Genomic DNA, 134,914 nt, shown 5'->3' on the forward strand with positions numbered 1-134,914 from the left:
GCTTGTAATCCCAACACTTTGGGCGGCTGAGGCGGGTGAATCACCTGAGGTCAGGAGTTCAAGACCAGTCTGACCAACATGGTGAAACCCAGTCTCTACTAAAAATACAAAATTAGCTGGGCATGGTGGTGCATGCCTATAATCCTAGCTACTTGGGAGGCTGAGGCAGGAGAATCGCTTGAACCCAGGAGGTGGAGGTTGCAGTGTGCTGAGATCGTGCCATTGCACTCCAGCCTGGGCGACAAGAGCAAAACTCCGTCTCAAAAAAGAAAAGAAAAGAAAAGAAATATCTTGGCTTCTCCCACCTTCGTCTCGGACAATCTGCCCCCAGTGCCTCCCATTGGCTAAATGTGGCCAGAAGCCAGTGGGCAGGGGAGATGTCCTGTGCAGAGGTCAGCCCCAAGCCATGCAGGGAGAACAGCACAGGGACCAGATGATGCCAGGGCACGCAGGCTTAAGCCCTGCATGAACCATGTGGGTAGGGGCGACTATACCCCCATTTTACAGAGGAGGAAACTGAGGCCTGGAGAGCCAATGTGACGTGCCCAGGGTCTCAGGCCCTCAAGGAGGTTGGACTCTCTGGTTCTTGCCAACACCTGCCTGGAGGGCTAGTTCTGTGGCTTTTTTTCTACCCTTCACGCCTGTCCTGGTTGCTCAGGGAACTGAAGGGAATGAAAATATCCATGCAAATCAGCCCCACTGTGGGGAGGCCCTCCGTGGGAGGCTTTGCCCCCTCACAGAGCTTGGCAGTTACACACAAGCTGAGCTGAAAACAAACAAACAGCAGATGTTTGGACATTTGATGGGGGAGGGGCGCTTTAGGCAGCTCTCCCCAGTATACGAGACCACCCCTCACCCCCCACCAACAGATCTGTATCATCCATCCATGCCCTGTACTTTTTTTTTTTTTTTTTTTTGAGATGGAGTCTTGCTCTCTCACCCAGGCTGAAGTGCGGTGGCGCAATCTTGGCTCACTGCAACCTCTGCCTCCCGGGCTCAAGTGATTCTCGTGCCTCAGCCTCCTGAGTAGCTGGAATTACAGGCGCCCGCCACCATGCCGGCCTAATTTTTGTATTTTTAGTAGAGACGGGGTTTCATCATGTTGGTCAGGTTGGTCTCGAACTCCTGACCTTAAATGATCCACCCTCCTCGGCTTCCCAAAGTGCTGATTACAGGCGTGAGCCATTATACCCAGCCAATCCCATTTTAAAGATGAAGAAAATTGACTGGGTGAGGTGGCTCAAGCCTGTAATCCCTACACTTTGGGAGGGTGAGTTGGGCGGATCACTTGAGCCACCAACCTCATGCTCTGTACCTTCTTTTTGGGGGGCTGCCCCCCAGTATTGCAGCCCTGACCCCTGGCCTTTGTGAGAACCCTTGTTCAGTAATGGAGGAAAAGCTGAGGCCAGATGTTGAGGGGCCCTCCGGCATCTGATGTGTGCCCCCTAAATTGCTGTGATACCCACGGCCAGCAAAGACCCTCTCTGGATTGCAGAGTTGATGCTGGTCCCACACTAGCAAGGACAGAGGTCACCTGCAATTGAGCCTTTGATCCGCAGGAGAGGGCTGGTTGCATCGACCTTTGACCTCTCCCCAGGCTTGGCTCAAAATGGTCAACCTTTGAGCCTTCTGGTGTGCAGGTCTCCTGGTCGTTACTGCCCTTTTATTAAGACTCATAACTGGGGGCCAGATGCGGTGGCTCACGCTTGTAATCCCAGCACTTTGGGAGGCCAAGGTGGGCAGATGACTTGAGGCCAGGTGTTCGAGACCAGCCTGGACAATATAGTGAAACCCTGTCTCTACTAAAAATACAAAAAGGCAGGGTGCAGTGGCTCACGCCTGTAATCCCAGCACTTTGGGAGGCTGAGGCAGGCGAATCACGAGGTCAAGAGATCGATACCATCCTGGCCAACATGGTGAAACCCCGTCTCTACTAAAAATACAAAAATTAGCTGGGCATGGTGGCGTGTGTCTGTAGTCCCAGCTACTCAGGAGACTGAGATAAGAGAATCACTTGAACCCAGGAGGCAGAGGTTGCAGTGAGCAGAGATCATGCCATTGCACTCCAGCCTGGACAACAAGAGTGAAACTCCATCTCAAAAAAAAAAGACTCATAATCAATATGCCAGTTGGGGAATGCTGTGTAAACTGGGGTAGGGACCAGGTGCAGTCTCTCATGCCTGTAATTCCAGCACTTTGGGAAGCCGAGGCTGGAGGACAGCTTGAGGCCAGGAATTTGAGACCAGCCTGGCCAGCATAGTGGGTCTCTGTCTCTACCAAAAATAAAAAAAGTTAGCCCAGTGTGGTGGCATGTGCCTGTAGTCCCAGCTACTCAGGAGGCTGAGTGTGAGGATGGCTTGAGCCCAGGAGGTAAAGGTTGCAATGACCTATGATCCTGCCACTGCACTCCAGCCTGGGCGACAGACAGAGACTCTGCCTCTAAAAGATAAAAAATAAAAGCTGGAGTAGGAAGGGAAGGATAAGTTTAGATGCACTGTCACCTGAGAAGGTGGCATTTCAGTAAAGAGCCAAAGGAGATGAAAGAGTGAGACATACAGATATTCAGGGGAGGCTGGGCATGGTGGCTCAAGCTTGTAATCCCAGAACTTTGAGAGGCTAAAGTGATGAATCACTAGAGGCCAGGAGTTGGAGACCAGCCTGGGCAGCATAGAGAGACTCCATCATGTTTTGTTTTGTTTTGTTTTGAGACAGGGTCTCCCTGTCACCCAGGCTGGAATGCAGTGGCGTAATCACAGCTCACTACAACCACCGCCTCCCAGGTTCAAACAATTCTGCCTCAGCCTCCCAAGTAGCTGGGATTACAGGCGCCTGCCACCACACCTGGCTAATTTTTGTATTTTTAGAGAGACGAGGTTTCACCACGTTGGCCAGGCTGGTCTCGAACTCCTGACCTCAAGTCATCTGCCCACCTTGGCCTCTCTAAGTGCTGGGATTACAGGTGTGAGCCACTACGCCTGGCCCTCCCCATGTTTTTTAAAAGAATAAAATAATAAAAGAAACAAAAATAGATATTAAGGGGGAAATTGAATGTGATTGGTGGGTTCTGGGTTCTGGTGAGGAGGCCGGGGCGGTCAAAGCATGGAGGAAGGGGAACAGGAGAATGGAAGGTGAGGGCAGGTCCTGCGGGGACTTGAGGGTTGCATGAGGACTTTGGTTTTAGTGCTAAGTGAAATGAAGGCACTGAGGGTTCTGAGCAGAAGAGGGAAGTGACCTGACTCAGATGTTTACAGCCTACCTCTAGGGGATGGGTAACAGACGATGAGGAGGGTGGAAGGAAGAATTCATTCTCAACACAGCCCCGTAGGGGAGGGTTTGTGTGTATTTCACTTACAGATTAGGAGGCCACAGCTCCCACTTGCCCAAGGCCATCCAGCCAATTAGTGGCAGCGCCTGGATTCAAACCAGTGTTACTGAATGAATAATCATGTATGGGCACCTTATGTGCCCAGTGACCTCAGGTGGACAGAGATTTGAGACCCAGGGACATAGGGAGAAAGTCCTCTGTTGTTAGCAATACCCCTGCAACAAGATGAACAAAGGAATTCACTCAGGAAACATTTATTAGCTGGGTGTGGTGGTGCATGCCTGTGGTCCCAGCTGCTCAGGAGGCTGAGGCAGGAGGATTACTTGAGCCCGGGAGTTGCAGGCTGCAGTGAACTATGATCATGCCACTGCACTCCAGCCTAAGTGACAGAGTGAGACTCTGTCTCTAAAAAGAAAAACAAAAGAACTAAAGAAACATTTATTGAGCATGTACTGTGGTCTAGACACTATGCTGAGTGCTGAAGCTACAGCAGGTAATAGAATAGAGGAAAATTCCAGCCTTGGGGGAGTTTACACTCTAATGGGAGAGGCAGCCAAAACGCATTTTTAGCCAGGTGCGGTGGCTCATGCCTGTAATCCCAGCACTCTGGGAGGCCGAGGTGGGCAGATCACAAGGTCAGGAGTTTGAGACCAGCCTGGCCAACATGGTGAAACCCCATCTCTATTCAAAATACAAAAAAATTAGCCGAGTGTGGTGGCAGGCGCCTGTAATCCCAGCTACTTGGGAGGCTAAGGCAGGAGAATGGCTTGAACCTGGGAGATGGAGGTTGCAGTAAGCCGAGACTGCGCCATTGCACTCTAGCCTGGGCAACAAGAGCAAAACTCTGTCTCAAAAAAAAAAAAAAAGAAGAAGAAGATAACCATTAGGCCAGATGTGGTGGCTCACATCTGTAATCCCAGCACTTTGGGAGACTAAGGCAGGAGGACTGCTGGAGCCGAGGAGTCTAAGACTAGCCTGGGCAATGTGGTGAGACCTTGTGTCTACAAATATATATATATTTTTAAATAGCCAGGTGTGGTAGCACACACGTGTAGTCCCAGCTACTCAAAAGGCCAAGGTGGGAGAATCACTTGAGCCCCGGAGGCAGAGGTTGCAGTTAACCAAGATCTCGACATTGCACTCCAGCCTAGGTGGCAGAGTGGAACACTGTCTCAAAAAAAAGAAGATAAATATTAATATAGGGCAAGAGAAGAGGGTCAGAAGGGTCAGAAGGGTCAGGGGTGAAGATTTGCTTTTTTATTTTTTTGAGACAAAGTCTTGATCTGTCACCTGGGCTGGAGCGCAGTGGCGCAATCTCAGCTCACTGCAACCTCCGCCTCCCGGGTTCAAGCGATCCTCCCATCTTAGCCTCCTGAGAAGCTGGGACTACAGTCGCACACCAGCACAGAGGTTTCAGTGAGCTGAAATCACACCACTGCACTCCAGCCTGGGTGACAGAGTGAGACCCTGTCTCAAAAAACAACAACAACAAAAACAAAGGAAGCATGCAGTGGATAGTCGGAAAGGTTCAGCCACCTCTGCCCCCTGTCAGTCTTTCCTCACTCCTGGCCTCTGTGACTGCTGTTCTCTCAACCTGAAACACACTTTCTCCTCTGGACAAAGTCCTCAAGCCTTAGCTCTCAGGCTACAGCTTCATAAGACCACCCCAAGACCCCGCCCCCGTGGTTGGGAATTCCTCCTGTGGACGCCCACAGACTCTGTAGACTCCCCTCCTGAACTCTCATCCTTCAGGCCTCTGCATTGGACTGTGAATATTTCAAAAGTGTTTGCTGGATTTACTGGTGTACCAGTGGTGCACAGTAGGTGCCTAATAAATCACTAAGAAACTAAGCCAGGCGGCCTAGTGTGGTGGCTCATGCCTATAATCCCAGCACTTTGGGAGGCTGAGGCAGGTGGATCACTTGAGGTCAGGAGTTCGAGACCAGCCTGGCCAACATGGCAAAACCCCCTCTCTACTAAAAATACAAAAATTAGCTGGGTGTGGTGGCGTCTGCCTGTAATCCCAGCTACTCAGGAGGTTGAGGCAGGAGAATCGCTTGAACCCGGGAGGTGGAGGAGGTTACAGTGAGCTGGGATCACACCACTACATTCTAGCCTGGGTGACAGAATGAGACTGTGTCTCAAAAAAAAAAAAAAAAAAGGTACAGGGCATGGATGAATGATACAGGTCTGTTGTGGGGGATGAGGGGTGGAATCACAAGGTCAGGAGTTCGAGACCATCCTGGCTAACACGGTGAAGCCCTGTCTCTGCTAAAAATACAAAAATTAGCCAGGCGTGGTGGCGGGCACCTGTAGTCCCAGCTACTAGGGAGGCTGAGGCGGGAGAATGGCTTGAACCTGGGAGGCGGAGCTTGCAGTGAGCCGAGATCACGCCACTGCACTCCAGCCTGGGCGACAGAGTGAGACTCTGTCGCAAAAAAAAAAAAAAAAAAAAAAAAAAGCCAGGGGAGGTGACTCACACCCATAATCGCAGCACTTTGGGAGGCCAAGGCGGGCAGATCACTTGAGCCCAGAAGTTTGAGATCTGCCTGGGCAACATGGCGAGACCCTATCTCTATGAAACAAGAAAAAAGAAAGAAACGAAACACTGTTCCATCATTTGCCACATAAAATCTAAACTCTCTGGTGCGGAACAGACTTGCAGATCTGCCTGTAAAATCATACACCGGATTTTGGAGTAGACACAAAGGAGGTTGATTGTAGTGGTGGCTTCTGGGAAAAGAACTGGGGGTAGGGAGCACAGATAAGAGTAGACAGAATTTTCACTCTAGTAAAATCTTTGTAGTTTTTGAAATTTTCTCTACCAGGTGTATGAATGACCAATGAAAATATACAATAGGCCAGGCGCGGTGGCTCACGCCTGTAATCCCAGCACTTTGGGAGGCTGAGGCGGGTGGATCACATGAGGTCAGGAGTCCGAGGCCAGCCTGACCAACATGGTGAAACCTTGTCTCTACTAAAAATACAAACATTAGCCAGGTAGGGAGCATCACTTGAGAACAGGAGTTCAAGACCAGCCTGGACAACAAAGCAATACCTCCGTCTCTACAAAAAAAAAAAAAAAAAAAAAAAAAATTGCTGGGCATGGTGGCACATGCCTGTAGCCTCAGCTACTTAGGTGACTGCAGCAGAGGATCATCTGAGGCCAGGAATTCAAGACTACAGTGAACTATAATCGTTACACTGCACTACAGACTGGTAACAGGGTGAGATCCTGTCTCAAAAACAACAGCAACAAAATAAAGGATTAAAAGGCCTTTTAAAGTTGCAAAATACATAGTCTTAAACATGCATCCACAGTTATTTATTTATTTATTTATTTATTTATTTATTTATTTATTTGGAGACGGAGTTTCACTCTTGTTGCCCAGGCTGGAGTGCAATGGTGTGGTATCGGCTCACTGCAACCTCCGCCTCACAAGTTAAAGCAATTCTCCTGCCTCAGCCTTCCAAGTAGCTGGGATTACAGGCATGCGCCACCATGCTCGGCTAATTTTGTATTTTTAGTAAAGATGGGGTTTTGGCATATTGGCCAGGATGGTTTCGAACCCCTGACCTCAGGTGATCCACCCGCCTCGGACTCCCAAAGTGCTGGGATTATAGGCATGAGCCACCATGCCCAGCCGCATTCAGTTATTCTTGCAGGGATAAAATACACAGTGAAATACACTATACTTTTTTTTTTCTTTTTTTTTTTTTTGAGACAGAGTCTCACTCGTCGCATGGGCTGGAGTGCGGTGCGGGATCTCGGCTCACTGCAACCTCTGCCTCCCGGGTTGAAGTGATTCTCCTGCGTCAGCCTCCCAAGTAGCTGGGATTACAGGCGCCCGCCACTACACCCAGCTAATTTTTTTGTATTTTTAGTAGAGATAAGGTTTCACCATGTTGGCCAGGCTGGTCTCGAACTCCTGACTTGTGATTCGCCCTCCTTGGCCTCCCAAAGTGCTGGGATTACAGGCATGAGCCACCGCACCTAGCCACATTTTTTTTTTTTTTTTTTTTTTTTTTTTGAGACAGGATCTTAGTCTGTCACCCAGGCTGGAGTACAGTGGCATGAACATGGCTCACTGCAGCCTCAATCTCTTGCATTCAGGTGATCCTTCTGCCTTAGCCTCCCCATTAGCTGGGACCACAGGCGTATACCATCACACCTAGCTAATTTTTAAATTTGTAGTAGAGGCCAGGCACGGTGGCTCATGCCTGTAATCCCAGCACTTTGGGAGGCCGAGGCAGGTGGATCACCTGAGGTCGGGAGTTCGAGACCAGCCTGGCCAACATGGTGAAACCCTGTCTCTACTAAAAATACAAAAAAAAAAAAAAAAAAAAAAATTAGCTGGGCGTAGTGGCGGGTGCCTGTAATCCCAGCTACTCGGGAGGCTGAGGCAGGAGAATCGCTTGAACCCGGGAGGCGGAGGTTGCAGTGAGCCAAGATTGCGCTACTGCAGTCCAGCCTGGGCAACAGAGTGAGATTCTGTCTCAAAAAAATAATAATAATGCTATTTATTGAGTTTTCACCTTGTACCAGGCATGGGAAGCTTTGCCTCCATTACGTCACTGAAATCTCATAACCTCCTTTTCCAGCAGAGGAAAATGAGGTTGGTTCACAGACCACGTTGTCAGCTGTGCTCTGTCCAGAACGCACTGGCCTCCAAGCAGACAGCCCTGGACTGGTAGGGAAGCCGGCTATGATCCGGTGGCGCCCCCTGGAGTTCTATCGGGAACATGGTAAAGAACCTAAAAATGGGTGGGCCACAGTAGCTCCTGCCTGTAATCCCAGCACTTTGGGGGACCAATGCGGGAGAATTGCTTGAGCCCAGGAGTTCAAGACCAGCCTGGGCAACATTGGGAGACCCACCCCCCCACCATCTCTACATAAAAAAAAAAAAAAAGTTAGGCCGGGCGCGGTGGCTCAGGCCTGTAATCCCAGCACTTTTGGAGGCCGAGGCGGGTGGATCACCTGACGTCAGGAGTTCAAGACCAGCCGGGCCAACGTGGTGCAACCCTGTCTCTAATAAAAACACGAAAATTAGGGCCGGGCTTGGTGGCTCACGCCTGTAATCCCAGCACTTTGGGAAGCCGAGGCGGGCGGATCACGAGGTCAGGAGATTGAGACCATCCTGGCTAACACGGTGAAACCCCCTCTCTACTGAAAATACAAAAAGTTAGCCGGGTGTGGTGGCAGGCGCCTGTAGTCCCAGCTACTCGGTAAGCTGAGGCAGGGAATCGCTTGAACCCGGGAGGCCGAGATGTGCGATCTCGCACCACTGCACTCCGGCCTGGGCGACACAACGATACTCCATCTCAAAATACAAATACAAAATAAAATAATACAATACAAAAATGAGCCGGGCGTGCGCACCTGTAGACCAGCTACTCAGGAGACTGAGGCAGGAGGATCCCTTGAGCTCTGGAGGTCGAGGCTGCAGTAAGCCATGATCTTGCCCATTGCACTGCAGCCTGGGCGACAGAGGAAGACCTCGTCTCTAAAAACCAAAACAAAGAAACTAAAAATAAGCTTTCGGATTTGTTAGCGGGCGACAAGGGAGGCAGTCCAGGATCTGTGGACTCCCCACTTTGTTCTGTCCTTGGAGAGCCCTGGAAGGTCTGAGAGGGGATAGGACCCTGGACTAGGGGGTAGGGGACAGGACCCTGGTCTAGGGGGTAGGGGACACAAATACCTAATCTGAGGGGTTTCGGGGGGACATGGCCCTGCCCTGGGGAATCTAAACTGGGAGGCATGGTCTGGCAGGCCCAATCCTGAAGGCTTTCTGTGGGCAATAAATCCCCGCCTTTAAACAAATGAAAAAACGCCAGGCGCGGTGGCTCACGCCTGTAATCCCAGCACTTTGGGAGGCTGAGGCGGGCGGATTACGAGGTCAGGAAATCGAGAACATCCTGGCTAACGCAGTAGATACCCGTCTCTACTAAAAATACAAAAAATTAGCAAGGTGTGGTGGCAGGCGCCTGTAGTCCCAGCTACTCGGGGGGCTGAGGCAAAAGAATGGCGTGAACCCAGGAGGCGGAGCTTGCAGTGAGCCGAGATCGCGCCACTGCACTCCAGCCTGGGCGACACAGCAAGACTCCGTCTCAGAAAATACAAAAACAAAAGCAATAACAAAAAAAATAAGTTTAAAAAAAAACACATAACTGGATAAAGAAAAAACCGTCTCCGACAGCCTTGGAGGCGGGATGAAGGCGTGGCCCGGTGGGCGTGACCAACAACAAAAGCTTAAGCGTTATTGGCTGTATTCTTTAGTTGCTCGCTCCAGAACTGCCCACTTGTGGGGGGGGGGGGGGGGGCGGCCAACTCCTTCAGGCTTAACAGTCATTGGCTGAACTGGGCCAGAGAGGTCTCATTGGCTAAATTCCTGCACCGGCTCGTCGGAGGCGGGACCCAAAGTAGGCTAGGCCTACGGAAGTTGGGGCTTCTTGCTGTGAGGTCGCGTTCCCCAGTGTTGCGGAGGGTCCTTGAGGCAGGAGTGAAAATTGGGTCTGGGGATTAGTCCTGGGGTGGAGGTCTGGGCACGCCGGGTCGGACCCCCTCCATCTTCGGTTTTGCACACCCCACTTTCCAGCGCGGAGTCGCGGCGGGTCGGGCGGCGTCGCGTGCGTAACGTCATCCATCGGCGCCTCGCGAGGCTCCAGTGGCCTTGACCTCCCGCGGCGTGGGAGGCTGCGCGGCGATGCTGCAGTTGGTCCGGGCCGGGGCGCGGGCCTGGCTTCGGCCTACGGGCTGCCAGGTGAGGCCCAGGGGCTGTAGGCGTGGTCAAAGGATGAAATTTGGGGGTGTCCCGGGGTCGTCTCTCACTTTCGCCCACCCCTTGCAGGGCCTGAGTTCGCTGGCGGAAGAGGCAGCGCGTCCGACCGAGAACCCGGAGCAGGTGGCGAACGAGGGTAAGGCAATCGGGGTGGCTCCAGGAAGGGCGGCGACAGAGAGGTCTGACCCTTGACCCTAACCCCTGACCCCCGCAATCGCTCCAGGTCTCCCGGAGCCCGTGCTGCGCAAAGTCGAGCTCCCGGTACCCGCTCATCGACGCCCAGTGCAGGCCTGGGTCGAGTCCCTGCGGGGCTTCGAGCAGGAGCGCGTGGGCCTGGCCGACCTGCACCCCGATGTTTTCGCCATCGCGCCCAGGTGAGCGAGGGCTGTAATGGTAAACTGAGTGGCAGAGGGATGAAGAGCGGGATTTCAGGAGTCAGGATGACTTTGGGCTTGTACTCTTGGGAAAGTGCTGAATTTCTACAGCCTCTGTTTCTCCACCTGTCAAAGGGGAACGATGACAGTTTCCCCTGCTGTAGCGCTGTGTGAGATTGAAGCCTGAGAGGTGACATCATCTAAGGGTTAGGGAGACAGAATTCTGGAGCCCGACTGATTAGGTTCAAATCCTGCCTTTCCCTCTTGTCCCTCATTGTCCCTATTTTGTCAGCGGTCGGGAGGTTGCTGTGATGAGTAAATGACTTAATTCTGGCACATAATAAGTTCTGTAGAAATGTTGATAACCTTTGTTAACTGGTTTTTGCAAATAAGAGCACTAAAGAGACTAAACCATTCCTAGGTGCCTGGAAGAGGCTGTTTGCATTTTAGTTACCCTGCTGTTCATAACATCTCTAAGAAAATGTAGGGGCCACTCTGGGCGCGGTGGCTCACGCCTGTAATCCCAGCACTTTGGGAAGCCAAGGCGGGCGGATCACGAGGTCAGGAGATCGAGCCCATCCTGGCTAATATGGTGAAACCCCGTCTCTACTAAAAATACAAAAAAAATTAGCTGGGCGTGGTGGCGGGCACCTGTAGTCCCAGCTACTCGGGAGGCTGAGGCAGGAGAATGGTGTGAACCCGGGAGGCGGAGCTTGCAGTGAGCCGAGATCGTGCCACTGCACTGCATCCTGGGCAACACTCCGTCTCAAAAAAAAAAAAAAAGAAAGAAAAGAAAATGTAGGGGCCACGTACTGTGGCTTACATCTGTAATCCCAGCACATTGGGAGGCCGAGGCGGGTGGATCACTTGAAGCCAGGAGTTGGAGATCAGCCTGGCCAACATAGTGAAACCCCCATCTCTACTAAAAATACAAAAATTAGCTGGACGTCGTAGTGCAAGCCTGTAGTCCCAGCTACTCAGGAGGCTGAGGCATGAGACTCGCTTGCACCCGGGGTGGAGGTTGCAGTGAGCCGTGATTATACCACTGCACTACAGCCTGGGTGACAGAGACAGACTCCATCTCAAAAAAAAAAAAAAAAAAAAAAAAAACAGGTGAAACTGATTTCAATAGTGTATTTAACCTGTATTTAAAACTATGTCGAAATCCCACTGTAGCATGGGGCACTGGCCATGTTTCAGATGTTGAGTATGTGACTGTGTGGAATGGTATAGAACTAGAGAGGCAAACCAGTCCCTGAAGAAGGTGGCAATAAGTGAAGTGTAATAGCAGGAAAAAAGTAATGGTAGGAAAAACAAGGAAGAAGGGGTGGCTTTTTTTTTTTTTTTTTGAGACGAAGTTTCGCTCTTGTCGCCCAGGCTGGAGTGCAATGGCACGCTCTCAGCTCACTTCAACCTCCGCCTCCTGGGTTCTAGTAATTCTCATGCCTCAGCCTCCCGAGTAGCCGGAATGACAGACATGTACCACCATGCCCAGCTAATCTTTGTATATTTTGGAGAGACATCGCTTTGCCATGTTGCCCAGGCTGGTCTTACTCCTGGCCTCAAGTGATCCACCTGCCTTGGCCTCCCAAAGTGCCAGAATTCCAGGCATGAGCCACTGCATCTGGTCAGGGTGGTTCTTTCTTTAGGAGGTACCTCAGCAGTTATTGGAGCTGACACCTGTAGGCTGAGAAGGAACCATCCAGGAGAAGAGTGTTTCAGGCAGAGGGAACAGCAAGTGCCAAGGCCCTGAGGCAGGATTTCAAGATGGGGTCAGTGAGGGGCAGAGGCAAATCGAACAGGGCCCTGGAGGCAGAAGGGAGAATCCTGGGTTTTCCTATAGTGGGGTGGGAGCATTTGAAGCAGAGTTGGGCTTCTCATGTATCCTTCCTCCCCGCAGGCTGGACATCCTGCACCAGGTTGCCATGTGGCAGAAGAACTTCAAGAGAATTGTGAGTGCCTAAATGGAGCAAGGTGGCAGGAAAGAGCTTCCTGGGGAGGTTGGGGATAGGACCCAGAGGAAGCCCATTGCTGGGTTTTCTCTGGACTGCTTGGCTGGGGCCTCATCTGTCTCCTGAACCATTCACCGATGGGTCCATTTTTAGTTCTCTTTTTTTGTTGTTTTTGAGATGGAGATGGAGTCTCACTCTGTCACCCAGGCTGGAGTGCAGTGGCGTGATCTTGGTTCACTGCAACCTCCGCTTCCTGGGTTCAAGCGATTCTCCTGCCTCTGCTTCCTGAGTAGCTGGGATTACAGGTGTGCACCACCATGCAGGCTAATTTTTGTATTTTTAGTAGAGACGGAGTTTCACCATGTTGGCCAGGCTGGTCTCAAACTCCTGACCTCAAGGAACCTACCTGCCTTGGCCTCCCAAAGTGCTGGGATTACAGGCGTGAGCCACCGTGCCCAGCTCATTTTTAGTTGTTTTCTGATCACTCACTGATGTGGTCATTGTGGTGGGTGAGAGGATATAGCAGGGACCACAAGGACAAAACAGGCAAGGTCGGGCTGGGTGCAAGTGGCTCAGGCCTGTAATCCCAGCACTGGAGGCTGAGGTGGGTGGGTTGCTTGGGGCCAGGAAAGACCAGCCTGGGAAACAGCAAGACCCAGTCTCTACCCCTTCCCCCACAACTCCCAAAAAAAGATAGGCAAAGTCCCTATTCTAATGAAGGTCAGTGTCGTGGGAGAAGTGAAGGTGAGTCAGATGGTCATACGTAATGTGTAATTATGAGCATGTCCCAGAAAATGGGACTTTCAACCTTGGGTCTACTGTAGAAGCTAACCAGATCAAGGAGGCAGTGGGGCTAGGGTGGAGATAACAGGAATGGTGTGTGCAAAGGCCCCGGGGCAGGGACCACAAGGAACCGAGTGTTGCCATAGAGGCCAGTGGGAGCAGTGGGGAGGAGTCTGGGTTTTATGCCAAGAACGTTGAAGAATCCATTACCAGTTGGGGTCTTATCCATCCACCCCAGAGGTCCGGCCATTCCTCTCCCTGCTCACACCTTCCCTGGCTCCACATCACCCTAGGAATAAAGTCATCAGTCTGCTATTCCGAGTTCTTCCTGATTTCCTTGCCCTGCTCCTCTTTCCTGATTCTCCCTGTCTGCGTCATTTCCCATGGCCCGCCCTCCTTGCAGCTACAACCACATTAAAATTGTTCAAAAAATAGGCCGGCACAGTGGCTCACACCTGTAATCTCAGCACTTTGGGAGGCCAAGGCAGGTGGATCACCTGAGGCCAGGAGTTCCAGACCAGCCTAGTCAACGTGGCAAAACCCCATCTCTACTGAAAATACAAAAAATTAGCTGGGCCCAGGTGCGGTGGCTCACGCCTGTAATCCCAGTACTTTGGGAGGCCGAGGCGGGCGGATCACGAGGTCAGGAGGTCGAGACCAGCCTGACCAATATGGTGAAACCCCATCTCTACTAAAAATGCAAATATTAGTTGGGCGTGGTAGCGGGCGCCTATAGTCCCAGCTACTCTGGAGGCTGAGACGGGAGAATTGCTTGAACCCGGGAGGCGGAGTTTGCAGTGAGCTGAGATCGTGCCACTCCAACGTGGGCAACAGAGCGAGACTCCATCTCAAAAAAAAAATTAGCCGGGCATGGTGACGGGCACCCGTAATCTCAGCTACTAGGGAGGCTGAGGCAGGAGAATCACTTGAATCTAGGAATCAGAGGTTGCAGTGAGCCAAGGTCACACCACTTGCACTCCACAGCCTGGGTGATAGAGTGAGACTGTCTCAAAAAAAAAATCAATAGTTCAGAAAATACCCAGCACCCCCTGCGTGCCCGGCAGCAGGGCCCCTGCCTTTGTGAGGCTGGCATGGGGCAGGAGCTCTGACTTCTTTACCCTCCCCCTCGCTCCCCAAGTGCTCTGTGCTTGGCCAGAGAGAGCCCCTCATTATGGTGCCTCCTGCCTGACTTCCCCATGGCAGGACTGATCTGCCCGGCTCCCTGACATCTGCCTCGTGGACCTGACCTCCTCCTCACTTTGTGCCTCCAGAGCTATGCCAAGACCAAGACGAGGGCCGAGGTGCGGGGCGGTGGCCGGAAGCCTTGGCCACAGAAGGGCACGGGGCGGGCCCGGCATGGCAGCATCCGCTCTCCACTCTGGCGAGGAGGTAACGGGACAGGGTGGAAGGGGCGGGGAGGGGTGGGAGGGCCAGAGAAGGGCCTGGGTGTTTACTCACACACAGCTGCGCACATCTGGCGTGGTATTGTGTCAGCCCTGTTCCCTCCACCTCATGGGACCACCTGGGCTGGTGACATCGGAACTGAGGCCCTTGGACCTCACTACCCATATAAGGGGACAGAGATCTGGGAGCCATCCACTCTCTCTCACATGCCCTGTCCCTTCAACCTGTGGCCACAGCCCCTCTTGACCCCCACCTCCTGTCACCCTCTCCTGACGCACACTTCCCACAGCACCCAGAGAGCTCTTCTAAATCGTGGAACCTGAACTCCTGACCTCGGCCTTTGCGTGGAACCTGAACTCCTGATCTTGTCATTGTGGACTCTGGTGGCTGCACACCTTTCCCCCTCATCCCCTCCTTTCCCTCTCTGACCAGGCAGAGATGACTCTTTTTTTTTTTTTGGTTGTAGTTGTTGGTTTGTTTTTAACTTTTTATTTTCTTGAATGTTAACAAGATGACTCAGGGTGGTGCCAGCCACCCCGTCACCTGTTTACCTGGCCAGCTCTCCTCACCTTTCAGGGTTCTGGGCCACACCTCCTCCAGGAAGCCCCCCTTGATCTCCTTTCCTTCCACATCCCCCGGGGCTACCCTGATTTCTTCTACAGCTGAGCCTCTTTTCTGCCCTGCCGGAATGTGAATGGCATGAGGGCAGGGACCATGTCTGTTGTCTTCTCTGCTGCATTTCCAAGGCCCAGGCGAGGGCGGACATCAACACGTGGTGCTTGCAGGGGTCTCCCCGATTGTTGTTGCTCCCAGATCATACTGCTTGCTCCACCGGAGCGTGTGCCTGATGCCTTCCTCTTCCGCTCGACCTGAAAGTTCGAACCTCCTGATAATTTCAGTATTAACAGCTGTGCTTGAGTTAAGTTCACACTCTAGCCACTCTACGGAATCCACACCATAACTCATGGTGTCCTATGAGGCGGGAACTGTCCGATCTCAAAGTGGTTTGGTTTTTTTATTGTTTGCTTTTGAGACAAGATATCGCTCTGTTGCCCAGGCTGTAGTGCAGTGGCGCAATCATAGCTCACTGCAGCCTTGAGCTCCTGGGCTCAAGTAATCCTCCGTCCTCAGCCTCCCAAAGTGCTGGTGTGAGCCACCTTCGCCAGCCCTGTCTCAGAGTGTGACAGCTGGGAAAACTGAAGCCCAGTGAAGCAAAGTCACTGGTCCCATGTCGTCCCTGATCCAGCCTCTCCTGAGGCCCCACCCTCTCTGCCTTGTTCCTGGCAGCGCCCCCTCTCTCATCACTCCATGCCAGCCACTGCAGCAGATTGCTGACCTCCAGGCTCTGCAGTGGCCCCTACCTGCTCACACGCTTCTGTCCCTGCAGGAGGTGTTGCCCATGGCCCCCGGGGCCCCACAAGTTACTACTACATGCTGCCCATGAAGGTGCGGGCCCTGGGCCTCAAAATGGCACTGACCGTCAAGCTGGCCCAGGTACAGCCATGGGGGGACCCAGACAGCTGCTAGAGGTGGGGCTGCTCTGGACCCAGGGTTCAAACCATCCTTTCCTTCCACCAGGACGACCTGCACATCATGGACTCCCTAGAGCTGCCCACTGGAGACCCACAGTACCTGACAGAGCTGGCGCACTACCGCCGCTGGGGGGACTCCGTGCTCCTCGTGGACTTGTGAGGGCACAGGGCAGAGCAGGGGCAGGGGGCCCTGAGCTCCGTACTCTGAGGGTTCAACCCCCGCTCCCTGGCCTCTCTTACAGAACACACGAGGAGATGCCACAGAGCATCGTGGAGGCCACCTCTAGGCTCAAGACCTTCAACTTGATCCCGGCTGTTGGTGAGCAAAGGGCCCAGGCCCCTAGAGTGTGCACGTGCAGGCTCCGCTGTTAGAATCACAGCGGTTCAAATCCAGCATCTGGTCGCTGAGTGGCCTTAGGCAGTGACCATGCTTCTGGACCCAACCCTCAGCTTGCCCAAAGCAATAATCTTTCCTAAAGAAGTGCTTGGCCGGGGATGGTGGCTCACGCTTGTGATCCCAGTACTTTGGGAGGCCAAGGCAGTCTGGGCAATATAGTGAGGCTCCCATCTGTACTAAAAATAAAAAAGTCAGGCGTGGCGATGTGCACCTGTAGTCCCAGCTACTCAGGGGGCTGAGCCAGGCGGATAGCTTGAGCTCAGGGGGCCGAGACTGCAGTGAGTCATGATCGCACCACTGCACCCATACCTGGGGAGAGAGCGAGACTCTTGTCTCAAAAAAAAAAAAAAAAAAAAAAAGCTCCAAGGTCACCTCTGTCACAGCCACAGTCTGTTCCTTCCACAGCCACAAGATGGCGACATGAGCCTAAGTCAAGTCCTGTCCCTCAACCCACGCCCCTCACTGGCTTCCCCACCTCTCTCAGGATGAAAGCCCAAGTCCTCAGGGTGGCACGTCAGGCCCTGCACGACCTGCCCCATCACCTCCCTGCCCTCCCATCATTTGCCCTGGGTCTCCCCCACCGGAATGGGAGCCAGGAGTCCCAGCCAGGCACAGGACTGAGCCTGGCTCGGTCAGCAGGTGATGAGCTAGGAGCAGCTCCTTGGCCAGAGGCTTACAGGCAACAAGCGGCCAGGCAGGGTCTGGCCCCGGGCTGCTGGGCTCGCAAAGTCACACTAGACCACAGTGAGGGTCTCTGTAAGCACAAAGGGACTCCAGTGTGGGTGGGGTGAGGAGAGAGGCCGCCCCGGCCTGACCGTCCCCCACCCCGTCCCCAGGTCTAAATGTGCACAGCATGCTCAAGCACCAGACGCTGGTCCTGACGCTGCCCACCGTCGCCTTCCTGGAGGACAAGCTGCTCTGGCAGGACTCGCGTTACAGACCCCTCTACCCCTTCAGCCTGCCCTACAGCGACTTCCCCCGACCCCCACCCCATGCTACCCAGGGCCCGGCGGCCACCCCGTACCACTCTTGATGTGAAGCACCTCTTCTGAGCCAGGCCGAGCCCCTGGCCGACTTGGGAGCCTCAGGCCCACGCCCACCCTTCGAGGAAGGTGTCACCTGGACCCCTTCATTCGAGGGAGGAAGCTGAGGCCACAGGGAGTGGCCATTGCCATTGGGAAGGGGCGACTCCACGGAGAACCCAGACGGGCTTCTGCATCCATTCTCTCTTTTTGTTTTTAAAATAAATTGTATTTTTGAATCAAGGAGGAGAAAGATAACTTCTCAGTGTCATTTTTAATAATTACATTGGGCACGTTGGGCTCCTTCCCAGGTTCTGGGCACTGCTGGGGATCCGCCGTCTCAAGAGGCTCACAGTCTGGTTTAGGGGAACCCCAGGGCTGTTTGTGGAAATTACAAGAATTCACTTACCTGGTGAGTCAGACTCCAGGAGCTCACAGGTGCGTGGGCGCCAGCACTTCCTAGGAGCTGACTCCTGTCACATCCCTCTCCTGAGCACTGCTGCCAGCCATTCTCACCCCTGAGAGGGTTTGCAGTCCTGTCTGCGACAGTACTTCATGCAGCCTGAGAGTGTGTGCTTTATTGTATAAGTAGGTGTCATGTGTACACCTGAGTTTTCAGAGTGACTTCCTGTAAGCACAGTCAGAAAAGTAAATGTCTCTCTGTAAGTGAGCAGATAAGCACATGTTTAAAAACACCAGCTGGGCGTGGTGACTCGCACCTGTAACCCTAGCACTTTGGGAGGTCAAGATGGGAGGATCGCTTGAGCCCAGAGCTTCCAGACCAGCCTGGGCAACATGGTGAAACCCCATCTCTGCAAAAAAAAAATAAAAATTAAGTGGGCGTGGTGGCGTCCACCTGTGGTCCCAGCTACTTGGGAGGCTGGGGTGGGAGGATCACCTGAGCTCAGGAAGCAGAGGTTGCAGTGAGCTGATATTGAGCCACCACACTCCAGCCTGGGTGACAGAGCAAGACACTGTCTTAAAAAAAACCCCAGTATCCCAATTGTTGAGTTTGCTGAGGTTGTTTGCCAGCCAAGTTAATTTTTCTTAACAGCCATAACAGACTATAATATAGACAATATGATCGATTTATTTAAAGTCAGCCAGCTGGGTGCGGTGGCCCACGCCTATAATCCCAGAACTTTGGGAGGCTGAGTTAGGTGGGTCACCGGAAGTCAGGAGTTCGAGACTAGCCTGGCCAAGCCAGGAGTGGTGGCGGGCACCTGTAATCCCAGCTACTTGGGAAGCTGAGGTGGGAGAATCGCTTGAACCCAGGAGGCAGAGGTTGCAGTGAGCCAAGATAGCGCCACTGCGCTCCAGCCTGGGCGACAGAGCAAGACTCCATCTTAAATAAATAAATAAATAAATAAATAAATAAAGTCAATCAGGACTGCCTTCTGCCTGTGTGGGCCTGGCCAGGCTAAGCAGCCACACAACCCTCCCTACCTGCTGGGCCACCCCTGGCTGAAAACCTCTCTGGAATGCCTCTCTTGAGATTGCCTTCAGAGATGGCAACACGTTCTCCAAACACCCTCAGTGGACATAGACTTTGATCCTTGAAGCAGCAGATTTGACTAAGTAAAAAAGAAAAAGCTATTAAAACCAGTTGGCTGGACGCGGTGGCTCAGGCCTGTAATCCCAGCACTTTGGGAGGCCGAGGCGGGCGGATCACGAGGTCAGGAGATCAAGACCACCCTGGCTAACACGGTGAAACCCCATCTCCACTAAAAATATAAAAAATTAGCCGGGCATGGTGGTGGGGGCCTGTAGTCCCAGCTACTCAGGAGACTGAGGCAGGAGAATGGCGTGAACTCGGGAGATGGAACTTGCAGTGAGCCGAGATCATGCCACTGCACTCCAGCCTGGCGACAGAGCTAGACTGTCTCAAAAAAAAAAAAAAAAAAAAAAACAGAGGCATGCCAAAGCTCAGCAGAAAATGCCGCCTCACCACTGTTCCTCTTGCCAGTCTTGTGGGGGCACCAAGGCCTAGAGTAACACCCAGCTGTTGGCCTGACAGTGCCTGGCCCAGCCTGGAAAGTTGCAGCCAGGAGTATAAATGTGGTTCAGTCTGCATCATACCTGTCGGGAAACATGGTGAGACCAACTGCTGCCCAGACAGATTTTCAAAAGAAATGGGTCAGAACGTATTCCCCCACACCGGAATCCCTCAGCCAGATTGAGGATAAAAACAGGCATCAGAAAAAAATGATACAGACGGGCCTGGTGGCTCATGCCTGTAATCCCAGCACTTTGGGAGGCTGAGGCGGGAAGATCGCTTGAGCACAGGAGTTTGAGACCAGCCTGGGCAACATAGTGAGACCCTATCTCTACTAAAAATAGAATTAGCCAGGCATGGTGGTGTGCCTGTGGTCCCAGCTACTCTGGAGGCTGAGGTTGGAGGATCACTTGAGCCCTGTGGGTGGAGGCTGCAGTAAGCTGAGATCACCCCACTGCAGTCCAGCCTGGGCAACAGATCAAGACCCTGTCTCAAAAAAAAAAAAAGAAAAGAAAAGAAGAAAAATATGATACACTGACTAGAATATGCTTTAAAATAATTGGCATAGCTGGGCATGGTGGCATGTACCTGCAGTCTCACCTACTTGGAAGGCTGTGGCCAGGAGTTTGAGACCAGCCTGGGCAACCACAGCAAGACCTCATCTCTATAAAAAATACGCCGGGAGCAGTGGCTCACGCCTGTAATCCCAGCACTTTGGGAGGCCAAGGCAGGCGGATCACTAGAGGACAGGAGTTCAAGACCAGCCTGGCCAACATGGTGAAACCCCGTCTCCACTAAAAATACAAACATTGGCGGGATGTGGTGGGGGGATGCCTATAATCCCAGCTACTTGGGAGGCTGAGGCAGGAGAATCGCTCGAACCTGGGAGGCAGAGGTTGCAGTGAGCTGAGGTCACGCCACTGCCCTCAAACCTGGGTGACAGAGCAAGACTGGGTCTTGAAAAAAGAAATAATGAATGAATGAATGAATAAATTCATTAATTAAATAGGTGGGGTATATGAGTTTGTTAGGGCTGCCGTAGGAGTGCCACAAACTGCAGGGGTTGGGGGGGTTAGTCAACAGAAATTTATTCTGTCCTGTTTCTGGAGGCTGGAAGTCCAAGATGAAGAACAGGGTTAGCTCCTTCTAAGGGAAAGTCTTTTCCAGATCCCTCTCCTAGTGTCTGGCGGTTTGCTTTGCTGACAATCTTTGACATTCCTTGGCTTGTAGCCACACTGCTTCAGTCTCCACCTTCATCTTTACATGATGTTGTTCCTGTGGGTATGTGCCTGTTTCTGTGTCTAACTTTCTCCTTTTTATTTTTTTCTTTTTTCTTTGTCTTTTTTTTTAGACGGAGTCGCGCTCTGTTGCCCAGGCTGGAGTGTAGTGGCTTGATCTCTGCTCACTGCAACTTCTGCCTCCTGGGTTCAAGCGACTCTCCCGCCTCAGCCTCCCGAGTAGCTGGGATTACAGGCGCCCACCACCATGCCTGGCTAATTTTTGTGTTTTTAGTAGAGACGGGGTTTCGCCATATTGGCCAGGCTGGTGACCTCAGGTGATCCACCCGCTTTGGCCTCCCAAAGTACTGGGATTACAAGCGTGAGCCACCGAACCTGGCCTATTTTTTCATTTATTTTCAGACGGAGTTCTGCTCTTCTTGCCCAGACTAGAGTGCAATGGCGCAATCTCAGCTAATCTCAACCTCCGCCTCCCGGGTTCAGGTGATTCTCCTGCCTCAGCCTCCCAAGTAGCTGGGATTACAAGCATGCGCCACAATACCTGGCTAATTTTGTATTGTTAGCAGAGACGGGGTTTCACCATGTTGGTCAGGCTGGTCTCAAACTCCCAACCTCAGGTGATCCACCCACCTCAGCCTCCCAAGGTGCTGAGATAACAGACACGAACCACCAAGCCTGGCCCTCTCCTTCTTATTTTTAAAATCTTTTTTGTGGACGGGAGCAGTGGCTCACGCCTGTAATCCCAGCACTTTGGGAGGCCGAGGCAGGTAGATCACAAGGGCAGGAGTTCAAGACCAGCCTGGCCAATATGGTGAAGCCCCATCTCTACTAAAAATATAAAAATTAGCCAGGCATGGCTGGGCACGGTGGCTCACGCCTATAATCTCAGCACTTTGGGAGGCTGAGGCGGGCAGATCACGAGGTCAGGAGATCGAAACCCTCCTGGCTAATACGGTGAAACCCCGTCTCTACTAAAAATACAAAAAAAAAATTAACCAGGCGTGGTGGCGGGAGCCTGTAGTCCCAGCTACTTGGGAGGCTGAGGCAGGAGAATGGCATGAACCCGGGAGGCAGAGCTTGCAGTGAGCTGAGATCATGCCACTGCACTCCAGCCTGGGTGACAGAGTGAGACTCCGTCTCAAAAAAAAAAAAAAAAAAAAAAAACATTAGCCAGGTGTGGTGTCAGAAGCCTGTAGTCGCAACTACTTGGGAGGCTGAGGCAGGAGAATCACTTGAACCCAGGAGGCGGTGGTTGTAGTGAGCCAAGATGGCGCCACGGCACATCTAAAAAAAAAAGCTTTTTGTTTTTGTTTTTTGCAAAACTACTGAAATAAATACAATGAGATATTTATTTACAAATGAGAACGAATTAATAATGAGCCATAGGCTGGGTGCGGTGGCTCATGCCTGTAATCCCAGCATTCTGGGGGGCCAAGGCAGGTGGAACACTTGAGGTCAAGAGTTCAAGACCAGCCTGACCAACATAGTGAAACCCCCATCTCTACTAAAAATACAAAAGAATTAGCCGGGTGTGGTGCTGCATTCCTGTAATCTCAGCTGTGGGAGGCTGAGGCAGGAGAATCGCTTAAACCCTGGAGGTGGAGGTTGCAGTGAGGCGATATCATACCACTTGCACTCCAGCCTGGGGGACAGAGCAAGACTCCATCTCTAAATAAATAAATAAGGAGCTGTATTTCAAAATTTGGAAAAGGTGACACTGAGAGTACTGAATACACAGCTTTTTTTGTTTTGTTTTGTTTTTGTTTTTTGAGACAGAGTCTCGCCCTGTCGCCCAGGCTGGAGTGCAGTGGTGCAATCTCGGCTCACTGCAATCTCTGCCTCCCGGTTCAAGCAAATCTCCTGCCTCAGCCTCCCGAGTAGCTGGGATTACAGGCGCGCGTCCCCATGTCCAGCTAATTTTTGTATTTTTAGTAGAGATGGGGTTTCACCATGTTGGTCAGGCTGATCTCAAACTCCTGACCTCACGATCTGCCTGCCTCCACCTCCCAAAGTGCTGGGATTACAGGCGTGAGCCACCGAGCCCGGCCCCAAAAAATATTTATTAAAACTATGTTAATGCTGGCCAGGCACGGTGGCCCACACCTGTAATCCCAGCACTTTGGGAGGCCGAGGTGGGTGGATCACGCGGTCAGGAGATTAAGACCATCCTGGCTAACACGTGAAACCCTGTCTCTGGCCGGGCGCGGTAGCTCACGCCTGTAATCCCAGCACTTTGGGAGGCCGAGGCGGGTGGCGGGTGGATCACAAGGTCAGGAAATCGAGACCATCCTGGCTAACACGGTGAAACTTCGTCTCTACTAAAAATACACAAAAATTAGCCGGGTGTGGTGGTGGGCACCTGTAGTCCCAGCTACTCAGGAGGCTGAGACAGGAGAATGGCGTGAACCCGGGAGGCAGAGCTTGCAGTGAGCGGAGATCGCACCACTGCACTCCAGCCTGGGCGACAGAGACTCCGTCTCAAAAAAAAAAAAAAAAAAAAAAAAGAAATCCCGTCTCTGCTAAAAAATACAAAAAATTAGCTGGGCGTGGTGGTGGGTGCCTGTAGTCCCAGCTACTCAGGAGGCTGAGGCAGGAGAATGGCAAGAACCGGGGAGGCAGAGGTTGTAGTGAGCTGAGATCGGGCCATTGCACTCCGGCCTGGGCGACAGAGCGAGACTCCGTCTCGCAAAAACAAAAAAAAAAACAAAAAAAAAACAAACTGTGTTAATGCTTAACTACACAAAAATGATTATGAGATAAATATGCATTTATTTACAGAACTGCATGTTGGTCAGTCCAATCCCTGCAGAGGGAATTCCCAGCATGACCTCATTCATTTGTGAAGACAGAGCAGTCCTTGTGTTTTACTTTTTTAAGACGGATCTCGCTCTGTTGCCCAGACTGGAGTGCAGTGGCATGATCTCAGCCCTCTGCCACCTCCACCTTCCGGGTTCAAGAGATTCTCATGCCTCAGCCTCCTGAGTAGCTGAGATTACAGGCTTGTGCCTCCATGCCCAGCTAATTTTTGTATTTTTACTAAAGATGAGGTTTCACCAGTTTGGGCAGGCCAGTCTCAAACTCCTGACCTCAAGTGATCCACCCACCTCGGCCTCCCGAAGTGCTGGGATGACAGGTGCCTGGTCAGCAACTGTTGTTTAGACATACACATTTTATCTGCTTGTCCAGCATGGTCAGCCCTCCACTTTTTAAATTTTATTTATATTTTTGAGACAGAGTCTCACTCTGTTGCCCAGGTTGGAGTCCAGTGGCGTGATTTTGGCTCACTGCAACCTCTACTTCCCAGGTTCGAGCAATTCTCCTGCCTCAGCTTCCCAAGTAGCTGGGATTACAGGCGGGCGTCCCCACACCTGGCTAATTTTTGTATTTTTACTAGAGACAGGGTTTCACCATGTTGGCCAGGCTGGTCTCGAACTCCTGACCTCAGGTGATTCTCCTGCCTTGGCTTCCCAAAGTGCTGGGATTACAGGTGTGAGCCACTGCACACGGCCTTAAATTTATTTATTTATTTATTTATTTATTTATTTATTTATTTATTTATCTATTTTGAGATGGAGTCTCGCTCTGTCACCCAGGCTGGAGTGCAGTGGCATGGTCTCAGCTCACTGCACTCCGCCTCCTGGGTCCACGCCATTCTCCTGCCTCAGCCTCCCGAGTAGCTGGGACTACAGGCGCCTGCCACCACGCCCGGCTAATTTTTGTATTTTTAGTAGAGACGGGGTTTCACTTTGTTAGCCAGGATGGTCTCGATCTCCTGACCTTGTGATCCGCCTGCCTCGGCCTCCCAAAGTGCTGGGATTACTTATTTTGTTTTTTGTAGAAACAGGCTCTCACTGTGTTGCCCAGGCTGGTCTTGAACTCCTGACCTCAAGTGATCTTCCCACCTCGGTCTCTCAAAGGGCTGGGATTACAGGGGTGAGCCACTGCACCCCACCTTCCCTCTACTTTTTGATGGTTTCCTTCTGCTATGAATGTGTGTGTGCAGTTGTCTGCTTCTTAGAAGAGATATTTACCTTCCTCATCCATCAGCCATTGGAGGAGGACTGGGACCACTCAGATTATCAATCTGACCCATTCTTCCGGCAGGGTTTCCCGGTGGCTCTTCCATCACCATAACTGGAATCAGAAGAGTTTCCGTAGCCCTTTTTTTCTTTCCCCACATCTTTGCTGAAGCAGAGTTTTGAAAAACAAAACCACAAACTAAGCTATTCCCCAGAAGAAATCCGTAATCAAAGATAAGCTCTGCCGGGCACAGTGGCTCACGCTTTTTGGAGGCCAAGGCGGGCGGATCACCTGAGGTCAGGAGTTCTAGACCTGCCAGGGCAACATGGTAAAACCTCATCTCTACTAAAAATACAAAAATTATCTAGATGTGGTGGTGGGTACCTGTAATCTCAGCTACCTGGGAGGCTGAGGCAAGAGAATTGCTTGAATCTGGGAAATGGAGGTTGCAGTGAGCCGAGATTGCACCACTGCACTCCAGCCTGGGCGACAGAGTGAGACTACATCACAAAAATTTACACAAATAAAATAAAAAGTAAAATAAAAATACAAAAGTTGGCCGGGTGCGTTTGGTCACGCCTGTAATCCCAGCACTTTGGGAGGCTGAGGAAGGCAGAAAATGAGGTCAAAAGATGGAGACCATCCTGGCTAACACGGTGAAACCCTGTCTCTACTAAAAACAAAAAAAATTAGCTGTGTGTGGTGACACGCACCTGTAGTCCCAGCTACTTGGGAGGCTGAGGCAGGAGAATCACTTGAACCTGGGAGGTGGAGGTTGCAGTGAGACAAGATTGCACCACTGCACTCCAGCCTGGGCCACAGAGACTCCGTCTTGAAAAGAAAAAGAAAAATACAAAAGTTAGCCAGGCGTGTTGGTGGGCACCTGTAATCCCAGCTACTCGGGAGGCTGAAGCAAAAGAATTTGTTGAACCTAGGAAATGGAGGTTGCAGTGAGCCGAGATCACACCTCTGTACTCCAGCCTGGGCAACAGAGCGAGACTTTGTCTCAAAAAAAAAAAAAAAAAAAAAACTAAATAGGCCAGGAGCAGTGGCTCATGCCTGTAATCCCAGCCCTTTGGGAGACGAAGGCAGGTGGATCACTTGAGGTCAGGAGTTTGAGACCAGGCTGGCCAACATGGTGTAACCCCGTCTCTACTAAAAACACAAAAATTAGCTGGGTCTGGTGGCAGCATATGTCTGTAATCCCAGCTACTTGGGAGGCTGAGGCAGGAGAATCACTTAAACCTGGGAGGCAGCGGTTGCAGTGAGCCGAGATCATGCCACTGCACTCTAGCCAGGGTGACAGAGCAAGACTCCGTCTCAAAAAAATAAAAAAGAAATTCAGCAAGTGATGAGTTATGGAATTCGAATATTAAGGCGAGTGACAAGGAACGCCCAGGATGTGGCCCAGGATGGAGTAGGGGGGACACTCATTTAGGAGAAAGCTCAGGCCACAAGACAGGAGGAGCCAGCCTTGTTGTGAATGAAGGGAAGAGCATTCCAGGCTGAGGGAACTGCAAGGCGGTTGCATGGGACACTATGGGATGGCTTCTGCCCTTGGTGGGAAGCCTCTGGTCTGAGGCCATTCTTTGGCCTGCCTGACTGCCTGGCACCTCAGAGGAAGCCCTGCCCTTCCTGGAGACAGAAGCAAAGGTCTGGGAAATATCTGCTTCCCTTTTCCTTGAGAAAACACTTAAGGGAGCGGAGGACTGGGAGGTGCCGTCTCCCTCTGCCAGCCTGCCCCCTAGCATGGCCATCCCACTCCCATCTCAGAACGTGGCCCTCCATCCTCCAAAAGGCTCGGACGCTGATCAAGGAGTCATCCCCCTTGTCCCAGCACCTCCAGTTGGCCCAGCCTCCAAAACGGATGTCAAATTCAGCCCTTTCTCCAAGGACACTGCCCAGTCCAGGCCCCATTATCATTCATCTGGACTAGAACAGTTACCTCCTCTCCCACCTCCTGGCTGCAGCTCTTGAAGCCTCAATTGGGCCCCTGTGAACTCTTGAGTCAGGGCAAGGTCCTTCCTCTGCTCAGAACCCTCCATAGCTCCCACCTCGCTGGGCATAAAAACCAAAGTCCTGGCCAGGCACGGTGGCTCACATCTGTTATCCCAGCACTTTGGGAGGCCAAGGTGGGCGGATCACCAGAGGTCAGGAGTTAGAGACCAACATGGTGAAACCCCGTCTCTACTAAAAATATAAAAATTAGCTAGGCGTGGTGACGCACCCCTGTAGTACCAGCTACTCGGTAGGCTGAGGTGGGAGAATCGCTTGAATCTGGGAGGCAGAGGTCGCAGTGAGCTGAGATCACACCACTGCGCTCCAGCCTGGGTGACAGAACGAGACTCGGGTTCAGAAACAAAGTCCTCCCCAGGTGACAGGCACTTGCACCTATCTGCCCTGTCATCTCCCTGCCCGCTCCTTTCCTCCAATCTCTCCTTTGCTAAGCCTGCTCCAGCCACTGGTCTCCTGGCTCTTCCTTTTTCTTTTTCTTTCTTTTTTTTTTTTTTTTTTTTTTTTTTGAGTCTCACTCTCACCCAGGCTGGAGTGCAGTGCCTCGATCTTGGCTCACTGCAACCTCCACCTGCCGGGTTCAAGAGATTCTCCTGCATCAGCCTCCCAAGTAGGTGGAATTACAGGTGTGCACCACCACACCCGACTAATTTTTGTATTTTATATAGAGATGGGGGTCTCCCTATGTTGCCCAGGCTGGTCTTGAACTCCTGGGCTCAAGTGATCCTCCCATCTCGGCCTCCCAAAATGCTGGGATTACAGGTGGGAGCCACCGCTCCCAGCTGGATTTTTGTCTGACTCTGTTCATTCCTGTGTCCCCAGTACCTGGAAGGATGCCAAGCACACAGTAGGCGCTTAATAAACATTGAGCCACATGTTGAGAAAAGAACGGCGCCATTGTGGCTGCAAGTGGGACCTGGGCCGCGCGGGGGAGCTCGCGCACCTCGGGCCGGGGCAAGAGCTCCGTGGAACCCGCCCGAGGAAGAACCCGTGGCGCAGGATTTTCCCAGGCCTTCTGAGGACCAGGGGCGTCCCCCGTCCCACCCTGTGACTTCGCTCAGGCCGTTCCGGGGCGGGAATTCAGAACCCCTCAGCCCCCCAAGAAAAAAATATCCCCGTGGAAATTCCTTGGGAATGACCGAGGCGGGGGAAATATGCGTCTCTGGATGGCCAGTGACTCGCAGCCCCCTTCCCCGATAGGAAGGGCCTGCGCGTTCGGGGACCCTTCGCTTCCCCTTCTGCTGCGCGACCTCCCTGGCCCCTCGGAGATCTCCATGGCGACGCCGCGCGCGCCCCACAACAGGAAAGCCTTAGGCGGCGCGGCTTGGCGTTCGGAGACTGAAGAGTACCCAGCCTCGACGTGGTGGATATCGAGTCTTGGGGTCACACGCACAGGCGGTGGCCAAGCAAACACCCGCTCATACTTAGTGCACGCGCCTGGGTTCGAGTTGCCGGAGCCTCGCGCGTAGGGCAGGGGTTCGAGCGCCCCTTCCCCTGCCTCGCCTCGGCGCCTGGGGGCTGCTGCCTCAGTTTCCCAGCGACAGGCAGGGATTTCGAGCGTCCCCCTCCCCTCCCTCGTCAAGATCCAAGCTAGCTGCCTCAGTTTCCCCGCGGAGCCTGGGACGCCAGCGGAGGGGCTCGGCGCGTAGGGATCATGCAGCTTCCTTCCTTTTTCTGGGAGCTGTAAGGACGCCCCCGCGGCCAAGGCCGAAAGGGGAAGCGAGGAGGCCGCAGGGGTGAGTGCCCTCGGGTGTAGAGACAGGACGCCGATTTCCCCGGACGTGGTGTGACCGCGCATCGTCACTGCCACGGTTAGCGGTCGCCGGGAGGTGCCTGGCTCTGCTCCGGCCGCTTCTCGAGAAATGCCTGTGTCAGCTAGGTGTGGACGTGACCTAGCGGGAGGGGCACCCTTCAGTGGAGGGAGCCCGGGGAGGATTCCTGGGCCCCCACCCAGGCAAGGGGCTCATCCACTCGATTAAAGAGGCCTGCGTGAGCTAGAGAGGGAGGACTTGAGTTCGGATCCCTTCGCAGCCTGGAGTCTCAGTTTACCGCTTTGTGAAATGGACACAATAACAGTCTCCACTCTCCGGGGAAGTTGGCAGTATTTAATAGTACTTAATAAACCGCTTAGCGCGGTGTAGACCGTGATTCAGGCTTAGCGTGGCCGGGAACGAGAGGCGTGGGGGCCGGGAGCAGCACCCGGGGTCATCGCCCTGCCACGGCCGCCCGATTGCTTTAGCTTGGAAATTCCGGAGCTGGAGCGGCCAGCGAGGGAGGATGACCCTACTCGGCCCGGGCACCCTCTCAGTCCGGAAATACTGCAGCATTTGTTCCGGAGGGGAAGGCGCGAGGTTTCCGGGAAAGCAGCACCGCCCCTTGGCCCCCAGGTGGCTAGCGCTATAAAGGACCACGCGCCCCACTGCGTCCCAGTCGACGCTGAGCTCCTCTGCTACTCAGAGCTGCAACCTCAGCCTCGCTATGGCTCCCAGCGGCCCCCGGCCCGCACTCCTCGCACTCCTGGTCCTGCTCGGGGCTCTGTTCCTAGGTGAGTCAGGGTTGGGGATTGCCGTCGGGCCAGCTCCCCGAAGCCCCGGGAGGACCGGCTCCCAGGTTCAGTCATGCATGCTTAGGTAGCTGTTTATGGGAAGGCGGGGCTAGAGACAGAGATTGAAAGGCAACAGCCAGTAGGTTCGAATCCAGACCCTGCATCACCTCCACGTGTGGCCTCGGGCTATAGATTGCAGCTTTAAAAAAGGGTAGGGGGTTGGAGATGGCGGGGAGGGGCGGGCCTCGTTTTCTTACCCAGGCAGGTCTTGAACTCCTGGGGTCTAGCCTTACCTCCTGCCTCAGCCTTCCGAGTAGCTGGAATGAGACGTGTGAGCCACCGCCTTGCTTGGCTAGATTAGGTCTCTTAAACTTCAGTTTCTCAGCTGTAAAACGGGAAACGTTATAGCGGCCACCTGGCAGGGTATCTTGGCCCAGCACCGCACCTGGCCCCAGGACTCGATCATGATGGTTTAGGAACTTGGCTCTGCGCCAACCCAACAAGGCTTAAGGGACCCCCACCCCCCTCAAGATGTATATTCTCTTCCTCATCCTCTCTGCCCCTGGGGAAGTCCAGGGCTGCTTCTACTCAGGGGAATTCCAGAGCTGACTTATCCGTGGCCCAAAGCTGAGAAGTGGGACGCCCCAGCACACCCTCCCCCAGCTCCAGCCCAGCTAGGGAAGAGGGAAGGGGTCAGAGGGTCTTTCATGGTGGTGTAAGTTTGGGGAACCAGGAGGGTGGGAGATTGACAGCTTGGTTAACAGCTCAACAAAACCTCAGATCCAGGCCAGCATGGTGGTTCATGCCAGTAATCCCAACACTTTAGGAGACCCAGGCGGGCGAATCACTTAAGGTCAGGAGTTTGAGACCAGCCTGGCCAACATGGCAAAAGCCCATCTCTACTAAAAATACAAAAATTAGCTGGCATGGTGGCGGGCGCCTGTGATCCCAGCTACTTGGGAGGCTGAGGCAGGAAAATCCCTTAAGCCCACGAGACGGAGGTTGCAGTGAACTAAGATTGTGCCACTGCACTCCAGCCTGGGAGACATAGCGAGATTCTGTCTCAAAAAACAAAGCGTTCTGATCCGGACTCAGACCCAGATCGCACTGCTTTCTAGCTGAGTAACCATTTCCCTCTATGAAATGGGAATGGTCCCAGAATCTCCCTTGGAAAATGTTTGGAGCCAGTGTCCTCACACCCCCATCCATGATAGAACAAATCTGAGACAGGAATCTTTGTGTGGGGCAGTGCTGGGCTCAGACATTTTTTCCCACCTTCGGAGGCAGCAGAATCTGAGGGACCTGATCCAAATAAGCCCCTTCTTTCTTTCTTTCTTTCTTTCTTTTTTTTTTTTTTTTGAGAACTCACTCTGTCGCCCAGGCTGGAGTGCAGTGGCGTGATCTCGGCTCACTGCAACCTCTGCCTCCCAGGTTCAAGCGATTCTTCTGCCTCAGCCTCCCTGAGTAGCTGGGACTACAGGCATGTGCCATCACGCCCGGCTAATCACTGTGTTAGCCAGGATGGTCTCGATCTCCTGACCTCATGATCCGCCCACCCCAGCCTCCCAAAGTGCTGGGATTACATGCGTGAGCCACAGTGCCCACCCCGTAAGCCCCTTCTTTCTTACCTGCACTTACCTGCAAGGTAGCCAGTTGCTACCCATCCTGTGGTGAGTTACTTGTATTAGCAAGGGATGGGGTGGCTATACTCACCCACCTTACAGATGGGGAAATTGAGGCCCAAAGAGGGGGAAACTACGTGTCTCAGGGAGTGAGGAGCCAGTCTGATTCCTGGAGGGCTGACTCTCTCCACCTGACTTCTTGGGAGGGAGGAGGGCATCAACTTCACATTAAAATCTGGTTGGACACAGTGGCTCACACCTGTAATCCTGGCATTTTGGGAGGCTTAGGTGGGAGGATCACTTGAGGCCAGGAGTTTGAGACCAGCCTTAGCAACATAGTGAGACCCCATCTCTACAAAAATGGTTTTCAGGGCCAGGCACAGTGGCTCACACCTATAATCCCAGCACTTTGGGAGGCTGAGGCAGGCGGATCACCTGAGGTCAGGAGTTTGAGACCAGCCTGACCAACATGGAGAAACCCCGTCTCTACTAAAAATACAAAATTACCTGGGCATGGTGGCACATGCCTGTAATCCCAGCTACTCGGGAGGCTGAGGCAGAAGAATCGTTTGAACCTGGGAGGCGGAGGTTGCGGTGAGCTGAGATCGTGCCATTGCACTCCGGCCTGGGCAACAAGAGCTAAACTCCGTCTCAAAAAAAAAGTGTTTTTCAAATATTAGCCGGGTATGGTGGTGTCCTGTAGTCCCAGCTACTTGGGAGGCTGAGATGGGGGGATCACTTGAGTCCAGGAGTTCAAGGTTACAGTGAGCTATGATTGTACCACTCTATTCCAGCCTGGGTGACAGAGGGAGGCCTGTTAAAAAAAAAAAAAAAAAAAAGTGATGGCTAAAATCTTTCCATGGCCCCCTATTGCCCTCAGGATAAAGAACACATGTGGCCAGGCACGGTGGCTCACGCCTGTAATCCAGCACTTTGGGAGGCTGAGGCGGGTGGATCACTTGAGGCCAGGAGTTTGAGAGCAGCCTGGCCAATGTGGCGAAACCCCGTCTCTATTAAAAATACAAAAATTAGCCGGGCGTGATGGTGCTTGCCTGTAGTCCCAGATACTCTGGAGGCTGAGGCAGGAGAGTCGCTTGAACCCAGGAGGCGGAGGTTGCAGTGAGCTGAGATCACGCCACTGCACTCCAGTCTGAGTGACAAAGCGAGACTCCGTCTCAAAAAAAAAAAAAAAATAAAAGAACACATCTTTAGCATGGCCTTCAGTGCTCACGGGATCTTCCTGAATTAATCTCCCCCTCTTCATCCTTGCTCACTCAGCTCCAGCCACCCTGCCCCGGGACATCTGTACTTGCCTGGAACTTATTTCCCTTTTCTCCGGACAGCCAGCCCTTTCTCGTCATTTAGATCTCTGCTGAAACATTACCCTGTCACCAAACCACTGTCTATTCTATCATCCTGTTTTGTTTTTGTCAAAGCTCATATTAACATCAGTTATTAATTATCTTGTTTGCTCATAATTTTTTTTTTTTTTGGAGACAGAGTCTCGTTCTGTTGCTCAGGCTGGAGTACATTGGCACCATCTTGGTTCACTGTAACCTCCACCTCCTGGGTTCAAGTGATTCTTGTGCCTCAGCCTCCCAAATAGCTAGGACTACAGGCACGTCCCACTATGCCCGGCTAATTTTTGTACTTTTAGTGGAGACGGGGTTTTGTCATGTTGGCCAGGCTGATCTCAAACTCCTGACCTCAAGTGATCTGCCCGCCTTGGCCTTCCAAAGTGCTGGGATTACAGGCGTGAGCCACCGCGCCCGGCCTGCTCATGAATTTTCTCTTTAACTTCCATATCAAAGGCAAAGTATTGTCTTGTTAAGGCTGTGCCTCCAGCACCCAGCACAGGCTGGGTGCACATTCCCATGATGAACCTGATTTGTAATGCCTGTCGCTTCTTCCCTCGTTTCTTCTAGGACCTGGCAATGCCCACACATCTGTGTCCTCCGCCAACGTCTTCCTGCCCCGGGGAGGCTCCGTGCTAGTGAATTGCAGCACCTCCTGTGACCAGCCCACCTTGTTGGGCATAGAGACCCCGTTGCCTAAAAAGGAGTTGCTCCCGGGTGGGAACAACTGGAAGATGTATGAACTGAGCAATGTGCAAGAAGATAGCCAACCAATGTGCTATTCAAACTGCCCTGATGGGCAGTCAGCAGCTAAAACCTTCCTCACCGTGTACTGTGAGTAACTGAGCCCGGAGGGCTGGACTAGGCAGACTGGGTGGGAGAGACGTACAGGGGCACCTGCAGTGGCCTGGGGGAATCTTTGCCACTTGCTGATAGGGTCAAGGAGGGGTTCCTTGAAGGGCAGGTGGGGACATCCTTGGAAAGTCCCTTTGTGAATTTCTTTGCGTACAATTAAAGTATCTACAGGCTGGGCGCGGTGGCTCATGCCTGTAATCCCAGCACTCTGAGAGGCCGAGGCTGGCGGATCACCTGAGATCAGAAGTTTAAGACCAGGAGTTTAAGTTTTGCCAACATGGCGAAACCCTGTCTCTACTAAAAATACAAAAATCAGCTGGGCGTGGTGGCATGCACCTGTAATCCCAGCTACTCGGAAGGCTGAGGCAGGAGAATTGCTTGAACCTGAGACGCAGAGATTGTGAGCCACGATTGCGCCAGTGCACTCCAGTCTGGATAACAGAGAAAGATTCCATCTCAAGAAAAAAAAAAAAAGGTATCAACAGGAATTCAGCACATTTGAGCGTTCGAGAATGCCATCTCTCTATGCCTCACTATTTGAACACATAACAAGGTCCTGCTTCAGACACTTCAATAAAAGATGCAAATTAAGCCAAGTGTGGTGGCTTGTACCTATAGTCCCAACTACTCCAGAGGCTGAGGCAGAAGGATGGTTTGAGCCCAGGAGTTTGAGACCAGCCTGGGCAACAGAGCGAGACCCTGTTTCTTTTTTTTTTTTTTTTTTTTTGAGACGGAGTCTCTGTCACCCAGGCTGGAGTGCAGTGGTGTGATCTTGGCTCACTGCAAGCTCTGCCTCCCGGGTTCATGCCATTCTCCTGCCTCAGCCTCCCGAGTAGCTGGGACTACAGGTGCCTGCCACCACACCCGGCTAATTTTTTTGTATTTTTAGTAGAGACGGGGTTTCACCGTGTTAGCCAGGATGGTCTCAATCTCCTGACCTGATGATCCGCCCGCCTCGGCCTCCCAAAGTGCTGGGATTACAGGCGTGAGCCACCGTGCCCATCCAAGACCCTGTTTCTACCAGGAAAAAAAAAAAAGTAAATAATTTAGCTGGGCATCGTGGTGTGCACCTGTAATCCCAGCTGCTCCTGAGGCTGTGATGGGAGGATTGCTTTAATCCAGGGGTTCGAATCCTAGGAGTTCGAATCCATCCTAGGCAACATAGCAAAACCCCATTTTTATTTAAAAAAAAAAAAAAAAAAAGATACGAGTTAAAACTAGCCCTGGGATGGCATTTTTCACATATTGGCAACAAACAAAAGAATTGATAATAGCTGTGCTGCCAAGGCTATCGGAACATAGGCGGTCCTAGGACAGTGCTGTTGGGAGCGTAAATAAGCCCAACCCTGTGGCGGGAAATTGGGCATCAGTTCTCAAAATGTCATGGGCTGGGCACCGTGGCTCACGCCTGTAATCCCAGCACTTTGGGAGGCTGAGATGGGCGGATCACCTGAGATCAGGAGTTCGAGACCAGCCTGACCAACATGGAGAAACCCCATCTCTATTAAAAATACAAAAAAAACTAGCCAGGCATAGTGGTGCATACCTGTAATCCCAGCTACTCGGGAGGCTGAGGCAGGAGAATCTCTTGACCCTGGGAGGCAGAGGTTGCGGTGAGCCGAGATTGCGCCACTGCACTCCAGCCTGGGCAACAAGAGCAAAACTCTGTCTCAAAAAAAAAAAAAAAAAGAAAAGAAATGAAAGAAGGTATGTTGAATATGAGTGGTATGCCACCCTCACATTAGGGAAGGGCAGTTTCGGGGAGGCTGTATTTATGTATAAAGTAGCCCTAAAAGGAAGTGGGAGAAATGACAATATTAGTTGGCTATGAGAAGAGAGGCTGGGAGGCTGTGGGAGAGGGCTTGGGTGTGGAGAATGCTTTATTTATTTTTTCTTTTTTTGAGACAGAGTTTCACTCTTGTTGCCCAGGCTGGAGTGCAATGGCACGATCTCGGCTCACCGCAACCTCCACCTCCTGAGTTTAAGTGATTCTCCTGCCTCAGCCTCCCGAGTAGCTGGGATTACAGGCATGGGCCACTACGCCTGGCAAATTTTGTATTTTTAGTAGAGACAGGGTTTCTCCATGTTGGTCAGGCTGGTCTCGAACTCTGACCTCAGATGATCCACCCGCCTCGGCCTCCCAAAGTGCTGGGATTACAACGTGAGCCACTTTGCCCGGCTGAGAATTCTTTTTTTGTTGTTGTCTATTTGAGATGGAGTTTTGCTGTGTCCCCAGCCTGGAGTGCAATGGTGTGATCTCGGCTCACTGCAACCTCTTCCTCCTGGGTTCAAGCGATTCTCCTGCCTCAGCCTCCCAAGTAGCTGGAATTACAGGCGTCCAGCACCACGCCCAGCTAATTTTTGTATTTTTAGTAGAGATGGGATTTCATCATGTTGGCCAGGTTGGTCTTGATCTCCTGACCTTGTGATCTGCCCGCCTCGGCCTCCCAAAGTTCTGGGATTACAAGCGTGAGCCACTGCCCCCAGCCGAGAATTTCTCTTTGCGTCCTTCCTACTTTGAGGACTTTGAATGGTGGGAAAGAGTTATCAAGGCCAAAATAAGGAATTCAAATGAAAACAAAACAAAATCAAAGAAGAAAAACAGAAGAGCACTGGGCAGGCTAGGCACGTGGCTCATGCCTATAATCCCAGCGATTTAGGAGGCCGAAGTAGAAGGATCGCTTGGAGGCCAGGAGTTGGACACCAGCCTGGGCAACATAGCAAGACCCCATATCTACAAAAAATAAAAAACCTAACCAAGCGTGGTGGCATACTAGTAGTCCCAGCTACTCAGGAGGCTGAGGTGGGAGGATCGCCTGAGCCCGGGAGGTCCAGGCTACAGTGAGCCGTGATGACACCACTGCACTCCAGCCTGGGTGACAGAGAAAGACCCTGTCTCTAAAAAATAAAAACTGGCCAAGTAGCTTTGGGATTAGCCTTGGGTTCCGGTCCCAGCAAGGCCTTTAATAGCTTGGGGGACATGGCTTCTGCATTTACTTTGCAATGAGGTGAGACCTCCTCTGATGGGGAAAATGACACGGTGAGGGACAAAGGATGTTCTCCTATAATTGTGTCAGGGCAAGGAAGCCTCTGGGTAAATGATCAAATGATCAGCTTTGCTTCTGATTTGGAGGGTGGGTGAGCAGATGCTGACCTTCCCAGGTGAGGGAAGTTGCCGAACATTCCCAGCAGCTTCTGAAAACCCCAGGGAAACCTCTTTGACGGTCTTTTCTGCATCTCTGCCTGATAGGTCTTTTTTTTTTTTTTTTTTTTTTTTTTTTTTGAGACACCATCTTGCTCTGTCGCCCAGGCTGGATCACTGCAACCTCCATCTCCCGGGTTCAAGCAGTTCTCCTGCCTCATCCTCTCCAGTAGCTGGGATTACAGGCACCCGGCACCACTCCTGGCTAATTTTTGTATTTTTAGTAGAGACAGGGTTTTGCCAAGTTGGCCAGGCTGGTCTTGAACTCCAGACCTCTGGTGATCCACCCGCCTCAGCCTCCCGAAGTGCTGGGATTACAGGCTAGAGCCACCGCGACCGGCTCTGCCTGATAGCTGAGAGCGTAGAACTCCAGGTTTGAGACCTGGCTCTGCCACATTTCTCCCTCTGTGACTGCGGGTGCCCCACTTTGCATTAGTTTTTACCTCTGTGAAATGGAGCAGATGGCTGGCACAGGTAGCAAAGGAGTAAAAGGTGTGTGGGAGAGTGTTACCTGAGAGAGACTCTAGCTTGGTCTTGCCCCACCCCTGGTGTAAACATAAAGAAGCCTCCCTGGATGGCTCAATCTTCTCCAAAAAGGTTAGAGGTGTAAATCCTAGAGGAGGTGACCACTAGCTAGGCTTTGAAGGGTGTGTAGGAGTTCATAAAGACAGGCATTCTGGGCAGGAGGAACAGCCTGGGCAAAAGTTGGGAGCAGGGAGAAATCTTGATGGGGCAGGAGGAGGAGGAGGTAGGTTGGTGTGGGCCAGGCGCAGTGGCTCACACCTGTAATCCCAGCGCTTTGGGAGGCCAAAGCAAGAGGATTGTTGGCGCCCAGGAGTTCGAGACCAGCCTGGGCAACATAGCGAGACCCTGTCTCTAAGAAAAAATAAAAAAATTAGCAGGGTACCGTGGCATATGCTTGTATTCTCAACTACTCTGGAGGCTCAAGTGGGAGGATCACTTGAACCCAGGAATTTTTTTGTTTTTGTTTTTGTTTTTTTGAGATGGAGTCTCGCTCTGTGGCCCAGGCTGGAGTGCAATGGTGCCATCTTGGCTCACTGCAGCCTCCACCTCCTGGGTTCAACCGATTCTCCTGCCTCAGCCTCCCGAGTTGCTGGGATTACAGGTGCCCACCATCATGCCCAGCTAATTTTTTTGTATTTTTAGTAGAGATAGGGTTTACCATGTTAGCCAGGCTGGTCTTGAACGCCTGACCTCAAGAGATCCTCCTGCCTCAGCTTCCCAAAGTGCTGGGATTATAGGTGTGAGCCACTGAGCCTGGTCAAGCCCAGGAATTTGAGGTTACAGTCAGCTATGATTGCACCACTGCATTCCAGCCCAGGTGACAGAGAGAGACCCTGCCCCTAAAAAAAAAAATTGATTGATGGGAGGAGGGGTAAGGTTGGCAGAGCCTTGAATGCCAGGTGGAGGAGCTGGGACTTTCCTTCTTGGGGTGATAGGGAGTCATGGAGGGTTTGTGAGCAGGCCAGGGATTAGATAGCTGAAGGCTGGATTTACCGGAAGCCAATGAGCAGTTGGCTGTGGTCCTTGTCCACGCGGCCCATGTTGTGGGCAGTGACCGTATCCAAGAAGGGAAAGACAGACAAGTATTTGAAGACTTCATTGACCAGGATTTGGTAAAGGACTGCAGGTCAGGGTCAAGAAGAGGTAAGAGCAGGACAGACTTCCTCCCCGCTGCACCAGGCAGCTGAGCTGGGTTTCCTCTAGGGGCTGAGGTTTGAGGGTACCTCAAGTTTTGCAAGAGTCTGTAGGAGGTGGTAAGAGAGAAGAGGTGGAGGTCAGAGTTTTCTTGACCATATATATATATATATATATATATTTTTTTTTTTTTTTAACAGCTTAACAGCTTTCTGTTTTATTTTTAGAGACAGGGTCTCACTTTGTTACCCAGGCTGGAGTGCAGTGGTACAATCCTAGCTGACTGCAGCCTCAAACTCCCAGGCTCAAGAAATCGTCCTCCCACTCTTAGCCTCCTGAGTAGCAGGGACTACAGGTGTAAGCCACCAAGAAGCCCAGCTTGGTTTTTTTATGGTGTTTTTGTTTGTTTGGTTTGTTTTTTGTTTTGAAACGGAGTTTCACTCTTATTGGAGTGCAATGGTGCGATCTTGGCTCACCACAACCTCCGCCCCCCAGGATCAAGCTATTCTCTTGCCTCAGCCACCTAAGTAGCTGGGATTACAGGCATGCGCCACCACACAAGGCTAATTTTGTATTTTTAGTAAAGACGGGGTTTCTCCATGTTGGTCAGGCTGGTCTCGAACTCCCGACCTCAGATGATCCACCCGCCTCGGCCTCACAAAGTGCTGAGATTACAGGCATGAGCCACCATGCCCGGCCTTTTTTTTTTTTTTTTTTTTTTGAGACAGAGTCTCACTCTGTCGCCTAGGCTGGAGTGCAGTGGTGTGATCTGGGCTCACTGCAAGCTCCGCCTCCTGGGTTCACGCCATTCTCCTGCCTCAGCCTCCTGAGCAGCTGGGACTACAGGCACCCACCACCACGCCCGGCTAATTTTTTGTATTTTTAGTAGAGACGGGGTTTCACCATGTTAGCCAGGATGGTCTCGATCTCCTGACCTCATGATCTGCCTGCCTCGGCCTCCCAAAGTGCTGGGATTACGGTGGCTCATGCCACCGTAATTACAGGCATGAGCCACCATGTCTGGCCTGGCCAGGCTGGTCTTGAACCCCTGACTTCAGGTGATCCATCTGCTCCGGCCTCCCGAAGTGCTGGGATTACAGGCATGAGCCACCATGCCTGGCCGAAGCCCAGCTTGTTTTTAATTTTTTTTTTTTTTTGAGAAATGAGGTCTTGCAATGTTGCCCAAGCTAGCCTTGAACTCCTGGCCTCAAATGACCCCGCCTTGGCCTCCCAAAGTACTGGGATTACAGGTGTGAGCCACCATGCCCCAGCCTTGCTTTCTTGAGATATGATTTAGAATACCATAAAATTCATTCCTTTTAAGCACATAATTCAATGACTTTTGTACAAACAACCATGACTACAATCTAATTTTAAAATATTTCAATCACCCTAAAAAAGAAACCTCCTGCTTATATACAGTGACTCTGTCTACCTCTTAAGTGAATTCTCCTACCTCTAATAGCCCTATTTTACAGTTCAGGAAACTGAGGTTCAGAGAGACAAAGTCACTTACCCACAGCAAAGAAGCAAGGCTGGGTATCAAATGCAGGACCCCCTGGGTCCTGCTGCTTTTTTTTTTTTTTTTTTTTTTTTTTTCTGAGACTCTCACTCTGTCACCCAGTCTAGAGTACAGTGGCGCGATCTCAGTTCACTGCAATCTCTGCCTCCTGGGCTGAAGTAATCCTTTCACCTCAGGCTCTCAAGTAGCTGGGACTACAGGCACACAACACCACGCCTGGCTAATTTTTGTATTTTTAGTAGAGACGGGGTTTCACCATGTTGGCCAGGCTGGTCTCGAACTCCTGACCTCAGGTGATCCGCCTCGGCCTCCCAAAGTGTTGGGATTACAGGCGTGAGCCACTGTGCGCAGCCTTTTGTTGTTACTAGACTCTGTCATTAATGACTTTTTTTTTTTTTTTTTTTAAATAGAAGCAGGGTCTTTCTTTCCCAGGCTAAAGTACAGTGGCATGATCACAGCTCACTATAGCCTTAAACTCCTGGGCTCAAGTGATCCTCTTGCCTCAGCCTCCCAAGTAGCAGGGACTACAGGTGTGCACCACCACACCCAGTTAACCATTCATTCATTTATTTATTTTGAGATGGAGTCTCTTTGAGACGGAGTCTCGCTCTGTCACCTAGGTTGGAGTGCAGTGGCACGATCTCGGCTCACTGCAACCTCCACCTCCCAGGTTCAAGAGATTCTCCTGCCTCAGCCTCCTGAGTAGCTGAGACTACAGGCATGTACCACCATGCACAACTAATTTTTGTATTTTTAATAGAGACGGGGTTTCACTCTGTTGGTCAGGCTTATCTCGAACTCCTGACCTCGTGATCCACCCTCCTTGGCCTCCCAAAGTGCTGGGATTAAAGGCGTGAGCCACCGCGCCCTGCCAACCTTTTTTTTATTTTTCTTAGAGATGGGGGTCTCCCTATGTTGCCCAGGCTTGTCTTGAATTCCTGGCCTCAAGTGACCCTCTTGCCTTGGCCTCACAAAGTGCTAGGATTACAGCCTGAGCCATCACACCTGGCCAACAGGTTTTTTTTTTTTTTTTTTTTAAAGAATGTCTAGGCCAGGCTCATTTGCTTTCACCTGTAATCCCAGCACTTTGGGAGGCCGGGGTGGGCAGATCACTTGAGGTCAGGAATTCGAGACCAGCCTGGGCAACATGCTGAAACCCCGTTTCTACTAAAAATACAAAAATTAGCTGGGTGTGGTGGTGCATGCCTGTAATCCCAGCTACTCAGGAGGCTGAGGCAGGAGAATTGCTTGAACCCAGGAGGCAGAGGTTGCAGTGAGCCAAGATCGCACCATCACCCTCCAGCCTGGGTGACAGAAGGAGACTCAGTCTAAAAACTTAATTTATTAATTAAAAATAAAAATACAAAAATTAACCGGGTATGGTAGTGTGTGCCTGTAATCTAAGCTACTCAGGAGGCTGAGGCAGGAGAATCCCCTGAATCCCAGAGGCAGAGGTTGCAGTGAGCCGAGATCGAGCCGCTGTTTGCCCAGTCTAGTGCACTGGGCTGCTGAATTTGTTTGACCAGACACCTAGCAATAGACTTTGAAGTTCTTTTCCACTTTTCACTCTAAGATGCTGCTGTCATGAATAAGGAATTTTTTGATCCCCTTCACTAACACTCGGGGCCCTCTTACCAGTTTTCACTGAAGATCTTGACATTCCTATCTGCTTAGGTGTCTGGGTGTGTTTGGGGGAGATACTGAAGAGGTAGGGCTCCCAGGCAGGTGCAGTTCGTCTGTTAGGCGGGCAGCAAGGTCCAGTTCACCAGACACCCCCACCTGTGTTTTCCTGCAGGGACTCCAGAACGGGTGGAACTGGCACCCCTCCCCTCTTGGCAGCCAGTGGGCAAGAACCTTACCCTACGCTGCCAGGTGGAGGGTGGGGCACCCCGGGCCAACCTCACCGTGGTATTGCTCCGTGGGGAGGAGGAGCTGAGCCGGCAGCCAGCGGTGGGGGAGCCCGCCGAGGTCACGGCCACGGTGCTGGCGAGGAAAGATGACCACGGAGCCAATTTCTCGTGCCGCACTGAACTGGACCTGCGGCCCCAAGGGCTGGAGCTGTTTGAGAACACCTCGGCCCCCCACCAGCTCCAAACCTTTGGTGAGGACTGAAGAAGCCAGCAGGGAGAGGGTGGGGCTGGGGTATCCTGCAATGCAGTGCCTGTGGCCCAGGATCTTTTGAGACGGGTGTGGCCCCGGCTAAGGGGTGCGTGTGTTCTAGGCGTATGTGGCCTAGACTGCTGAGTAGCCCTGGAAGAGGATCTCGCAGGAGGGGGAATGAAATGCCCCAGAGAAGGGCTTCGGGACGTCCATCCTTGTCTGCTCACAGCTTTCCTCTCTCCCTAGTCCTGCCAGCGACTCCCCCACAACTTGTCAGCCCCCGGGTCCTAGAGGTGGACACGCAGGGGACCGTGGTCTGTTCCCTGGACGGGCTGTTCCCAGTCTCGGAGGCCCAGGTCCACTTGGCACTGGGGGACCAGAGGTTGAACCCCACAGTCACCTATGGCGTCGACTCCCTCTCGGCCAAGGCCTCAGTCAGTGTGACCGCAGAGGAGGAGGGCACCCAGTGGCTGTGGTGTGCAGTGATACTGAGGAACCAGAGCCAGGAGACACGGCAGCCAGTGACCATCTACAGTAAGAAGGGGCAGGGGCGGAGCGGGGCTTCTTGGGGGTGTGACCTGAACCCGGGGCGGGACTCACTGTGTGCCTATCGCAGGCTTTCCTGCACCCAACGTGACTCTGATGAAGCCAGAGGTCTCAGAAGGGACCGAGGTGATAGTGAAGTGTGAGGCCCACCCTGCAGCCAACGTGACGCTGAATGGGGTTCCAGCCCAGCCGCCGGGCCCGAGGGCCCAGTTCCTGCTGAAGGCCACCCCAGAGGACAACGGGCGCAGCTTCTCCTGCTCTGCAACCCTGGAGGTGGCCGGCCAGCTTATACACAAGAACCAGACCCGGGAGCTTCGAGTCCTGTGTGAGTGGGGCTGCTGGTCAATGACCCCTATCCACCAAGGCCCAATCTCCCTGAAGTCCCATAAGGTCTTGCCTCCAAGTCCTGCCCCCACCCACCTCCATGTCATCTTGTTGTGTTTTTCCAGATGGCCCCCGACTGGACGAGAGGGATTGTCCGGGAAACTGGACGTGGCCAGAAAACTCCCAGCAGACTCCAATGTGCCAGGCTTGGGGGAACCCCTTGCCCGAGCTCAAGTGTCTAAAGGATGGCACTTTCCCACTGCCCATCGGGGAATCAGTGACTGTCACTCGAGATCTTGAGGGCACCTACCTCTGTCGGGCCAGGAGCACTCAAGGGGAGGTCACCCGCGAGGTGACCGTGAATGTGCTCTGTGAGTGAGCCGGCGGGCAGAGCTGGGTGGGGGCAGGGGCCATGGACCCAATGCAATCCTCACCACCTGTTGTATCCTCCCCACAGCCCCCCGGTATGAGATTGTCATCATCACTGTGGTAGCAGCCGCAGCCATACTGGGCACTGCAGGCCTCAGCACGTACCTCTATAACCGCCAGCGGAAGATCAGGATATACAGACTACAACAGGCTCAAAAAGGGACCCCCATGAAACCAAACACACAAACCACGCCTCCCTGAACCTATCCCGGGACAGGGCCTCTTCCTCAGCCTTCCCATATTGGTGGCAGTGGTGCCACACTGAACAGAGTGGAAGACATATGCCATGCAGCTACACCCACCGGCCCTGGGATGCCGAAGGACAGGGCATTGTCCTCAGTCAGATGCAGACAGCATTTGGGGCCATGGTACCTGCACACCTAAAACACTAGGCCACGCATCTGATCTGTAGTCACATGACTAAGCCAAGAGGAAGGAGCAAGACTCAAGACATGACTGATGGATGTTAAAGTCTAGCCTGACGAGAGAGGAAGTGGTGGGGGAGACATAGCCCCACCATGAGGACATACAGCCGGGAAATACTGAAACTTGCTGCCTATTGGATATGCTGAGGCCCCACAGACTTACAGAAGAAGTGGCCCTCCACAGACATGTGTAGCATCAAAACACAAAGGCCCATACTTCCTGACGGATGCCAGCTTGGGCACTGCTGTCTACTGACCCCAACCCTTGATGATATGTATTTATTCATTTGTTATTTTACCAGCTATTTATTGAGTGTCTTTTATGTAGGCTAAATGAACATAGGTCTCTGGCCTCACGGAGCTCCCAGTCCTAATCACATTCAAGGTCACCAGGTACAGTTGTACAGGTTGTACACTGCAGGAGAATGCCTGGCAAAAAGATCAAATGGGGCTGGGACTTCTCATTAGCCAACCTGCCTTTCCCCAGAAGGAGTGATTTTTCTATCAGCACAAAAGCACTATATGGACTAGTAATGGTTACAGGTTCAGAGGTTACCCAGTGAGGCCTTATTCCTCCCTTCTCCTCAAAACTGACACCTTTGTTAGCCACCTCCCCACCCACATACATTTCTGCCAGTGTTCACAATGACACTCAGCGGTCATGTCTGGACATGAGTGCCCAGGGAATATGCCCAACCTATGCCTTGTCCTCTTGTCCTGTTTGCATTTCACTGGGAGCTTGCACTACGCAGCTCCAGTTTCCTGCAGTGATCAGGGTCCTGCAAGCAGTGGCGAAGGGGGCCAAGGTATTGGAGGACTCCCTCCCTCCCAGCTTTGGAAGCCTCATCCGTGTGTGTGTGTGTAGACAAAGTCTCGCTCTGTCACCCAGGCTGGAGTGCACTGGTGCAATCATAGTTCACTGCAGCCTTGACCTCCTGGGCTCAAGTGATCCTCCCATCTCAGCCTCCTGAGTAGCTGGGACCATAGGCTCACACCACCACACTTGGCAAATTTGATTTTTTTTTTTTTTTTTTTTAGAGACGGGGTCTCACAACATTGCCCAGACTTCCTTTGTGTTAATAAAGCTTTCTCAACTGCCTCAGCCTTGTGTGAGTTGAGGGGAGGTGTCACATCCAGCTGGAGTCCTTTCTAAGCAGCCACAGCCTGATCCTCCCACTTCCTCCCGCAGGAAAACACTTCCTCCCGCAAGAAAACATTGTGGGTTGATGGTCATACCCTGAGGTTCTGGTCCAAATCTGGGACTTTCTATGACCTTCTGGGTCTCTAGTGAAAACTAAATAAAGACTCCTCTCCAGAAAAAACATTTGGTTTCCAATGAGGCCTGGAATCTCATTCTTGACCTGGGGAGCGGATTCCCTTTTTGCAGTACTCCCGGGCCCTCTGTTGGGGCCTCCCCTCCCTCTCCGCGGTGGAGTCGAGGAGGCGGGGCTGCGGGCCTCCTTATCTCTAGAGCCGGCCCTGGCTCTCTGGCGTGGGGCCCCTCAGTCCGGGCTTTTTGCCATGGGGTCTCTGTTCCCCCTGTCGCTGCTGTTTTTTTTGGCGGCCGCCTACCCGGGAGTTGGGAGCGCGCTGGGATGCCGGACTAAGCGGGCGCAAGGCCCCAAGGGTAGCCCTCTCGCGCCCTCGGGGACCTCAGTGCCCTTCTGGGTGCGCGTGAGCCCGGAGTTCGTGGCTGTGCCGCCGGGGAAGTCAGTGTGGCTCAATTGCAGCAACAGCTGTCCCCAGCCGCAGAATTCCAGCCTCCGCACCCGGCTGCGGCAGGGCAAGACGTCCAGAGGGCCGGGTTGGGTGTCTTACCAGCTGCTCGACGTGAGGGCCTGGAGCTCCCACGCGCACTGCCTCGTGACCTGCGCAGGAAAAACACGCTGGGCCACCGCCAGGATCACCGCCTACAGTGAGGGACAGGGGCTCGGTCCCGGCTGGGGTGAGGGGAGGGGGCTGGAAGAGGTGGGGGGAGGGTAGTTGACAGTCGCTCTATAGGGAGCGCCCGCGGACCTCACTCAGAGGCTCCCCCTTGCCTTAGAACCGCCCCACAGCGTGATCTTGGAGCCTCCGGTCTTAAAGGGCAGGAAATACACTTTGCGCTGCCACGTGACGCAGGTGTTCCCGGTGGGCTACTTGGTGGTGACCCTGAGGCATGGAAGCCGGGTCATCTATTCCGAAAGCCTGGAGCGCTTCACCGGCCTGGATCCGGCCAACGTGACCTTGACCTACGAGTTTCCTGCTGGACCCCTCGACTTCTGGCAGCCCGTGATCTGCCACGCGCGTCTCAATCTCGACGGCCTGGTGGTCCGCAACAGCTCGGCACCCATTACACTGATGCTCGGTGAGGCACCCCTGTAACCCTGGGGACTAGGAGGAAGGGGGCAGAGAGAGTTATGACCCCGAGAGGGCGCACAGACCAAGCGTGAGCTTCACGCGGGTCGACAGACCTCCCTGTGTTCCGTTCCTAATTCTCGCCTCCTGCTCCCAGCTTGGAGCCCCGCGCCCACAGCTTTGGCCTCCGGTTCCATCGCTGCCCTTGTGGGGATCCTCCTCACTGTGGGCGCCGCGTTCCTGTGCAAGTGCCTAGCTATGAAGTCCCAGGCATAAAGGGGGATGTTCTATGCCGGCTGAGCGAGACAAAAGAGGAATATGGAACAATCTGGGGAACTGGTCATACATGGTGGCTGACGCCTGTAATCCCAGCACTTTGGGAGGCCGAGGCAGGAGAATCGCTTGAGCCCAGGAGTTCGAGACCAGCCTGGACAACATAGTGAGACCCCGTCTATGCAAAAAAAATACAAAAATTAGCCGGGTGTGGTGGCCCGCACCTGTGGTCCCAGCTACCCGGTAGGCTGAGTTGGGAGGATCCCTTGAGCCCTGAAAGTCGAGGTTGCAGTGAGCCTTGATCGTGCCACTGCACTCCAGCCTGGGGGACAGAGCACGACCCTGTCTCCAAAAATAAAATAAAAATAAAAATAAATATTGGCGGGGGAACCCTCTGGAATCAATAAAGGCTTCCTTAACCAGCCCCTGTCCTGTGACCTAAGGGTCCCCATTACTGCCCTTCTTCGGAGGAACTGGTTTGTTTTTGTTGTTGTTGTTGTTGTTTTTGCGATCACTTTCTCCAAGTTCCTTGTCTCCCTGAGGGCACCTGAGGTTTCCTCATTCAGGGCCCACCTGGGGTCCCGAAGCCCCAGACTCTGTGTATCCCCAGCGGTTGTCACAGAAACTTCTCCTTCTGCTGGCCTTATCGAGTGGGATCAGCGCGGGCCGGGGAGGGCCACGGGCAGGGACGGGGTGGGGTTCATGGTATGGCTTTCCTGATTGGCGCCGCCGCCACCACGCGGCAGCTCTGATTGGGTGTTAAGTTTCCTATCCCAGCCCCACCTTCAGACCCTGTGCTTTCCTGGAGGCCAAACAACTGTGGAGCGAGAACTCATCTCCAAAATAACTTACCACGCTGGGGTGAGGCCACGAATGGTGGGGAGGGGAGGGTCCCACGGACATATTGAGGGACATGGATACGCAGAAGAGGTATCCATGTGGTGGCAGCCGGGAAGGGGTGATCAGATGGTCCACAAGGAATATCACAAACTCGAATTCTGAAGATGTCCTGGTAGTCACCCAGCCAGATGAGCGCATGGAGTTGGGGGGGCGGGGTGTCAAAGCTTGGGGCCCGGATGCGGAGTCAAAAGCATCACCCTCGGTCCCTCGTTCTCGCGTGGAGGTCCAGGGCCCCCGCCCACCGAGCAGAAGGCGGACTCAGGGGCGCTCCAGGGTGGCTCGAGCTCACACACGCTGAGTAGACACGTGCCCGCTGCACCCTGGGTAAATACAGACCCGGAGCCGAGCGGATTCTAATTTAGACGCCCGCGAACGCTGCGCGCACGCACACGTGTCCTCGGCTCGCTGGCACTTTCGTCCCGCCCCCTCCGTCGCGTGCCGGAGCTGACCGGGAGGGGTGCTTAGAGGTGTGGCTCCGCGGGGTCAAAACGAGAAGGATCAGTGAGAGAGACATCCCCACACCATCCCCTAGAACTGTCCTTTCCCTATCCAGTGCCTCCCAAATCTCTCTTTAGTCCCCAAATGTATCCCCGCTCTAAGGGGCGCTGGTGGGAGGAGCTACATGTGGGGGCGGAGCTCGGAGTCCAGCTCATTATCATGGCATCTCAGCCAGGGCTGGGGTAGGGGTTTAGGAAGGGCAACCCAGCATCCCCCGATCCCAGAGTCGCGGCCGGGGATGACGCGGGAGAGCGTGGTCGCCCCCAGAAGGCCCCGGGCCATCATGCCGGCCTCCACGTAGACCCCGGGGGTCGCTCGCTCCTGCCAGCTCGCCTTTACCAAGGCCAGGAGCTTAGCGCACGCTCGCCTCCCGCCCCCCGCGCCGCCTCTGCCGCCGCCCCCTCCTTGGAAACCAAGTTACCAACGTTAAACCAATCCCCGAGCGCAACTCTGCCTCCCCCACACCCCACCCGCCGCGCCGCGCGGAGCCGTCCTCTAGCCCAGCTCCTCGGCTCGCGCTCCCCTCGCCTCCTGTGCTTTCCCCGCCGCGGCGATGCCAGGGCCTTCGCCAGGGCTGCGCCGGGCGCTACTCGGCCTCTGGGCTGCTCTGGGCCTGGGGCTCTTCGGCCTCTCAGGTAAGAGCCCCGCTCTGGCTCGGGGTGGACAGGGCGGGGGCGGAGTCCCTGGACCTGAGAAACGGCCTGCTGTCCCTCCCAGCTCCGCCCTCGCCTCGCTCCCACGCCTCTGCCCCCACCTCGAGCCTGAGTCTTTTCCCCTTCCCCCTCCTCCCCAACACACACCCGAGCCCCAGCTACCTGACTCCTCGATAGCCCCTACCCGCTTCGAGATCCTAGGTGTTCTTCCGCACCCAACCCTTCGCCCTGGAGATCCAGTGTCTCTCCTGTCCCCTCCCTGGCTACCTCCTCACGCTCTGCTGTGCACCATGGTCCACGGACTGGCATCTTCCCCACTCGCGGTCCGCGAAGACTCCATCTCTCCAACTACCCTGACTCAGAGGCGCTGTTCCCGCTCCACCCAGAGCCCTGGCAACCGCGTCCCTCAGCTGTTCCCGCGGTTCGTTCCATGAGCTCAGCCTTGCGTCCCGGCTCCGTGTTCTTCAGGAAGGTGTAGGGTCCTTCCTGATCCTTGACCCAGCCTCGTCTCTCCTTTGCCCTTGCCGCAAACGCACTCTCCTCGTATCCCGGCATTCTGCCAGGGCCCTGAGAACTGGTTCATTCCCCATCCCCCATCCCGGGTCCCCTTCGCTCAGCTTTGCTATGTTCATCCAAGACCTCACCTTTCCTCTCCTCTACCCCCTCCCCCCATGCTTTCCCGCCGCTCCATCGGCCCTTTGGAGACCATGGCTCTCTGCTACCACGTCCCAGAGACACCCTCGAGGTTTAGACTCTGGGAGCGCGCCTTTAAACCGGAGGCCTGGGCAGGACGCGGGACGCCTGGGTTCTTTCCCTGGCTGCAGTCTCTCCTCCTCCTCCCCGCCCTCCGAGAACCCTTGACTCGACATAGGGGCGCTAAGATGTCAGGGAGTTGGCTCCCCAGCCTCAGCCCGCGTTTCCCTGGGCAGCGGTCTCGCAGGAGCCCTTCTGGGCGGACCTGCAGCCTCGCGTGGCGTTCGTGGAGCGCGGGGGCTCGCTGTGGCTGAATTGCAGCACCAACTGCCCTCGGCCGGAGCGCGGTGGCCTGGAGACCTCGCTGCGCCGAAACGGGACCCAGAGGGGTTTGCGTTGGTTGGCGCGGCAGCTGGTGGACATTCGCGAGCCGGAGACCCAGCCCGTCTGCTTCTTCCGCTGCGCGCGGCGCACACTACAGGCGCGTGGGCTCATTCGCACTTTCCGTGAGTTCTGGGTGGCCACGCGCGTACTCCACTACTCTCCCTCCCTCCCAGGCCCCGCCCCCTGGGTCCCAGGGTCCTCCCCTTCAGGCCCCACCTTCTGTTCCATGTCCCGGCGTTCCAAGAGCTGCGGACTCTTCCCCCTTGCAGAGCGACCAGATCGCGTAGAGCTGATGCCGCTGCCTCCCTGGCAGCCGGTGGGCGAGAACTTCACCCTGAGCTGTAGGGTCCCCGGCGCCGGGCCCCGTGCGAGCCTCACGCTGACCCTGCTGCGGGGCGCCCAGGAGCTGATCCGCCGCAGCTTCGCCGGCGAACCACCCCGAGCGCGGGGCGCGGTGCTCACAGCCACGGTACTGGCTCGGAGAGAGGACCATGGAGCCAATTTCTCGTGTCGCGCGGAGCTGGACCTGCGGCCGCACGGCCTGGGACTGTTTGAAAACAGCTCGGCCCCCAGAGAGCTCCGAACCTTCTGTGAGTGGGTGTGGGGAGGAGATGGGGACCAAGTCGGGTCGGGTCGGTGTTTAGGAGGTTTAGAGGTAGATACATCTGAATGCTGATCCTGACTTCGACCCTCACCGGCTGAGCTGTTTCCCCCTCCGTGCCTTGAGGATGATAATACGATAAGATAGTGCATGTCAAGTGCTTAGGACATATTGAGTGCTCGGAGTTCGTTCAAACTTGGTTCTTTGACCCCTAGCCCTGTCTCCGGATCCCCCGCGCCTCGCTGCTCCCCGGCTCTTGGAAGTTGGCTCGGAAAGGCCCGTGAGCTGCTCTCTGGACGGACTGTTTCCAGCCTCAGAGGCCAGGGTCTACCTCGCACTGGGGGACCAGAATCTGAGTCCTGATGTCACCCTCGAAGGGGACGCATTCGTGGCCACTGCCACAGCCACAGCTAGCGCAGAGCAGGAGGGTGCCAGGCAGCTGGTCTGCAACGTCACCCTGGGGGGCGAAAACCGGGAGACCCGGGAGAACGTGACCATCTACAGTAAGGAAGGAGGCGGGGTCTCCGCGGCTCGGAGGTGGGACCAGAGGAACGCGTAGGCGGGGCGAAGAGTGGGCGGGACCTCAGTACCGGAACAGGCGTGGCCCGAGTGGCCCGAGGGGGCGGGGCAGGTGGGGGGGAGACGTAATCGCTGGGGAGGAGAAGTCTGTACAGCCTGAGAGGCGGGGCGCGGTACCCTAGTTCGGTCTCAGCACCCCAAGGATTCAGGCAGATAAGGGGCGGGCCTTGACCGGCGAGAGGGATATGGTCAGTATACTCCGACCAAATGCTCCGCCCCCAGGCTTCCCGGCACCACTCCTGACCCTGAGCGAACCCAGCGTCTCCGAAGGGCAGATGGTGACAGTAACCTGCGCAGCCGGGGCCCAAGCCCTGGTCACACTGGAGGGAGTTCCAGCCGCGGTCCCGGGGCAGCCCGCCCAGCTTCAGCTAAATGCCACCGAGAACGACGACAGACGCAGCTTCTTCTGCGACGCCACCCTCGACGTGGACGGGGAGACCCTGATCAAGAACAGGAGCGCAGAGCTTCGTGTCCTATGTGAGTTGGTGATAACCCCTCGCCCCCCACCTCCTGATGACTTCCAAGGACCCGCCTGCTCCCTGGCCGTGTCGTGGAGGCGGAGCCATTTCTTACGTCTAAGCCTCTGTGACCCCACGCCCTGCCCGCAGACGCTCCCCGGCTAGACGATTCGGACTGCCCCAGGAGTTGGACGTGGCCCGAGGGCCCAGAGCAGACGCTGCGCTGCGAGGCCCGCGGGAACCCAGAACCCTCAGTGCACTGTGCGCGCTCCGACGGTGGGGCCGTGCTGGCTCTGGGCCTGCTGGGTCCAGTCACTCGGGCACTCTCAGGCACTTACCGCTGCAAGGCGGCCAATGATCAAGGCGAGGCGGTCAAGAACGTGACGCTAACGGTGGAGTGTGAGTGGGGGTGCGCAGGGTGCATTTCTATCTGGTTCAGGGTCTGGAGGGTGGCCAGCCTCCAGGGAAGAGTAGGAGTAGGGTATGAGGTGTCCCTTTGGGTGGGGTTTTGGGAAAGGGAAGAGGCTGGTTAGTGGGGTTGGAGAAAGATCTTGGAGGATGGAGGGGACCGGGTGGGCGTGCCCCTAGCCTAGGGCGTGGTATTTGGGCGGAGTCGTGGAAAGGCCGGCGGTCCAGAGTGTTTAAGTTTTTAGACCGAAAAAGGCGCCCCTCGTGGCTCAGGAAGCTCCCAGACAGAGTGCATGGCTCGACTAGCCTGACACCTCCCTGGATCGGCGTCCAGGGGTTATGCAGGGACAACACTTTGTGGAAGCCTTGCAACGCCAAGGAGGGTCTAGGGACGTCAGATTTGCCCCCAAACCTCAAAGCCAACAATACACTCCCTCCTCCAGACGCACCAGCGCTGGACAGCGTGGGCTGCCCAGAACGCATTACTTGGCTGGAGGGAACAGAAGCCTCGCTAAGCTGTGTGGCGCACGGGGTACCGCCGCCTGATGTGATCTGCGTGCGCTCTGGAGAGCTCGGGGCCGTCATCGAGGGGCTGTTGCGTGTGGCCCGGGAGCATGCGGGCACTTACCGCTGCGAAGCCACCAACCCTCGGGGCTCTGCGGCCAAAAATGTGGCCGTCACGGTGGAATGTGAGTAGGGGCACCGCGGAGTTAGGCAGGATCTGTGGGACAACCCTGGCTGGACTTCCTGGCCCCCGTGTGAGCCCCTGCAATCCTGTTTCCCAGATGGCCCCAGGTTTGAGGAGCCGAGCTGCCCCAGCAATTGGACATGGGTGGAAGGATCTGGGCGCCTGTTTTCCTGTGAGGTCGATGGGAAGCCACAGCCAAGCGTGAAGTGCGTGGGCTCCGGGGGCGCCACTGAGGGGGTGCTGCTGCCGCTGGCACCCCCAGACCCTAGTCCCAGAGCTCCCAGAATCCCTAGAGTCCTGGCACCCGGTATCTACGTCTGCAACGCCACCAACCGCCACGGCTCCGTGGCCAAAACAGTCGTCGTGAGCGCGGAGTGTGAGCGAGGCCCAGGCGGGTAGGGAGCAGGGGTGCCCCACGGTCCAGGCACTCCCTGACATCCCCCATGGCTGCTTTGCAGCGCCACCGGAGATGGATGAATCTACCTGCCCAAGTCACCAGACGTGGCTGGAAGGGGCTGAGGCTTCCGCGCTGGCCTGCGCCGCCCGCGGTCGCCCTTCCCCAGGAGTGCGCTGCTCTCGGGAAGGCATCCCATGGCCTGAGCAGCAGCGCGTGTCCCGAGAGGACGCGGGCACCTACCACTGTGTGGCCACCAATGCGCATGGCACGGACTCCCGGACCGTCACTGTGGGCGTGGAATGTGAGTGGGGGCAGCACCGGATGGAGGGGACACGGTCCTCGGAAGAATGACTCGCAGCGGTGGGAGCATTCAAGGGCACTTCTCCCAATCCCATTCTTGGGGACAGGGAATTCCAGCCTAAACCAGGGGTAATGAAAAGTCTAGCCAGGCACAGTGGCTCAGGTCTGTAATCCCAACACTTTGGAAGGTTGAGGCGGATGAATCACTTGAGGCCAGGAGTTCGAGACCAGCCCGGCCAACACGGCGAAAACCCGTCTCTACAAAAATTAGCCGATCGTGGTGGTGGGCGCCTGTGGTCCCAGCTACTTGGGAGGCTAATGCAGGAGAATCGCTTGAGCCTGGGAGGCGGAGGTTGCAGGGAGCCGAGATCCCGCCACTGCACTCCAGCCTGGGCGACAGAGTGAGACTCTTTCTTAGAAAAAAAGAAAAGAAAATTCTAGGGAATAGGAGCACGGCCCTCTCAAATCCTGGATTAGAACACTGACCTGGGCTTCACCTCCTTCCATTCAGTGAAGAAGGGTGAGGAATTTTAGCCGCAACAGCAGCCTGATTGTCGGGGAAGGAGGCTCTGATAGGAGGCAGGATCCTCTTCTGCCCATCAGAGGCGCGATGGTCTCACATCGATCGTGGTGGGCCGGAGCAGGGCATTTGATCAGTGGCTGGGCCGGCGCTAAGCCCCACTTCACCTTCTGTGCCCTTCAGACCGGCCGGTGGTGGCCGAACTTGCTGCCTCGCCCCCTGGAGGCGTGCGCCCAGGCGGAAACTTCACGTTGACCTGCCGCGCGGAGGCCTGGCCTCCAGCCCAGATCAGCTGGCGCGCGCCCCCGGGGGCCCTCAACATCGGCCTGTCGAGCAACAATAGCACACTGAGCGTGGCAGGCGCCATGGGAAGCCACGGCGGCGAGTACGAGTGCGCAGCCACCAACGCGCACGGGCGCCACGCGCGGCGCATCACGGTGCGCGTGGCCGGTAAGTGGCAGCTGGGGAGAGGCGGGGCCAGGTATCTGAGAAGGGGCGTGACCTGGGTCTTGGGGCGGCCAGCCCCGCCTGCCTCCCTCTCAGTCCCGGTAGACGAGACGGAAGTGGGACAGAGTAGAAGTCAAGGGTGCCTGAGCGGGTGGGGCTGTTGATCGTACGTTGAGGGGTGGGAGATGGAGGTGGCGGGGGGACTGAATTCAAGGGGAGGGACCCTCCAGGGCTGTCACTGCCGCAGGAAAGGACTTAAAAACTTGGGGTGGATTCTGCGTGGTGGATACTTGACCCAATTCACAATCCACTGTGGAGAAGATTGGGGAGGGACCAAAGTCATTGGATGATGGAGGTAGAGAGGGGTCAAGATCGCCTTCTCTCACTTCCTGAAGCTCCTGGGGCTGGGTTCTTTCTGGGGTCGGGGGAACCTGACCTGGTCCTGCCAATCCTCATTTTTTGGGGGATAGGGAGAGTTGACTTGTCGCTAGGGGGCTAAGTGTGGTCACGGGTTTATATCCCCATGGGCTGAAGTGCTATGTAAATCGGGTCTCGGGTCGCTCTGGCACCGGGAGTGGCCTTACTGCATGGGATCTCTCCCTTCTCCCAAGGCCAGACAGTGAGCTCCCCGGGGCATGAGGACTGAATTCGTGCCTGTGGGAGTGCGGGGGGCGGTGGGAGAAGCCCCCCGGAGCTTGGCCACCCTCCGCGAGGGTCTCCACCCTGCAGGTCCGTGGCTGTGGGTCGCTGTGGGCGGCGCGGCGGGGGGCGCGGCGCTGCTGGCCGCGGGGGCCGGCCTGGCCTTCTACGTGCAGTCCACCGCCTGCAAGAAGGGCGAGTACAACGTGCAGGAGGCCGAGAGCTCAGGCGAGGCCGTGTGTCTCAACGGCGCGGGCGGCGGCGCTGGCGGGGCGGCAGGCGCGGAGAGCGGACCCGAGGCGGCGGGGGGCGCGGCCGAGTCACCGGCGGAGGGCGAGGTCTTCGCCATACAGCTGACATCGGCGTGAGCCCGCTCCCCTCTCCCCGCGGGCCGGGGGACGCCCCCCAGACGCACACGGGGGCTTATTTATTGCTTTATTTATTTACTTATTCATTTATTTATGTATTCAACTCCAAGGGCGTCACCCCCATTTTCTACCCATCCCCCCAATAAAGTTTTTATAAAGGAACTCCCTGTCTCCGCTTCTGTTTCTGCAAGGTGGAACAAGCCCAGGGTTCCAATCGTGACCTCCCGAGTTATTCATTCAAAAAGCGATTTTTGAGAGGGTCGGGGGTGGTGGCTCACGCCTGTAATCCCAGGACTTGTGGGAGGCCCAGGTGGGAGGATCCCTTGCACCCAAGAGTTTCAGACCAGCCTGGGCAACACAGGGAGACCCTGCAAAAAATATTTTTCAAAAATTAGCCAGGGCCGGTCGCGGTGGCTCACGCGTGTAATCCCAGGACTTTGGAAGGCCGAGGCGGGCAGATCACGAGGTCATGAGATCGAGACCATCCTGGCCAATATGGTGAAACCCCGTCTCTACTAAAAATACAAAAATTAGCTGGGCATGGTGGCGCGCGCCTGTAGTCCCAGATTCGGGAGGCTGAGGCAGGAGAATCGCTTTAACCCTGGAGGCAGAGGTTGCAGTGAGCCGAGATCGTGCCACTGAACTCCAGCCTGGCGACAGAGCGAGATAACGTCTTAAAAAAAAAAAAAAGCCAGGGGCGGTGGCTCACGCCTGTAAGCCCAGCACTTTGGGAGGCCAAGGCGCGCGGATCACGAGGTCAGGAGATCGAGACCATCCTGGCTAACACAGTGAAACCCCGTCTCTACTAAAAATAAAAAAAAATAATAAAAAATAAAAAATTAGCCGGGCGTGGTGGTGGGCGCCTGTAGTCCCAGCTACTCAGGAAGCTGAGGCAGGAGAATGGCATGAACCCGGGGGGCGGAGCTTGCAGTGAGCCGAGATCGCGCCACTGCACTCCAGCCTGGGAGACAGCAAGACTCCGTCTCAAAAAAAAAAAAAAAGAAAAATTAGCCAGGGCCGGGCACGGTGGCTCTCGCTTGAATCCCAGAACTTTGGGAAGCTAAGGCAGGTGGGTCACTTGAGGTCAGGAGTTCGAGACCACCCTGGCCAACGTGGTGAAACCCCTTCTCTACTAAAAATACAAAAAATTAAGGCCGGGCGCAGTGGCTCACGTCTGTAATCCCAGCACTTTTCGAGGTTGAGGCAGGTGGATCATGGGGTCAGAAGATCGAGACTATCCTAGCTAACATGATGAAACCCCGTCGCTACTAAAAATACAAAAAATTAGCCGGGCGTGGTGGCACATGCCTGTATTCCCAGCTACTCAGGAGGCTGAGCCAGGAGAATCGCTTTAACCCTGGAGGCAGAGGTTGCAGTGAGCCGAGATCGCACCACTGCACTCCAGCCTGGGCAACAGAGCGAGACTCTGTCTCAAAAAAAAACAAAAACAAAAACAAAAACAAAAACAAAAAAATACAAAAATTTAGCTGGGCTGTAGTGGCATATGCCCTGTAATCCCAGCTACTCGTGAGGCTTAGGCAGGAGAATTGCTAGAATCCGGGAGATGGAGATCTTGAGGTTGCACTCCAGCCTGGGCAACAGAACTAGACTCTGTCTCAAAAAAAAAAAAAAAAAAAAAAAGTGTTTTTTGACGGGGCTGGGCATGGTGGCTCAAGCCTGTAATCCCAGGACTTCTGGGAGGCCCAGGTGAGAGGATCCCTTGCACCCACGAGTTTCAGACCAGCCTGGGCAACATAGCGAGACCCTACAAAAAATATATTTCAAAAAAAAATCTTTTTTTTTTTTTTGAGATGGAGTCTCGCTCTGTCGCCCAGGCTGGACAGCAGTGGCACCATCTCTGCTCACTGCAAGCTCTGTCTCCTGGGTTCATGCCATTCTCCTGCCTCAGCCTCCTGAGTAGCTGGGATTACAGGCGCCTGCCACCACACCCAGCTATTTTTTTTTTTTGTATTTTTAGTAGAGACGGGGTTTCACTGCGTTTGCCAGCATGGTCTCCATCTCCTGACCTCGAGATCCGCCCGCCTCGGCCTCCCAAAGTGCTGGGATTACAGGCGTGAGCCACCGCGCCCAGCCTCAAAAAAAAAATTTTTTTTTTGAGATGGAGTCTTGCTCTGTCACCCAGGCTGGAGTGCTGTGATGTGATCTCGGTTTACTGCAACCTCTGCCTCCTGGGTTCAAGCAATTCCTCTGCCTTGGCCTCCCAAATAGCTGGGACTATAGGCATGCACCACCACACCCAGCTAATTTTTGTATTTTTAGTAGAGACAGGGTTTCACTGTGTTGGCCAGGCTGGTCTCGAACTCCTGACCTAAGATGATCCACCTGCCTCAGTCTCCCAAAGTGCTGGGATTACAGCTGTAAGCCACCATGCCTGGCGCATTTTTCAAAAATTAGCCAGATATGGTGGTGCATGCCTGTAGTCCCAGCTACTTGGAAGGCTGAGGCAGGAGGATCCTTTGAGCCTAGGAGGTCAAAACCACTTCCAGCTATGATATCGTCATTGTGCTCCAGCCCAGGTGACAGAACAAGACTCTGTCTCTAAAAACAAACAACAAAAAAAATCCAAAAGCTTTTTTTGAACACCTACTATGCGTCAGGCACAATTTAAGCTGCCTTTTTCTTTTTCTTTCTTTTTTTTTTTTTTTTGAGACGGAGTCTCTCTGTCACCCAGACTGAACTGCAGTGGTGTGATCTCAGCTCACTGCAAGCTCTGCCTCCCAGGTTCAATCGATTTTCCTGCCTCAGCCTCCTGAGTAGCTGGGATTAACAGGCGCGCGCCACCACTACACCTGGCTAATTTTTGTATTTTCAGTAGAGACAGGGTTTCACCATGTTGCTCAGGCTAGTCTCGAACTCCTGACCTCGTGATTCACCTGCCTCGGTCTCCCAAAGTGCTGGAATTACAGGCCTAAGCCACTGTGCCCGGCCCGGCTGGCTGTCTTTTCTCAGTGTGACCTAGAGCTCGTCCTCTCTCAGTGCCTGTTTTCTGCTCTCTTCACACCCTTAGGCAGGGGTGGGGGCCTCCCTCCTTCCTCCTACTTATCTCTTCCGCCCAGTACTGCCCTCTGATCCAGGTCACTCTTGGAGGTGGGAGCTAGGTGCTTCCCCCAGGCCTGGTTACTGGCAGAGCTGAGGCTGCCTTGCCAGGGTGGGTGGAGGCCCTTTCCATTGCGCCTCTGCCCTGAGACTTCGGTGAGACTTTCCTGGGCAGGCACTGGCTGATGCTATGAGTGTCGGCCCTTAGCATGTCCCCCCTGTTAAAGGGTGCACCCCTGCCCCACCCTCAATGCTTCCTTTGTCCTGTGTCCACCCACAGTGCTTCAGTTTACCCCCACCCCGCCTTTCCACTCAGCCCATCATGATTCAGAACAGACACACACAGGGTATCCGCTGCAACCCCCACTACACGGCACCTTCCCCCCTCATCCCGAACAGCATAAGGCACAGCAGCTGGGCCTCCTCCCCACAGCCTCCTCCTCTGCCTCTCCTCCCTCAAAAGCAGGAACACGGAGCCCTACAGAAGGAAGCCAGTCCCATGCAAACATGTAATGAGCAAAGATGAGACGGGGAAATGGCACAAGAGGGCAGGCCAGTGCTCGGTGCTGGAGCCAGGGGCCAGGTATAACACCCTAAAAGGCACCAGCCAGGGGCAGCCCCTGCCACTCACACCACCTCACCTTTTCTGCCTGTGCCCTCCCTGCTTAATGATGTCTGTCTGCTCCTACTGACCTCAAGGTCTCTTTCAGGGCTTTCAGATGAGATATTTATTTTAGTAGGTTGGTGCAAAAGTAATTGCTGTTTCTGCCATTGAAAGTAATGGCAGGCAGGGCATGGTGTCTCACGCCTGTAATCCCAGCACTTTGGGAGGCTGAGGTGGGCGGATCACGAGGTCAGGAGTTCAAGACTAGCTTGGCTAACATGGTGAAACCCTGTCTCTACTAACAATACAAAAAAAATTAGCCGGACATGGTGGCACACCCCTGTAGTCTCAGCTACGTGGGAGGCTGAGGCAGGAGAATTGCTTGAACCCTGAAGTGGAGGCTGCAGTGAGCTGAAATCACACCACTGCACTCCAGCCTGGGCCACAGAGTGAGACTGTCTCAGAGAAAAAAAAAAGTAATGGCAAAAACTGCAATTACTTTTTCTTTTTTTTTTCCTGTTTTTTTTTTTGGTTTTTTTGTTTTTTTGGGGTTTTTTTTGTTTTTTTTTTTTGAGACGGAGTCTCACTGTGTGGCCCAGGCCGAAGTGCAGTGGCGCAATCTCGGCTTACTGCAGCCTCTGCCTCCCAGGTTCAAGCGATTCTCTCCTGCCTCAGCCTCCCAATAGGATTACAGGCGCCCACCACTATGCTTGGCTAATTTTTGTATCTTTAGCAGAGATGGGGTTTCACCATGTTTGCCACGCTGGTCTCGAACTCCTGATCCACCCACCTCAGCTTCCCAAAGTGCTCGGATTACAGGCGGGCATGAGCCACGGTGCCCGACATTTTTTTTTTTTTTTTTTTTTTTTTGAGACAGAGTCTCACTTTGTCACCCAGGCTGGAGTGCAAAGGCAAGATCTCACTGCAGCCTCCGCCTCCTCGGTTAAAGCGATTCTTCCACCTTAGCCCCCTGAGTAGGTGGGATTACAGGCACGTGCCACCACACCTGCCTAATTTTTGTATTTTTAATAGAGTGGGGGTTTCACCATATTGGCCACGCTGGTCTCGAACTCCTGACCTCAAGGGATTCGCCCACCTCAGCCTCCCAAAGTGCTGGGATTACAGGCATGTGCCACCGCTCCCGACTTCCTTAACTCTTTTATTTCCTTGCACACTTTTTCTCTGTAGCCCAGCTCACAACTTAACATCCTATTAGACAGATACCTGACTTTTTTTGTTTTTTTGAAACGGAGTCTCTCTCTGTCACCCAGGATGGAGTGCAGTGGTGTGCTCTCAGCTCACTGCAACCTTGCAACCTCTGCCTCCCAGGTTTAAGCAATTCTCCGGCCTCAGCCTCCCGAGTAGCTGGGACTACAGGCACATGCCGCCACACCTGGCTAATTTTTTGTTTTTTAGTAGAGACAGGGTTTCACCGTGTTGCCCAGGCTGGTCTCGAACTCCTGAGCTCAGGCAATCCACCCGCGTTAGCCTTCCAAAGTGCTGGGATTACAGGCATGAGGCACCGCGTCCTGCATCTGAGTTTTTTTTTTTTTTTTTTTACTGTCTCCTAGAACATCAGCCCCAGTAGAGCAGGGATCTTTGTTCTGTTCACCACTGAGGGTCCTCATTGGGTCCTAGCACACACAGTTGCTCAATAAATGTTGAATAAGTGGGTAAAGACAGCCACAAGCTTGCAGATATGTGTTCAAGGTTTAACCTTGGAGAGAGCTTCTCTATGCTTGGCACTGGAGAGGCCTGTCATGGGCAAGGACACAGATGTGGCGACCTCAGACTTGAGAACTCCTGGGGCAGTAGGGGAGATGGATGTGAATAATGTAACGATAAGCCTTCCTTTCTATGTTAGACTGAGTGGTCAAGGAAGGCTTCCAGACAATGGAAATTCTGATAGGTTCTAAGAGGGAGACCAGCAAAGAGCTGAACCAGAGGCTGACACAGGGTGAGAGTGGGAATGTCTATTTTTATTTTTTTGGAGACAGGGTCTCACTCTGTTGCTCAGGCTGCAGTGCAATGGCGCGATCATGGCTCACTGCAGCTTCAACTTCCCAGACTCAAGTGATCCTCCCACCTCAGCCTCCCAAGCAGCTGGGAATATAGGTGCATGCCACCACACCTGGCTAATTTTTGTATTTTTGGTAGAAACGGGGTTTCACCATGTTTCCCAGGCTGGTCTTGAACTCCTGGGTTCAAGTGATCTTGCTGCCTTGGGCTCCCAAAGTGCTTGGATTACAGGTGTGAGCCTGTGAGCCACACCTGGCCTATTTTATTTTTTAATTAATTTTTTATTTTTGTTTTTGTTTTGAGATGGAGTCTCTGTCTCCAAGGCTGGAGTGCAGTGGCACGATCTCGACTCACTGTAACCTCCACCTCCCAAGTAGCTGGGATTACAGGCACATGCCACCACGCCTGGCTAATTTTTGTATCTTTAGTAGAGACAGGGTTTCCCCATGTTGGCCAGGCTGGTCTCGAACTCCTGACCTCCGGTGATCCACCTGCCTCAGTTTCCCAAAGTGCTGGGATTACAGGAATGAGCCACTGTGTCTGGCTGGGCATGTGTCTTTTTTTTTTCATTCTGTAGATAACAAGCAATTCTCCTCCCTCAGCCCCCCAAGTAGCTGGTACTATAGGCGCCTGCCACTACGCCCGGCTATTTTTTGTAGTTTTAGCAGAGGTGGGGTTTCACCATGTTAACCAGTCTCTAACTCCTGACCTCAGGTGATCCTCCTGCCTTGGCCTCCCAAAGTGCTGGAATTACAGGTGTGAGCCACCACGTCCAGCCTCAAACTCCGAGTTTAAGTGATCCTCACACCTCAGCCTCCCTGAGTACTAGGATTACAGGTGTGAGCCACCACACCCGGCCTGAGTGGGGTGAGGTGTTTATTTTAGACTGAGTGGTCAAGGAAGGCTTCTCTGAAGAGCTGATGTTGGGGCCAGGCCTCCTCAAGCGATTAGAAGGTGTCAGCCATGGGGAGATGTGGAGGGAGGGTGTTCCAGGCCAAGGAAGGGTAAGATCAAATAATTCATGGATCTGAGGGCAGAGGAATCTGGACTCCAGTTCTCCCATTCAGGGCTGCCCAGGAGAGACAAAGAGGATCTCATAAGGGTGTGTGGCTTTGTGGATCACTCATGCCCACAGCAAGGACCATGCCCACCCTACCCACCCTACCCACCTTTTTTTTTCCCCCAAGTCTCCATTACCCAGGCTGGAGTACAGTGGTACGATCACGGTTCACTGCAGTCTTAACCTCCAGGGCTCAAGTGATCCTCCCACCTCAGTGTCCCGAGTAGCTGGCACTGCAGGCGCGCACCACCACCCCTGGCTCATTTTTTGATTTTTTGGTAGAGACGGGGGTCTCACTGTGTTACCCAGGCTGGTCTCAAACTCCTGGGCTCAAGCGATCCTCCCACCTCTGCCTTCTGAAGTGTTGGGATTACAGGTGTGAGCCACCATGCCCAGCCAGCCACCAGTCTTGACTCCATCCTCCCTCCCTCCCTGTGAGTGCTGGTGGCCTGTGTGTCCCGCCTGCTGAAGGGTGCCTCTGACTCGGGGCTTTTGACTTCAGGCCTGGGAGACACATTTTGGCTGGGTTAGGGAGATCTTAAAAGGGGGTAGGGGACACAGCAGGGGCTAAGGAGAGGGACACACTGCAGGCAGGGGTTGGGTGACAGATGAAGGTATATGCTGCCAGTGTGTGCCATCTACTTGTGTGTTTTACGTTATGTCTTGTGCATGTGTCCTGTGTGGGCTGTATCTGTGTGTGACTCAGCTACGTGTCAGCACATCCCTGTCGATGTGTGTCTCTGCTGATGTGTCTGTCAGCATGCACGGCTGTCTTGCATGTGTCTTTTTTGAGATGGAGTCTCGCTCTGTCACCCAGGCTGGAGTGCAGTGGCATGATCTTGGCTCATTGCAACCTCTACCTCCCAGGTTCAAGCGATTCTCCTGCCTCAGCCTCCCAAGTAGCTCGGATTACAGGCACATGCTACCACGTCTGGCTAATTTTTGCATATTTAGTAGAGACGGGGTTTCACCATGTTGGCCAGGCTGGTCTCGAACTCCTGACCTCAGGTGATCCACCTGCATCAGCCTCCCAAAGTGCTGGGATTATAGAAATGAGCCACTGCGCCTGGCCAGACATGTGTCTTTTTTTTTCCCTTCTGTAGATAACAGGGTCTCACTATGTTGCCCAGGCTGGTCTAAAACTCGTGGCCTCAAGCAATCCTCCTGCCTCAGCCTCCCAAAGTGTTGGGATTACAGGCGTGAGCCACTGCACCCAGCTTGTGTGTGTCTTTCTGTGTCTGTTGTGTGTGTCTGTGGGTAGTGGCTGTTTCCCTGCATGGGACATTGTGGTAAATGTGGCTAATTCCCTGTGTGGGGGCTGCTGCCTGTGGATAAGACTGTGTCTCTGTGCATGCACACGTGTGTGCACACCCCTCACAACTCCAACGAGAAAACACCTGTCCACCTTCCTGGGTTAGCACAGGGGCACAGGAGGCGGGATCCCAAATCACAGGCTTTTTCTCTCCGAGTTATCTCTGCACTTTATTGTCCCTGCTGTAACAATGCTCATCCTTCCTGAGAGCGTCTCCTGAGGGGGCCTCGGCCAAGGCTGACTAGAGAAGGGGCCGGTGACCCCTAGCAGGCTCTGCCACCTGAGGCCTGGGTCTTCCCCCGGGATCCTTGAATCTGGAGATGGCAGAGAGGAGGCAGGCCGGCTCTTTCCCCAGTCCTCCGAGGAGAGCTGCTTCTGCCCATTCTCCCACTGGTGAAACAGAGGCAGAAGCAGCAGCTCAGCAGGGTGAAGCTGGGTTTAACCTTCCTGAATGGGGTCCAGGGAAACTCCACATCTGCCACAGAGCCTCTTGGGCTGGACATTTTTCCTGGGCACCAGCCAGCACCTGGAGCAGCGAGTGCCATATTTCTTGTACCTAGGGTTGGGGGACAAGAAACTTCCATTTGGGATGCAGTGGGGGCCCGGAAACCGCCACAAGGAAACCACTTTTCCCAAGAGGTAGGTGTTTTGCTTTTTGCTTTCCCCATATGCCATCCTGGTTACACGTGGACTGATTTGGGGACCCCGGCCCCAACTCCCTCCTCCATTCTAAGAACCTGATCCCACAGGCATTGCAGAGAGGGGTCCCATCTTCAGCATCTCTCCAGAGCGGGGTCCTCTGGGTCCGACAGGAAGCACAGCGCCGGGGCTCTGAAGGGTCAGAGGTCAAAGAGCAGGGGTCAGAGGCCACGCATGTGAGCTCGGGATGCCTGTGCGGAGTCGGGCATTTTGTGGGGGTCTCAGTAAAGGCCCCACCTGGCTCTGGATCAGCCCTGGGAGTTGCCAGCTCTAAGCCACAGCAAAGCCAGGAAGGGAGACAGATGGCAGCGTTCCGCAGAGGAGGAAGCTGGGGGTGGGGGTGACTCAGCCCAAGTGGAGGGGGGGTGCTGCGACTCCTCCCAGAGGGCTCTAAATGGGGAAGCAAGATGGAGAAGGGGGGGCAGGGAGAAAGGCAGGGAAGACAGGAAATTGGCCCCCAAAATATTTATAGCTCTCGGGTTTTCAGGACTCACCCAGGGCCTCGCTGCCTGCTGAATGGGCCTCGGTGCCTCCTGGGTGGTCTGCAGGGCCCCCAACAGCATCTGCAGGGGATTCCTGAGAGCGGCTACTGCAGGGCAGGCTGCGTGGCAGACAAGGTATTAGCATGGGAAGGGATCCGTAGCTTGTCCCCAACAGCCCCCCAAAATGAAGATTTAGTATCAAGGTATCAGCCATCCCCCGAGGAGGCAACTGATATCTGAATGGCCTGGTTTTGCCTCTCATTAGTAATATTATTATTATTATTATTATTATTATTTTTGCAGATGGAGTCTCGCTCTGTCGCCCAGGCTGGAGTGTAGTGGTGTCATCTCAGCTCACTACAACCTCCACCTCCTGGGTTCAAGCAATTCTTGTGCCTCAGCCTCCCGAGCAGCTGGGACTACAGGCACGCGACGCCATGCCCAGCTAATTTTTATATTTTTAGTACAGACGGGGTTTCACCATGTTGGCCAGGCTGGTCTCAAACTCCTGACCTCAAGTGATCCACCCGCCTCGGCCTCCCGAAGTGCAGGGATTACAGGCATGAGCTACCTACCGTGCCTGACCTAATTATTATTATTATTATTTGAAAAATGGTAAGCACAGGGACAGCCTGCCAGGTTCCAATCCCAGTTCTCCATGTCCTTGCTGTGTGAGCCTGGACACATTATCTCCTACCCTGCACCTCAGGTTCCTCATCTGGAAAATGGGCTTCCCAACACAACAGTTTCTTTTTTCTTTGAAAATTTGATTTATTGATTTTTAAAAAGAGATGGGAGTCTGGGCAATATAGGTAGACCCCGTCTCTACAAACATAAAAAAAATAGCCAGGAGTGGTGGTGCAGGCGTGCACTCCCAGATAGTTGGGAGGCTGAGGAGGGAGGATGGTTTGGGCCTGGGAGGTCCAGGCTGCAGTGAGCCATGACTGCGCCACTGCACTCCAGCCTGCGTGACAGAGCAAGACCCTGTCTCAAAAACAAACAAACAAACAAAAGCAAAAAAAAAAGCGGCCAGGCATGGTGGCGGCTCACTCCTGTAATCCCAACACTTTGGGAGGGCAAGGCAGATGGATCACCTGAGGTCAAGAGATCGAGACCATCCCGGCCAACATGGCGAAACCCCATCTCTACTAAAAATACAAAAATTAGCCAGGCATGGTAGCGGGCACCTGTAATCCCAGCTACTCCAGAGGCTGAGGAAGGAGAATCGTCTGAATCCAGGAGGCAGAGGTTGCAGTGAGCCGAGACTGTGTCATTGCACTCCAGCCTGAACGACAGAGTGCGACTCCATCTCAAAAAAAAAAAAAAATTATTGTTTTGGCCGCATGATTAAAAAAGTCATAATTATAATTTTTATAATAACAATAAATAAGTAAAAAGATGGGGGTCATACTATGTTGCCCAGGCTGGTCTTGAACTCCTGGGCTCATGCAATCCTCCCACCTTGGCCTCCCAAAGTGCTGGGATTACAGGTGTGAGCCACCAGAGCCACCAGGCCCAGCTTCCCAAAGCTTTTTTTTTTTTTTTTTTTTTTTTAAGGGGATGGAGTCTTGCTCTGTCGCCCAGGCTGAAGTGCAGTGGTGCCATCTCTGCTCCTGGGTTCAAGTGATTCTCCTGCCTCCCAAGTAGCTGGGATTATAGGAGCCCAATACCATTCCCGGCTAGTTCTTTTTTTTTTTTTTTTTTTGAGATTGAGTCCTGCTCTGTGGCTCAGGCTGGAGTGCGGTGGCGCTATCTCGGCTCACTGAAGACTTCACCTCCTGAGTTCAAGCAATTCTCCTGCCTCAGCCTCCCGAGTAGCTGGGATTACAGGCACCCACTACAACGCCCAGCTAATTTTTTGTATTTTTAGTAGAGATGGGGTTTCACTATGTTGGCCAGGCTGATCTCGAACTCCCGACTTCAGGTGATCCACTCGCCTTGGCCTCCCAAAGTGATGGGATTATAGGCGTGAGCCACTGTGCCCGGCCTCCCCAGGCTTTTGAATGAGCCCATACACATAAAATACTGCCTGTTAACCTCTTATTGTTGTCACTACCAACAAATAGTAGCTGTTAGCATTATTGGGAAAAATCATTGCAGCCGCAGCTGCAGCCTAAGCAAGGTCAGGCCTGATTCCTAAAGAGACCAGGTCTCACACTGGGAGTGGGGAGCCACTGAGTCAGGAGCGGCAGGACTGTATCTGGCACCAGCTCAAGTTGTCAACCAGAAACTGGGCCACGTGTAACGTAGAGCACGGGTGAGGGTCCACACCGACGCCAGGGAGCACCCCTACCTCCCACACTGGTGTTTGTGTTGTAACTGGGAGAAAGGGCGCCCTGGCCCCAGCCGGCCCCTACCTGTACGTGGGGATGATCTGCAGGCTGGAGTCCGGCTTTATCTGAAACTTCAGAGTCACCCCCTCGAACTCGGGGTCCACTTTCTCGGTGCCTCGGCAGGGGTTCAGCTGCTTCCGGGGCCTTCTCTGGGGTGGGACCGAGGGAGTCCCGGGGGGCTGCAGGCGGCGGCCCTTTTGGCTGATCCTTGTCTGTGTGTCCTTGGAATCCCTGTCCAGCAGCAGGCGGCCCTGAGTCCCCAGAGCCATCGGGACCCAGCAAGGCCCCAGGACCGGGGTGTCCTGGGCAGGGGACTGACCCAGCCTCTCCACTGTCTCTTGGAGGAAGCACAGGGCGGTGACCGAGTCCTGGCATGCAGGCCAGAGAGACCTGGGGAGAAGGGCAGTGGGGTCACTTTTTCTTGGGTGACTCCTGGGTTTAGCCGGCCAGGGGGTTCCAACTTGGGCCGGCTCTTTGTGTACCCTTGGACAGGGTACACACCCCACCTGAGGTTCAGTCATTTCTAACTCTGGGTGGAAGGTTTAAGAGTTGCAGTAATTGCAACTCACTTCGCCCACTGTGGGGCCTCCCAGGCACAGTCAGCCCTCCACATCAATCAACCCCTTACGGCACCCGTAGATCACCCAGGCAGGGACCGCCCTAGGTGACCGAGGCAGGATTTCAAGCCTCTGGCTGCAGGATCGAGAAAAAGGTTACTTTTTTTCTTTGTGTTTCTTTTAGAGACCGAGCCTCACTCTGTGCCCCCGCCTGGAGTGCAGGGGCGTGATCAGGACTCAGTGCAGCCTAGAACTCCTGGGCTCGAGCGATCCTTCCGCCTCAGCCTCCCGAGTAGCTGGGACTTACAGGCACGCGCCACCACGCCGCTGGCTTGCCATAATATGATTACGATTTTTATCATTTTCATTATTATTGAGTTGCCCTCCATAACCCGTGGATGATCCCTGGGGAGTGCCTACATCAGCCCCAGAGACATGGAATTGCATGGCCTCTGATCCCTAGATGACCCCAAGTGTCTCTGGGCACCAGAACCTCTTTGTAAGTTTCAGTAACTATTATAAAATTGCCACTTCTCGATAACCCCAGCAGAGAGAGGTCATGACCCCTTGATCACTGAGCCAGGTGGTGAAGTGCTAGCGGGGTCCGGGAAATGGGGTTTGGCCTTACGCACCTCTCACTGATTCTGCAGCATCCTGGGGTTCTCGGCTTCTCCTGGGAGGGGGATCCTCCCAGCGGCTCCAGGTCCAGACAGGGCGGCGCCAGCAGCTTTGCTGGCATTGAGGAGTCCGGGATTGGCTCGGCCTCCATTGCGCCCCAGCCCAGCCCAGCCCCTCCCTAATTTCAACCGGCCCTGTCCCGCTGGGCCCACCCGATGAAACCCACCTGGGAGGGGCGGGACCTGTGGGGTGGGAGCGCTCTTGGCAGAGGATGCGATGAGCCCCAGCTGAGAGCAACCAGCCTCGGCGGCGCCTTTCCTCTTTCTCGCTTTTTTCAGGTCATCCGCGCACCCCTGCGTGGCAAGGGCGGCCTGGACCCCACCAAATCCCTCCGCAGCTGCCGGGGCGGGGCCTTCCACGCTAGCCCTCCCCCTCGGAAATGGGGGCTCCCAGGCCTTTGCCTCGGATCCCCAGCGGGATCTTAGATCCCAGAGGGAAAAGAGAACCGGGGGCCCAGCACAGCAGATGCAGGTGTGTGTGTGTGTGTGTGTTTTTTTTTTTTTTTTTGAGACAGGACCTCACTCTGTCACCCAGGCTGGAGTGGAATGGCCTGATCACCGCTCCACTGCAGCCTAAATCTCCTGGGCTCAAGTGATCCTCCCACCTCAGTCTCCCGAGTAGCTGGGACCACAGGCACTTACCACCACTCCACGCTCATTTTTACTGTTTTTATAGAGACAAGGTCTCGCCATGTTGCCCAGGATGGTCTTAAGCTCCTGGCCTCAAGTGATCCTCCCATCTTGGCCTCCCAAAGTGCTAGGATTACAGGTGTGAGCCACCTGTAGATCCCAGATCTGTCTCCCAAGGACACTCAACATGCTGGGGCCTGTGTTATCGATTTATTGCAGCTCCAATGAGTCCACTCCTACTCACACCCTGATTCTCAGGGGCTTGGGGAAGGCCACCCCACTAGGGGCCCTGTCCCTGCCAGAGCCTGGACATGGGACTCTCTCCCAAGCAGGGGTGTTGTCCTTCACAGGGGCTTCCATGTCTCTCCTGGGCCTGTCCGCGCTCTGGGCAGGGCTGGCACCTGGCTATTCCCTCCATCTGGGCTGTGGGCCATGGCAATGTGGAATGGTTCAGGTGTTCATGTCAGTGGGGCTTGGGGACGTGGCCATCCACGTAGAAGTTCCTGGTGATCTTGGGCAGGGTGAATTCCGCTCCTTCCAGCTCCGGCGTCAGCACGATCTGGCAGCCCAGCCTCGAGTTCTCCTGGAGGAGGGGGGCCATGTCTAGCATGTCGTCTTCCCTGGGGTGGTGACACGGGCAGTGTTAGCCAAGGGCAAGCTAGCTGGGTGGGTGGGGGGCCAGAGGCGGGGGAGGGAGGAAGCTGACTGAGCGCAGGGGGTAGTGGTGGGGGAGGCAGCTCCCCTTCCAGGAACTGGAAGTGGGGAGGACGGTGGGGGCTGTTGAGTGCTCCAGGGTGAAGCTGCCAGCTAGGCAGGGCTGACCCACTCACCTCTCCTCGGGAGGAGGCAGGAGATCCAGGTGGTCTTCACTCACGTACACATGGCAGGTGGAACAGGCCAGGGAGGCTTCACAGGCCCCTAGGGGTGGGAAGTGAAGGGGGTGCAGGTGAGTGGCAGAGTCAGGAAGGGGCTGCTATGCGAAGGGCGTAGAGGAGTAGACCTCTCTTCCACCGCATGCCTCACGTCTCCCTCCTGGGCCTGCAGCTCCACTGTGTGTACCAGACACTGTGTCATGTCGTCAGCTAGCTGTTCCCCAGTGTGTAGAGTTTACAAAGGGACATCCGGGAGGCCCCATTTCCCAGGGACTCCCTAGCAGGCTGAGATGCAGAACCATTAAGGAGCATGGACTTGGCTGCCAGGTAGCTGAGAGGGGAAAGGCCAGGCAGGCTCCCCGCAGCCTGTGAGCTCTTGCTGTGACCCTATCACTGTGCTGGGCTAATGTGTCCTCACCTCGCCGCTGCTCTTGGAGGATGGACCGGCTGACTCAGCAGTCAGTGTGGTGGGGGAAGGAATCAGGGATTAGGATTTTTTTTTTTTTTTTTTTTTGAGATGGAGTCTTGCTCTGTTGCCCAGGCTGGAGTGCAGTGGCGCGATCTTGGCTCACTGCAAGCTCTGCCTCCCGGGTTCACGCCATTCTCCTGCCTCAGCCTCCCAAGTAGCTGGGACTACAGGTGCCCGCCACCATGCCCAGCTAATTTTTTTATATTTTTTTAGTAGATATGGGGTTTCACCATGTTAGCCAGGATGGTCTTGATCTCCTGACCTCATGATCTTCCCGTCTCAGCCTCCCAAAGTGCTGGGATTACAGGCGTGAGCCATCGCACCCAGCCAGGATTTTTTTTTTTTTTTTTTGAGACAGGGTCTCACTCTGTTGCCCAGCCTGGAGTGCCGTGGCTCAGTCATAGCTTACTGCCTCAACCTCCCAGCTCAAGCAATCCTCCCACCCCAGCCTCCCGAGTAGCTGGGACTACATGTGTGCACCACCACACCTGGCTAATTTTTTTTTTTTTTTTTGAGGTGGAGTTTTGCTCTCTTTGCCCAGGCTGGAGTGCAATGGTGTGATCTCGGCTCAATGCAACCTCTGCCTTCCAGATTCAAGCGATTCTCATGCCTCAGCCTCCCAAGTAGCTGGAATTACAGGCGCCTGCCATCACGCCCAGCTAATTTTGTATTTTTAGTAGAGACGGGGTTTCGCCATGTTGGCCAGGCTGGTCTTGAACTCCTGACCTCAGGTGATCCGCCCATCTTGGCCTCCCTAAGTGCTGAGATTACAGGTGTGAGCCACTGCACCTGGCCGTATTTTTTTTTTTTTTTTTTTTGTAGAGACGAGGTTCATCATGTGGCCCAGGCTGGTCTCAAACTCCTAAGCTCAAGCAATCTGCCTGCCTTGGCTTCCCCAAATGCTGGGACTACAGGCATATGCTACTGCACCAGACCAGGAATTAGGATTGAAAGAGACAGAACCCGAGGTTTTCTGCTGACCACCTGCCCTTGGTCACACCCCCACATCCTCTGATCACAGAGACCAGTACTTGGGGATCATGTCCCTCCTGGCCTAAAACTTTCCAAAGGGTTTTCACACTCAGAATAAAATCCAAACTCCTTCACTTAGTCCTGCAGTTCCCCCATCCCCCTCATTCATTCCTTTGTTTTCCTTTGTAATTTTTTCTTAGAGATGGAGTCCCACTCTGTTGCCCAGGCTGGACTGCAGTGGCACAATCTCAGCTCACTACAAGCTCCGCTTCCTGGATTCAGGCCATTCTCCTGCCTCCGCCTCCCAGAGTAGCTGGGACTACAGGTGCCTGCCACCACGCCTGGCTAATTTTGTTTTTGTATTTTTAGTAGAGACGGGGTTTCACCCTGTTAGCCAGGATGGTTTTGATCTCCTGACCTTGTGATCCGCTCGCCTCGGCCTCCCAAAGTGCTGGGATTACAGGCGTGTGCCACCACACCTTGCCAAGCCACTTACATCTACTGGCCCAGCACAGTGGCTCATGTCTGTAATCCCAGCACTTTGGGAGGCCAAGGCAGGCAGATCAACTGTGGTCAGGAGTTTGAGACCACCCTGGCCAACATGGCAAAACCCCATCTCTATTAAAAATACAAAAACTTAGCCGGGCATAGTGGCGGTGCCTGTAATCCTAGCTACTTGGGAGGCTAAGGCAGGAAAATCACTTGAACCCTGGAGGTGGAGGTTGCAGTAAGCCAAGATCATGCCATTGCACTTCAGCCTGGGTGATAGAGTGAGACTCTGTCTCAAATAAATAAATGAATAAATAAATCTATCTCACATTCCAATCTCTGTCCTAGACTATTGGCCACTGGATTCCAGAACAGAACTTTAGGTAGGCCTTTCATAACCCCTCCCAACATATCTTCCCCTTTAATGATAAAATCAGGATCCCTGATATATTCATCCCAAAAGCAAACCCTGTATATTTTCTTCCAGACAACCCTTCCCAAGTTGCTCATAATTATGTATTTACCTGTGGGATTATTGTCCCTATTAGGCTGAAATGGGTGTGAGATGACAGAGGCCTTATTTGTTTTGTATATTGCTGCCTGACGTGCAGTAGGTATTCATAGAAAGGCAGCACAGATTAGTGGCTAAAATGGACTGGTGAGTCAAGTATTGTCACTCACTTGCCCTTAGACCAGGTCTACTTAACCTGGGGTTTAGTTTCCTCATCTATAATAGGGAATAACAGTCTCTACTACTCAAGTTGTCATGAAGATTCAGTCAGTGAATATGTATTAACATGGTTAAAGACATGTATATATATATATACACGTATATATACATACATGTATATACGTGTATATATATATATTTTTTTTTATTGAGATAGAGTCTCGCTCTGTCGCCCAGGCTGGAGTGCAGTGGCGCGATCTCGGCTCACTGCAAGCTCTGCCTCCCGGGTTCACGCCATTCTCCTGCCTCAGCCTCCCAAGTAGCTGGGACTACAGGTGCCCGCCACCACACCCACCTAATTTTTTGTATTTTTAGTAGAGACAGGGTTTCACCGTTTTAGCCAGGATGGTCTCTATCTCCTGACCTGGTGATCTGCCCGCCTCGGCCTCCCAAAGTGCTGGGATTACAGGCGTGAGCCACCGCACCCGGCCTTTTTTTTTTTTTTTTGAGACAGAGTCTCGCTCTGTCACGCATCCTGGAGTGCAGTCAGTGGTGCCATCTTGGCTCACTGCAACCTCTGTCTCCCAAGTTCAAGTGATTCTTGTGCCTCAGCCTCCCAAGTAGCTGGGATTATATGCATGTGCCACCACGCCCAGCTAATTTTTGTGTTTCTTGTAGAGACAGGGTTTCGCCATGTTGGCCAGACTAGTCTCAAACTCCTGTCCTCAAGTGATTCGCCTGCCTCGGCCTCCCAAAGTGTTGGGATTACAGGCGTGAGCCACTGCACCTGGACAAGAAACTTCTATTATTATTTTTCTCTCAACAAATTATCAAACATCTGTTACATCCTGACAGGCAACAGATAAGCATGAATAAGAACATGGGTCTCCAATCTCACTGGGGGACAGATGACAAAGTAGGAAACAAAACAGCCTGGCATTGTGGCTTGTGCCTATAATCCCAGCTACTTGGGAGGCTGAGGTGGGAGGATCACTTGAACCCAGGAGTTCAAGGCTGCAGTGAGGTATGATTGCATCATGGCACTCCAGCACTGGCGACACAGCAAGGATCCATCTCTTGAAAAAAAAAAAAAAAGTGACAAGTGCTATATATCATATCATACTGATAAAACAGAATAACTAGGGCATGGGTACTTCAGCTGGGCTGAGGGCAATGGGATTGTTAGGGACATGACATTTACATTGAGGTCTGAAGGATGAGAAAGAGCCAGAATGTTTGCTGGGAAAGCAATTCAGACAGAGGGAACAGCAAATGTAAAGGCCCTGAGGCAGGAATGAGCTTGGTTGTTTGAGGAACCACAAGAAAGCCAGTGTGGGCTGGGCGCGGTGGGCTCACGCCTGTAATCCCAGCATTTTGGGAGGCTGAGGCGGGTGGATCGCCTTTCAGGAGTTTGAGACCAGCCTGGCCAATGTGGTGAAACCCCGTCTCTACTAAAAATACAAAAATTAGCTGGGATTGGTGGTGGGCGCCTGTAATCCCAGCTAGTCTGGAGGCTGGGGCAGGAGAAACGTTTGAACCCGGGAGGTGGAGGTTGCAGTGAGCTGAGGTGCAATAAGCCATTGCACTCCAGCCTGGGCAACAAGAGTGAAACTCCATCTCAAAACAACAACAACAAAAAGAAAGCCAATGTGACTAGAATACAGGGAGGAAGGGGGAAGAGAACACAAAATCCTGGGAGCCAGGAGTCCTAGTGATCTCTAATAAATGCTTAATAAATAAGAGCTTGGCAACAGAGGAGGCCGTGGTGAGGGGTTTGGATTTTAGTCTATATTTGGTGGGAAAAAGACGTGAAGAGACACACCTGATTCGTGTGTGTGTGGTTTTTTTTTTTTGGACAAATGGATAAGGACCTCCTTAATTCCCTCTGCCCAGTTCCTACCTTCCAGGTCCACCCCGTGGCGCTGGGCCAGGTGGAGAACATTGTCCCCGACTCTGCCGCTCACTGGGATCCGCTGGCCTGAGCGATCTACGAACACCACGTTCACCCTGGGGACAGATGGAGGTGCGAATGCCGAACTGGATGATGGGCTCAGGGCCCGGGTAGAATCTAGGGTTAGGAAGTAGGAATTGAGGCTTGACGCACAGGTACTGAATAGAGCAAAGCAGAAGGGGGACCTCGAGATGAAGCTACAGGGCAAGTGGGGACCAGAGGAATTCCGTGGGATGAGGAATGGGGGACTTGGCCCCCTGCACTCACACGTCCGCGGGCCGCTCCAGGCAGCCCGCGTCCTCTTCTCCCGCCGGGCGCGAGCCTGGAAAACACGGTTGGGTGAGCTGCTGCGCCGAGCCCCGCCGGCATCTGACGGATTAACGCTGCCCACCCCGGACGCCCCAGGTACCTGTCGCTTGAAACTTTCTGGTTGTCCCCGGCGCCACCCCCTCCCCCGACCCCGAAATGCCCCCAGGTCTGTTCCACCAGGTGCCCCTGGCAGCCTGCAGCAGAACCCTGGCACTCACGCCTCCCCGGGTCATGGAGGCAGCCATGACATGCATCACGTGACTCACCGACTGAGCATGCGCCGCGCCGGGGAGGAGAGGGAAAGCCCATAATTAATGGAACTTAAGCGCAGATGTTTGCTTGGGGCCTGCGGTGACCAGGAGGGAAGAACAGGGCGGGATCCAGCTCAGGTAAACCCGCGGGGCCATCCCAGACCTCCGACTCAAGCCCACTGTTTGTCCCAAGAATCAGCCAACTCTGATTTCTTTAAAACCATTTACTTACAAACTTTAATTCAGCAAAGGTCCGTGTGGGGAGACTGGGGTGGGGTCGGGGGAATAGTCCCCTTGGAGTGGATGCGGACCCCCAGAGTCAAGGGAGGGAAGCTGGTGGCCCAGTTGGCTGGGGGCAAGGCCCAGGGTCACCTCAGGTCGACAGGTCCTGCTGGTGGGCGGGCCCAGAGCTTATCTTCATGGAGTGCTAGTTTCTGGCACTGGGCTGAAAGGAGGCCAGCTCCAGGGATCTGGCCGGGGGTGGGCGGACAGAATTCAAGAATTAACCTTCAACAAGGGAGTGACAGCAGAGGCTCCGGGAGATGGGCACAATGTCCGACTCCCACAGACAAGACAGCAGGGGACTGGCAGAGAAAGCCCATCTCTGCACCGAGGCCCAGGCAGGAGGGGGTGGTGGGGCCGGTTAGCCAAGATGAAGGCTTTGCCGTTCTACTGTCCCCAGGGTGGAGATCCTGGGTAGGGTGGCCCAATCCCTAGGCCAGAGCTGTTTGGTCCATAGTCAAGCTCCTAGAGCTCAGCATCTGTGGCTCTGGCCAGCAGGGCCTGGGGCCCAGCTTTTAAGGCATCAGAAGGGGAGGGGGCTGCGGCAGGGACCCCGGGCCCCGGGGCTGGGGTATAGGCCAGATGGGCAGGCAGGGGCAGGAGACAGCCATGCCTGCAGCAAATGTGGGAAAAACAGCTGTTTCAAACCGCAAAGTGTGGAATGGTGGCCCGGACAGGCCGGGCCTTGAAGGAATCAGAGCTGGGGGCTGTCCGGGGTGGTTTGACAAATAAAAATTAGAAAAGGAAACAGAAGTCAGTTGTCAAAGTTAAAAAAAAAGGAGACAGTCTCTGTATCTTCACGGGAGGTCAGGGAAACCTCCAAGGCACTCGAAAGGCCAAAATTACAGGAGCAATGAGGCAGGAGGGCTCCGGAGAGACGGGCACAGTGGAGGAGGAGATGGGAGGAGGGAGGGAGAGCAGGCCAGGGCCCCTCTCTCTTAAGGCTGCAGGGTTTCAGCGTGGGGAGCAAGCCAGAGACGTAATGAGGCCTCCAGACTCCCCCACACCCCTTGGGCTCCTGGGGCTCCGGCTGATTGGTCAGTAAAGTCTTTCAGAGATTTTTCTATTACTGAAAGAGAGAAAATGGTTTAAAAAAACACAAAACAAAACACCAGAAAACCCAAAAGCGATTTGGTGCAGGCCCTTGAGTTATCTCTGGTGCCAGCCACTTAGAAAATCCTCTTCCGCTTCAGGTAGGAGTCCGCGTAGTGGCCGCCGAGGCCCTGGGAGTGCTGGCCCACATAGCTGCCTTCTGGGCTGGGCTCGGGCGAGGGCAGCAGGTGGGCAAAGCTGCGTTTCTGGCCACCCAGTGGGGTCTGGAGATAGAGGGCAGGGCGGGGCGGGTCAGGGGCCGCTGGGGGGCCGGGGCTCCCCAGCCCTGCATGTCCCCACCCCCCGCCCGTACCTTCAGCAGGTGGCTGTGACCATTAGGCCCTGGGCTGAGGCCCAGGAGCCCTTCTCCGGAGCCCAGCGGGGAAGAGCCGATTGCCTGGGAGAAATGGAGAGGTGGAACAGGTCACTCCCTGGGGGCCAGAGGAAGCACCCACCCCGCACCCCGCCCACTGCCCCCCCGCCCTGAGGGAAAGCGAACGGTTTCAGGTTCAAATCTTGCTTCTGCTACTTTCTAGCTATGAGACCTAGGGCCAATTGCTCCATTTTATTTGAGCCTCGGTTTTCTCATCTGTCAAATGGGGCCAGTAGCACCCACAGCCTGGGCTGTAGAGGGAGGAAGTGACAGAAACCCTGGAAGGCTGGCAGTGCTAGGTGCTTGATGCAGAGTGGATAGAGGACAATAGGATGTTGCTACTCCACCCTGGGCAAGACTGACCCCCTGTCACCACCCCAGCTTTGGCCTGGGCACCAAGGGTTACAGAGCCCCGGTGGCAGGCACCCCCGAATCCTAGCTGTCCCAGGGGGCCTGTGCTCGGCCAGAGAGGTCCCTCACCTTACTGAGGTGGCTCTGCTTGAGGCCAGCCTGCAGGCCGCTGGTGAAGTAGGAAGTGGGCGAGCCTGAATAGAAGTGAGACAGGGGGCCCCCACCACTCCCACCGCTGCTCCGTTCGCTGAAGCCACTGGGCGGGGGGGACATCTGTAGAAGAAGGGCCGGTGGAGTGAAGCAGACAATTGTAGTACCCAGCCCTTTGTATACAATTCTCCCTCCGCCTCCCAGGTTCAAGCGATTCTCCTACCTCAGCCTCCCGAGTAGCTGGGATGACAGGCATGCGCCACCACGCTCAGCTAATTTTTTGTATTTTTAGTAGAGACGGGGTTTCTCTATGTTGGTCAGACTGGTCTCATACTCACGACCTCAGGTGATCCGCCCGCCTCGGCTTCCCAAAGTGCTGGGATTACAGGCGTGAGCCACCACGCCTGGCAATTCTGGGCTTTGCAAAGACTAGCTTTGGCTAATAGGACTGAGGAGAGCTGGCACTTGGGTACCCGCCTCCTCTTCCTCCTCCAGGAACCCGGGGATCATCACTGCACGAATGGGCACAGAGAAACTGCTCTAGCCTATGGACGCCAAATATGTGAGGCCACATAGCTCACTGAGACCCAGGTGAGTGCCAGGGACTGCCCACTGCCCTGCAGAGTGGCAAGAAGTAATACAATGCCTGGCATGGTGTGGTGGCCCATGCCTGTGATCCTAGCACTTTGGGAGGCCAAGGTAGGAGGATTGCTTGAGCCTAGGAGGTCTAGACCAGCCTGGGCAACATAGGGAGACTTCATCTCCATAAAAAGTACAAAAAGTAACCATCATGGTGGTGAGTGCCTATGGTCCCAGCTACTAAGGAGGCTGAGGTAGGAGGACTGCTTGAGCGCAGGAGTTTGAGCCCACAGTGAGCTATGATAGAGCCACTGCACTCCAGCCTGGGCAACACAGTGAGATCCTGTCTCAAAAAAACCCACAAAGAACACACAAAATACAAGGTCTGCCATTCTAGGCTACTAAGTCATGGCACAGCCTGTCATGTAGTAAAAGCTGATTGCTACACATGCCATACCAGGTGGCTCTTACCTTGTGTCGGCTGGATCCGTGAGGCCCAAGGGCTGGTTCCCGTGGGTGGGAGAAGAGCCGCCGAGGTCCCACGTCCTGAATGAAAGTGGGAGAAGCACATTGGGTTGGAGTCTGTCCCAGCCTCACCCCTGGCTGAACTCCGTGGCAGAGCTGTCGTCGGGGAAGACAGTTCCCACCACTGTGGGACCAGAAGAGGCAAATTTGGGGCTGGATGCAGCTCGGCCCCAGGGATGGCTGCTGTGAAGGGGGGTGCCCCCCATGGGCCTAAGTGTTTGGAGTTTCCCAGGCAAGCTGGGAATTCGAGCTGTGTGGATTCTTGCAGTTTTCCTGTGTTGGCGTTAATTCCTGTTGTTACTTGTTTAAAATCCAGAGGGGGCCAAACATCACCCAAGTGACCTGTGGGCGGCCAGTTTGCAATTTCTTTCTTTTTTTTTTTTTTAGATGGAGTTTTGCTCTTGTTGCCCAGGCTGGAGTGCAATGGCACAATCTCGGCTCACCACAACCTCCGCCTCCCAGGTTCAAGTGATTCTCCTGCCTCAGCCTCCCTAGTAACTGGGATTACAGGCATGTGCCACCACGCCCAGCTAATTTTATATTTTTAGTATAAAACATAAATTATATTTTATATTACATATAAAATATATTTATTATATATTTTATAATATATAATTTCTCCATGTTGGTCAGGCTGGTCTTGAACTCTCGACCTCAGGTGATCTGCCCGCCTCGGCCTCCCAAAGTGCTGGGATTATAGGCGTGAGCCATCGCACCCGGCCCAGTTTGCAATTTCTGACCTGCCAAGGAGGTTGGCATCATAGAAGAACCAAATCTCCAGGGGCACAGACAGGAATCAAAGGTGGGAGAGAGGGACAGAAAGGGCAAGCCCTGTCTCTGGGGAGAGACAGTGTGGCCTAAGTCCTCTTGGGAGAGAAAGACAGACAGACGCAGGATGACAGACAGACTGAGACGCAAGATCCTCCAGGTCTTGGGAATGGACAGACAGGCAGGTGGACCGGAAGCAGGGGGTGATGTGCAGACAGACAGGAAACTTAAGGGCATGAGGCTGGGCGCGGTGGCTCTTGCCTGTAATCCCAGCACTTTGGGAGGCTGAGGCGGGTGGCTCACTTGAGGTCAGGAGTTTGAGACCAGCCTGGACAACACAATGAGACTCCGTCTCTACTACAAATTTAAAAATTAGCCAGGCATGGAGGTGCGTGCCTGTGGTCCCAGGTCCTCAGGAGACTGAGGTGTGAGGATCGCTTGAGCCCAAGAGGTTGAGGCTGCAGTGAGCTATGATCGTACCACTGCACTCCAGCCAGGGCAACAGAGGGAGACCCTGTCTCTAAAAAAAAAAAAAAGCAGAGACCATATCTGGCACGTTCCCTGCCGCCTCCCTAGCACATGGCCTGGCATAGTCAATCCTAGAGAAATATCAGTTTGGAGAATGATTTGGCCTTAGGGGACAGAGAGCTGCAGCCAGGCACTCACCGAGGGGTAGTCGAAGCTGTAGCTGTCAGACAGCCCTGGTTCGGGGGGCAGGCGGGCGCTGCTGAGGGGGCTGAGCAGGCGGGACTTGAGCTGGAAGGCTTTGCTGCTGCTGCCGCCACCTCCAGGGGCTGGGGGGTTAGGTGGGGGGCCCTCAGCTGGGCGGCGGCTTCTCCCGGCGCCTCCCCAGCCCCGGGCCTCCTTACCCGCCAGGTTGCTGGCCGGGAGCAGGCTGTGTAAGTTCAGGTAGGGATTCAGGGGAATCCGGTAGTCCTTGGGGGGCTCCCCCAGCAGTGAGACCTGCGGCAGGAAGGCCGGATTCGAGAGGGCCCCTGGGAGACGGGACCCTGTGGAACAGGAGGCTGGTGTGGTACCACGCACAGGGCAGGGCCTTACCCCAGGGGGCGTTGGCAGAGGCCCACCGTCTTTCTGGAGGCCTCTGAGGCCAGAGCCTCGGAGCCCCACAGAGGCGGGGGGAGGAGTGAGCTGGGCCGCTGGGGGACCCAAGCCCAGGGCCTCCCGGTCACCCCCAGCAGGGCCAAGCACGGATGGCAGCAGGGGTGGTGGCTTCCCTCGCCGGGGCGGCAGCTCCGGGGGCAGGCCCCCTCCTAGGGAGGGAAGGAGGATTTCAGGGGCCCAGGCTCACAGGACCCCTCTCCCCAGGGCCCTCCAGCTCCCACCTGGACCGGGGCCCAGTAGTCAAGAGACAAATCCATGCTGGTCACTGAGCAGAGCTCATCCCTGGGCCCTGAGGTGGGGCACCCAACTGATGGACCAGGGCGCTGGGACCCAGAGGTTGGGTCACTCGCCCAAGTCCACGTAGCAGGGAAGGAAGGGGAAGTGGCTGGGGCACACCGTGTGGGCAGGGTCTGCGTTACCTGCAGGCAGCTCCCCGAGGAGGGGGTTGGCTGGCTGGGCCCCAGGCTGGAGGGCGCCCAGGGGTGAGTCTCCCAGGATGCCGGGCTTCTAGGGACAGAGCACAGACAGTTGCAGATGGGGGCAGGGTGGCCCAGGGAAGCAGACAGGTGTGGCCCAGAGTCTTGGCAGACACACCCCAACTCCAGGGCACGGCCGGTCCTGGGCAGACAGGCATAGGGTTCCCCAGTGCCCGCCACACTCCAACTCTATCATTGTCCCATCAGCCATGGTGACCGAGGGTCTCCTGAGCGCCAGGCCCCAGTTCCCTGGCCAATGATTACAGCACAGTATCAACTGCAGCCACATGGAATGGGACAGCCACACAGTGTTTCAGCCACTTTTAGTCACAGAAGGCCAGACCCACAAGCTCACATACTCTGTCAGTTACCACCAGACAGACACACCTGACTTAGAATCCAGGGAACCACACCAGACAGGGCGGAGCATGGGTGTATGTCTATGTGTGTGTGTGTCTGTGTGTGTGTCTCTCTGTGTGTGTGTGTGTGTGTGTATGTCTTTGTTTCTGTGTGCATGAGTCTGTCTTGTGTCTCTGTGTGTGTCTGTGTCTATATGTGTGTCTTTGTCTATGTCTTTGTGTGTCTATGTCTGTGTATGTATATTTGCATCTTTGTATGTGTGAGTCTATATGTATACCTGTGTTTCTAGGTGTGAGTTGTGTGTGTGCGTGTGTGTGTGCGCACACACTGAGGGGATAGACCTGGAGTTTTTTCCCCAGGTGGCTCTTCAGGGGAGCTTCTGAGCAGAGTCTATTCACAAACTGGTGCCCAGCAGCGGCGCTCCCACCCCACACCCAGTTTCAGGCTGTAAATGGGCGTGTCCAGGTCCCCTGACCCCACCCCAGGCACCAAGTCCAGGGGCGCTCTCCAGAATGGAGGGAAAGATGGCGAACCATCATGAGCAATTGCCGGAGGGGGATGGGGATGTGGGTGGGAAAGGCAGGGGTTGGGGGGAGTCAGCCTCACCCGGGTTCTGGGCCCCCAGGGCACAGCCAGAGGTCCTCCCACCCCACCGATTGCGCCAGCTGTGTTGAAAAGAGCCTGTAGGGGCTGTAGAGCGGTGGGTGAGGGGGATGTGTGTGTTACCTTCTGGCCCTGGGTCTGCAGGGCGAGCTGCAACAGCGCCGTGGACAGGGCTGGCCCATTGAGCAGTGGCATGGCTGGGGGGGCACCCAGGAGGCCTGGAGGGAGACATAAGAGGATGTGTGGGGGTCCCTGTGTCCTCCCTGCCCCGCCTCACGAAACACAGCCCTGAACCCGTTGATGGGGCAGGAAACTGAGGCTCTGGGGCCGGGGGGTAGGCAGTGGACTTGCCCAAAGGAAGGGCCTAGAAGGGGCAGAGGCTACCCCAGTGAAGGCCAGCCCCCTCTTGTCAGCACCCCACCTCACTGCAGGCTGCTGTGTGGCCCTGGTCCCGGCCCCCAGTTGTGGACAGCAGCAGTTCCCCCTATGACTCCATACTCCCCCTCAGCCCTACTCCTGGGGCTCCTGTCACTGCAGCCAAGATGAGCAGTTTCGGGGAGTGCCAGGGACAGCACTGCAGCCCCTGTTCTGCACAGTCAGTGGGGCCCCCGCCCAGCCCCACCTTACCCTGCTTCCCCCCCGCACTGCCATGGAGCAGGGGGTTGAGCAGCAGCTGGAGGGAGGCAGATGGGCCCAGGTTGTTGAACAGCTGCAGGATGTTGGGCTCGGGGAGGAGTCCTTTCCCCCGATTGAGGGCCTGCAGGAAGGAACAGAAGCAGCTCAGAGCGCCGCCGGGGCCCTGACATCCCCATGGGGCTCCCATCCAACCCCGCCACCCCTGCCCGCACAGGCTTACCGTGGCCTGGGCAGCGATGAGAGCGGCCAGCATACTGCGGCCAGGGGGCCCAGGGGCGCAGAAGGAGACTCGCAGGTGGCTGCCCCCCAGGGACAGGCCGTCCGCCCGCTGCTGTGCCTCCTCCGCCATCTCAGCCGTCTCATACTCCAGCACCGCAAAGCCCTTCAGCTGCCCATCCTGGCCACACGCCAGCTGCCGGAGGAAGGCAGGCAGTCATGAGCATCTGGGCAGCAGTAACTGCACCACCCCGGGAAGTGACAACCGTAACCAGACTCAGCTGCCCCATAAGGGTGAACTCCATGCCAGGCCTCCACTGCCCTGTGCCTCATTCCTGCATCAGCTCATCTGATTTTCCCAATGACCCTGGGAGGCTGCATCATACCCATTTCTCAGAGAAGGCAACTGAGGCACGGAGAGGTCAGCACACCCAAGGCCGTGCAGCTGGAGGGATGGCAGAGCTGGGAGCTGCCTCGCCACCAAAGCCAAGGCCACACAGCTGGAGGGAGGGCAGAGCTGGGAGCCACCTTGCCACCAAAGCCAAGGCCACACAGCTGGAGGGAGGGCAGAGCTGGGAGCCACCTCACCAACAAAGCCAAGGCCACAGGCGGATGCGGTGGCTTACACCTGTAATCCCAGCACTTTGGGAGGCCGAGGCGGGCAGATCACCTGAGGTCAGGAGTTCAAGACCAGCCTGACCAACATGGAGAAACCCCGTCTCTACTAAAAATACAAAATTAGCCAGGTGTAGTGGCACGTGCCTGTATTCCCAGCTACTCGGGAGGCTGAGGCAGGAGAGTCACTTGAACCTGGGAGGCAGAGGTTGCGGTGAGCCGAGATCGCGCCATTGCACTCCAGCCTGGGCAACAAGAGCGAAACTCCGTCTTAAAAAAAAAAAAAAAAAAAAAAAAAAAAAAATAGAGATAATCAGCAACGGGTGGGGAAGGAAAGACTCTCGTTCCAGACAGTGGCCAAGCCAGGTAGCAATGCTAAGGGAGGTGGTTGGGCCTGGGCCCTGGCACTTGCTGAATGCCCGGGCAACGAAGGTGCAGGTAGCAGCCCTTCACCTCTGCCCACGCCCTGTGCCAATGTCTGGGCACAGATCTCCCGTAACCACACCCATCGGTTTTTTGTTTTTTTTGTTGTTGTTTTTTTTTTTTTTGAGACGGAGTCTCGCTCTGTCACCCTGGAGTACAGTGATGTGAACTCAGCTTACCGTAACCTCCGCCTCCTGGGTTCAAGTGATTCTAATGCCTCAGCATCCTGGTAGCTGGAATTACAGGCGTGCACCACCACGCCCAGCTAATTTTTGTATTTTTAGTAGAGACGAGGTATCACCGTGTTGGCAAGGCTGGTCTCGAACTCCTGACCTCAAGCGATCCACCTGCCTTGGCCTCCCAAAGGCTTGAAGACTTCTCAAGGCTTGAGAAGTCTTCTGAAGGCTTGAGAAGTTTCAGAACTTGAGAAGTTTCAGGCATGAGAAGTCTTCTGAAGGCTTGAGAAGTTTCAGCAAGCCTCCCAAAGGCTTGCTGGATTACAGGCGTGAGCCACTGTGCCCGGCCATAAACACACCCATCTTCGGGATGAGTGGAGAGAGACTCAGAGGGGTCGTAGCTGGGATTAAAGGCACCTACCACCACGCCTGGCTAATTTTTTTTCTATTTTTAGTAGAGACAGGGTTTTTTTTTTTTTTTTTTTTTTTTGAGATGGAGTCTCGCTCTGCCACCCAGACTGGAATGCAGTAGTGGGATCTTGGCTCACCACAACCTCTGTCTCCCAGGTTCAGGTGATTCTTCTGCCTCAGCCTCCCAAGTAGCTGGGACCACAGGCACATGCCACCACACCCAGCTAATTTTTTTTTTATTTTTAATAGAGATAGGGTTTCACCATGTTAGCCAGGATAGTCTCGATCTCCGGACCTCGTGATCTGCCCACCTCGGCCTCCCAAAGTGCTGAGATTACAGGCGTGAGCCACCGTGCCCAGCCATGAGACAGGGTTTTATCATGTTGGCCAGGCTGGTTCCAAACTCCTGACCTCAAGTGATCTGCCCGCCTCAGCCTCCCAAAGTGCTGGGATTACAGGCATGAGCCACTGTGCCCGGCCTCTACATAAAATTTTAAAAATCAGCTGGGCATGGTGATGCATTCCTGTAGTTCCCCAGCTACATGGGAGGCCAAGGTAGGAGGATTTCTTGAACCCAGGAGGTCGAGGCTGGAGTGTACTCCTCCAGCCTGGGTGATAGACTGAGAACCTGTCTCAAAAAAAAAAAAAAAAAAAATTAAATTTAGTGAATGTTCGAGTGGAGGAATGAATGGGCAGCTGTTCACAATAACCTGATCATGAAGCACTGCCAGCCCCATTTTGAGATGTGGAAACAGGCTAGGAGAGTACCTGTAGCTGGTCATGACCCTGTGACCTTTGATCTCCAGATAAGAAGGTAAGGCCAGGCTGGTGCAGTGGCTCATGCCTGTAATTTCAGCACTTTGGGAGGCCGAGGCAGGTGGATCACCTGAAGTTAGGAGTTCAAGACCAGCCTGGCCAACATGGCGAAACCCCATCTCTACTAAAAACACAAAAATTAGCTGGGTGTCATGGCAGGCGCCTGTAATCCCAGCTACTCGGGAGGCTGAAGCTGGAGAATCACTTGAACCCAGGAGGCGGAGGATGCAGTGAGCCAAGATCGCACCCCTGCACTCCAGACTGGGTGACAGAGTGAGACTCTGTCTTAAAAAAAATAAAAACATATAAAAAAAAAAAAGGTGAGGCCATTGTGCTAACTCATCTTCTGTCCTGAGCCCGCACAGGTGGCCTGGTACGTAGCAGGCCTGGTACGTAGTAGGTGTCCAAGAGAAGGCAGCAGAACGAATGAATAAGTAAACAGAGAGGGTTCCCATGGCTCATGGATACTCAGTTTTTGGTTTTTTTGTTTCTTTGAGACGGAGTCTCACTCTGTCGCCCAGGCTGGAGTGCAGTGGCACGATCTCCGCTCACTGCAACTGCAGCCTCCTGGGTTCAAGCAATTCTCCTGTCTCAGCCTCCTGAGTAGCTGAGATTACAGGCGCGTGCCGCCATGCCTGGCTACTTTTTTTTGGTTGTATTTTTAGTAGAGACGGGATTTCTCCATGTTGGTCAGGCTGGTCTCAAACTCCTGACCTTAGGTGATCTGCCCATCTCAGCCTCCCAAAGTGCTGGGATTACAAGCATGAGCCACTGCGCCCGGCCTGTTTTTTGTTTTTGTTTTTGTTTTTGTTTTTTTGAGATGGAGTGTTGCTCTGTCACCCAGGCTGGAGTACAGTGGCGCGATCTCAGCTCACTGCAACCTCCGCCTTCCAGGTACAAGCGATTCTCCTGCCTCAGCCTCCTGAGTAGCTGGGATTACAGGCCTGCACCACCACACCTGGCTAATTTTTTTTGTATTTTTAGTAGAGACAGGGTTTCACCATGTTGGCCAGGCTGGTCTCGAACTCTTGACCTCAAGTGATCCACCTGCCTCGGCCTCTCAAAGTGCTGAGATTACATGCATGAGCCATCTCACCCAGCCTGTTTCTTGTTTTAAATATAGAGATGGTGTCCCACTATCTTGCCCAGGCTAGTCTTGAACTCCTGGTCTCGAGTGATCCTCCTGCCTCTGCCTCCCAACAGACACCTAGTTTAAATGGGGCACCAATACCCCACTTACATGAGAAGGACCCACTCAAGCCCACAGAGCTGGGGGTCCGAGCCCAGGACTATCTCTCTCTCTGTTTTTGAGATGAGGGTCTAGCTCTGTTGCTCAGGCTGTAGTGTCATGGTGCTGTGGTGCGATCATGGCTCACTGCAGCCTCGGACTCCCAGAATCAAGCAATCCTCCCACCTCAGCCTCCTGAGTAGCTGGGACTACAGGCACACCATCATACCTATCTAATTTTTGTATAGAGAGGATTTTACCATATTGCCTACACTGGTCTCGAACTCCTGGGCTCGAGGGATCCGCCCACCTCAGCCTCCCAAAGTGTTAGGGTTACAGGTGTGAGTCACTGCGCCTGGCTAGGCCTACCCCTTCTAAGCCTCTGCACTGGCCTCCTCTCACTGGCCCAAGCTCTGGAGCTAGGCTGCGGTGTTCTGATCCCAGCTCTGCCAGACCCTTGTTGTTTAACTCTAGGCAAGTTACTTGACCCCTCTGTGCCTTGGTATCCTCACCTGAAAATGGGAGTGATACCTGCCTCTCAGGGTTGCTACAGGATGAAGCAACTGAAGGTTACGTACTCAGAGTCCACAGCAAGTGCTGGGGGAATGTCCCCTTTGGGATCTCTGGGGATCAAGACCTTCTGGGGGCTCTTAGAGAGTGAGTCTGGCCTATTCTCGCCCCACTGCGCCTGTCACAGGGTGAGGCACACACACAGAAGTGCCTGGCATGTGTGGCTTGAATGAACAAGGGACTGTTTTGCCAACCCATTGTGCAAGTATCGAGTCCCTGCTTATGGAGGAGGGAAACTGCAGATCAGAGAGCTAGTGACTGGCCCGAGCTCGAGGGCGGGGCTGGGATCTGGCGAAGCCTCAGTCTCTGACCTCAAGGCTCAAATAGACTGTGGGCTCTTCTGCAGCCTCCTCAATGCCTGGCCCAGGTCTGCGACCCCATGGGAGGTTTGATGAGGGTACCAGTGAATGAGGAGGTGAGTGGTGAGCAAGCCTTGCGATCCATAGTTACAAGAGTGGCCTCGCCTGCATCTGATAGAGGGACAGTGAGGCCTGAGGCTGCAGAGGGATTCAAATCCCCTGGCTGGGTGCGGTGGCTCACACCTGTAATCCCAGCACTTTGGGAGGCCAGTGTGGGTGGATCACCTGAGGCCAGGAGTTCAAGACCATCCTGGCCAACATGGCAAAACCCCATCTCTACTAAAAATATAAAAATTATCCAGGCATGGTGGCGGGGCGCCTATAATCCCTGCTACTCTGGAGGTTAAGGCAGGAGAATCGCTTGAACTGACGAGGCAGAGGTTGCAGTGAACTGAGACTGTATCACTGCACTCCAGCATGGGTGACAAAGTGAGACTCTATCTCAAAAAAAAAAGGCAGATGACTCCAAAGACTCCCTCAGGTGCTCTGGGCCTGGCACCTGCTCCCCAGTGCTCTCCACAGGGCTCACCTGGCAGAAGGTGGGGCTGTGAACAGCTGACAGCGCCCGGCACAGAGCATCCACATCGTTGAAGCCAGGTGGCAGGCGGTCCACACAGAGGCAGCGGGAGTGGAGAAGGGCAGGCGTCAGTTGCCCGGCATCCGTCCAGTGCACGTAGAGGGTGCGTGGTCCCAGTGGCTTGCCCAGCAGGTCCGACTTGGCACGGGCGGCCGAGTCCTTCTTCATGTACTCGGCAAAGCCATAGCCCTTGGAGTGGCCAGTGCGCTCACTGTAGACCAAGAAGCAGCGCTCCAGGCTGCCGAAGGGCCGCACCAGCTCCTCGAACTGCTGCTGTGTGAGGCTGGGGGGCAGGTTGGCCACGCACAGCAGGGCATCCGTGGGCTGCAGCTGCACCGACAGCTCGCGCTCCCGCAGGCGGCTCTGGTGGAAAGCGTTGATTGCGGCCTCGGCCTGCTCCCCATTCAGCAGGGTCACGAAGGCTGAGGTGGGAGGAGGGCAGCGCGAGGTCAGCCGGGCCCCGAGGGCCTGCCCCTCCACCCCGCCACCCTGCAAACCAGGTGGGACCTCCAAATGCTGGGCATCTCAGGTGCCTACCGATCTGAGCAGTTGCTAGCCTTGGCAACTCACACAGGCGAGAGTGCCTGCCATTGACTCCAGGTTCCACGAAGCCCACTCCCTCTCCCAGCCCTGAGTCCACCTGCACCCACAGCAGCGCTCACCAACTGTGGGCCTCGCTCTGTCCTAAGAAGGCCGTGGGTCACTTGGGTGATACCAAGGGCAGTGGTTAAGCCCATGCTCACTGGGGCCCAGATTTAAGCCCCAAGCCCCAGGTGGCTTTGGGGGTATCAGTTTCCCCATCTGTCAAATGGATATAACTTAATCATCACAATCACCATTTTGCCAGAGAGGAAACGGGCCCAGAGCAGCACCCCTGTGCCCGAGTAGGGGAGCCCGGACTTGAACCCAGGCAGCCGGACTCCAGAGCCCCACTCTACACACCGCCTACCCCTGCCACCTTTCCAGGCCACCAGTGCCCCTGAACCCTGCTGCCACGTGCTGCCCCAGATTTGCGATCCACCCAGCGGCCGTAGGAAGCTTTGTTCAAAATGATAACCAGGTCACGCCACATCCATCTGGTGGCTTCTAGCTGCAGGGTGCAGTGCAGCCTGCGTGGGCTCGCTGACCTCCCCTCCCATCTCACCACTGCTACCTGGACCACGCTAGGCACGCTCCAGAGGGGCCTTTGCAGCTGCTGTTCCCTGAGCGTGGAACACTGAGCCCCACCTCCTCACCTGGTTAACCTGGACCCACCCAGGTAGAAACCCTGTCTCTACTAAAAATACAAAAATTAGCCGGGCGTGGTGGCACATGCCTGTAATCCCAGCTACTCGGGAGGCTGAAGCAGGGGAATGGGCTGAACCCAGGAGGCGGAGGTTGCAGCAAGCCGAGATCGCGCCACTGCACTCCAGCCTGGCGACAGAGCAAGACTCCATCTCAAAAAAAAAAAAAAAAAAAAAAAAAGACCATACAAGCAGGGATGACTGGCTGAGTGAGGTAAGAGGGGTAGGAAGAGAATGAACCCACAGCCAAACGTTGTCAAGAATTAGCTCAATGCCAAGCGAGTGGAGTAGGAAGAGAATCAGCCCGATGCCCAGTGTTCTCCAAGGAGAACATGAAGGTTGTCCCAAGATGACAGGACAGGCAGATTGGGGCAACCTGCCATGTTGGCCTGGGGGGCAATACTGGGCCTGAAGCTCAGAGCAGCAGACAGTAAGCTAGGCCCTCCCATCTTCAGGGACGGTCACTCCCTGCCCTGGCCCGCCCCATGGCCCCACAAACCTGTCCCTTTGTATTTGTCCACAAAACAGTATTTGAGCTCATAGTCACTGAGCAGGTCATGTACTTCCTGTGGAGATACAAGACAAAAGACAGGGAGTTACTGGAGATGGAAGGGGGCAACCCAGTGCCGCTTCATAGCTGCCACCAGCTATAAAGGCAGGTCAATTACCACCCCCCATTTTACCAATGAGGAAACTGAGGCTCGATGCAGTAATTTGGCCAAGGTCATTCTGCTCATACCTGGCAGAGCTGGGATTCAGAACCTGGCTGCAGACTGTGCTATTACCCAGGCAACATGCTCTTAGAGGGTATACCTTTAGCTGGCTGGGCGGGGTGGCTCACCTGAGGTCAGGAGTTCAAGACCAGCCTGGCCAACATGGTGAAACCTTGTCTCTACTAAAAATACAAAAATTAGCCAGGAGTGGTGGCGCACACCTGTAATCCTAGCTACTCAGGAGGCTGAGGTAGGAGAATTGCTTGAACCCAGGAGGCAGAGGTTGCAGTGTACCATTGCACTCCAGCCTGGGCGACAAAGGGAGACACTGTCTCAAAAAAAAAGAGGCCGGGCTCACGCCTGTAATTCCAGCACTTTGGAGGCCGAGGCGGGCGGATCATGAGATCAAGAGATCGAGACCATCCTGGCCAACAAGGTGAAACCCCATCTCTACTAAAAATACAAAAATCAGCTGGCTGTGGTGGCGTGCGCCTGTAGTCCTAGCTACTCGGGAGACTGAGGCAGGACAACTGCTTGAACCCAGAAGGTGAAGGTTGCAGTGAGCAGAGATCAAGCCACTGCACTCTAGCCTGGCAAAAGAGTGAGACTCCATCTCAAAAAAAAGAGTATGCCTTTAGGGAAGTCATTTAACCTGCATGAACCTCCTTTTGCAAGGTTCACTGTTTCCAACAACTCTGTAAGTGAAGTATTAACAAACTCATATTGTATATGAGAAAACTTAGGCTAGGAGAAGTGAAGAGATCTGCTGGAGGCCATGCAGTTGGGCAGCGCAGCCACCCATGGGTACCTCACTGGGGAGCCCACCTTCTAGTAAGCCCCACATTGTGTGGGTTCACATGCCTCCCAATTTCCTCCTGCTGATAAGGCTGCCCTCTTACAAGCCAGCTCATTTATTTTTCTTTTTTTTAGAGATAGTGTCATGTTCTGTCACCTAGGCTAGAGTGTAGTAGCACGATCATAGCTCACTGCAGCCTCAACCTCCTAGGCTCAAGTGATCCTCCCACCTCAGCCTCCTGAGTAGCTGGGACTACAGGCACGCACCACCATGCCTGGCTAATTTTTAAAAATTTTTTTTTAGAGATGGGGGTTTCACTATACTGCCCAGGCTAGTCTCGAACCCTTGGGCTCAATACAGCCTCTTGCCTCAGCCTCTCAAAGTGCTGGGATTAAAGGGATGAGCCATCGTGCCCAGCCTCTCAAGCCAGCTTTGAAGGCAAAGTGCTGGGGCCTGCCGGGGCCAGACACACTGTGCATCTTGCAGGAGAAACAATGTGTTCCCAGCTGAGAGACTGCAGACACTGAGAGGAAGACCCAGAAAGAAACCTGACCATCCTTAATGATCCCTGTCCCGATCTGTCCCCAAATTCAGCCCCTCCCAACATCCCTGGGGTCCCACTAGCCACGTGCCCACCCGGTGTGCTGGTGGCCCGGAGAGCAAGGAATCTCAGCAGCAGGAAGCGAGAACCTATTTCACCGCCATAGGGCAGGGCGGTATAGATGCCATTTCCCTGGGTCCAAAGAGCATTGGGAAGCGCTGCCCCATGCTGGCCCCATGAGAAGGGCACTCCTAGCAGGAAGACTAGCCACGAGGGGCTCCATAGAACACAGGCCTCGCTTCCTTCCTGTAGGTCTGTAGGCTGGTGGCAGGAGACCCCATTTTCCCAAATTAATTATGAGGTTTTGGGGGCTGAGACCCAGGGGCTGCTGTAACTTCCGGATTTATCTAAGAGCAGTGAATAAACGGGTGATATGGAGGGGCGTACTCTCCGCAGTCCTGAAACTTCTGGATTTGAGGTCCCGCCACCCTGTGGTAGAGTGGGTGGAGAAAAGCATCATCCAAGCAGGGGGCAACTGGTGGTCCAATGTACCAGCCCATTCGCAATTCCCCAACAGGACCAAAGCTGTCCGCCCCCTTCCACTCCCCGCCCGCTTCCATCACTTGGTGTCGCCCAAGCCTGTGGTCGCCCCTAGCAACGCCCTCCCTCACTTCGCAGTCGGTTTCCCCTTTCATCATCGCCCCCCACATCCCGCTCTTGGTCTCTCCCGATCCCGCGTGGATCCGGTGCTTGGACGCCCCCGCCAACGACCCCCGCGGACCTGAGCGTTGGTGTCGCCCGGTTCCCCCCGCGCACGCGCACCGTGGTATTTCCCGCCACGCTCCTACACCGCCCCCCCCATACCTGGTTGGTCACGTCCCCCGGGAGGCCCCGGATCAGTATCTTGCGGCGGTTACGGAACTGGCGCTCGGTGTGTTCCAGGCGTTTCCGGATCTCTTCTGGATCTAGAGGCGGCAGCTCTTCTTCTGGCGCCCGGCGCTCCGCGGCATCGCCAGCTTCGACTTCGGCCCCAGACTTAGGGCTCAGTGGGGGCCGGAGAGTAACGGACACGTCCGCCGCCATCTTGGGAAACCCGGCGCCTTCTGGGACCAGCGAGCCGGGGCGGAGCGGCATAGAGCGGCAACGAGGGCGCGCCCGTCGATTGGCTGGGAGAAACCACACCTCCTTCCCTCCCCCCTCACCCCATTGGCTAAGCCCCAGCCCGCCTCTCAAGAGTTCAAGCTGCGTCTGCGCGCCACAGACCCCGCCCCCTTCCGTTGCAGCGACGCTACTCAGCGCCTGTACACCTGGGTGGGAGAACCTTGCAGCGCGGGTGGAATCAAACCACAGATTAGGGAGTTTGAAGGTTTTATTGGTGCGGAATCTGAGGGCACAGCCAAGTCCCCGCCAACTTTGACCCCGGATCCGAGCGTCACTCAGCTGTGGACGGTTCTTCCCCCATTGCCTCTGTCGGCTGCATAGACGTGAGGGGCAGAGAGGTGCTCTCCTGCCTAACATGGTACCTGCCGCTCCGTTTGTGCTCCCTGAAGACGTACATTAAGGCCACTACGACAGTCACCACGCCCAGGGTCACTAACACCGCCAAGAAGACGAGGACAAAGTGGGAGTTCCCAGCTGTGCAGAGAAAGCGCTAAGTCAATATGCGTCCCCCCTGTCTCCAACCCCCCTGCCCCCCGGCTTACGGGTCCAGACCCGCAGCCCCGTGTTAACTCACCCTCAATGTCCATCACCACGACCAGGGTGTATCTGCCTCGTGAGCTGGACGCTTGGCACTGATAAGTACCATTATGTGTTACATTAACGAAGAACGGGATCCCCACCGGCACCTCCCGGCTGGAGCCTTCCTTCAAACATCGCAGCTCGGGGTGCGGGTTGCCCCTGGCTTGGCACTGCAGGACGTGTCTCGTTTTATCTTTCCACTTCAAGTGCTGGGGGCATGTGGCTCGGTCAATTTTGGGACCATCTGTGGAACCACCATGTGTGATCAGACACCCAACACACCCGAGGCACAGTGGTGCCGAGGAGCGTCTAATCTTTCCAGGGCAGGGGTGGAGGGATTAAAGGTCAGGGTGACCGACTCACACAGGACACGCAGCTGGACGCTACTGTTCCTGTGAAAGAACTCGCCGTCCACCTCGAGAGTGGCACTGCAGAAGAAGCTGCGTCCGTCGTCACTCTCGGTAGCATTTAGCTGAAGTTGAGCTGGCTGCCCCGGGGCCGCGGCCGGAACTCCGTCCAGCGTGACCTGGACTCGAGCCCCAGCCATGCAACTCACGGTCACTGTGGACCCCTCAGGGGCGCTGGGCTCGCTGAGATTCAGAATGGGTCCTAGGAAGCCTAAAGGCGGGGCATTGCCCAGGAGCTTAATGAACATGACCTTCCTGTGGGTCAAGCCGCTCCCTCCGCCCTCCCCTTTCCTCTCGGGATATCCGGGCCACGCTTTCGGCCGTTCAAGCCTCGCCCTCTTTCCGCGCTGTGTCCAACTTCGGGCACTCAGGCCCAGCCCACGTTGCAACTGCTATTGGAGCAAGCCAGGCCCCACCTTTTCGGCTAGTCTCCGCCCCCTCTGCCACGCCCCCAGACTGCTGAGGCCGCGCCCCCTTCCCACGCCTCCTCTTACTAAAGACCGTCAAGTTCTCCCGGGCCTCCCGTCTCTCGCCCCCTAGGGTCACGTTGCAGACGATCTCCTGGGCACCCTCCTGATCCGCGCGCGCCATGGCTGTGGCTGTGGCCGTCAGCGTGTCCCCGTGGTTCACGACTGTCGCATTCAGCATCTGGTCCCCCAGCGCCAGGTAGACCTGGGCCTCTGAGGCCGGAAAAAGCCCATCTAGGGTGCAGTCCACCGGCCACGACGTTTCCGCCTCCAAGAACCGGGGAGCCACTAGGCGCGGGGGGGTCACGGGCAGGACTGGGGAGAAAGGTGGGCATGAGTACAACTCCCAGGACTGTGCCTTCCCCAAGACACCCTCATCCCCCCCAATCAGGATATTTTGCTGACTGGGTCACCCTTCTTCGCAGGACACACACACAGGGCCATGAAAACGGCCTTCTCCAAAGATCTCACGGCTCGGGCCTCCCTTCCGGGGCCACCCTGCCCAGTGGCCGGGGTCTTTCCTTCCCAGAAGCCTGTGAGGTCCAGGGTACCCGACTCTCAGGAACCCCAAGGTCAGGGCACCGTCTACCCTGGCTCAGCTCGTCACCCACCGTCTGAAGCCCCTTCTCTCACCAAAGGTTCGGAGCTGGCGGGGGGCTGAGGTGTTCACGAACAGTCCCAGCCCCTGGGGCTGCATGTCCAGTTCTGTGCGGCATGAGAAATGGGCTCTGTGGTGGCCTCTGCTGGCCAGCACAGTGGCAGTGACCTCCGCTGGCTCTTCCACTGCGGGTTGCCGGCTCAGCTCCTCCTCCCAGCGAAGCAGCACCACCGTGAGGCTGGTCCGGGGCGACCCACCCTCCACTTGGCAGCGCAGGGTGAAGTTCTGGCCCACCGGCTGCCAAAGAGGCAGGGGTGCCAGCTCCACGCGCTCCGGGAGCCCTGAGAGAGGTGGGGAGGATGGCATTTAGCGGGTCCTGCAACCCACCCACCCACCCCAGGGACTGGGGAGGAGACAGGGCGGTCCTGCCGAGAACTGTGAGCTTTGAGTTAATAAACTTAGAGGGCTTAGAACTGGGCCAGTCGAAGCGTTTGCTATTATCATTAGCGCAGTGATTATCATTTCCTGTGTTGTCAGACGCCTTGCAAGGCGCTAAACAAAATTTTCTGTTCTCAAAGATGGCACAATAAAAAAAAATGAGGATGGAAGGGATGAACGTTTATGACTATGATATGAATATTAAAAACTCCTGTTTATGGCCAGACGCGGTGGCTCGCGCCTGTAATCCCAGAGCTTTGAGAGGCCGAGGTGGGTGGATCACGAGGTCAGGAGTTTGAGACCAGCCTGGCCAACATGGTGAAACCCTGTCTCTACTAAAAATACAAAAATTAGCTGGGTGTGGTGGTGTGTGCCTGTAATCCCAGCTACTGGAGAGGCTGAGGCAGGAGAATCGCTTGAACCTAGGAGGCAGAGGTGGCAGTGAGCCGAGATCGCGCCACAACATTCCAGCCTGGGCGAAAAGACTCTGTCTCAAAAAAAAGAAAAAAAAAGAGAAGAATAAAGAAGATTTCACTAGGTTGTTGTGTGCATGAAGGTGGATGACCTCTTGAAGGTCTAAGGAAAGATATTAATAAATAGTAACTTTTTTTTTTCCCCGAGATGGAGTCTTGCTCTGTCTCCCAGGCTGGAATGCAGTGGCGCAATCTCGGCTCACTGCAACCTCCATCTCCCGGGTTCAAGCGATTCTCCTGTCTCAGCCTCCCGAGTAGCTGGGACTACAGGCACATGCCACCTCGCCCGGCTAATTTTTTGTATTTTTAGTAGAGACAGAGTTTCGCCATGTTGCCCAGGCTGCTCTTGAACTCCTGAGCTCAGGTGATCTGCCCGTCTCGGCCTCCCAAAGTGCTGGAATTACAGGTGTGAGCCACCACTTCTGGCTCTTTGTCTCTTTTTTTTGTTTTGTTTTGTTTTGTTTTGAGACAGAATCTCGCTCTTGTTGCCCAGGCTGGAGTGCAGTGGCAGGATCTCGGCTCACTGCAACCTCCGCCTCCGGGTTCAAGTGATTCTCCTGCCTCAGCCTCCCAAGTAGCTAGGATTACAGGTGCCCACCACCATGCCTGGCTAATTTTTTTTTTTTTTTTTTTTTTGTGACGGAGTCTCGCTCTGTCACCCAGGCTGGAGTGCAGTGGCGAGATTTCGGCTCACTGCAAGCTCCACCTTCCGGGTTCACACCATTCTCCTGCCTCAGCCTCCCAAATAGCTGGGACTACAGGCACCTGCCACCATGCCTGGCTAATTTTGTTTTTGTATTTTTAGTAGAGATGGGGTTTCACCGTGTTAGCCAGGATGGTCTTGATCTCCTGACCTCGTGATCCACCCGCCTCGGTTTCCCAAAGTGCTGGGATTACAGGCGTGAGCCACCGCGCCTGGCCTGTATTTTTTTTTTTTTTTTTTTTTTTTTTTTTTTTTAGTAGAGACGGGGTTTGACCATGTTCGTCAGGCTGGTCTCGAACTCCTGACCTCAGGTGATCCACCTGCCTTGGCCTCCCAAAGTACTGGAATTATAGGTGTGAGCCACCACACCTGGCCTGTTTTTGTATTTTTAGTGGATGGGGTTTCACCATGTTGGCCAGGCTGGTCTCGAACTCCTGGCCTCAAGTGATTCATCCACCTCAGCCTCCCAAAGCGCTGGGATTACAGGCATGAGCCACTGCACCTGGCCTCTTTCTCTTTTATGGTTGGAGAAATATATAGCTCAGAGAGGGGAGGTGAATTACTTAAGGACACACAAACAGTAAGTAGCAGAGCCCAAGCTAGAATGTGGGTCTCCCAAACCACAGACATGCCTCCTGGATATCATGTCTAGGGACTCTGTTGGCCCCTTCTCCTAGCTTCTGGCCTGAACACCTGCTTTGGTGTTCTAATTAGTTTGGTGAACTAATCTCTACCGGAGATTAGTTCAGTTCTCTCCAATCAGGTTCAGACACTCAGGGCTTTCCTGGTTCACCAGCCCTGCGGCAGCCTCTCAAGATACTCTGGCACAGCCACAGGAGACTTGACACTCCCAGGCTGGGTGCCCTCCCAAGTACACCTACAAAACCCTGGGCCTCAGGCCGGGCACTGTGGCTCATGCCTGTAATACCAGCACTTTGGGAGGCCAAGGTGGACGGATCACCTGAGACCAGGAGTTCAAGACCAGCCTTGCCAACATGGTGAATCCCCATCTCTACTAAAAATACAAAAATTAGCCAGGCATGGTAGCACGTGCCTGTAATCTCAGCTACTCAGGAGGCTGAGGCACAAGAATCGCTTGAACCCAGGAGGCAGAAGTTGCAGTGAGCTGACATCGCACCATTGTACTCCAGCATGGGGGACAAGAGCAAGACTGCGTCTCAAAGAAAAAAAAAAAATCAAAAAGTAGGCCAGGCATGGTGGCTCACGCTTGTAATCCCAGCACTTTGGGAGGCCAAGGCGGGCGGATCATTTGAGGCCAGGAGCTTGAGACCAGCCTGGGCAACATGGTGAAATCCTCTCCCTACTAAAAATACAAAAATTAGCTGGGTGTGGTAGTGCACACCTGTAGTCCCAGCTACTCAGCAGGCTGAGGCAGGAGAATCTCTTGAACTTGGGAGGTGGAGGTTGCAGTGAGCCAAGATTGTGCCACTGCACTCCAGCCTGGGCAACAGAGTGAGACTCCATCTCCAACAAAAAAAAAAAAAGAAGAAGAAGAAGAAGAAAAGGCCAGGCGCGGTGGCTCACACCTGTAATCCCAACACTTTAGGAGGCCGAGGCAGGCAGATCATGAGGTCAGAAGTTCGAGACCAGCTTGACCAACATGGTGAAACCCTGTCTCTACTAAAAATACAAAAATTAGCTGGGCGTGGTGGCGTGCGCTTGTAATCCCAGCTACTCAGGAGGCTGAGGCAGGAGAATCGCTTGAACCCGGGTGGCAGAGGTTGCAGTGAGCCGAGATTGCGCCACTGCACTCCAGCCTAGGGGACAGAGCGAGACTCCATCTCAAAAAAAAAAAAAAAAAAAAGAAAAGAAAAGAAAAAAGTAGCCAGGTGCAGTGGCTCAGGCCTGCAATCCCAGCTACTGAAGAGACTGAAGTGGGAGGATTGCCTGAGCCCAGGAGTTTGAGATCAACCTGGGCAACATAGGGAGATCCTGTCTCTAAAATAAAAGTGTAAAAAAGTGTAAATGTAAAACCTCCATTCGCCTACTGCTGACTGAAAGGGGTACCCCCTTTTTTTGCTTAAGAGACAGAGTCTTGCTTTTTTGCACAGGCTGGAGTGCAGTGGTGCAATTATAGCTCACTACAGCCTTGAACTCCCGGGCTCAAGTAATTCTTCCACCTCGGTCCCCCAAGTAGCTGGGACTTCAGGCATGTGCCACCATGCCCAGCTAATATTTTGTATTTATTTTTGTAGAAACAGGGTGTCCCTATATTGCTCGGCCTGGTCTTAAATTTCCGGACTCAAGCAATCCTCCTGCCTCGGCCTCCCAAAATGTTGGGATTATTGTTGGGGCCAGGCGCAGTGGCTCACGCCTGTAATCCCAGCACTTTGAGAGGCTGAGGTGGGTGGATCACGAGGCCAGGAGTTCAAGACCAGCCTGGCCAACATGGTTAAACCCCGTCTCTACTAAAAATACAAAACTTAGCTGGGCATTAGCTGGACCCAGGAGGCAGAGGTCGCAGTGAGCCGAGATTGCACCACTGCACTCCAGCCTGGGCTACAGAGTAAGAGATGCCATCTCAAAAAAAAAAAAAAACAAAAAAAAGCTTGTTGGGGCCGGGCGCAGTGACTCATGCCTGTAATCCCAGCACTTTGGGAGGCTGAGGTGGGCGGATCGCCTGAGGTCAGGAGTTCAAGACCAGACTGGCCAACATGGTGAAACGCCATCTCTACTAAAAATACAAAATTTGCTGGGTGTGGTGGCGTGCATGTGTAATCCCAGCCACTCGGGAGGCTGAGGCAGGAGAATCACTTGAACCCAGGAGGCAAAGGTTGCAGTGAGCCGAGATCGCGCCACTGCACTCCAGCCTAGGCAAAAAGAGTGAAACTCTATCTCAAAAAAAACAAATGCTTGTTGGGGCCCAAGTTAATTGATTTCACAACTGCTGCCTTGGCATGAGATTGAGATGCGTCTCTATGTCTCTGTGTCTCTGTCTCTGTCTCTGTGTCTCTGTCTCTATCTTTGTATCTCACACACAAATGTCCAGGTCTGAGCTCTGGGTCAGAACCCTGGTCCATTCTTTGCAAACTGAGGGTCCCCACTCTCCTGAGCCATTGGCCACTTGCCCACACCACTACCCAAGACCAGTCCCACCTCCGGACACATCGACTCACTGTACACGGTGATGTTAGAGGAGCCTATTATCTGGGAGCCATTGCAGTAAACTGAGCAGAGGATCCTACTGTTGCCAGTCACGTTGCTGAGGTAGAAGGCTGCCCAGCCCATGCCATTGTCCACCAGCTCCTTTGATAGGGACGTCTCCAAGGCAATTTTCTTAGAGCTGGGACAATCAGTACTGCAGTTCACCAACAGGGACCCTCCAGCAGGGAGCACAGGGTTCTGGGGCTCCACCCGCAGCAGGAACTCCTGCCCCTGGGCACCTTCAGGAACATGAAGAAGTCTTGGTGTTTGTTTCCTTGCCCCCCAACCCACGCATCAACAGGCCCCACCATTTAACATCTCTTTCCTTCTGCCGAGACAGAAGGGTTCCTGCCCTCATGGTCCAGTGGGAAAGGCAGAATCCATCAGGGACCAGGGAGAACTCAGAAGGAGGCCGGAAGAAGCTCTGAACCAGCATAGGAGGAGGTGAGTCAGGGAAGCCTTCCTGGAGGCGGGGACCATTGCAGCCCAAAACTGAAGGTTAAGTAGGAGTTAGCAAGTGAAAGGGACAGGTGATCCTGGCAGAGGGAACCACATACGCAAAGGGCAAATTTCAGGAGTTCACATGGAGCAGGAAGCATGAGGGGTGTGTGTGTGTGTGTGTTAGTGGAGAGGGATGGCATACAAGCCGTATGCTGGGGCCTGATCACCTGAAGGCTGAACTAAGGAACCAGAACTTTCTCCCGAGGATACAGAGTCAGCGGCCAGGTCGCAGTGTGGCAGGATGTGAACAGCGTTGCGTTCTATTCCTCTACCCTCTACTGATCCCCAAAACCCAGCCCTCTCCAGCCCTCCCCGGCTTGAGCGGCCTCACCTGGGGTCAGCAGACAGCAGACCAGCAGAGTCCAGCAGGCCCCGGGCCACGACACAGATGGCACCAGGGTGGCCATTCTGACAGAGGAAGGTGCCTTCCTGAGGTGCCCGAAGGGCAGGCAGGGGAAAAGGCGGGGCCTCCCACTACGACGGAAGCACAGCGGTTAAGATTGCAGAAGTCTGGGGACTGCACCTTGCCCAGGCCTCCGGTGGAAGGGGATGCTGTTGCCCTTGGGGGCCAGGGTGAGGGACCCAGACGGGGCTCTGCAAAGTGGCCAGCACTGCTGAGTCTCCCCCAGGGAATGGGCTGGTCCCAGTTGCACTGCTGGCCCCCAGTTGAATTCACAGGAAATGCCAACTAAACTGGTTTCCTTTGTTCTCAGCACTGGGAAGCCTGGGTGGGGGGGATGAAGCATCTCCTTCCGGCTGAACTTAGGTGGGGAGGGGAATATTCTGTCCCCAGAGAGGAAGTTAATGGGGAAAACTGTAGGCACCATTGTGTAGATGTTAAGGTGGGATTTCGAGGAAACATTAAAAAAAAACAAAAAACAGAAACAGAAGCAGAGTCTTGCTATGTTGCCCCGACTGGTCTTGAACTCCTGGCCTTAAGACGGCCCCCTCTCATCTTGACCTCCCAAAGTGTTGCGATTACAGGCATGAGCCACCACGCCTGGCCACCTTTGAAGATCTTGAGGACACCTCCCTATCTTTGAAGATCTTGGGGATCCCCCATCCCCTGCACGAAGAGCTAAGGTAGGTGATTTGGGGACAGCTGAGTCCCTGAGCCACTGTCTATCCAGGATTCTACTTGGTTTTTGTTTGTTTGTTTTGAGACAGAGTCTCACTCTGTCGCCCAGGCTGGAGTGCAGTGGCGGGATCTCGGCTCACTGCAACCTCTGCCTCCCGGGTTCAAACGATTCTCCTGCCTCAGCCTCCCGAGTAGCTGGGATTACAGGCGTGCGCCACCATGCCCGGCTAATTTTTGTACTTTTTGGTAGAGACGGGGTTTCACCATGTTGGCCAAGCTGGTCTCAAACTTCTGACCTCAAGTGAGCCGCCTGCTTTGGCCTACCAAAGTGTTGGGATTACAGGCGTGAGCCACTGCACCCGGCCTTCCAGGATTCTACTTGTAACTGGCCTTTACCCCATCCCGTTGCCCCCTTACCCCCCCTTCCAGGCAGCTGGTCACTTCATTCCAAGGGAAGGCACCAAGGGGACCAGGTGGGACCCCCACCTTTGACCTGCCTCTGACCTCAGGCCTCTGACCTGCCTTCTGGGCTTCACATCTGAGCTCCAGAAAGAGACCTTGTTGACAGCCTTGACGGGGCGCTGCACCCACCCGCTTTCCCCAGACCTTGAGGTCACAGCACCTCCTCTCTCATCTGGAGCACCCCCGCCTTCCTAAGCAGGTCCCTCCTCTATTCCTCTGCCTTCCGAACAATCCATTTCCCACCTGGTGTTGAGAGAGCAGCTAAAACCCAAGTCTAGTGTATTTGTAAATAGCAGGGCCCAGTAGCATGGGCCTGGTGCCTGTAGTCCCAGCTCCTTGGAAGGCTGAGGTGAGAGGATCGCTTGAACCTGGGAGGTCAAAGCTGCAGTGAGTCGAGATTGCGCCCCTGCACTCCAGCCTGGGAGACACAGTGAGACCCTGTTTCCACAAAAAAAAAAAAAAAAAAAAAAAAGATGCCGGACTTATTGGCTCACGTCTGTAATCCTAGCAGCACTTTGGGAGGCTGAGGTAGGTGGATGAGGAGGTCAGAAAATCGAGACCATCCTGGCTAACACAGTAAAACCCCGTCTCCACCAAAAATATAAAAAATTAGCTGGGCGTGGTGGTGTGCACCTGTAGTCCCAGCTACTCGGGAGGCTGAGGCAGGAGAATCACTTGAACCCAGGAGGCAGAGGTTGCAGTGAGCGGAGATTGTGCTGCTGCACTCCAGCCTGGGTGACAGAGCAAGACTCGATCTCAAAAAAAAAAAAAAAAAATATATATATATATATATAATTTATAATACGTAATAGTGAGACCCTGTCTCTAAAAATAAAAAAGAAAGAAATATGTGTAAATAAGTCATATTTCTTTTTTGTTTTTTGAAACAGTCTCACTGTGTCGCCCAGGCTGGAGTGCAGGGGCACAATCTCAGCTAACTGCAATCTCGGCCTCCTGGGTTCAAGTGATCCTCCCACCTCAGCCTCCCTAGGAGCTGGGACCACAGGTGCACACCACTGTGCCTGGCTAATTTTCTGTAGAGACGGCTTTCACCATATTGCCCAGGTTGGTCTTGAACTCCTAAGCTTAAGGGATCTGCCTGCCTCGACCTCCCAAAGTGCTGGGATTATAGGCGTGCCCTGCTACACCCACCAGTAACATTTCTGATAAAGAAGTATTTCTAGGCCAGGTGTGGTGGCTCACGCCTGTAATCCTAGCACTTTGGGAGGCCGAGGCGGGCGGATCACGAGGTAAGGAGATCGAGACCATCCTGGTTAACATGGTGAAACCCCATCTCTACTAAAAATACAAAAAAAAATTAGCCCCGTCTCTACTAAAAATACAAAAAAAAAAAAAAAAAAAAAATGGTGGTAGGTGCCTGTAGTCCCAGCTACTAGGGAGGCTGAGGCAGGAGAATGGCGTGAACCCAGAAGGCGGAGCTTGCAGTGAGCCGAGATCGCGCCATTGCACTCCATCCAGGCTGGGCGACAGAGTGAGACTCCGTCTCAAAAAAAAAAATGAGTATTTCTGGGCCAGGTATGGTGGCTCACACCTATAATCAAACACTTTGCGAGGCCTGGACAGGCGGATCCCTTGAGGTCGGGAGTTCCAGACCAGCCTGGGCAGCATGCCAAAACCCTGTCTCTACTAAAAATACAAAAAATCGGCCAGGTGCAGTGGCTCACACCTGTAATCCCAGCACTTTGGGAGGCCGAGGCGGGCGGATCACAAGGTCAGGAGATGGAGACCATCCTGGCTAACACGGTGAAACCCCGTCTCTACTAAAAAAAATACAAAAATTAGCCAGGCATGGTGGCAGGCGCCTGTAGTACCAGCTACCTGGGAGGCTGAGACAGGAGAATAGCATGAACCCAGGAGGCGGAGCTTGCATTGAGCTGAGATCGTGCCACTGCACTCCAGCCTGGGGGACAGAGCGACACTCCATCTCAAAAAAAAAAAAAAAGTACAAAAAATCAGCCAAGCTTGATGGCACACACCTGTAGTCCCAGCTACTCAGGAGGCTGCAGTGGGAGGATTGCTTGAGCCCAGGAAGTGGAGGTTGCAGTTAGCTGAGATTGTGCCCCTGCACTCCAGCCTGGGTGACAGAGAAAGGTCACCTACACATGTTTAAGGCGCCTCTGCACATATCTCAAGCCGTTGACAAGAAAGCAAGTACAGTCTGGATTGCAAACTGTATAATTTAAGCTCCAGCTGATTTTTTTTTTTTTTTTTTTGAGACAGAGTCTCAGTCTGTCACCCAGGCTGGAGTGCAGTGGCATAGTCTGGGCTCACTGCAACCTCTGCCTCCCAGGTTCAAGTGATTCTCCTGCCTCAACTTCCCGAGTAGCTGGGATTACAGGCATGCACCACCACACCCGGCTAATTTTTTGTATTTTTAGTAGAGACGGGGTTTCACCATGTTGACCAGGCTAGTCTCAAACTCCTGACCTCAGGTGATCCGCCCACCTAGGCCTCACAAGGTGCTAGGATTACAGGCGTGAGCCACCACACCTGGCCTCCAGCTGATTTTCGACAGCCACATTGTTGCTATAGGATCCTTTTTACGTGTGATGGTGATGGTCTCTGGTTCTCCTCATTCCCACAAAGGTTGTTGAACCACAGCACCAGTAACACTGAGAATGCTAAGGGCTCTAGCCCAGGCTTTCTCCCACGTTCTCTGGTGTGTGCCCTCCTGGTGACAATGAAATTGAAGCTAATTGCTTTCACTGGTTGAGTCTCTGATCTTGAGTGGCTGTGTCCACATTTCATTTTTTTTTTTTTCTAGGAATAACTACTTTTTTGCATCCATGCTCCATAGACTCTGTCCTTTTCAGACATCCTGGGATAAAAAGAATTGGCTTTTTTTTTTTTTTTTTCCTGAGACAGGGTCTGGCTGTGTCTCCCAGGCTGGAATGCAGTGGCATAATCATGGCTCAGTGCAACCTTGGCCTCCCAGGCTCAGGTGATCCTCCCACCTCAGCCTCCCTAGTAGCTGGGACTATAGGTGGGTGCCACTACACTTGGCTAATTTTTGTATTTTTTCTAGAGAGGAGCGTTTGACATATTGCCCAGGCTGGTCTCGAACCCCTGGGCTCAAGCGATCCTCCCACCTCAATCTCCCAAAGTGCTGGGATTACAGGGGTGAGCCAACGTGCTGGGCTTTCACTCTTAGGCTATTAAACAATGAAGGTAGTTATTGATCCTATCTCTTTCATATTCTTCTGCTTTTTTTTTTTTTAGAATGAGTCTTGCTCTGTCGCCCAAGCTGGACTCACTGCAACCTCCACCTCCCGGGTTCAAGCAATTCTCCTGCCTCAGCCTCCTGAGTAGCTGGGATTACAGGCGTGCGCCACCACACCCGGCTAATTTTTGTATTTTTATTAGAGACGAGGGTTTCACCATGTTGGTCAGGCTGGCATATTCTTCTTTCTAAGAACTGAGAGTGAGGGGGCTGTATTGAATCTCTTCATGCACCAGGAACTGAGTTCTGAAGATGATCTTACTATTATCAGTATTTTTTGAGATGGGTTCTCACTCTGTTGCCCAGGCTGCAGTGAGGTGGTTCAGTCTTGGCTCACTGCAACCTCTGCCTTCCAGGTCCAAGCGATTCTCCTGCCCCAGCCTCCCAAGTAGCTGGGATTACAGGTGCCTGCCACCACATCTGGCTAATTTTTCTATTTTTAGTAGAGACAGGGGTTTCACCATGTTGGCCAGGCTGGTCTCAAACTCCTGACCTCAGGTGATCCGCCCGCCTCGGCCTCCCAAAGTGCTGGGATTACAGGCGTGAGCCACCGCACCCATCTGAAGATGATCTTATTAAATTGCTGTTCTGACAATCATGGATTGACACTTCCTTTCCTTTATTGTGAAAAAGTTAAACTTGGCTGGGCATGGTGGCTCACATCTGTAATCCCAGCACTTTGGGAGGCTGAGGTGGGAGGATCGCTTGAGCCCAGGAGTTTGAGACCAGTCTAGGCAACATAGGGAGACCCCCATCTCTATTATTAAAAAAAAAAAAAAACCCTCTAAAAGCCTTTTGGGAATCGTCAGTAAAAACATGGGACCTATTCAGCTACGTAAATGTTTAAAGTTTGTTTTTTTTTTTTCTTTGAGACTCAGTCTTGCTCTGTCACCAGGCTGGAGTGCAGTGGCACGATATCAGCTCACTGCAACCTCTGCCTCCCGGGTTCAAGCAATTCTCCTGCATCAGTCTCTCAAGTAGCTGGGCCTTCAGACGTGGGCCACCACACCCAGCTAATTTTTGTATTTTTAGTAAAGTCAAGGTTTCACCATGTTGGCCAGGATGCTCTCAATATCTTGACCTTGTGATCCGCCTGCGTGGCTTCTCAAAGTGCTGGGATTACAGGCGTGAGCCACCTGCCTGGCCTTTTTTTTTTTTCCCCGAGATGGAGTCTCGATCTGTCTCCTAGTCTGGAGTGCAGTGCCATGACCTCAGCTCACTGCAACCTCCACCTTCCGGGTTCAAGTGATTCTCCTGCCTCAGCCTCCCAAGTAGCTGAGATTACAGGCGTGTGCCACCACACCTAATTTTTGTATTTTTAGTAGAAACGGGGTTTTGCCATGTTGGCCAAGCTGGTCTCAATATGCTGACCTCAGGTGATCCACCTACCTCGGCCTCCCAAAGTGCTGTGATTACAGGCGTGCGCTACCGCGCCCAGCCAAAAGATCATATATTATGTATAGAAATAATAAGACCAGCCAGGTGCGGTGGCTCATGCCTATAATCCCAGGACTTTGGGAGGCTGAAGCGGATGGATCACCTGAGGTCAGGAGTTGGAGACCAGCCTGGCTAACATGAGCAAACCCAGTCTCTACTAAAAATACAAAAAATTAGCCAGACATGGTGGCTCGTGCCTGTAATCCCAGCTGCTCGGGAGGCTGAGGCAGGAGAATCACTTGAACCTTGGAGGAATTTGCAGTGAGCCAGGGTCACACCATTGCACTCCAGCTTGGGCAAACAACGTTTCAAAAACAAACAAACAAACAGAACCCAAGAAATAATAAGACCATTTGGAATTACTGGACTAATAGAATAGTTAAGGTTTCTTATAGAGGCAATAAAATGTATTTTGAAAGAGCTGCTAACTATTGATGCTGACAGTATTTCATTTCTGTGAGTGAGTCAAGCATATTATAAATAGCTAGTAAAAGCCTGGTCAACACGGCTACTAAAAATACAAAAAATTCACCGGACGTGGTGGCACATGCCCCTACTCACAGCTACTTGGAAGACTGAGGCACAAGAACCGACTGAGCCCTGGAGGCGGAGGTTGCAGTGAGCCGAGATCGTGCCACTGCACTCCAGCCAGGATGACAGAGCGAGACTCTGTCGCAAAAATAAAAATAAATAAATAAATAAATAAATACCTCGTAAGGGGGACGGAGCCTGTGGGGTTGAGCAAAATGTACTAGCTGTGCCTGCAGTGAGTATAACAGCTTTACGATTATGAGGAAACAATTTTTTCTTTTTTTTTTTTGAGATGAAGTCTTGCTCTGTCGCCCAGGCTGGAGTGCGGTGGCGCGATCTCGGCTCACTACAACCTCTACCTCCCAGGTTCAAGTGATTCTCCTGCCTCAGCCACCCAAGTAGCTGAGATAACAGGCGTCTGCCACCACACCCAGCTAATTTTTGTATTTTTAGTAGAGACGGGGTTTCACCATGTTGGCCAGGCTGGTCTTGAACTCCTGACCTCAGGTGATTCACCCGCCTTGGCCTCCCAAAGAGCTGGGATTACAGGCATGAGCTACTGCGCCCGGCCCCAGCCAAAATTGTTAATAGCAATGCAGAAAAAGAAAAAAACATGACAGGCACAGTGGCTCATGACTGTAATTCTAGCACTTTGGGAGGCTGAGGCGAGTGGATCACCTGAGGTTAGGAGTTCGAGATCAGCCTGGCCAACATGGCGAAACCCCATCTCTACTAAAAATACAAAAATTATCCAGGCGTACTGGCCCCACGCCTGTAATCCTCACTACTCAGCAGGCTGAGGCAGGAGAATCGCTTGGACCTGGGAGGCAGAGGTTGCAGTGAGCCGACATCGTGCCACTGCACTCCTGCCTGGGTGACAGAGCAAGGCTCCATCTCAAAAAAAAAAAAAAGTCAACAAGACAAACAACCTGGTTTCATCCGCAAATATGTTGCAAGGGGGCAAAAGACAGAAAGAGGAACCCACAGACCAAAAGAGACTTAAGAAAACTGGCCTCGAGCAAATGCAATTGGGGACCTTGTTCGTATTTTTATTTATTTTTATTTTTATTTTTATTTTTATTTTTGAGATGGAGTTTCACTCTTGTTGCTCAGGCTGGAGTGCAATGGCGCAATCTTGGCTCACTGCAACCTCCGCCTCCTGGGTTCAAGTGATTGATTCTCCTGCCTCAGCCTCCCAAGTAGCTGGGATTACAGGCGCACGCCACCACACCCAGCTAATTTTTGTATTTTTAGTAGAGACGGGGTTTTGCCATGTTGGCCATGTTGGTCTCGAACTCCTGACCTCAGGTGATCCGCCTGCCTTGGCCTCCCAAAGTGCTGGGATTACAGGCGTGAGCCACTGTGCCCGGCCCTGTATTTTTATTATTATTTTTTATTCAGAACTAAAAATAAATGATCTATTGGGTGGGTGTGGTGGCCCATACCTGAAAGCCCAGCACTTTGGGAGGCTGAGGTAGGGGGATCATTTAAGCCCGGGACTTCACCAACCTGGGTAACATGGCGAAACTTCACCTCTACAAAAAATACAGAAATTAGCTTGAGTGTGGGAGGCGGAGGTTGTAGTGAGCAGAGATTGCGCCACTGCACTCCAGCCTGGATGACAGAGCAAGACTCTGTCTCAAAACTATGGGGACAGTAAATAACAGATCAGCGGTTGCCAGGGGTTAGTGAGAAGAGAGGGATGAATAGGCAGTGCATGAATGACTTTTAGCGCAGTGAAACTACTCCATGTGATACTGTATTGGTGGGTTCATGCTTTATACGTTTGTCCAACCCCACAGAACGTACAACAGCAAGAGTGAACCCTCATGTAAAGTACAGACTTCAGGAGAAAATGATATGTCAGCGGAGGTTCAGAGATTTTTTTTTGTTTCAGACGGAGTCTTGCTCTGTCACCTAGGCTGGAGTGCAGTGGCACGATCCTGGCTCACTGCAACCTCCAACACCACCTCCTGGGTTCAAGCAATTCTCTTGCCTCAGCCTCCTGAGTAGCTGGGAGTACAGGTGCCTGCCACCATGCCTTGCCTGGCTAGTTTTTTTTTTTTTTTGAGACGGAGTCTCGCTCTGTCGCCCAGGCTGGAGTGCAATGGCGTGATCTTGGCTCACCGCAAGCTCCACCTCCCGGGTTCAAGCGATTCTCCTGCCTCAGCCTCCCGAGTAGCTGGGACTACAGGGGCCCGCCACCACCCCTGGCAAATTTTTTGTATTTTTAGTAGAGACGGGGTTTCACCATGTTAGCCAGGATGGTCTCGATCTTCTGACCTCGTGATCCACCCGGCTCGGACTCCCAAAGTGCTGGGATTACAGGCGTGAGCCACCACGCCTGGCTAGTTTTTGTATTTTTAGTAGAGATGGGGTTTCACCATGTTGCCCAGGCTGGTCTCGAACTCCTGACCTCCCAAAATGCTGGGATTACAGGCATGAGTCACCGAGGTTCATAGATTCTAACAAATGTATCACTGTGGTACAGGATGTAGACAGCAAGGGAAGTTGTGTTTGGGGGTAGGGGGGAGGGAGGGGACATAGGAGAACTCTATTTTCCACTCAACTTTGCTGTAAACCTAAAACTGTTCTAAACAAATTGAGCTGTTATCCTACTACTCAAGATGCTAAGGTGGGAGGACCACTTGAGCTCAGGAGTTTGAGACCAGGCTGGGCAGCAGAGTAAGACGCTGTGTCTACAAAAAATTTTAAAATTAGCCAGATGGCCAGGCGTGGTGGCTCACACCTGTAATCCCAGCACTTTTGGAGGCTGATGTGGGTGGGTCACCTGAGGTCAGGAGTTCGAGACCAGCCTGGACAACATGGTGAAACCCTGTCTCTACTAAAAATACAAAAATTAGCCGGGCGTGGTGGCGGGCACCTGTAATCCCAGCTACTAGAGAGGCTGAAGCAGGAGAATCGCTTGAACTCTGGAGGTGGAGGTTGCACTGAGCCAAGACTGTACCATTGCACTCCAGCCTGGGTGACAGTGAGACTCCTTCTACAAAAAAAAAAAAAAAAAAAAAAAAAAAAATTAGCCAGGTGACGTGGCAGGAGCCTATAGTCCCAGCTCCTACAGAGGCTGAGGTGGGAGGATCACTTGAGCCCGGGAGGTCAAGGTTACCCTGAGCTGTAATAGCACCACTACACTCCAGTGTGGGTGACAGAGTGAGACCCAGTCCCCACCCCCACAAAAGAAGTCCTTTTGGGGATATTTAACTGCCTTACAAATGTGTCTGACTCATAATCTATCTCACCATCTCAAGTCACACAGGCTAAGTAGAAACGCTTTGCCAAACACCAGAATAACAATAATACTTTTTTTCTTTTCTTTTTTCAGACAGTCTTGCTCTATTGCCCAGGCTGGAGTGCAGTCGTGCAATCTCAGCTCAATGCACTCTGCCTTCCAGTTCAAGCAATTCTCTTGCCTCAGCCTCTAGAGTAGCTGAGATTACAGGTGTGTGCCACCACACCTGGCTAATTTTTGTATTTTTTTCCTCTCAAATCTTAATTTTATTTTTTTCCTCAACAAGAACAAATTTGTAAATAACCAAAATTATTCATGGTTTCAGACTCCTTTTTTTTTTTTTTTAAGTTCTAGGGTACATGTGCACGATGTGGTTAGTTACATAGGTATACATGTGCCATGCTGGTTTGCGGCACCCATTAACTCGTCATTTACATTAGGTATTTCTCCTAATGCTATCCCTCCCGCGGGTCCCTACTCCACAACAGGCCCCAGTGTGGGTGTGTGTTGTTCCCCGCCCTGTGTCCAAGTGTTCCCATTGTGCAGTTCCCACCTATGAATGAGAACATGCGGTGTTTGGTTTTCTGTCCTTGTGATAGTTTGCTGAGAATGATGGTTTCCAGCTTCATCCGTGTCCTTGCAAAGGACATGAACTCATCATTTTTTATGGCTGCATAGTATTCCATGGTGTATATGTGCCACATTTGCTTAATCCAGTCTATCATTGATGGACATTTGGGTTGGTTCCAAGTCTTTGCTATTGTGAATAGTGCCGCAATAAACATACGTGTGCATGTGTCTTTATTATTTTTTTTTGAGACAGAGTTTTGTTCTTGTCACCCAGGCTGGAGTGCAATGGCTTGATCTTGGCTCATGACAACCTCCGCCTTCTGGGTTCAAGTGATTCTCCTGCCTCAGCCTCCCAAGTAGCTGGGATTACAGGCGCCTGCCACAATGCCCAGCTAATTTTTGTATTTTTAGTAGAGAAGGGTTTTGCCATGTTGGGCAGGCTGGTCTCAAACTCCTGACCTCAATTGATCCGCCTGCCTCGGCCTTTCAAAATGCTGTGCTGGGATTACAGGCGTGAGCCACTGTACCCAGCCAACTTCATTTTTTAAATTTTTATTTAAAAATAATATAGGCCAGGTGTAGTGGCTCATGCCTGTAATCCCAACACTTTGGGAGGCCGAGGCGGGCAGATCACCTGAGGTCAGGAGTTTGAGAGCAGCCTGACCAACAAGGTGAAACCCCGTCTCTACTAAAAATACAAAATTAGCCAGGTATGGTGGCGTGTGCCTGTAATCCCAGCTATTCAGGAGGCTGAAGCAGGAGAATCGCTTGAACCCAGGAGGCGGAGGTTGCAGTGAGCCGAGACAGCACGATTGCACTCCAGCCTGGAGAACAACAGTGAAACTGTCTCAAAAATAAATAAATAAATAAATAAATAAAAAATAATACGGACAGGGTCTCCCTATGTTGCCCAGGCTGATCTCGAACTCCTGGACTCAAGGGATCCTCCTGCCTCAGCCTCCCAAAGCACTGGGGTTACAGGCAATGAGCCACTGCATCCAGCCAACAATAATATTTATTTTATTATTTGTTTATTTTATTATTTTTTTTTGAGACGGAGTCTTGCTCAGTCGCCCAGGCTGGAGTGCAGTGGCGCAATCTCGGCTCACTGCAAGCTCCGCCTCCCGGGTTCACGCCATTCTCCTGCCTCAGCCTCCCGAGTAGCTGGGACTACAGGCACCTGCCACCACGCCCGGCTAATTTTTTGTATTTTTAGTAGAGACGGGGTTTCACCGTGTTAGCCAGGATGGTCTCGATCTCCTGACCTTGTGATCCTTGTGGCCTCCCAAAGTGCTGGGATTACAGGTGTGAGCCGCCATGCCCGGCCAATATTGTATATTTATTAAGCACTTGTTTGCATGTCTTTCTGCTAAGCATTTCACAGACACCACCTCATGAGCTCTTTACATGAGTCCTATGAGATAGCAAGTGTGAAGCTCCCATAATGGAGGACTAAGTCCCAGAGAGGTGAAGCCATTTGTCTGAGGTCACACAAATGTGAAAGGGTGAAACTGGCAGTCTAACCTATGTGGCGTGTGACCGCCCCGACCAAATACTTTGTACATTCAACAAGTAGTTATTGGCCAGGCGCAATGGCTCACACCTGTAATCCCAGCACTTTGGGAGGCGGAGGCAGGTGGATTACCTGAGGTCAGGAGTTCAAGACCAGCCTGGCCAATAAGGTGAAACCTCAACTCTACTAAAAATACAAAAAATTAGCCAGGCATGGTGGCGGTCGCCTGTAGTCCCAGATACTCGGGAGGCTGAGGCAGGAGAATGGTGTGAACTCAGGAGACGGAGCTTGCAGTGAGCCTAGATCACGCCACTGCACTCCAGCCTGGGCGACAGAGCGAGACTCTGTCTCAAAAAAAAAAAAAAAAAAAAAGTTAAACAGTTGAATCCAGCTACCTCTGCGGTGTCTCATGCTAGCTGCTGTCCACAGGAGACCAGACTCCCAGCTAACCCACCTTTCTGAAAGAGGGCTCCAAAAATCACAGGCTCCAGCAGAGAAAACAGGAATTTATTACCAGATGGTGGAGATGGTGGGTCTCAAGTTTGAAAGCTGGGGGATTTAAGGGCCGGATTAGTGCCCCTACAAATGTTGGGTCCCTCAAGATCATGGTTAGGCTCAAGGTCATGGAAGAAAAGTAAGTTCACAGAGGTGGGGTCTCCAGACAGGAGTAAGGCACACAGTGTGGGTGAGGCTGACATCCCCCTCTTGGTTTCATCCTGGGGCAGGGAGCAGGAGGCTCCCTCTGCAGCCACTGCCTGGTCCAATCCTCCCAGGCAGGGCTGCCATTGTGCCTCAGCACACGCTGAACACTGAAGGGGCCTGGCCTTGGTACTTCTCATGGACTGTCTTCAGGATGGGTATGAGGTTCTCGAAGGTTGGGCGGAAGGACGCCTCTGTCTCCCAGCAGTTCTTCATGAAATGATAGACCTAGAAGGAAAAACCAGGGCTGGTGGGGGCTGCCCTCTCCACAGCAGGATATTGGGGTCAGGGAAAGACAAAGGAAGTCTCACCTCACAGGGACATTTGTCGGGCCGTGGCAGCCTCTCCCCTCGTTCCAGCAACTCGGTGAGTCTCAGAACTGTCATCTGACCCTGAGCAACGCCTATGAGCTCAAGGAATTTCTACAGTATAAACAAGACAAGCTCTTTTCAAGAGGCAATGAAAGGCAGGCACGGTGGCTCATGCCTGTAATCCCAGCACTTTGGGAGGCTGAGGCGGCTGGATCACCTGAGGTCAGGAGTTCGAGACCAGCCTGGACAACATGGTGAAACCCCATCTCTACTAAAAATACAAAAATTAGCTGGGCATGATGGCGGGCACCTGTAATCCCAGCTACTTGGGATGCTGAGGCAGGAGGATCGTTTGAACCTGGGATGCGGAGGTTGCTGTGAGCCGAGATTGTGCCATTGCACTCCAGCCTAGGCTACAAGTGTGAAACTCCGTCTCAAAAAAGAAAAAAAAGAAATCACTCTGCAACTTCATGAAATTGACTGCATGGGTTCTAATCCCACCTCTTACACTTCTCAGCTGTGTGACTTTGAATTTGAGTTCACTTCTCTGGGCCTCAGTTTTCTCATCCGTAAAATAGGGTAATAACATCTACCACCTGGGATTACTGTGAACGTTAAACTAATATTCATAGAGTAAGCCTGAGTCAGGTGTTTGCCGTTATTATTAAGCCTCACAGCAAATTGTTCTTACCGTCCAGAATTTTTTTTTGAGACAGTCTCTCGCTCTTTCACCCAGGCTGGAGTGCAGCGGCATGATCTCGGCTCACTGCAACCTCCGCCTACCAGGTTAAAGCAATTCTCCCTGCCTCAACCGCCTGAGTAGCTGGGATTACAGGCACCTGCCACCACGCCCGGCTAATTTTTGTATTTTTAGTAGAGACGGGGTTTCACCATGTTGGCCTGGCTGGTCTCGATCTCCTGACCTCGTCATCTGCCCGCCTCGGCCTCCCAAAGTGCTGGGATTACAGGCGTGAGCCACCGCGCCCGGCCTATGCCTTTCTTTCTTTCTTTTTGAGACGGACTCTCGCTCTGTCACCCAGCTGGAGTGCAGTGGGGAGATCTCGGCTCACTGCAAGCTCCGCCTCCCGGGTTCACGCCATTCTCCTGCCTCAGTCTCCCGAGTAGCTGGGACTACAGGCGCCCGCCACCACGCCCAGCTAATTTTTTTTGTATTTTTAGTAAAGACGGGTTTCACCGTGTTAGCCAGGTTGGTCTCGATCTCCTGACCTCGTGATCCGCCCGCCTCGGCCTCCCAAAGTGCTGGGATTACAGGCATAAACCACCGCGCCCGGCCCGGCCTATGCCTTTCTAATTGCTCTAGCAAACTCCCGGTGGGGCTGCGAGCCTGGCTCTCACCGTGGGGGGACTCTGGTTGGAGTCGCAGTGCGTCAGCAGCTCATACAGGGTCACCCCGAAGGACCAGACATCGGACGCATAGTAGAACTTATACTCCTTCAGGCACTCTGGGGCATACCTAGGGGGAGGGGGGCACTCAGGCCTCGGGGGTGCTGCACTGAGGGTTTGGGGATCAGACCAGGCTGAAGCCCTCACCGGAGACTGAAGGACCCTCTGGGCTCAGCTGGGACCCACCCTTAAGAGCGCAGCCTGAGCGGGGTGATGTGCTCATTGGCTAGGCCGGGTTAACGCCCACCAGGCCAAGCCGCACTCCATACACCGCCCCTTGCCTCCATAGGCCCCACCCCCGCACGGCTAGGCACCGCCGCGCTTCACTGGGATCATGCCCTGTCAAGATACCCAGCATCCGTCTACTCCACCCCGCCTGTTCCAAGTGACCCCAGCACCCCCTCAGACTGCACCCCGCCTGGTCACCAGAACACAGGGCTGTCCCCATCCTCGCGCACGCGGTAGTACTCGTGGCCTTCGGGCACGGCCTTGGCTAGGCCAAAGTCCCCGATCTTGACCAGCCTGTCGTTGTCCAGCAGCACGTTGCGCGCGGCTAAGTCTCGGTGGATGTAGTGCTGCGCGTGCAGATAGGCCATGCCCTGGGGGCGGGGCAGGGCTCGTGAGTTTCAGTGGGGCAGGGTTCGGCCGGGGGAGGCGGCAGGACCTGAGCAGCCAGGAGGGCTGGGGGACAGTCAGGTCAGGCCGGTGGCTACCCGGCCGCTGGAGAGGGCCGGATGGCACGTGGCACCAAGCAAAAGGAGGCTGAGCCAGAATGCAGGGACGGGGCTAGACGAGCAAAGCTGGGCAGGAGGGCGCGTTGGGAGGGGCCGAGCCCGCTGTGCGTGGTCCCTTGGGAGGAGGGGGTGTGGCCAAGCGAGCCGAACAATTCGGAGGTCAGTGCAAGGACAAGAGAGCCTGGGCAAATGAGCAGAGGCGGAGCGTGAGAGCAGACTGCACCGGATCGCTCAGGCCATGCACCGGATCGCTCAGGCCAGCCCAAGCTGAAGAGGAAGGGGCAAGCTCCGGAAGCAGGGGCGGGGCCGACCAACCTCGCAGATCTGCTGGGCGAAGAGCAGCAGCTGGGCCAGCCCGACGCTGTGCCGGGGCAGGTAGTCTCGGAGGCTGCCCAGGGGCACGTACTCCATGACCAGCTGCAGAGACTTCTCGCCTGCCGCGGAGAGGGGCGGCCCCGGTGGGGGACGATAGAGGGCGGGCCGGGGACCGCCTACCCTGAGCCCAGCAGAGCCCCTCCAAGGTCGGGAGGGAAGGCCAAGACCCGCGCACACTAGACCCAGTCCTTAGGTGGGATGGACCCATCCAGAACCCCATTCTCACTTGAGGGAGCTGCTGGTGGCTCCCGTCCATCCTGGCCCCAGCAGGTAGCACCCCCCAGATGGGAAGGAGGCAGCCCAGCCACGCTCGCCCAGCCACGCTCACCCAGGTGCCAAGAACCGCGGACTGCAGCCTGGGGTTGAGAGTCTCTAATTGGCTAGGCCAGACTGGCCCCGCCCACAAGGCCACGCCACCGCTATAACCACGCCCCCTCGAGTCTCTAGGACTCGCCGGGTCCCGCCCACCTTGGTCCTCGCAGCAGCCCTTGTACTTGACGATGTGCTCGTGATACAGCGTGCGCAGAATGTCAATCTCCTGCTTCCAGCCGGAGCGGTGCTGGGGAGCGCAGTCTGCCTTGAGGGCTTTCACCGCCACCATCTCGCCAGTGCCGTCGTTGGTCGGATCGTAGCAGTACAAGCTGACCTTGCCGAAGTGACCCTGGTCGGGCGCGCACGAGGGTCAGCTCCACCTCCCCAATCCCTGCACCACTCCCCAACCCCCGATTTCCCGGGCCACTCCTCCGGGCAGATCCTTTCGGAATGCCCCAGGCCCCGCCTACTCCGCGCTATTAAGACTCCTTGGCATCTAGGCCTCTCTCAAAGCAGAGGGTCCCACCCACATCTCCTGAGAATCACATTAGGTAGGAATTTATCCTCAACCTCCAAACTCCTCCCCGACCAGGTGGGCCTTTTAGCAGCCCAGGCCCCTCCCTCACCTCGCCCAGATCTCGGATCTTTTTCAAATAGCGCTTGTGGAAAACCGTAGGGTCTGAGGCTGGTGAGTCCGGGTTCACAGTCAAGACGTCAGCAAGATCTGGAAGAGCTGCGGTGGGTAAAGGCCTGACCCCGATCCTTTCCCCAGCAGGCCCACACTTGGGAGTCACAAAGCCAGCCACAGCTACCCCAGGATCCGATTCCAGAGGTAAGAAAACTTTTTCCTGCAACAGCTGAAAGAGTCCGCTTATTGTACAAAATGATGCAGAGTTGGCTGCATCAAAACTGACACCTGTTTGGGAGGCCGAGGCGGGAGGATCACTTGAGCCCAGGAGTTCAAGACCAGCCTGGACAACATGGTGAAACCCCCTCTCTACAAAAAAGTTAAAAAAAAAAAAAATTAGCCAGGTGTGGTGGCGCATGCCCGTGGTCCCAGCTACTTAGGAGGCTAAGGCAGGAGATCATTTGAACCCAGGAGGTTTGAGGCTGCAGTGAGTCTGAGCCACAGAGAGAGACTGTCTCTTAAAAAAAAAAAAAAAAAAAAAAAGAAAGAAAAAGAAAAAACAGAAAAACCTGACATCTGGAAGTTCTGAAATTGGGTAGAGGGCACAGATATTTCATAGAGAAAAGAGAAAAACTGGCCAGGCGTGGTGGCTCACACCTATAATCCCAGCACTTTGGGAGGCCAAGGCAGGAGGATCCCTAGAGCCCAGGAGTCTCGGGCTGCAGTGAGCCATGATCGTGCCTGTGAATAGCCACTACACTCCTGCCTGGGCAACACAGCAAGACCTAGTCTTTAAAACAAAAAAGGGAAAGAAAAATGTGATATGATCAGTTGAAAATGGCATATTAGGACGGTCGTGGTGGCTCAGGCCTGTAATCCCAGCACTTTGGGAGGCTGAGGAGGGTGGATCACCTGAGGTCAGGAGTTTGAGACCAGCCTAGCCAACATAGTGAAACCCCGTCTCTACTAAAAATACAAAAATTAGCTGGGTGTGGTGGTGGACGCCTGTAATCCCAGCTACTCGGGAGGCTGAGGCAGGAGAATTGCTCGAACCCAGGAGGCGGAGGTTGCAGTGGGCCGAGATCGCGCCATTGCACTCCAGCCTGTGCAACAAGAGCAAAACTCCATCTCAAAAAAAAAAAAAAAAAGAAAAAGAAAATAGGTCAGGCGCAGTGGCTCACACCTGTAATCCCAGCACTTTGGGAGGCCGAGGCGGGTGGATCACAAGGTCAAGAGATTGAGACCATCCTGGCCAACATGGTGAATTCTCGTCTCTACTAAAAATACAAAAATTAGCCCGGCGTGGTGGTGGGCGCCTGTAGTCCCAGCTACCCGGGAGGCTGAGGCAGGAGAATTACTTGAACCTGGGAGACAGAGGTTGCAGTGAGCCAAGATTGCACCACTGCACTCCAGCCTGGCGACAGAGTGAGACTCCGTCTCAAAAAAAAAAAAAAAAAAAAAAGAGCATATTAATTTTTTTAAGAAAACAATACAAAAATTTTTTAAAAAGAAAAAAAAAACTGCAACGGTCTAATTCTCTAATCCAAAGAAGCTGTGTCTCTCCCCAGACAAAACATTAAGGAGGCCAGGCGCAGTGGCTCACGCCTGTAATCCCAGCAATTTGGGAGGCTGAAGCAGATAGATCATTTGAGATCTAGAGTTTGAGACCAGCCTGGCCAACATGGCAAAACCCCACTTCTACTAAAAATACAAAAATGAGCCACGCATGGTGGCACATGCTTGTAATCCCAGCTACTTGGGAGGCTGAGGTGGGAGGATTGCTTGAACCTGGGAGGTGGAGGTTGCAGTGAGCCAAGATCACGTCACTGCGCTCCAGGCTGGGCGACAGAGCAAGATTCCGTCGCAAATAAATAAATAAATACATTAATGAGAGCTCAGGGCAGCCAGGCAGGGCATGCTTATGAATGCCACTGCAAGAAATTGGCACACACCCTGAACCACTGTGCAGAGACCTCTCGTGCGCTGTAGGCATACAGCAGGGATCCCAGCCCTGTCCCACTTCCCCAGGGTCCCAGCACTGGGACGGAGCTCACTGTGGGGCTGCAGCCGGGTGAGGTCACGCAGGATGGTGCGGAATGATGGCCTCTGGGTTGGCTCATAGGTCAGACACTGGCTGGTGAGTGTGGCCAGCTCTGGGCAGGAGGGCTCGGGCAGCCGGTGCTGCCTTTGGTAGAAATGCTCCTTCTGTTGGGAAAGGGACCCGGAGGAGTCAACATCCTCCCCTCACCCCTACCCCTTCCCCAAGAGGCAGAGTCAAGTCCCCGGAGTGGACCGCCAGGTGCCCGCTCTTATCAGTCCCATTATACAGATGAGGCAACTGAGGCTCCACAAAGTGGGAGGACGTGCTCACAGCCGCAGAGCCAGGACTGGGACCCAGGTCCAGTGATTATGCAGAACTGGAGTGTCACAGTCAGCCTTCTGCCCCGAGGTCCCCTCCCGCCCCTCCTGTAGACCACAGCTCCTCAATACACTGAAGCCTCAGCCTTTGCACAGGCCATGCGCTCTGCCTGAGCTGCCCTTCCTAGCCAGGCTCATTGGCATAATTCTACACTTAGATAAAACCTCTTCTGGGGCCAGGCACTGTGGCTCATGCCTGTAATCCCAGCACTTTGGGAGGCCAAGGCGGGCGGATCACCTGATGTCAGGAGTTTGAGACCAGCCTGAATATGATGAAACCCCATCTCTACAAAAAATACAAAAATTAGCCGGGTGTGGTGGCATGCGCCTGTAATCCCCCCTACTCGGGAGGCTGAGGCAGGAGAATCGCTTGAACCCAGGAGGCGGAGGTTGCAGTGAGCTGAGATCACGCCATTGCATTCCAGCCTGGGCAACAAGAGTGGAACTTCATCTCAAAATAAAAACACCACACTCACAAACCTCCTCAGTAAGCACATCCTCAGCCCCTCTGCCCCACTCTGCAGCCTGGGCATCTCCCATCGCTGCCCTGGTCACTCTGCCTAAAACTGAAATCAAGTCTCTTACTTGCCTTCTGTGTGCCAAGCACAAGGGACTTCCACAAGGACCTAAAAAGGCTGGGACTACATTAAGCCCCAGTGAGTGGCCCACCTGCTGGTAGCCCAGAGAGACTTGAAGTCACGAGGCCAGAGGGGAGGCAGCTTTGAGCTCTGATTCTGTCCTCTGGATTTCTTGGAGGGGCCCCCACTGCGGGGAGGGCCCAAGGGTCTCCTAGACATACCTCGGAGGGGCTGCGGTTCTGCAGAGGGGCCTCTCCGTCAAAGCAGATCTCCAAGAGGGTGGCGCCAAACCCCCACTTGTCCATGGCGGTGCTTAGGCTGTTGGGCCCACCTGTTAGGCATTCGGGGGCCATCCAGGGGATCCTCTCCACCCGCTCTGGGAGGCCAAGGTCAGAGGTCACCAAGGGTGAAAGGCGCAGGGGAAGCCCCCGACTGTGCTCAGGTCCCCTCGGGTACTCACCCTCCCTGGAGAGGGCGCCCAGGCCCACGCCGGGATCACTCAGCTTGATGAAGGGGCTGGTGCCCTCTGCCAGCCCCAGTCGGGCCAGCAGGATGTTCCGGCCACACACATTACCATGAACCAGGTTCTTGTTCTCCTGAGGTGGGCAGGAGAGGGGGTGTGGCCACTCAGGAGGGGCACAGATGCCAACCCCAAACCTGGTCCCCATAGGGACAGCCAATGTGAAAAGGACAACTGTGACCATCACTGGGTTTCTTTCTGTTTTGTTTTTTGGGGGGTTATTTTTTCTTTTTTTTTTTTTGAGACAGGGTCTCACTCTGTCTCAGGTTGGAGTATAGTGGCACGAACATAGCTCACTGCAGCTTCAAACTCCTGGGCTCAAGCCTTCCAAGTAGCTAGAATTACAGGTGCACATCACCACGGCCTGGCTAATTCTTAAATTTTTGGTAGAGATGGGGTCTAGCTGTGCTGCTGCCCAGGCTGTGGTACAGTGGTGTGATCATAGCTTACTATGGCCTCAAATTCCTGAGCTCAGGCGATCTTCCCACCTCAACTTCCTGAGTACCTGGGCCTACAGGTGCAAGTTACCACATTGGCTAATTTTTTTTGTATTTTTAGTAGAGGCAAGGTTTCGCCATATTGGCCAGGCTGGTCTCAAACTCCTGACCTCAGGTGATCCACCCACCTTGGCCTCCCAAACTGCTGGGATTACAGGTATGAGTCACCACGCCTGGCTATTTGTTTATTTTTTAAAGATGGGGCCAGCTGGGCGTGGTGGCTCACGCCTGGAATCCCAGCACTTTGGGAGGCTGAGGCGGGTGGATCACGAGGTCAGAAGTTCGAGACCAGCCTGACCAACATGGTGAAACCCCATCTCTACTAAAAATACAAAAATTAGCTGGGCGTGATGGCAGGAGCCTATAATCCCAGCTACTCGGGAGGCTGAGGCGGGAGAATCATTTGAACCTGGGAGGCGAAGGTTGCAGTGAGCCGAGATTATGCCATTGCACTCCGGCCTGGGTGACAGGGCGAAACTCCATCTAAAAAAAAAAAAAAAAAAGATGGGGTCTTGCCCTGTTGCCCAGGCTGGTCTCAAACTCTTGGGCTCCTGGCCCTCCCTGACTGACCCAGGCCCCACACACAGGCCACACACCAGGTAGCTGAGGGCGCTGGCCAGTTGCTGGGCCACCACCATCTTCCAAGCCATGGGCACATGGCCCCGCTCCCTCCGCAGCCACACATCCAGGGGTCCGTGCTCCACATACTCTGTCACCATGATATCTGTAAAGACACAGCTGCTCTGGGGCGACCTGCCTGCTTCTGCCCTCTGGATGGCAGGGAATGGGGGGAGACGCCAGGGAGGGACTTGGCATGTGGCTGGGGAGGTGTCAGGGCAGAGGTGTGGGTGGAGTTTGGTCTGGGTTGAAAGTGAGTTTGGGGAGAGAAGAAATGCGGAATGCAGCAGAGGCAGCGGTGGATGAGGGCATTGGGGTCCAGGTGGGGTGGGGCATGGAAGAACTTGAAGTTCAAGAGAGAAAGGTGGGCTGGGCGTAGTGGTTCACGCCTGTAATCCCAGCACTTTGGGAGGCTGAGGCGGGTGGATCACCTGAGGTCAGGAGTTCAAGGGCAGCCTGCCCAACATGATGAAACTCCATCACTACTAAAAAAAAAAAAAAATACAGCCAGGCACAGTGGCTCACGCCTGTAATCCCAGCACTTTGGGAGGCTGAGGCGGGTGGATCACAAGTTCAGGAGTTCGAGACCAGCCTGGTCAATATGGTGAAACCCCAACTCTACTAAAAATACAAAAAAATTACGGTGAAACCCCATCGCTACTAAAAAGACAAAAGAATTAGCCAGGCATGGTGATGGGCGCCGGTAGTCTCAGCTACTTGGGAGGCTGAGGCAGAAGAATGGCGGGAGATGGAGCTTGCAGTAAGCCGAGATCACGCCACTGCACTCCAGCCTGGGCGATACAGTAAGACTCCATCTCAAAAAAAAAAAGAAAAAAAAAATTAGCTGAGCATGGTGGCACATGCCTGTAATCCCAGCTATTCGGGAGGCTGAGGCAGGAGAATTGCTCGAACCCGGGAGGCGGAGGTTGCAGTGAGCCGAGATCACGCCACTGTACTCCAGCCTGGGTGACAGAGTGAGACTCCGTCTCAAAAAAATTAAAAAGAGATAAAGGTGGCAGGGTATAGTGGCTCATGCCTGCAATCCCGTCACTTTGGGAGGCTAAGGCGGGAAGATCCCTTGAGCCCAGGAGTTTGAGACCAGCCTAAGCAACATAGTGAGACCCCATCTCTACAAAAAATTTTTAAAAATCAGCCGGGTGTGATAGCACACACCTGTCATCCCAGGTGCTCAAGAGGCTGAGGCGGAAGGATCACTTGAGCCCGGGAGGTCGAGGCTTCAGTGAGCCATGATGGTACCACTGCATTGCAGCCTGGGCAACAGAGGGAGACCCTAGTCTCACAAAAAAAGAGATAAGGGTGAGCCTACAAAGTAAGCAACTAGGGATGGGGGCGATGGGCATGGATAAGCAGAGGCTAGGGGCTTGAGGTTGGGGTATAAGTGATGTTTGGGTACCAGAGTAGTCAGAGGGATGTGGATCAGGGTGTCGGCCAGGGTCCAGGGGAAAGTGGGGGAGATGCACACACACACAGCGGGGTTGAGGGATGGGTGGGTCTAGGGTTGTTCTGTACAAGGGCTTTATTAGTTATTTATTTATCATTTTTTTTGAGACAGAGTCTCGCCCTGTTGCCCAGGCTGGAGTGCAGTGGTACAATCATGGCTCACTGCAGCCTTGAACTCCTGGGCTCAAGTGATCCTCCCATTTCAGCCTCTCAAGTAGCTAGACTCCAGGCACAGGTCACCATGCCTGGCCCTGATTTTTAAATTTTTTGTAAAGATAGGGTCTGGCCATGTTACCCAGGCTGGTCTTGAACTCCTGGGTGTAAGCTGTCCTCCCACCTCTGCCTCCCAAAGTGCTAGGATAGGTGTTAGCCACCACACCTAGCCTACACAAGGAGTTCTGAGCTACCTGCAGAGGAAAGGAAGAGGTGGGGTTAGGCAGGGTTGGATGTGCAGGGGCTGAGGTCTAGGAGGATCAGCACGCATCAGTGCCGGAGTCTGCCTGAGGCCATAGTGCCGATGGGGCCAGGGGCAGATGGGGGCTGGACTGTAGAGATTGTTTGGGAGGTTGATGGAAATGGGAATGTAGTTGGGAATCAGGGTGGGGGTTGAGACTAAGGGCAGGTGAGGGTCGAGGTGTTGGGATGTAAGTTATGGGCTGGAATATTGTTAGGCGTTGGGGTCTAGGTCGAAGGTCAAGGTGTAGCCTGGGATAAGAGTACAGGCGAGAGTCGAGAAATAGGCATTGGTTGGCGTGTAGGTCGAGGGCTGGGGTACAGATCAGGGAGCGGGTATAAGTCAGGGGTGGCCTGCCAAAGGGGGATGGGTATGGCAGGACCCACTCACTTTCAGGGCCGCGCACACAGACGCCATGCACGAAGGCCAGGTGTGCGTGGGAGACCTGGCTCATGAGGCTGGCTGTCTCGTAGAAGGCCTGTGGGGACCGGGCAGGTCAGGTGGCTGCAAAGCTGACCCCTCCCATCCCACCTCCTCCATGGACACACCCCTCCCATCCCACCTCCTCCGGCCACCTCCTCCACAGACACACTCCCAGGCCTGGCTCTGCCCACTCACCAGGGCGATGTCATGGTGACTAGGGTCCAGCACTTTGAGCACCACTCGTAGCTCCTGCCCATGCTCCCTGCCAGGCACGAGGGGGTCCTCGTCATCCATCTTGCCCTCCTCAGGGTCCCTGCTGCCCTCCACTCGCAGGCGGCCCTCATACACGTTGGTCCTCGTGCCCTGGCCCAAGTGGGACAGCTGCGGGATCATGTGGCACAGATACCGCCATGGTGAAAGTTAGCAGCTGATCTCCCAAGGCCCCCAGCACCCACATCCCCAGGGGCCCTGCCCTTGCCCCGGGCCCCTTCCCTGCACCCACCTGGGTGATCTCCTTCTGGTCAACCCGGTGGAAGCTGAGCTGGCTGAGGTTGAGTGTCCTGGTGCTGGCCCGAGCCCCCCGCATGATGATGAGATTGGAGGTTTCTGGGGGCAGGCGTCAAGTCATGGAGGGCGGGCCTGGGGGAGAGATGCCACATCCCACCCAGAGGTCCCCCTATTGTCATACCTCCTGGTTGGGGCAGGCAACAGCGACGCAGAGAGAAGCAGTCGTCCCCAGCCCTCAGCAAGCAGCCCTGCAAGGCAGCCCCAAGTTCCCGAACGCTGGGGAAGGACCGGCCCCAGCCCTCCAGCACGAAGGCCCCGTCCTGCTGCTCAATGGGGAACTTCCGGAGCCGCAAGCTCTGCATGCCGTCTGGTGCCTGGCGGGAGGTGGCAGAGGTGGGAGCAGTAAGCAGGGGACCAGGCAGGGAACGTATCCAGCCCCAGCCCCAGCCCCCGGCCCTGGGCTCACCTGGCTACGCTGGGCCACTGTGAGGATCAGGCGGTAGGGGTGGCTGGTGCTCCAGTGAATGAGGTACAGGCCGTCCTCGGGCCGCAGCTTGGCCTGCACAAATGGCTCCCTGGAAGGGGGTCCAGGGGGACTATCAGGCCACTTGGGGCCACTGCTGGACCCATACCCGGGAACAATGACACTCATTACCTGCTTAGAGGGCACACATACAGCTAGGACAAGTGTCAGACACAGACACTCTTGTGGGGACACTAACTCTGGACACACAGCCACTTACATGGAGACACAATGCAGCAGCAGGCCACACACCTGCTTTTTTATTTGTTTGTTTTTTTTAGACAGAGTTTCCCTCGTCACCCAGGCTGCAATGCAGTGGCGCGATCTCAGCTTATTGCAACCTCCGCCCACCCAGGTTCAAGCAATTCTCTTGCCTCAACCTCCCGAGTAGCTGGGATTACAGGTCCCTGCCACCATGCCCAGCTAATTTTTATATTTTTAGTAGAGAGGGGGTTTCACCATGTTAGCCAGCCTGGTCTCAAACTCCTGACCTCAGCTGATCTGCCAGCCTCAGCCTCCCAAAGTGCTGGGATTACAGGCATGAGCCACTGTGCCCGGCTACCTGATCTCTCTCTGTTTTTTTTTTTTGAAACAGGGTCTTGCTCTGTTGCCCAGGCTGGAGTGCAGCGGTGCAATCTTGGCTTACTTCAGCCTGGACCTCCCAGGCTCAAGAGATTCTCCCACCTCAGCCTCCTGAGGAGCCAGGATTACAGGTGTGCCCAGCTAATTTTTGTGTTTTCAGTAGTTAAAAGACCTTGCAACGTTGCCCAGGCTGCTCTTGAACTCCTGGGCTCAAGTGATTCTCCCACCTCGGCCTCCTAAAGCGCTGGGATTACAGGTGTGAGCCACCACACCCAGCCTACTCCTGCTCTTGTACTTGACGCCAGACAGGCCCTGACAAGGTGACACACACTCCAAGATAGAAAACAGCCATCAGGAGCCGGATGGGCGCACACCCAGCCACGGCCACCGCCACTCACAAGGGTGACACACGGTGGATGGCCAATCACACAAGCAAAGGACAATGATCCCAGACACAACTAATCACCCAGTATGACAGGGCAACATAGGGGCCGGGGCATCCCAGACACAGAGGTGACACAAACATGCACTATAAAGTGTCATGGCCACATAGGTCCAGACACCTACATGTGCAATGGCTGACACACGTGGTCCCCAAACACCTGTCTGTATGGGGGCAGCACACATATAGCCTTGACAGCAGGCACGGCCACAGGCCTCACAAGGTGAAATGGCCACTTCCCCCTCCCCTGGCATCACAAGTAGGACAAGGGACAGAGAGTCACAGGGGCAGTGACCAGACAAGGAGACAGTCACAAATCACGACTCGGCAGCACACAGGACAGCCACACACTCCCCTGCACCTGATGATGACATAAGTACTGACAACTTCACGCCCTCAGGCCCACAAGTCACACACATGACCGCTGAGACGGTGGCCCACAAGTTACCAGCACAGGCAGCCGCCTGCAGAGGTGGAAGCATCCAACATACCCCTGAATGGTCACCAGCGTCAGCGTGACACACAGTCCCATGAAAATCACCAGTTCTGTGCAATGACAACCTCAACACACAATGATAGTCATGGCTGGGCGTGGTGGCTCATGCCTGTAATACCAGCACTTTGGGAGGCGGAGGTGGGTGGATCACCTGAGGTCAGGAGTTCGAGACTAGGTTGGGCAATCTGATGAAACCCCATCTCTACAAAAATACAAAAATTAGCCTGGCATGGTGGCGTGCGCCTGTAGTCCCAGGTAGTCAATTGGGAGGCTGAGGCAGGAGAATCGCTTGAACCCAGGAGGCGGAGGCTGCAGTGAGCTGAGAAGATCACGCCACTGCACTCCAGTTTGGGCGACAAAAAAAAAAAAAAAAAAAGACGTGCACCTACACACACACCCTGCACAGCCCCTAGGGTTCACAATCTAGTTGGCACCCTTGGCGGTGGCCCCCAGCGCCCCCCACCCAGCACTCACAGCAGGGGTCCGTGGATCCCATCCCGGATGCTCATCACCAGCCGTGGGGGAGCCACCTCGTGGCACAGGTAGTGGTTGGAGTCGGCCGTCAGGCGGAAATAGCCGTCCACCAGCGACACGAAGGACAGCGCCGCAGCCCGGGAAGGCAGGCTCAGCTCCTGCCAGCCAGGGGTGCATCAGGTGGGTGTCCTCCCAGGCCATGACAGGCCCTAGCCCGGCCCCCACCCTGGGCCTCACCAGGCACTTGTTGTCCTGCCGGTGGATGCTGACACAGCGCTCTTTCAGCACCACGTGGGTGATGTCCCGGAAGTCACAGAAGTAGGCCCACAGTGGCTCCCGCGGCCTGTCCGCCGGCTGGCCGACTGCCTTGTGAGCCTTGGCCTTCTTCCCAGACAGGCTGGCTTGGGGGTTGCCACTGCTGCCACTAGAACCCTGAACACCCAGCAAGTGGGGCAGAGGATGGAGAGGGCAATGCCCGTTTATATCTCCTGCACTTTCCCCTGGGGAGAGACTGGAGCCAGAAGGGCCAGGCACCAACCTAGGTTGACCTCCCAAGTCCCAGTGTCACAGGTGGGATGGGGACCCACCCCAAAAACATACATATGCTGGAAGCCAGACCCTTAGGGAGGGCAGAGAGCAGAATCCTGACCCCCTCACACCCAGGTGCCAGCCTGCAGATAAAGGGGTTCCCTGGAGGTGCAGACCCCAGAAATAAGGTCCCCAGGGGGTAAGCAGATGGAGGACCTTCTCCAAGAAACTGGCCCTAGCGGACAGGTACCCCAGACCCATGTAGGGAGAGGGCTCAGGTCAGCCACCCTCAGAGGCTAGGGCCAAGGATGAACACAGAACCCCACCCCAGCCCAACCTGAACCCCTAGGGCGGAAGAGGCGCCTTGCTCACCTCCTCCTTGTTCACCTCCTCCTGTACTGGCCACCACTGGATGCCACCAGTGCCAGTCACCAGCACCTCGTGGGTTGGGGGCCCAGCACCAGACTCGGGGCCAGGGTCTGTAGGGGCCACCCCGCTGTCCCGGATGTAGCAGGGCTCCCCCTCGGCCTGGGCCAGTAGCCTCAGGTGGCACACGGGCACACGCTCTGTGCCGAAGCGGGGTGCCAGCCGCTCAAGTGTGGCTAGGTATTTAACCATGACCATCTGCTGGGAGAGTCGGCCCGGCTGGAAGTCCCGCAGGAACCTGCGGAAGACGTTCCGAAGGCGCAGCCGGGTCAGGGCACTGTGCTGCTGGATATGCCGACGGAAGGAGCGTGGGATGCAGTCCTTGAAGCTGGGGGGAAACACAGGGAGGGGCTGGTCAGGGACCTGGGTTGCAGGCCCAGCTGGGTGACACAGGGCAAGTGGCTTAACCTCTTTGAGCCTCAGCTGCCTCATCTGGAAAACAGGCACACTAGCCAGGTGTGGTGACTTGAGCCTGTAGTCTCAGCTATTTGGGAAGCCAAGGCAGAAGGATTGCTTGAGGTCAGGAGTTCTAGACCAGCCTGGCCAACATGACGAAACTCAGTCTGTCTCTACTAAAAATACAAAAATTAGCTGGGCTTGATGGTGGGCACCTGTAATCCCAGCTACTCAGGAGGCTGAGGAAGGAGAATCTCTTGAACCTGGGACGCAGAGGTTGCACTGAGTTGAGATTGCGCCACTGCACCAGCCTAGGTGACAGAGAGAGACTCCGGCTCAGGAAAAGAAAAAAAAGTAGAGGCACGGCAATATGCAAAGTCCACCCTGGCTCCCAGATGCTCAGGACACTTCCCCCTGCCTACACAGCATCCCCACCCCATTCCCAGACACCTGGTCTTCTTGGCCACCTCCTCCAGGGAGATGCCATGGCGGAGAGCGAGGTGACAGAGGTGCAGAAAGGCCATGCCCAGGCTCTCATTCTTAAAGTGGTGGATCTCCTCCTCGCTCGACAGATCCCACAGTGATGCCACGTCATTCACAAACTCATGCTTGCCCTGGGAACAGGAAATTGAGCAGAAAGGGAGGTGTGAGAATGCGTTCCTCTCTAGCCCAGAGGTATCCAATCTTCTGGCTACCCTGGACCACACTGGAAGAAGTGTCTTGGGCCCTACATAAAATACACTAACACTAATGATAGCTGATGAGCTAAAAAAAAAAAAATATTGTAGGCCGGGCATGGTGGCTCATGCCTATAATCCCAGCACTTTGGGAGGCCGAGGCGGGCGGGTCACCTGAGGTCAGGAGTTTGAGACCAGCCTGACCAACATGGAGAAAACTCACCTGTACTAAAAATACAAAATTAGCTGGGTGTGGTGGCGCATGCCTATAATCCCAGCTACTCGGGAGGCTGAGGCAGGAGAATCACTTGAACCCGGGAGGCAGAGGTTACAGTGAGCTGAGATCATGACATTGCACTCCAGCCTGAGCAACAAGAATGAAACTCTGTCTCAAAAAAAAAAAAAAAAAATCGCAGCAAAATCTCAGAATATTTTAAGATAGTTTAGGAATTTGTGTTGAGCTTCATGCAAAGCTGTCCTGGGCAGCATGCAGTCCACAGGCCAGAGGCTGGACAAGCTTGCTCTAGCCAGAGAACTCTAATTTCCTGCGTCTCACCACTTGAGGAGGGGAGAGGCCACCATTTACTGGAAAGGCCAAATACACAGCATACACCCCTCCTCTTGTCAATCTTGTGCCTGTGGCAGACATTACTAATCAATTACTAATTTCCCCTTCAACCTGAACTCTTGGCTGGGCATGGTGGCTCACACCTGTAATCCCACACTGTAGAAGGCTGAGGCAGGTGAATCACTTGAGGTCAGGAGTTTGAGACCAGCATGGCCAACATGGTGAAACTCTGTCTTTACTAAAAATAGAAAAATTAGCCAGGGGTGGTGGCGGGCTTCTGTAATCTCAGCTACTTGGGAGGCTGAGGTGGGAGAAACACTTCAACCTGGGAGGTGGAGGTTGCAGTGAGCTGAGATCACGCCATTGCACTCCAGCCTGGGCCACAGAGCAAGACTCCATTTCAAAAAAAAAAGATCAGCCGGACACAGTGGCTCACGCCTGTAATCCCAGCACTTTGGGAGGCCGAGGCGGGCGGATCACGAGGTCAGGAGATCGAGACCGTTCTGGCTAACACTGTGAAACCCCGTCTCTACTGAAAATACAAAAAATTAGCCGGGCATGGTGGCGGGCGCCTGTAGTCCCAGCTACTTGGGAGGCTGAGGCAGGAGAATGGCGTGAACCCAGGAGGCGGAGCTTGCAGTGAGCCGAGATCACGCCACTGCACTCCAGCCTGGGTGACAGAGCGAGACTCCATCTCAAAAAAAAAAAAAAAAAAAAAAAAAAAAGATCCCCGGATGGCATGAGTTGAAACCTATTAGCTATATTGAATCAGGGAGGGAAATGGGGGCTCCTCAACTGCCCCTAAGTCTCCCACAAATAGTCTTGCCACCCCAGCCCTGCTCATACCTGCTCAAAGAGGTACTCAAATGAGCCTGGGTCCAGGAGTTGCATCCCCTGTGCTGTCTGATCTGAGGATGCCTCGGTTCCTGGGGGCCCACAACGGTACACAGCCGGTTCCTGAGGATTCATGCCATGCCAGTTCCGGAAATAAAACCTGCAGGAAGGAGGGACGCAGCTGGGGCTTAGCACAGAGTCAGACCAGCTTCAGCACAGGAGGGGACGAGCTTTGCAAAGGTCTCCACTCACCTTATGCGGAAATATAGCATCAGGCTTGCATCTCTGGGGATCTCTAGGATGTGGTTTGGGGGCAACCAGACTTGGGCCTGAGCATCGAAGAGGGCGAAGAGATTGAAACAAGGAGGAGTGATACCTGGACCAGGTGAGAAACGAGGTCAGGAGTCACGTCATGTGCTACCGTCAGCCCCAAAGACCCGCCAGACCCAATGTCTGCCTTCACACTCCTTCTGAGGCCCCCTCCCCCACCTGCAGCTTCAGTCTCACGTTGCCCATGGGCAGAGGACAGTGCGTATGTTGCCCATGCTGTGGCCCTCACAAGAGGACTACATTTCCCAGCCTCCCTTGCAGCTAGGATGGGGCCAATTGCACTGGTTTCTGGCCAAAGGGCTGGGTACATTTCCAAGCCTGGAAATAAATCCTCTTGCCAACTTCACCACCCGAGGTATGATGAAGTCTTCTTGTGCCAGATGGTGAAGCTATAAGACAGAGCTGAACCATCCAACCTGTACTTGATTTTAAGTAAAACTTTTTTTTTTTTTGAGATGGAGTCTTGCTGTCACCCAGGCTGGAGTGCAGTGACGCGATCTTGGCTCGCTGCAACCTCCACCTCCCAGGTTCAAGTGATTCTCCTGTCTCAGCCTCCTGAGTTGCTGGGATTACAGGTGTGTGCCACCACCCCCGGCTAGTTTTTGTATTTTTAGAAGAGACGAGGTTTCGCCATGTTGGCCAGGCTGGTCTCAAACTCCTGACCTCAGGTGATCTGCCCACCTTGGCCTCCCAAAGTGCTGAGATTACAGGCATGAGCCACTGTGCTCGGCCGATTTTTAGGTAAACCTTGATTGTCTTAAGATTTGGGGGGACTGCTTATTCCTGCAGCAAAACTAAATCCTAGCCTGACCTACATAACTGTATAAACTGCTGCAATTGTCTGGCGTCTCCCTGAACTCCAGCCCCAAAGAAACATCCAGTCACCTCCTGGCTGTCTCCCCCTGGACATCACAGGCCCCCCCTTAGATATGCCTTGTTCCAAACAACACATCTTATCTGTGGTTGGCAAACTCCAACCTTCCCTTCCTCTGCCCATTTTTTTTTAAGGGTCAGGGTCTTTCTCTGCCACCCAGGTTGCAGTGCAGTGGTGCAATCCTTAGGGCTCACTGCAGCCTCAACCTCCAGGGCTCAAGTGATCCTCCCACCTCAGTCTCTGGAGTTGATGGGATTATGGGTATGAGCCAGGGTGTGTGGCTTCTGCCCAGTTCTTCAAACCAGGAACTTGGTCCTTATCTTCAACCTCTCCCACCCGCTCCGAAACAGATCAGTCACCAAGACCTGCTCTTCCTGCACCCTCCATGTCCTGGGGATCCATCCACCACCTTCAAATGCAAACCTCAACCCCAATCCAGTCTCCAGACTTGCTGTAATTTCCAATACCAGCTACCCTGGGCATCTTTCTTTCTACTGATGTCATTTAAAAATTGTATCTGTCGGCCGGGCGCAGCAGCTCACGCCTATAATCCCAGCACTTTGGGAGGCTGAAGTGGGCGGACCACAACATCAGGAGATCAAGACAATCTTGGCTAACGTGGTGAAACCCCATCTCTATTAAAAAATACAAAAAATTAGCCAGGCATGGTGGTGGACGCCTGTGGTCCCAGCTACTCGGGAGGCTGAGGCAAGAGAATGGTGTGAATCCAGGAGGTGGAGCTTGCAGTGAGCCGAGACTGCGCCACTGCACTCCAGCCTGGGTGACAGAGCGAGACTCTGTTTCAAAAAAAAAAAAAATTGTATCTGTCAGCCGGGTGCGGTGGTTCACGCCTGTAATCCCAGTACTTTGGGAGGCCGAGGCAGGCGGATCACGAGATCAGGACTTCAAGACCAGCCTGGCCAATATGGTGAAACCACATGTCTACTAAAAAATACAAAAATTAGCCAAGCGTGGTGGCGCACACATGTAGTCCCAGCTACTCAGGGGGCTGAGGCAGGAGAATCGCTTGAACGCAGGAGGCGGAGGTTGCAATGAGCTGAGATCACGCCACTGCATTCTAGCCTGGGCAACAGAGTAAGACTCCATCTCAAAAAAAAAAAAAAAAGAAAAAACAAAATTGTATCTGTGGGGCAGGCATGCTGGCTCATGCCTGTAATCCCAGCACTTTGGGAGGCTGAGGTGGACAGATCACGTGAGGTCAGGAGTTCAAGACCAGCCTGGCCAATATGGTGAAACCCCCGTCTCTACTAAAAATACAAAAATTAGGCCAAGTGCAGTGGCTCATGCCTGTAATTCCAGCACTTCGGGAGGCTGAGGTGGACAGATCACCTGAGGTCAGGAGTTCGAGACCAGCTTGGCCAGCATGGTGAAATCCCGTCTCTATTTAAAAAAAAAAAAAATAGCTGGACCTGGTGGCATGTGCCTGTAATCCCAGCTACTCGGGAGGCTGAGGCAGGAGAATTGCTTGAACCCGGGAGGCGGAGGTTGCAGTGAGCCAAGATCGTGCCACTGAGCTCCAGGCTGGGTGGCAGAGTGAGATTAAAAAAAAAAAATTGGCTGGCCATGGTGGGGTGCGCCTTTAGTCCCAGCTACTCCGGAGGTTGACACAGGACAATCGCTTGAACCTGGGAGGCTGAGGATGCAGTGAGCCGAGATTGTGCCACTGCACTCCAGCCTGGCGACACAGCAAGACTGTCTCAAAAAAAAAAAAAAAATTGTATCTGGCTGGGTGCAGTGGCCCATGCCTATAATCCCAGCACTTTTGGAAGCTGAGGCAGGTGAAGCACTTGAGGACAGGAGTTTGAGACCAGCCTGGCCACCATGGCAAAACCTCATCTCTACTAACAATACAAAAATTAGCTGGGTGTGGGGTTGCGCACCTGTAATCGCAGCTACTCAGGAGGCTGAGGCAAGAGAATTGCTTGAACCCGGAGGCAGAGGTTGCAGTGAGCCGAGATCACGCCACTGCACTCCAGCCCGGGTGAAAGAGTGAGGCTCTGTCTAAAAAAATAATAATAAAATAAAATAAATAATTTTATCTAAGGCTGGGTATGGTGGCTCACATCTGTAATCCCAGCACTTTGGGGGCTAAGGCGGAAGAATCACTTGAACCTAGGAGTTCAAGACCAGCCTAGGCAACATAGTGAGACCACTCATCTCTAAAAAAACTAAAAATAAAATAAATTAGCCGGGGGTGGCTGGAGTGCAGCGGTGCAATCATGGCTCACTGCACCCTCAACTTACTGGGCTAAAGCAATCCTCCTGCCTCAGCCTCCCAAGGAGCTGGGACTACAGGCGCACGCCACCATGCCCAGCTGACTTTTGTAGTTTTTGTAGAGAAGGGGTCTCACCATGTTGTCCAGGCTGGTCTCAAACTCCTGGGCTCAAGCGATCCTCCCACCTCAGCCTCCTGAGTAGCTCAGCCTCCAAAGTGCTGGGATTACAGGCATAAACCAGTGTGCCCTGCCCTGAAGTAGCGTTTATAATTTTCATATCCTCTACAATCTAGTCTTAAATGTTATTAACTGTGGCTGGGCACGGTGGCTCACGCCTGTAATCCCAGCACTTTGGGAGGTCGAGGGAGGCGGATCACCTGAGGTCGGGAGTTCGAGACCAGCCTGACCAACATGGAGAAACTCCGTCTCTACTAAAAATACAAAATTAGCTGGGCGTGGTGGCGCATGCCTGTAATCCCAGCTACTCGGGAGGCTGAGGCAGGAGAATTGAGCCTGGGAGGTGGAGGTTGCATTGAGCCGAGATTGTGCTATTGCACTCCAACCTGGGCAACAGGAGTGAAACTCTGTCTCAAAAAAAAAAATGTTATGAACTGTAAATATGTGGTACTATACTGCAGATGTCCCTCTGCAATGTGCTTTTTCAGGCTACAAGAGGTTATAAAGCTTCATACAGAATGATATGAGTAATTCTGGTTAAATTCCTTTTCCTGGCTGCGCAGTAGTCCAGTATTCAACCAGATTGCAATTTACTTAGGCAGTCTCTTGTTGAGGGACTTTGCAATGGTCTCCCTTTTTCCATATGACAAACAAGGCGGCTCTAAACATTCTCATAAGTGTCCCTGGGAGCACATGAGCTGACTGTTTATAGACTGACTGTCACTGTCCAGGAATGGAACTATATGGCCTCAGGGAAGATGTTTCTGGGTTTTTTTTTTTTTTTTTTGAGACGGAGTCTCGCTCTGTCGCCCAGGCTGGAGTGCAGTGGCTTGATCTCCGCTCACTGCAAGCTCCACCTCCTGGGATCACGCCATTCTCCTGCCTCAGCCTCCTGAGTAGCTGGGACTACAGGCGCCCGCCACCACGCCCAGCTAATTTTTTTGTATTTTTTTAGTAGAGACAGGGTTTCACCGTGTTAGCCAGGAAGGTCGCGATCTCCTGACCTCGTGATTCGCCCACCTTGGCCTCCCAAAGTGCTGGGATTACAGGCGTGAGCCACGGCGCCCAGCCTGGGTTTTTTTTTTTTTTTTGAAACAGGGTCTTGCTCTGACATATAGGCTGGAATGCAATGGTGCAATCATGGCTCAGTGCAGCCATGACCTCCCTGGCTCAAGCGGTCCTCCTGCCTCAGTCTCCTGAGTAGCTGGGAAATACAGGAACATGCCACCACACCCAGCTATATATATATATATATATATATATATATATATATATATATATTTTTTTTTTTTTTTTTTTTTTTTTTTTTTTGAGACAGCATCTTGCTCTGTCACCTAGGCTGAAGGGCAGTGGCATGATCACTGTAGCTTCAATCTCCCGGGCTCAAGTGATCCTCCCACCTCAGCCTCCTGAGTAGCTGGGACTACAGGTGCACACCAGCACACCTGGCTAATTTTTTGTATTTTTAGTAGAGACAGGGTTTCGCCATGTTGCCCAGGCTGATCTTGAACTCCTGGGCTCAAGTGATCCTCCAGGCTCAGCCTCCAAAACTGCTGGGATTACAGGCGTGAGCCACTGCATCCAGCTTTGACTATGTTATCAAATCACTCTCCAAAGTCACACCATGGAATTATACTGCCCCTCTGTGAAGGGAGGATACCTCCCTGTGAAACAATATATATTTTTTTTACACGGAGTCACCCAGACTGGAGTGCAATGGTGCAATCTTGGTTCGCCGCAACTTCCGCCTTTCAGGTTCAAGTGATTCTCCTATCTCAGCCTCCTGAGTAGCTGGGACTACAGGCATGTACCACCATGCCCGGCTAATTTTTTGTATTTTTTGTATTTTTTTTTTTTTTTGGATGGAGTTTTTGCTCTTGTTGCCCAGGCTGGAATGCAGTGGCACAATCTCAGCTCACTATAGCCTCCACCCCCTGGGTTCAAGCGATTCTACTGCCTCAGCCTCCTGAGTAGCTGGGATTACAGGCGCCCACCACCACACCCGGCTAATTTTTTGTATTTTCAGTAGAGATGGGGTTTCATCATGTTGACCAGGCTGGTCTCCAACTCCTGACCTCAAGTGATCCACCCGCCTTGGCCTCCCTAAGTACAAGGATTACAGGTGTGAGCTACGGCACCTGGCCAATGTTTCATATTTTTGTTTTTCGAGACCGAGTCTCACTCTGTCACCCAGGCTGGAGTGCAGCGGTGCGATCTCGGCTCACTGCAACCTCCGCCTCCCAGGTTTAAGTGATTCTCCTGCCTCAGCCTCCCCAGTAGCTGGGATGTGCGTCACCACGCCCAGCTAATTTTTGTATTTTTAGTAGAGACGGGGTTTCACCATGTTGGCCGTGCTGGTCTCAAACTCCTAACCTCAGGTGATCTGCCCGCCTCAGCCTCCCAAAGTGCTGGGATTACAGGCGTGACCCACTGTGCCTGGCTTGAGACAACTTCTTAAAGAACCAGTCAAAAATAAAAAATAAAAATAAAAGAACTAGTTAGACTGCTTCACTCTCTGGCTTAAACCTTCCATGGCTCCCCATTGCTCCCGGAGAATGCCCAACCCCTTGACCCTTGATTCTGAGTACCCTACCCTGACTTTTGCCTGCTATGCCCCAATTTCAATTGTTACTTCCCCTTCCAAACTCTCAAAATTGACACCCGTCACCCTGAAGGTCTTTCGCTTCCTCAAACAGACCAAGCTCTCTGGGCCTCCATGCATGCTGTTCCCTCTGCTGAGCGTGTTTCACATCACCCCGCACACCTGTCTGAGTCCTTTAAGAGTCAGTCATGGGGGCGGGCACAGTGGCTTACACCTGTA

The 134,914-nt window shown here is 54.0% G+C and overlaps 9 protein-coding genes and 2 long non-coding RNA genes across 30 annotated transcripts in view; 5 read left to right on the forward strand and 6 right to left on the reverse strand.

The window, feature by feature from the left end:
- Window positions 1-9,674: 9,674 nt before the first annotated feature.
- MRPL4 (mitochondrial ribosomal protein L4) lies at window positions 9,675-17,811 on the forward strand. The gene is made up of 9 exons (XM_002828648.5): window positions 9,675-10,086; window positions 10,174-10,240; window positions 10,328-10,478; window positions 12,379-12,430; window positions 14,485-14,602; window positions 16,005-16,111; window positions 16,196-16,305; window positions 16,392-16,468; window positions 17,383-17,811. The coding sequence occupies exons 1-9, from the start codon at window positions 10,030-10,032 to the stop codon at window positions 17,577-17,579; spliced, it is 936 nt and encodes a 311-aa protein (XP_002828694.1). The 5' UTR covers window positions 9,675-10,029; the 3' UTR covers window positions 17,580-17,811.
- Window positions 15,096-28,107, reverse strand: LOC129051873 (uncharacterized). Of its 2 annotated transcripts, XR_008516393.1 has the most exons (6): window positions 27,661-28,107; window positions 25,536-25,653; window positions 24,834-24,936; window positions 19,015-19,142; window positions 17,978-18,196; window positions 15,096-15,486 (listed from the first exon to the last, which is right to left on the reverse strand). It is a non-coding gene; the product is annotated as an uncharacterized LOC129051873 (long non-coding RNA). The 2 variants fall into 2 exon arrangements; XR_010138418.1 differs by lacking the exons at window positions 19,015-19,142; window positions 25,536-25,653; window positions 27,661-28,107 and having other exon boundaries at window positions 24,834-25,093.
- ICAM1 (intercellular adhesion molecule 1) lies at window positions 27,805-44,755 on the forward strand. Its single transcript, XM_002828652.6, has 7 exons — window positions 27,805-29,380; window positions 32,928-33,191; window positions 41,391-41,696; window positions 41,942-42,229; window positions 42,312-42,566; window positions 42,691-42,936; window positions 43,023-44,755. Exons 1-7 carry the CDS (start codon window positions 29,314-29,316, stop codon window positions 43,193-43,195), a joined length of 1,599 nt encoding a protein of 532 aa, XP_002828698.5. The 5' UTR covers window positions 27,805-29,313; the 3' UTR covers window positions 43,196-44,755.
- Window positions 44,755-46,488, forward strand: ICAM4 (intercellular adhesion molecule 4 (Landsteiner-Wiener blood group)). The gene is made up of 3 exons (XM_002828651.4): window positions 44,755-45,334; window positions 45,464-45,766; window positions 45,914-46,488. The coding sequence occupies exons 1-3, from the start codon at window positions 44,755-44,757 to the stop codon at window positions 46,030-46,032; spliced, it is 1,002 nt and encodes a 333-aa protein (XP_002828697.2). The 3' UTR covers window positions 46,033-46,488.
- A 962-nt stretch (window positions 46,489-47,450) lies between these two features.
- On the forward strand, window positions 47,451-54,724 carry ICAM5 (intercellular adhesion molecule 5). Of its 2 annotated transcripts, XM_024238397.3 has the most exons (11): window positions 47,451-48,062; window positions 49,010-49,279; window positions 49,427-49,747; window positions 49,974-50,261; window positions 50,560-50,814; window positions 50,946-51,194; window positions 51,647-51,892; window positions 51,989-52,267; window positions 52,350-52,589; window positions 53,292-53,558; window positions 54,285-54,724. In XM_024238397.3, exons 1-11 carry the CDS (start codon window positions 47,981-47,983, stop codon window positions 54,560-54,562), a joined length of 2,775 nt encoding a protein of 924 aa, XP_024094165.3. In that variant the 5' UTR covers window positions 47,451-47,980; the 3' UTR covers window positions 54,563-54,724. The 2 variants fall into 2 exon arrangements, with proteins under 2 accessions (XP_024094165.3, XP_063575366.1); XM_063719296.1 differs by lacking the exon at window positions 49,010-49,279 and having other exon boundaries at window positions 47,452-48,062.
- A 7,099-nt stretch (window positions 54,725-61,823) lies between these two features.
- ZGLP1 (zinc finger GATA like protein 1) lies at window positions 61,824-68,157 on the reverse strand. The gene is made up of 5 exons (XM_054539643.2): window positions 67,318-68,157; window positions 66,153-66,518; window positions 63,808-63,914; window positions 63,352-63,445; window positions 61,824-63,170 (listed from the first exon to the last, which is right to left on the reverse strand). The coding sequence occupies exons 1-5, from the start codon at window positions 67,452-67,454 to the stop codon at window positions 63,053-63,055; spliced, it is 822 nt and encodes a 273-aa protein (XP_054395618.2). The 5' UTR covers window positions 67,455-68,157; the 3' UTR covers window positions 61,824-63,052.
- Window positions 68,158-68,182: 25 nt separating this feature from the next.
- FDX2 (ferredoxin 2) lies at window positions 68,183-74,688 on the reverse strand. Of its 3 annotated transcripts, XM_054539644.2 has the most exons (6): window positions 74,208-74,688; window positions 73,991-74,070; window positions 73,683-73,737; window positions 73,365-73,471; window positions 68,823-68,910; window positions 68,183-68,612 (listed from the first exon to the last, which is right to left on the reverse strand). In XM_054539644.2, exons 2-6 carry the CDS (start codon window positions 74,031-74,033, stop codon window positions 68,456-68,458), a joined length of 450 nt encoding a protein of 149 aa, XP_054395619.1. In that variant the 5' UTR covers window positions 74,034-74,070; window positions 74,208-74,688; the 3' UTR covers window positions 68,183-68,455. The 3 variants fall into 3 exon arrangements, with proteins under 3 accessions (XP_054395619.1, XP_024092612.1, XP_063575999.1); XM_024236844.3 differs by lacking the exons at window positions 73,991-74,070; window positions 74,208-74,688 and adding an exon at window positions 73,825-73,990; XM_063719929.1 differs by lacking the exons at window positions 73,991-74,070; window positions 74,208-74,688 and adding an exon at window positions 73,943-73,981 and having other exon boundaries at window positions 73,365-73,532.
- RAVER1 (ribonucleoprotein, PTB binding 1) lies at window positions 74,185-91,156 on the reverse strand. Of its 6 annotated transcripts, XM_024236840.3 has the most exons (14): window positions 90,881-91,156; window positions 88,466-88,532; window positions 86,636-87,105; window positions 81,513-81,704; window positions 81,284-81,413; window positions 80,780-80,874; window positions 79,637-79,724; window positions 79,155-79,366; window positions 78,965-79,058; window positions 78,762-78,889; window positions 77,274-77,348; window positions 76,203-76,346; window positions 75,663-75,746; window positions 74,185-75,573 (listed from the first exon to the last, which is right to left on the reverse strand). In XM_024236840.3, exons 1-14 carry the CDS (start codon window positions 91,148-91,150, stop codon window positions 75,427-75,429), a joined length of 2,196 nt encoding a protein of 731 aa, XP_024092608.2. In that variant the 5' UTR covers window positions 91,151-91,156; the 3' UTR covers window positions 74,185-75,426. The 6 variants fall into 6 exon arrangements, with proteins under 6 accessions (XP_024092608.2, XP_063575997.1, XP_054395616.2 ...); XM_063719927.1 differs by having other exon boundaries at window positions 74,185-75,746; window positions 90,881-91,145; XM_054539641.2 differs by lacking the exon at window positions 76,203-76,346 and having other exon boundaries at window positions 90,881-91,144.
- A 211-nt stretch (window positions 91,157-91,367) lies between these two features.
- Window positions 91,368-99,175, reverse strand: ICAM3 (intercellular adhesion molecule 3). The gene is made up of 7 exons (XM_024236842.3): window positions 98,840-99,175; window positions 97,980-98,246; window positions 93,264-93,569; window positions 92,658-92,945; window positions 92,120-92,374; window positions 91,752-92,000; window positions 91,368-91,651 (listed from the first exon to the last, which is right to left on the reverse strand). The coding sequence occupies exons 1-7, from the start codon at window positions 98,913-98,915 to the stop codon at window positions 91,449-91,451; spliced, it is 1,644 nt and encodes a 547-aa protein (XP_024092610.3). The 5' UTR covers window positions 98,916-99,175; the 3' UTR covers window positions 91,368-91,448.
- Window positions 92,932-100,732, forward strand: LOC129051874 (uncharacterized). Its single transcript, XR_008516394.2, has 3 exons — window positions 92,932-93,268; window positions 98,348-98,451; window positions 99,493-100,732. It is a non-coding gene; the product is annotated as an uncharacterized LOC129051874 (long non-coding RNA).
- Window positions 100,733-111,076: 10,344 nt separating this feature from the next.
- TYK2 (tyrosine kinase 2) overlaps window positions 111,077-134,914 on the reverse strand; it is a 30,282-nt gene continuing 6,444 nt past the window's right edge. For 3 of the 11 annotated variants that reach the window (XM_054539645.2, XM_054539646.2, XM_054539650.2), the window contains 22 exons: window positions 128,728-128,851; window positions 128,488-128,635; window positions 126,847-127,010; window positions 125,947-126,328; window positions 125,284-125,478; window positions 125,047-125,204; window positions 122,996-123,104; window positions 122,711-122,903; window positions 122,525-122,628; window positions 122,218-122,403; window positions 121,990-122,077; window positions 119,663-119,790; window positions 118,510-118,645; window positions 118,271-118,425; window positions 117,108-117,258; window positions 115,052-115,158; window positions 114,582-114,774; window positions 114,054-114,172; window positions 113,431-113,603; window positions 112,957-113,074; window positions 111,601-111,711; window positions 111,077-111,517 (listed from right to left, as the gene is read on the reverse strand). In XM_054539645.2, coding sequence (XP_054395620.1) covers window positions 111,383-111,517; window positions 111,601-111,711; window positions 112,957-113,074; window positions 113,431-113,603; window positions 114,054-114,172; window positions 114,582-114,774; window positions 115,052-115,158; window positions 117,108-117,258; window positions 118,271-118,425; window positions 118,510-118,645; window positions 119,663-119,790; window positions 121,990-122,077; window positions 122,218-122,403; window positions 122,525-122,628; window positions 122,711-122,903; window positions 122,996-123,104; window positions 125,047-125,204; window positions 125,284-125,478; window positions 125,947-126,328; window positions 126,847-127,010; window positions 128,488-128,635; window positions 128,728-128,851 — 3,377 coding nt within the window. In that variant the 3' untranslated portion in view covers window positions 111,077-111,382. Of the gene's footprint in view, window positions 111,518-111,595; window positions 111,712-112,956; window positions 113,075-113,430; window positions 113,604-114,053; window positions 114,173-114,581; window positions 114,775-115,051; window positions 115,159-117,107; window positions 117,259-118,270; window positions 118,426-118,509; window positions 118,646-119,662; window positions 119,791-121,989; window positions 122,078-122,217; window positions 122,404-122,524; window positions 122,629-122,710; window positions 122,904-122,995; window positions 123,105-125,046; window positions 125,205-125,283; window positions 125,479-125,946; window positions 126,329-126,846; window positions 127,011-128,487; window positions 128,636-128,727; window positions 128,852-134,914 lie in introns of those variants that run through there. The other 8 variants (XM_024237709.3, XM_054539647.2, XM_054539649.2 and 5 more) reach the window with 7 other exon arrangements.

Source organism: Pongo abelii, chromosome 20 (assembly GCF_028885655.2).
Source record: "Pongo abelii isolate AG06213 chromosome 20, NHGRI_mPonAbe1-v2.0_pri, whole genome shotgun sequence".
In the NCBI taxonomy this organism is placed as follows: Eukaryota; Metazoa; Chordata; class Mammalia; order Primates; family Hominidae; genus Pongo; species Pongo abelii.

Coding starts and splice junctions, on each gene's coding strand:
- ICAM4 (XM_002828651.4), top strand. CDS start 44,755: ATGAGGCCTGGAATCTCATTCTTGACCTGGGGAGCGGATTCCCTTTTT. Junction 45,335..45,463: donor CGCCAGGATCACCGCCTACA/GTGAGGGACAGG, acceptor CCCTTGCCTTAG/AACCGCCCCACAGCGTGATC. Junction 45,767..45,913: donor ACCCATTACACTGATGCTCG/GTGAGGCACCCC, acceptor TCCTGCTCCCAG/CTTGGAGCCCCGCGCCCACA.
- FDX2 (XM_024236844.3), bottom strand. CDS start 73,978: ATGCATGTCATGGCTGCCTCCATGACCCGGGGAGGCGTGAGTGCCAGG. Junction 73,472..73,682: donor CTGGAGCGGCCCGCGGACGT/GTGAGTGCAGGG, acceptor ATCTGTCCCCAG/GGTGAACGTGGTGTTCGTAG. Junction 68,613..68,822: donor CTGCCTCCTCCCGAGGAGAG/GTGAGTGGGTCA, acceptor TCACCACCCCAG/GGAAGACGACATGCTAGACA.
- MRPL4 (XM_002828648.5), top strand. CDS start 10,030: ATGCTGCAGTTGGTCCGGGCCGGGGCGCGGGCCTGGCTTCGGCCTACG. Junction 10,087..10,173: donor TTCGGCCTACGGGCTGCCAG/GTGAGGCCCAGG, acceptor CACCCCTTGCAG/GGCCTGAGTTCGCTGGCGGA. Junction 10,479..12,378: donor GTTTTCGCCATCGCGCCCAG/GTGAGCGAGGGC, acceptor TCCTCCCCGCAG/GCTGGACATCCTGCACCAGG.
- RAVER1 (XM_063719926.1), bottom strand. CDS start 91,099: ATGGCGGCGGACGTGTCCGTTACTCTCCGGCCCCCACTGAGCCCTAAG. Junction 88,533..90,880: donor CGGGGGACGTGACCAACCAG/GTATGGGGGGGG, acceptor GTATCTCCACAG/GAAGTACATGACCTGCTCAG. Junction 80,875..81,283: donor CAGTGCGGGGGGGAAGCAGG/GTAAGGTGGGGC, acceptor GTCTCCCTCCAG/GCCTCCTGGGTGCCCCCCCA.
- ZGLP1 (XM_054539643.2), bottom strand. CDS start 67,454: ATGGAGGCCGAGCCAATCCCGGACTCCTCAATGCCAGCAAAGCTGCTG. Junction 63,915..66,152: donor CAGATCATCCCCACGTACAG/GTAGGGGCCGGC, acceptor TCTGCCACGCAG/CCTGCCCTGCAGTAGCCGCT. Junction 63,171..63,351: donor TGCAATGCCTGTGGGATCAG/GTTCTTAGAATG, acceptor CCCCAACCCTAG/GTACAAGAAATATGGCACTC.
- ICAM1 (XM_002828652.6), top strand. CDS start 29,314: ATGGCTCCCAGCGGCCCCCGGCCCGCACTCCTCGCACTCCTGGTCCTG. Junction 41,697..41,941: donor CCACCAGCTCCAAACCTTTG/GTGAGGACTGAA, acceptor CTCTCTCCCTAG/TCCTGCCAGCGACTCCCCCA. Junction 42,230..42,311: donor GCAGCCAGTGACCATCTACA/GTAAGAAGGGGC, acceptor TGCCTATCGCAG/GCTTTCCTGCACCCAACGTG.
- ICAM5 (XM_024238397.3), top strand. CDS start 47,981: ATGCCAGGGCCTTCGCCAGGGCTGCGCCGGGCGCTACTCGGCCTCTGG. Junction 51,893..51,988: donor TGTGGCCGTCACGGTGGAAT/GTGAGTAGGGGC, acceptor CCTGTTTCCCAG/ATGGCCCCAGGTTTGAGGAG. Junction 52,268..52,349: donor AGTCGTCGTGAGCGCGGAGT/GTGAGCGAGGCC, acceptor GCTGCTTTGCAG/CGCCACCGGAGATGGATGAA.
- ICAM3 (XM_024236842.3), bottom strand. CDS start 98,915: ATGGCCACCCTGGTGCCATCTGTGTCGTGGCCCGGGGCCTGCTGGACT. Junction 92,946..93,263: donor CCGCCAGCTCCGAACCTTTG/GTGAGAGAAGGG, acceptor CTTTCTCCCCAG/TCCTGCCCGTGACCCCCCCG. Junction 91,652..91,751: donor CGTGGTGATGGACATTGAGG/GTGAGTTAACAC, acceptor TTCTCTGCACAG/CTGGGAACTCCCACTTTGTC.